General features: G+C 46.5%; 1 protein-coding gene across 1 annotated transcript; it reads right to left on the bottom strand.

The window, feature by feature from the left end:
- Positions 1–22,799: 22,799 nt before the first annotated feature.
- Positions 22,800–96,611, bottom strand: Vopp1 (VOPP1 WW domain binding protein). Its single transcript, XM_045136014.1, is given in 6 exon segments — positions 22,800–23,011; positions 23,013–23,140; positions 26,173–26,309; positions 31,378–31,455; positions 63,682–63,740; positions 96,539–96,611. Coding segments are annotated over 6 exon segments (519 nt in total). The 5' UTR covers positions 96,593–96,611; the 3' UTR covers positions 22,800–22,948.
- Between the last annotated feature and the right edge of the window lie 6,341 nt (positions 96,612–102,952).

The following is a 102,952-nucleotide window of genomic DNA, read 5'->3' as shown; positions in this document are numbered from 1 at the left end:
GACCTCAGAGGATGTAGATCCATAAGGTTGTGCTTTAGTGGTTTTCCTGAGCTGGCAGTGGGCTTCTTGGGGCAGCGCAGCACCCCATTACCTGAAGGCAGACTCAGGAACAGGGGGGAACTGTGCATGTTCTGCAGAAGACCTCATGTACCACCCAGCATGGTCTAGACAGTGCCTGTCCCGTGCTCCTCACCCCATCAAAGAGAACAGCGACAGAGCTGTCTTTGGCATCCTGCTGGTTTCCTTTTTCAAAAGAAGCCAGTGTAGCTGGGAGGAAGTACCTGGAGCTCTCCGTACAGCCCTTTACTTAGAGGAGGAACTCGTGGGGCCCTGACTCTGGCAGTTGCCTTCAGATCAGCAGCAGCAGGGTGACTACCCCTGAGTCGTTCAGTGTTCCTAAAGCAGATGGGTTAAGACCCTTCCACTTAACCCATAGCTATAAACAGATTGCACATCTGTGATTCTGCACTGACTCCCTTTAGGTGTCTATGACTGTATAGCAGAAACTGCAGCCACAAGTCCTTGGAGGAAGAGAAACGGCACGTGCTACCAGGACGGGGGGTTCACATAGGGCCATTTGTTTGGAATCAGAATTTAGAACATCTCACTTTTATTTCATGTAGTGTTTGTCACTACAAAATATGTTGAAAATTTTTAAATAATTTACATGCAAAATATCATTTTGAAATACGGAGAAAAAAGTTGATGTGCACAAAGAGTGTTCAGATCTTTTTGTTAGTAAAAGACAGTTTTGTGATGATAACTTGTTCCCTTTCACATGTGTTTATGAGTGACGTGGTCTGGGGGCCCTGGCAGTTTCTGAGGATTCACTCCATCACTAGAGAGTGCTGGTTAGTGTTTTCCCATTGTAGCTGTGTGCGCATGTATTCTTTTTAACAAAACACCTTCAGAAGATGAGTAGCCACATGTGTTGAGGTTTTGTTGTGTGAGATACAACCTTCATTTTCACAGCAATGTGGGTAGGTGGGCAATACTGTTTCTTATCAATAAGAAAGTGATGGGCTTTCTCAAGGCCTCACAGCTAGTAAATGAAAAAGTTAAGGGTCAAGATCCAGGAACTTCTTACCAGTGACCGTAACCATTCTAAAATGCAGCATGCACCTCATCTGCTATGAGTCAAACCGTAGGTATTCCTCAGAGCCAGAGGAGACCCTCAAGTCACGCATGTGTACTAGAAAATGGACAAGCAAACACATGTGTACCCTGTCATCTCCATCATCACCCTCTCTCCCTGGTGGGGAGGAACATAAAACAGCTCTTTGCAATTGGAAACACTTTCAGTGAGATGCTGAAGACTATCTTCAATTGCTAAATTCAAAGATCCAATAATCTCAAAGTGTAGGTTCCCCAGACATTTTTACACATTGTCTCCTTAGAGCCCAGGATCTCTTATGTAGACTCTACCTTACGTGTATCTCAGAGTCTGGCAAGAGGCTAGGTACGCAGTAAGGATGGGTCCTGCGGAAGATAGACGCCCACTAACCTATATGTAGAAGGGTATGTACATGTGAACATACATGTGGAGAGAACACTCTTAGTTCAGAACTTACTACTGCTCTGCAACTCAGAGATAAAAGTTAGGTCATAGGGCAAAGAACATGCATAGACAAGAGGGGCTGAGAGCAGGGAGCAAAGCTGCTGGAGGACAGAGCCACACAGGACGTCTTGGATCAGGACAGAGCCACACGGGATGTCTGGGATCAGGACAGAGCCACCCAGGACGTCTGGGATCAGGACAGAGCCACACAGATGCTAACACGTTCTCACTGATTCACTGTGTCCCTCTCTGACTTAGAGATGGGAAACTTTTCAGTTTCTCATCAGTTAATGTTCACTGAACACCTACTGTGTGCAGAACATTATGCTAAGTAAGTGCTGAGAGTGAAATGGCAAACACTGTGTTTCCTATCCTTACGCGGCTACCAATCTGGCTTAACAAACACTTTCTGGAAGTGAGAAACCTTGACTTCGGACTCTGAGCCAACCTTCTCTTGTCAGGATCTCAGTTGGCTCTTCCACAGTTACAGGTAGGGACAAGGAACTTTTGTTGTGCCAAGACCCCTGACCAGGAGCCAAGTCCCCCAGTCACCCAGGAGTCACCCAGAGAACCGCCACAGAAACCAAGACACCCGAATGTAAAAGCAGCATGTTTCTTTATTGCAAGCCTAGGCCTGGGCTCCGTCCCCACAGTCCAGCACAGCGGTAGTGAGGAAGAGAGCCCCGACCTCAGAGGAAGGGGGTTTATAAAGGAAAGGTTACATCATATGGTGACTTTTAAAATGATTGGTTCTAAGAGGGCGTGCACGGGAATTTCAGAGAGGGGTCGTGTGGGAACTCCAGCCTGCTTATCTTAGGTAGTAACTTGTTTGCAGAACCTATTGCAAAAGCTGTTTGTAGAACTTATCTTTTGCAAGAGGCCGGAGCCTTCGTGGCCAGGTATCTCTGGAATGTCCTTGAAGTGGAGGCTTCTCAGGAATCAAGGGGGGTGGGGAGGCTATAGCTAAGCAAGCACGGATACAGAAGCAAAAATAGCACATTAGTCAGCTAGTTCCTCATCTGAGTCAAAATGGCTGTCTGACTTTAAATGGCAGCACCAATGTCCAGCCACTAAGTGAGGGCACAGAAGCCAGATGCAGCACATTACTTCTCCTTGGTCTCTCACTTTGGGATGAACAGTGAACAGTGGTACTTACATGTTCAGGTACTAGCAGGAGAACCAGCGGGAGTGATGGCCTTGCTTGGCAAAGCAGTGCTCTATGAACCTGGGAGTCAGGGCAGCCCTTGTCCTCATGGAACTTGCTCTAGGGAGAGGTAAACCAGCTCCCCCTCGCAGCCTGCCCTGAGCAGCACGCGAAGCCCAGGCTCCCGAGTCTGGATGCCCGTGTCTCCCTCCCAGGTGGCTGTCTCCTGACTCACTGAAGCTGTGCTGGGAGTGCAGAGGCCTGCTACAGCTCCCTGCAACAGATTTGCATTTTATTTAATATTTTTAGTTGTATATTTGGGAGCATAGAGAGAAAATGGTCACACCAGGGCCTCTTGTGGCTGCAAACAGACTTCAAATGAGTGCACCACCTTGTGCATCAGGCTTTACTGGGAACTGAAGAATCAACTCAAGGTCAGCCGGCTGACAGCAGGCGCCTTCTACTGCTGCTCCTTCTCCCCAGCCCCAGGCTACTATTTTGAACAGTGTGGTGAGAATGGTATTTCAGGCAAAACTTGGAGGCAGTGAAGATGCTGGCAATGTAAAGTTTGTGGGAAAGAGCCTCCAGAACAGAGGTAAGCTTAGGCATTTGGGTGAGAACACACTTATTGCATTTGAAGGCAAAGGTCTGTAGCTGGAATGGACCGAATGAAGAGAAGGGTAGACAGGGGGAGGCCATTCCCCAGGAGAAGGCCTTTGGGGCCTTGAAGCCTATTCTCAGTACTCTGGCTTTTCTGTGGGTGAAGCAGAGAGCTATGGAAACCTTGATCCCAGGAGTGACACCGTCTCATGTTTCTAAGGAGTCGTTCTGGGAGTTCGGGTAAGAGCTGGGGAAACAAGGTTCGTGGGGAGTCGGTCAGTTCCCAGCAGTGTAGGTAGTAGCAGCGGGGATGACGAAAGGTCCTTGCACTCTAGCTGTACCTCGAAGCTAGAGCCGGTATGAGTTCCTGATGAGCGGGGCAACGTAGGAGAGGGTGTGAGCCGCAGTAACTGGTAGGGGACGCGAGGAGGCCCTGGGAGGAGGGTCAGGCAGAAAGAGGAAAGGTCGTAGCGATTGCCTTCTCGTTGCTGGGACAGAGTGCCCAGTGGTAGCAGCTGACAGAAGGAAAGGGTCTATTTTCTTCCAACTTACAGTTCCAAGGAGAAATGTCCTCATTGCACAGAAAGCACTGAGCATCAGCAAGGCACTGGCCCACATGGTCACGTGCCAGCAGACAGGAGCGCGTGAGTGATCTGGCCACAGGGGCTGGGGCACAACTCCAGCAAGGCTCTACCTCCCAAGGCTCCTCCAACAGGGCGTCAGGTACGAGGCTCAATCACAAACAGAGGAGTCTGTAAGCTGCATTATACCTTGAGGCCTTGGGAGCCTAGTTGTAAGCAGGTTGAGTGTGAACTAACTGTTACACATGGACTAGCCTGGGGTGAGCAGAGAAGTCTGGGCTGATAGCATTATTATGGTTTTGTTTGTCTACTTTTGTTACTTAAAGCAGTGGAACCAAATAAGATATCAAGGAAGTAAGGAGTAAAAGGAGCAAGAGCAGGAGCCGATGATGGAGCCCTGGCCACCGACGCTGAAAAGCCGGCCGTGGCGAGAGCAGTGCGCGTGAGGACACGAGGGGGCTGCTCAGGGGCTTCAGACAAAGCCTACGAAGTGAAGGCAAGCTGAGCAGCGAACGGCCTCTGGTCCGTTTCTGCAGTAAAGGCAATACCTGAAAAGAGGCTTATTGCAAAGAGTAAAAGGAAACCACAGCTGTTCTGAAATTCAGGATCAACAGAGTATTAAGTTCTGAGAAATAATAACGTGTTTATGAATAGATGCTGTTAGAATGTAGATGTAGTCGCTGTAAGAACCCTTACTGTCCAGAGAACTTTCCTCACTTATCTCTGTGCCTTCCTGCCCCACCCCCAACACCTTCCTGCCCGAGCAGGAGCAGAGCAGCTACTGTGGTGTGGTGCTGCACTCCCTAGTAAAGCTGTGATCCTGGGCTGGAGAGATGCTCAGCAGTGAAAGGTGCTTGCCTGCAAAGCCTAACGGCCTGGGTCTGGTTCCTCAGTACCCACGTAAAGCCAGATGCATAAAGTGGTGCATGTATCCAGTTCTTTTGCAGTGGCAAGAGGCCCTGGTGCACCTATTCATGTTCTCATTCATTCACATTCTCTCTCTCTCTCTCTCTCTATTTTCCACTGCAACAAACATTTTTTAAGAATAAAGTTTCCATTCTAAAAGAGTAATTCATCTCAGCTGCTCTCCACTCCCACTCTTCTGTTATCTGTCAGATGGGGGGTAATATAATGGGCAGAAAAATAAATAAATAATGTCAGTAATGATGATATAAGACAGAGGGTGGAAGTTCTAGAGTAATGTAACGAGGGCTGAGAGCTAGTCCAGAAGCAATGGATTCCTTCAGGTGGAAGAAAGCCTAGGCGATTTGTCTGCCTAACAGACGTGGGCAGGCGTTGCTGGTGGGAGCTATTCAACTTCTCTTTGGTTTTCTCAGTGAAGTCAGAGTGATCCAGGCAACATCTGCTGAGTGAGGGTGGAGGAGGCGGTGTTAGGATTAGAAGGGAGAAGAGACTGGATACTGTTAGCAGGATGGAAGCAGGGGAGAGTGGCTCTCCAACGTCAGCAAGTGGATGTCACTCAGAGGACTCTCAAACACCAATAGCGAGGCAAGTCTGAACCAAGAGGTTGGAGAATTTGTATTTTTTTAAATATTTTTATTTATTCACAAGCAGACATGTAAAAGAGAGAATGAGAATGGGCACGCTAGGGCCTCCAACCATTGCAAGCAAACTTCAAAGGCATGTGCCTCTGTGCATCCAGCTTCACATGGGTACTGAGGAACCAAACCTGGATCCTTAGGCTTTGCAGGCAAGTGCCTTATCTGTTGAGCCATCTTCCCAACCCTGAGAACTGACACTTCTAATGTGTTCCAGGGTGACAGTCATGTTATGGATAGTACAGGCTCACCTGTGGGTCCTCTGTCAGTGCACAGTGGCTGGTCTAGAGGAAGTTCATGGCAGCAGGACCATCAAGAAGCTCACAGCAAGACAGTTCTTTGACATACATGACTTTTATCATTTATTAAAGATGAAAGCAAAGTTGCAACTAATTTTTCATAAAGAGTTAAATTATGTTTGGATGCAGAGATGGCTTAGCAATTATGACACTTGCATGTGAAGCCTAAGGACCCATATTTGACTCCTCAAATCCCACGTAAGCCAGACACACAAGGTGATGCATGCCAAAGGTCACAAGTGCACAAGATGGTGCACACGTCTGGAGTTCAAGTATAGTGGCTGGAGGCCCTGGCACACAAATTCTCTCTTTCTCTCTCTCTCTCTCTCTCTCATAAAAAAGAAGGGCCAGAGAGACGGCTTTGCAGTTAAAGTGTTTGCCTGTGAAGCCTAAGGACCCAGGTTCGATTCTCCAGTACTCATGTAAGCCAGATGCAAAGGTGACACATGCATCTGGAGTTCATTTTCAGTCGCTAGAAGCTCTGGAATGCCCATTCTCTCCCTCTTCCTCCCTCCCTCTCCCTCTCTCTTAAATATATAAATAAATAACTTTTTTAAAAGAATTAAATTATGGTCCTGGTAATATGGCTTTTTGGATAAAGTACTCACACTGCAAGCATGAGTACCTGAGTTTGGATGCCCAGACCACACATAAAAGCTGGAAGCGGTGATGGGTCTCTGTAATTCCAGCACGCCTAACGCAAAATGGAAAGTTTAGACAAGAGAATTTCCTGGACGCTTGCAGACCAGCCGGCCTAGAGAATGGAGTTGTGAACCATGAGACACCCTACCTTGAATGAGGTGGAAGGTGAGGACTGACAGCCAAACGTTGTCCTCTGACCTCCACACATGCACCATGGCATGCGTGTGCCACATTTACACACATGAACACTACACAGACAAAAAAAAAAAATTAAGTTGTGGCTCACTATTGGACACTATAGGATGTCGAGCATGTTTTTCACCTTTGATGGGTTCTTTTTAAAGAATTAAGTTTATTTTTTTATTTGCAAGCAGAAAGAGACAAAGAGCAGGCAGAGAGAATGGGCCTGGCAGGGCCCGTAGCCAGTGCAGACAGACTCCAGACGTATAAGCCACTTTGTACATTGGGCTTTATGTGGGTGCTGGGGAACCAACCCAAGTTGTTAGGTTTTGCAGGCAAGTGTCTTAACCACTGAACCATCTCTCCAGCCTTTGGTCAATATTTTGATGTTATACACCAATGCTGAGAGTCCTGCTTCACACAAATATGTTTCACAAAATGGCAAAAGTACATTTAGAACCGCTTCAGAAATTGTTTCTTAATCCCAAATCCTTCTCCTAAACAATGAACCTAGCAACCTGATGGGCACATGGAGTCCCCCAGCTGTGTGGATTTTCACATGCACTGCTCAATACATGAAGTAATTTTGTCATCCCCTTAGCTCCATTATCCAAGACCAGTGCCTCTTCTAATATGTTCTTAGATCCAGGATCACAACAGCCAGTGCCATCCAACCTGGGCTGGTCGAAATGCATGTGAAGTAAGGAAAAGTGTGTCCTCAGAGTGAACTTTTAGGGAGAAAAAAACTTAACACAAACTTGTCAATCATACAATAAGACCATCCAAATCAGGACCCTAGCAACCAATCCATCCTTCCCTAAATATCCTATAAAGAGAAGCCACAAACCACTTCCTGTAGCCCTTGGGTTCTCCCAGTGAGTGGTCCAGTGTTCCTCTGACAGTGTATTCAAACTTCATTATCACTTTGCTCTCAATAAAGTGTCTTTCTACAAAACTACTTGTGTGAGCCTTTCTTCTGTCCTTTGACTGAGATGCCAAGAGCCTGTCAACACTCAAACCAGCAAGGGCCAGGCAGTTGTGAGCCCTTGTGTAGGGGAGCGCAGGCTGGGAACAGTCCTCCGTGGGGGCAGGTTTCCTATGTGAACAAAGACTCGGTGCCCAAAGAGCTGGGAGGCCGTGTGACTGTCCTTTGGGTCGGTGCTCTTCTACGTTTCCATCATCCGTTACATGATAACGAGAGATCCATGTACAGATTTCCTCATTTGTCCCCCAGGACATACAGAAATTCTGGCCTTTCAAGGATACATCGCAACGTTTTCCCTGGCTGTGGTTTGTGACTCTGCCTTTGTAGTGACTTTCGTTGGTGGCCACCATTCTTAGGGCAGCCTCACTCTTGCTCTTCATAGCGTGCCCTCTGCTAAGCCATGTCCTGTGGAAAGGGGAGGGCTGCCCTCCCCCTGCCCCCCAACACCCTGGGAACAGTCTGCCCCGCCCCCAGCCTCGCCCATAACTGGAGGATGGGGTGGGAAAGCGGCGGCACTGCGCATGAGCAGCCTGACTCGGCTTGCCCCTGCCCTCGGTCTGCCTGCCTGTGTGTCCTTGACTTCTGCCGTGTGGGGTTTTCTCCCCAGCAACCCTGGACCTGAAGCCCTGTTCTAAGGGCAACACCTTCGATTGTCGTTATGCAAAGAACAGGCCTTAAGCACTCCTTGTCATTGCTGTCGCTGTCTGCATCATTGCTTTGTGTTGAAACCATCCAGGCGCACCCAGATATTCTGAGGTTGGGGTGTTCGTTTTCTTCTTTGCTCCTGAACTCTTCAACTAGCTTCTTAACATTTTATTTCATGGAAAGCCTATATTTAAGAACTCTGATTTCTTATCGGATGAAATAATTTACAACTTGAGAATATTTAGTGCCATTGGAAGATGTTATACAGTCGCCGTTGTTCTGTTCCTAAGTCTCTCAGCTACTCAAGATTTCTTGCAGCCAAACCAGCCTTAGGGATACCAGGATGACAGGGAGGTGATGAGAAGAACGATAAAAAGAAAGGAAATGGGAATTGAGCAGATGGAAGTATAACTGTAAAGAAAAAACGTTGAAATGCCATCATTTATCACCATTCCTTTCATCTTGAAAACTATTAGGTCTCAGGAAAATATTATGCTAACATTTGAGGTGTCTTCATTTCATACCCAGGGATAAGCTGCAAAATCATGTTGCCTTGGGTAGATGGAAGTATGACTTAATAACTGTTAGGTCAGGACAAAACGGGAGTTACAGCAGAAGGGCGACAGAGGAGTCATCCACATTCCTCAAGAAATCATCCAGCCATTATCCCTCCCCTGCATAACAAGGCTCCAGGTCTGGATTTACTACCCCTCATCTCTCACTGGGTCACTTCTGGTCTCACCCTACCGCTAATGTCAAGAACAGAGATTTTCTGCCCCAACAAAGAAATGCCTTCCCTTCCTCACCTTCCCCCAACTGAAGAGCCCGTAAAGCCCACTATCTGTAACCCCAAGCTGATTGCTCTGCTCTTGAGAGTCAGTCCTGGCAGCTCGTGTTTTTCCCTGAATAAAAACTTCCATCTTTGCCTCAGCGTGGTCCTCGGTCATTCCTGAACCTTACAGTAACCCGGCAATGTTCATGGAGACGGACAGGAAGTGTGCTGACCTCTGGATTCCACTCTGGACTTTGCCACTTTCAATCCATCTTCTGTGGTTATTGGGAGGATTAACATCATCGGAGTAAGACACTTGGTACAGTGAAAATGTAAAATAAATACCACTCTTACTGTTAAATTGGAAGCTAACAGACATAAGATTGTTGGGGAAAAATATGTATATAGTGGAACTGGTCTCTTCAGTCCCCTGAGGCAGCCCCTCGGGCCCTGGTAACTGAGTCGGCGCCTCCCTCGGGAACAGCTCCTCTCACCCAAGCTGGAGCTTCAGTGCACACACCCACCATATGGCTGGCTCTTCTGGGGAGATGTGACATTTAATTTAAAATAGCACATTTTGAGTCATTGGTAATGTTCCTAAGAGCCTACTCGTGGGATATAGCAACAGGAATTCTTCACGATCTTTATTTTAGGCTTTCATGCATTAAATGGATTTAAATGCTTGAGTGAACTGCACTTCTAATGTAGAAAATTGGCATTGACCGCTCACTGAGTAGGCACCACACATGGCACTTTACAAGCAGCGTCGCATTCAGTTACCCGTCTGGTCCCACCCACACCAAGCAGGGGTGCGGAGGGGTTGCGGGCTTCTCGGCCACCGCGCTGAGACGGCTCAAGGTTGAGAAGGTAGGCCAAGGTCAAAAGACTGCTGGGGAGATGCTCAGTGAGGCTGCAGTTCACAGGAGGATATCCAGACAATTCAAATTCAAGGATCAAAATGGAACTAGTCTCTTTTTTGACTGGGGGTCCCGATAGCAGAACCGCGTGAGCTAATGGGATGGGTGGCAGATTGATGCTCTGGCACCCAGAGCTTAGAGGCTAGGGACAGGCAGTCGGGTGGCAAAACCTGAGCTCCACTCAGCACTAAGCTCAGCACCGAGCTTTAGGTTGTCTTGTGCCCTGTGTTGCAGTCAGGTTCGCATTGCTGGTGGATATCACCCAACCAAGAGCAGCTTGTGGGGGAAATGGCTTATTTTGGCTAAAAGGCTCAAGGGGATGCTCCACAATGGCAGGGGAAAAGATGGCATGAGCAGAAGGTGGACATCACCCCCTGACCATCATAAGGTGGACAATAGCAACAGGAGAGTGTGCCAAACACTGGCAAGGGGACACTGGCCATAGCACCCACAAGCCCGTCCCCAACAACACACGCCACCAGGAGGCGTTAATTCCCAAATCTCCATCAGCTGGGAACCTACCATTCAGAACACCTGTTCAGTGATGGTGTCTGAGAGCAACTTCTGAAACTTCTGAAGGAACGGGGTGCAGAAGAGACTGTGTTGTTCCCTACTGACTTCATAGCTGTTGGAGGTGGATCAACCTTGCATACATTGTGAAGGGAATGCGCACCACCACGCAAGGCCATCTTCAAAAAAAAAAAAAAGAGCTTCAAGCTTCTCTGTTGCCAATTCATAAGAAATACGGCACAAGGAGGAGCTGTTGAACACTCCATTAAAAATGGGTGCAGCCAGCAAATTCGTGATTGTGGGCAAATCTGTAACATGAACGAATAACCTGGTTTACCTTCAAAAAAAAAAAAATGGCAACAGGATAAAAGAGAAATAGAGGAAACACCTATAGGTTCCAGCAGATAAAGACATCAACTTAATGCTAAGAACCGACTGATATGCATCTTGATATGCATCAATTTTTTAAACACATAATTAAGAAAAATGTAGACACAGCATGAGCCCTAGGGGTGTAACATCTGCTGCTGTATGGATAAATGTATATTCTATGCTTATCAAACTGCTTAACTGTTCAGTAAGCACTTCTCTTAATGTTCATACCTATATATTAATGCTACTCTCACTTTTGGTAGAGAACCTTCTCTTTTCAGATGGCAGTGACCTTGGGATGACTCGGAAGGCATCATGGTGCTGGGAAGAAGTGACAGGAGTGCTCAGCACTGCAGTATCTCTATCACACCTTCCAAGGCTCAGGGTCCATTGTGGAAGAGGTGGCGGAAAAAAATGTAAGGGCCGAAGGAAGGGTAGGACTCCTTACAATGTGCTTTTCCAGACACAAAATGGCCTTGATGACCTCCATGACCTCACAGTGCCTGACACTACCAACACAAGGCCATCATAATTGGAGGAAAAGATCATGACAACAAAATAAAAGAGACTGATTGAGAAGGGGAGGGGAGATGATGGAAAATGGCGTTTCAAAGGGGGAAGTGGGGGAAGGGAGAGCATTACCAAGGGATATTGTTTACAATCATGGAAGTTGTTAATAAAAAATTAATTAATTTAAAAAATTAAAACAATGTACACATAGGATACTTAAAGTATTATTGCTGATTTTAATTGCGATAAACTACATCCTGAAAGATTTCTGGAGGAAATTTTAAGATTTATTTCCAAATAATGCACTGTGGCAGCTTGAATGTAAATCCTCCCATGGCCTTAGGTATTTCTGATTACTCTTCCTCCTCAGTCCCCCCCCCCCCAATGCGCTTCTGGGCAGGTGGAGCCTTGCTGCAGTGGGTGCTGGGGTGGCAGTTGAAGCGCCCAGCCCTTGTGTGCGCAGAGCCGGTTCACGCTCAGTCTCTCTGTTAGATGTGTGAGGCGGTGACCCCGCTTCTGCTGTGTAAAAGCTTCCCCTTGAAACCAAGCCTGAACTAAATCATTCCCTCACATAAGGTGCTTTTGGTCGGGTGCTTTGTCCCGTCACGAGACGCTAACTTCTACATCCATGGAAAGGGCATCAGGACATCTCTCTTTTTTTTTTTTTTCCTGCAAGGCTGAAAGTGAACCCACGGCTTCATCGAGCACCCTGCCACGAGCTGCCTCACCAGTCCTCCATGCCATGTGAAGGAGAAATGTGCTCCCCGCAGGCTTATGGGTTTGAACACTTGGTCCCCAGCTGGGGGCACTATTTGGGAAGATTGTGGAATCTTTAGGACGCGGAGTCTAGCTGGAGGAAGAGGGTCTTTGTGAGCAGGCCTTGAGGTTTTATAGCATGACCTCACTTCCTGTTTACTCATGGCTTCCTGAGTGTGGGTGAAGGTGACCAACCCACCTCTTGGTAGGGCCACTGGGACATCCGCACCATGCCATGAGGAATGTATTCTGTCTGAATTGTAAGCCAGAGCAACCCCTTCCTTCCTGAAGCTGCTTCCTGGCAGGTGTTTGGCCACAGGAGCAGGCTCAGTAACTGGTACAAGACAAAAGGCCAACAAGATCAAGAGGTCGAGGCGCCTGCTGCCAGGAGCATCAAAGTTCATTGTTCTCGTCCCTGTTCTGTCTTTTAAATTCTCTCCAGCTGGGATCATGGAAACCCAGCGTCCTATAAAGGAGTTGATGAAAGTAGCCCTGTGACAACATTTATGGGGCACACGGGGAGGATGAGGGAGGCAGAACAGGGACAGCATGCCGGGAGCATCTGGGAAAAAAGGGAAAAGCCAAGAGGTGTGAGATGCTGGCTGCAATACTCTGTGGGTGGAAGAACAGTCTTTCAACTGTTGTAGGAAATAATTGAGTCCGTGAGAGCAATCAGGCAAAACCCACTTTAGAGAGAGGGAGAGAGCGCTGATTAAGAGTCTCGCATGGACCTCTGTCAGCTAATGCCACAGGCGGCAGAAGTCCCCCACATGGACCGTGTTGGAGGTCCACACCTTCTGCAGCCTTTGTCTGAATCTTCCCATGCTTAGAGCCGAGAGAGGCATGGCTCTGGAGAGTAGGGTTCTGACAAATAAGAATGACTGTACACTGCTGTCTTTGGAGATAAGGTCGTCATTATATATTGTCCAGAGGGGTCAAGCTTGGTGTCACAGAATTCTTGTCAGCTATCATAAACTGTTCTTTGAAGGAATCTCCCTCACTGCAGTTTCCGAGGAGGGAAGTCAGTGCGACATCTGTGGCCTCTATGAAAGTCCTAGGCACATTCACACATTTCTCATAGAGACATTGATTATACCCCATCTAACTAATACAAGCTGGAAACACCAGTCATATGGTATTTTGTTGCTGGATCCCACCACCCCCAACAGCCCTTGGGGTGGGGGTAAGCAGGCGCAGAGTCAATGACACAGACTCCGGAGTCAGGTGAGGAGCTGAAAGCAGCAGCCTCCTTTATTGAGGAAAACAGAGTCTCTACGTAGCCCTTCCCCCCTTCCCATTGGTCCTTTCGTTGTTTGGCATTGTGTTGTCCCTTTTTCATGGGCTCATTTCCTGTCAGCGGTATCGGGGGTCTAGGCAGGGTTGAGGTTGGCTCACGAGCTTGTGCAGTAATCTCAGGACCTCAGCCCAGGGCTCCCGGCCATGCTTCTGCTAGAGGATTTCCTCAGGACCGCCACACCCGAGATCAGGCCGCCCCCCAGGCCAGCACTTCAGTCCAGCCTGCTCCAATTTCAGCTGATGACTCCAGGCGAGCCTCCGCAGACATCAGCACTGTAGTAGATCAACTTTAAAACAAAGGAGTTAGTTTATTCATTCCAAGGTATTACTTTCCCCCAAGACCTTTGCAGTATTGAGTCTATTGCTGTGTAACAAATGACCCCCAGATTCAGCAGGTTGCAATGCCAATAGCCATAACTGTTTCTCTGTGACTCAAGTTAAGGGTGGCACAGCTGGGCAGCGCCAGGTGCGGCTCCGGCGTGGGCCTGACGGCTGGCTGCTGAGAAGGCGTGCCCGCCGCTTCGCCCGCTGTGCTGCTGGGATCGGGGAGGCTCGCTGCTCTCTGCGGCTGCCTCACAGGGCTGACAGAGCAAAGCGTCACGAAGGGCTTGAAACGGCACAGTTCTGTTCCCACTTCTGAGGGCTACATGCATAAAGGGCACAGCATGCACAGCTATTCTGCTTCTGCAGGCTCCGGGGCAGGGCTTGCCCTCGCTTTCCTCTCGGCTGCGGCCCTGTGCGCATCCCCCCCCATCCGCCTCTGTCAACAGGGCGCCCTTCCACCCTCACCCATGTCTGTGCCTTTCCTTGTGTGTCTCAGTGGGAGGCAGCGCCTTGGCTCAGGAGTTCGTGGGTTCTTTCTGTCCAGAACATTAAGAATCAGAGTGCGGGAGTCCTAAAGCAGCCAGGTGGTACTTAGGCAAAAGTGAGAGGAAGAGCTGGGGAGATAGCTTAGCAGATAAGGCGTTTGCCTGCAAAGCCCAAGGACCCTGGTTCAATTCCCCAGGACCCACGTAAGCCAGATGCACAAGGAGGTGCATGTGTCTGGAGTTCATCTGCAATGGCTGGAACTCCTAGCGCACCCATTCTCTCTGCCTCTTCCTTTCTCTCTCTCTCAAATAAAGAAATAAGATATGTTTTTTAAAAAGTGAGAGGGAGCCAAAGCTGCGTGGGGACAGGGAGGAGCTCATGATCACTGGTTTATAGCCAGGAGCATGGCCCTGCCCAGCCACGCCATCTCTGCGGCCTCCCCTGTCCATGCGGTCTTGGTTAATAGTGGGCTGCATGCCCCACCTCTGTCCACAGCATGGAGCTGGATCTTGTCATTGGCTACAGGCTATGAGGGATAGGCAGCATCTTGTCTCTGTGGGTTTATTCTCCCCCATGGGGGCTTCTAGAACCAAGACAGGATGAAGTCCTGTGATCTTTCCACAGCTCAAGTTCCCCTCCTAATTGCCTATCACCTTTCTGTTTCTCCTTCATAAGGGCATTGACCCACCTTACTCCAGTATTGCCTCATTTTAATTGGTTATCGTTGAATGGCTATTTCCAAATAAGGTCATATTCTGAGAGGCCAGGAAAGACATGAATTTGGTAGGTGTGGGGGGATTCAGTGCAGTCTACATACGAGTTTCATGAGAGTCCATAAGATAAGGCAACTAGACATTCTAGAGCAGGGACTGCACAGTGCACGGATCTCAGGAGGCAAAGACCACTGGAATCGCCTTGGAGTCTATCCCGAGTCACATCCCTCTGCATGGAAAAGGCACACACCCCTTTCCAACTGTGAGCCCAGAGCTCATGCCATCCCAGCTTCAACCTGTACCCAGAAACTCAGGCATGTGCCCCGCTGCAACTTAGAAACTTTTTCATAAAATTTACCTGAACAGTTGTCTGAAACATGACACCAGAATTTTTTCTTAGCAAAACATTTAACAAAGATTTTACTCTTGATACCCTATTTTCCTGACATATCCTGTATTTTTTCCTGGAAGCTATTTTTTTTTTTCATTTTATCATAATTTGCCATCTGAGGGTTTGAAAAATTTCCAACTAGTAAATCCTGGCTCACTTATCACTCTGTCTAGGCATGCTTTCTTTTTACACATTTTATTCTAATAAGAACAAGAGCCTAGATGATGTCTTTGACATTCTGCCTGGAAATTTCTTTGTATGTCACTCAGCTTATTAGGTACACTTTTTAGCTTTATTCTTGGAACGAAGAAGTCATGCAAGACAGAGCAGTGCAGGATGACGTTTGGTTGTGCCCGCCTTGGCACCGTCACTGAGTGAGTGTTCTCTCCCATTTCTTCCCAGCTTCTTGAAGGTAAGCTCCAGGAATTGTGACCTTTTATTCTTAGATGTTTGAAATGCCTCTTCAAAATAATAATCAACTACATAATCATAACAGCACTATCACTTCTAAAAAACATGATGATTTATAACCTGATGTTGTATCCAAACCCTACTCTCTGTTGTTGGTATTCAGTAGGCAGAGACATGAGGATCTCTGGTCTAAGGTCAGCCAGGTCTACATAAGAGTACTGGGCCAGCCTGGTCTACATATGGAGTTCCAGGCTAGTCTGGTCTACATACAGAGTTCTGTAACACAGCCTGGTCGACATACGAAGTTTCGGGACAGCCTGGTTGACATACGGCGTTCCAGACCAGCCAGGGATAAATAATCTAAGTTGCACAATGGTCACACATGCCCAGTAGGTGGCACAAGCATCTGCAGTTTGATTGTAGTGGCTAAGGCCCTGGTGCACCAATTCTCTCTCTGCCCCTCTCTCTATCTTTCTCTGTCTGCCTCTTGCTTTCTCTAAAATAAAAAAAAGTTTAAAAAATAATCTAAGCCACTTGCTTAGTGAGAGTTTTGCTTGTTTTGTGCAGTGTTTCATCTCTTCAAACTCAGGCAGTCTCCTCAGATGGCTTTTCTTTTTAACCACATCAAGACTCCTCACTCCCGACTCCTCACTGGAAGGGTTTGTTCAATTCTATCATGAGGGTGTCACTTAACTAATTCTGCTACCTCCTGGTTTCTGAAAACTCAAGTCAGGTCTGGATTCTACAATGATGCTATCCAATCTGGTAGCTTCTGGCCACATATGGGTACTTAAACTTAAACTTAACTTGATAAAAATTAACTTCCATTTAAAATTAAGTTTCTTGGTCCCAGTTGGCTCAGATACCGTGCTCAGTGGTCACATGCAGCCATGGCTGCTGTATTAAGCAGTGCGGAACCACGGAACCTCTGTCTTCAGCAGGCAGAGCTGTTGGGCAGGGCCGCTGCAGAAGCATCCGGTTCATATGCACATGCAGGTCAGACAGGCACCAGGCCAAGGGGCACTGGGTTGAGAAGAGCACCCAGTCAGACGGACACCTATTCAGGTGGACATCTGGGTCTGACAGAAGTCAAGGTTAAATATTCTGAAATGACCACATTTCCATTGATATCTTACATTGAAATTACATCGCTTGAGTTGGGACAGGGAAGTCCAGCCTGGCCTGACGGACTTGTACACTGTCGCATGTAACTTACAGTATCCCACCATTCCTTATGCATATTCTTTACTGGCCCTATTAGCCTGTTTCCTACCTCCTAAGATGAAAACTAACTAATATGCAAAAAGAATAGAATCATTAAATTTTAGAGTAGAAACTTTTATATTATTACAGCTAGTTGATATTGGACTGGAGGTATGACTTAGTGGTTTAGGCACTTGCCTGCAAAGCCAAAGGACTCAGGTTCAGTTCCCCAGGACCCACGTAGGCCAGATACACGAGGTGGCACGTGCATCAGGAGTTTGTTTGCAGTGGCTGAAGGCCCTGGCATGCCCATTCATTCTCTCTCTCTCTTCTTCTTTCTCTCTCAAATAAAATAAAATAAGTTAGTTTGATATTATTATAATTAGTATAGGGTCAATAGAGGTACAAAACTGGATTAACCAGTGACCACTGGGGGAACTCAAAACTTGTTAAGTGCTAACAGGAAGTGACAGTTCAGTGCTCAGCACTAAGTGAGACATCTCTACCACATCCCCAAGCTTCAGGGAATACTGTGAAAGATGAAACAGAAGTAAGAGCCAGAGGATAGGGAGGAATGCTATCTCCAGACATGAAGTGGCCGTTTTTTATTAATCTTTGTACCAGGGTGACAGATATGGGTCTAATTTCATTCTTCTGTAGCCATATATCCAGCTTTGCTCTTGAATAGGCTATCCTTTTCTTTCCAGTTCATGTGTTTGATTCTTTTGTCAAAGATTAGAACCCCAAAGCAGTGTGGCTTTATTCCTGGGACCTCTATTCTATCCCATGGGTCTGTGTTTCTGCCTTTGCGCCAGCACCATTCTGTCCTTGTCACCACGGCTCTACAGTATCATTGTAGATAAGGAAGTGTGGCGCCTTCAGCAGCATTCTTTCTGCTTAGCAATGCTTTGGCTCTGTGTGGTAGTTTGTGTTTCCACATGAATTGTTGGATTGTTATTTTCTAGATGTGAGAAGAGTGGCATTATTGGAATATATGAAAGCTACTGAATTTTGTGTGTTGATTTTGTATCTTGCAACCTTCCTGAAAGTGTGCATTAAATCTAAGTGTTTTATGTAAGATGAGATTAAACCAGTAATTAAGTCTCCTGAAGAAAAGCCTAGCACCAGGTAAATGCACAGCCCAAAACTATGAAACTTTTATGACAGGTCCAATACCAACACTTCTCAAACTGTTCCACAAAATAGAAATGGAAGAAATGCTACCAAACTCATTCTATGAAGCAAGTATTTTGATGCCAAAAGTGAGTAAAGATATGCACATGTACACACATACATGTACACACACATACACACACATACACACACACACACACACACACACACACACATACACGGAAACTATAAACCAATTTCTTTGATGAACATTGATGCAGACCTTCAGCAAAACACCTGCAAATAGAGTTCACGAATACATTAAGATTATACACCATGAACAAGATTTAATTCCACACATGCAAGGCTGGTTCAACATACACAAATCAATGAACATAATTCACCATATTAAAAAATATCGGAGGACTGAAATCTTGCGATCATCTCTATAGATGCAGAGAACAAAGTTCCACATCTTCATGAAGAAAGTTCTGGAGAAATTAAGAGTGGATGGAGACATGAGAAGAGATACTTTAAATAATTTAAATAATAATAAGGGCTACCTATAGCCAACTTTATTCTGAATGAGCAAAAGCTGAAAATATTCTCCTAAAATATGGAAGAAGACATGGGTGTTCAGCGTGTCTACCCTTACTCAATGTAGTTCTTGAAGTTTTAGCTAGACCAATAAGACAAGAGAAAGACAAAAAAGGGATAAAAATAAGATAAGTTTATTAATTTAAAGTAGCAAAAGTGTGCGTAAAAGCCAAAGAGGAATAAGTTCTAGAGGGACTATATAGTGGGATACTTATTTATTATCAGAGAAAAGGTAGAAGAATGTCTGAATGCTGTGAAAAATCTTGGAGGAACACGTGCTACAAAAGACTTCCTTTTTGAGTCTGGGTCTGTCTATCCAAACAAAGCAAAAGAGCTGTGAAGACACACTCACCTCCTATGTCACCAAGACGTGCCTTGCGTTGTCTTTTGGTGTTTTTCTGTACACTGCACTTCATGTGATGAGCATGCATTATTTTCACAATTGTGTGAAAATCAAAACAGGTTTGATTTCTGATACAGACCCTGAGGTCCATGGAGAGTGGTCGAGTCCCACTTCCTCAGATGCCTGCTGCAGGACTCGCCCTTGCCACCCCCTCGGGCCCGTCCACACCGCAGCCTGGGGCTTGCTCCTTGCTCCTTTAAGGGAGAGCACTTGGCAGGCTCTCCCAGAGCAGAACACAGCCCGCCTTCCACTTTATACCCCGAGGTCTCCTTCAACCCTGGCCATGCCCGTATGCTCCTAGGGGAGAAAACAGAGGTAACAGGGGGCCATGTGGCCCTGTAGTCTCACCAAGCCTGGTCTCAGATTCAGGGGGGACACTCCATCAGTGCCTGTCTCCGCTGTTTCCTCTGAGCCTTTCTGCATCCACATTCTGTCTCCAATGCCAGACCCAGCTGGGCACTCGGGAATTGCTCCAGATTGGACTGTGACTGTCCCAGAGGTCCCATTTAAAAGGCTCCCTGCCAGCTTGCAGTGCTACTGGAATGCAGCAGAATCTTTGAGAGGTGGGTCCCAGTAAGAGAACTCAGGTAGCTGAGAGCATGCCTCAGTGAGTAGGAATCAGGGCTCTTTTTTTTTTTTTTCATTGCTGGCTGCACTGGGGTGAACAAGGAATCTTCCATGTCATGTTGCACATGGCGCACTGTGTTGACTCAGGCCCAAGACCAAGTGACCACGGGTTGAACTCTTGGCAACTGAACCAAAATAAACCTCACCTCCTAATTCTCTCAGGCTATTCTCTCGGTGACAGAAAGCTGATCTAATATACGTGGTGCTTGGAAGAAATCAGAGTATGATAGTACCAAAAACTGATAATGGACCCAGCCATTGAAGATATAAAAAGATAATTTTTGAGATCACACAAGCATATTTCCTTATTTGGTCAAAGTGATTACCAATGCTTTGAACTACAGCATATAAATTATCAGAGATGGTGCATAATCTATTAAAAATTATTTTTTTAAATTTTTATTTATTTATATGAGAGCGACAGGCAGAGAGAGAGAGAGAGAGAGAGACAGAGAGAGAGAATGGGCACATCAGGGCCTCCAGACACTGCAAACAAACTCCAGACACAAGTGTCCCCTTGTGCATCTGGATTACCTGAGTACAGGGGAATTGAGCCTCGAACCAGGATCCTTAGGCTTCACAGGCAAGTGCTTAACGGCTAAGTCATCTATCCAGCCCTAAAAATTATTTTTTAAACACTAAGAGAGATGTAGAATCTACATAGTAGGTTTAATGGGTATTCATGCTATTTTTTCTCAGCTTTAATGTATGTCTTAAATTTGTCATGAAAAAATACCCCAAAGTACAAAAGAAACATTTTGCTTTGTGGTTCAGCATTTGAGAATTCTGGAACCACGGTCAGGTGTTCCTGGGGCTCAGCCCATTAACCTTGGGTGGACATATTCAGAAATAGGCATTTTCTTGATTGTTATAGATGTGTTTATTCATTTTCCTCCCTCCCCCGCCCCAAGGAGTGGGAAATTCAAGTGTGCCGTATTGCACCTGGCCATTTTCAGACTTATGCCCATGTCACATGTGTGTACTACCTTGAGAGCAAAACCGCATCCTAGTCCCAATGTCAGCATCAGCTGTGAATGAATGGTGCTGTGTCCCTCCCTGTCCCTGACAGTCTTTTCCTTCGTGAACTCTGAACACCTGTTGCCGAGCCAGGAGGGGCACATACATCCTGTGCTCTCGAGGAGCAGCATTGTCAAGGCAGGGCAACCTGGGCCTCACTGTGCATTCTCATTAGAAACTTTCTCTTCCCTCCTTTCTCCCCAAAACACCACATGACCAAAGAACATGACCAAATCTATTTTTATTTTTCATACATAGGAAATAGGGCCCTATCAAAAGAGAACAAAAAAGAAACACGAGCCAAGTGTTGCCAGGGAAAAGCATGCTCAGGTCTGTTTCAAGTTTGCTCCTAAGCACCCGCTCTGCAGGACGTCAGCACACAGGACAGGAGCCGCGTGGCGTGGGCACGGTGCACTGCTGCACAAGGACGTGACAGGGCCTGGAAATGCCCCCTGCAAATTCCATTGGCATTGCCAATATTCACTGCTACATGATTCTAAACTAGTCTCAATGGGGGACAAAAGTCATTCACAGACATGGGGATCGAAAATGGCTAAGCCTTGCCAGCCAGTTTCTTGAGATGGTTTGCTATCAAAATGATAAAATTGAGTCATGACCACCGTGGGTTCTGAATTTAGTGCTTCCCTGATCCTGGCCCGGGGAGAGCTCTGACTGAGCCCCTGTGTTTCAAAAAAGGAGGAGACTGAAGTTACAAACACAACCGACTGAGAGAGGGGCAATGATTTGGACCCATGTAGTCGTCTGGGTTGTAAACAGCAGACATTGTGCTTTGTTATCTTATTTTAAACAAGGACATGATCATGGGGAGGTACTGCAGCCAGGAACCAGAGGTCAGAGGTTATATGAGAGTGGTCAGTGACTTGGATACCAGCATCCACGCCCACAAGGGTATTTATTCCTGACCTGGCATTTTCTGTGGTACTGCCTACAAAATCCCCTCATTGTCTGTCCTTAAAGCAAGCCCCTGCAGCTACCGTCCTGATTCCTCCACAGAGCGTGGGCATCAAGCCTCTTGGTACAGGAGTAGTGGTGAACAATACCTCATGTCCACTCCAGTGAGATGTCCGGATGCTCAGATTCAATGAGCAACAATTTATCCAAGGGATTTCATTAGCTCACTTAAAATGCAAGTGCTCCCCACCCCGGGCCCCACTCCTCGGGACCTGCACATAAGCGTCATCTACGTATTGTGACTGTGTCACTTTGTTCTCAGTATGCAAGACACAGTCAGGTCTCGACCTGAACTAAACACACATCAACACGACTAACTAAGCAAGGGCACAGAACTCATCACGGTCCAGCTACACGTAAAACTGTGCTAACTACAATTCTCCCTGGGAATTGCATTTCCACCTACATCTTCTTTGATCTAATCTTGATTATATGATCCGTGCAACTAAGTCAGTAGTTTCTCCTCTTTCCCTCAGTAAGCTTCCCCTCTTTGGATCCTAACGCATGCCTGCTCGGTTCCGATACCAAAGCCGCCAGCTCTTGCTCACCAATGCTAGTCCTGCCCTTCTGGGCCATGCTGGACACTCCCGCTCTCTCTGAAGGTCAAGGTGACTACCAGTCAGATGGGTCTCTCTATTTCCAAAGTGGCTAAAACACCCAGCACTGTAGCCAGGGGAAGGAGAAGGAGCACTCTGAGCAGTGACATCCAGAGAGAACACACTTCCCATCAGATCCCACAGGACGGGAACACACGCTTCCAAACTGCACAAAAGAAGGAACCATTTCCCCTCGCCCCCAAGTCAGGCCAAGTGTTTATCCAATGCAATGTATCTGTTTGGAGCAGGGAGTGCTTTCCCATGAGTTAAGAAATTTTCCTTAGAGATCCTTAAGTGCAGATTCCAGCTTGACGCTGACTCCACTCCTCATGCCGCTTCGCCGGTTCTCTCACATGTCTCTGACAGCTTCTGGAAGGAAGAATGCGCTTGGGCAGTGGACGCTGATCCCGTCCAACTGCTCTCTGCCCAGCTACAGCCTGTGAGATGTGCTTTGTCCCTGTGCCCTCCGCCTTGCCCCTGACACACTCTTCCTTCTTCTCTTCTCAGCCCCACCGCGAGGATGCCAACCTCCAGGGACTGTGACCTCACTCTGCAGACGGCACAGATCGCATCAGAAACAGAAGCAATGGTGGAGACAGAGGGTGAATTCAAATGTTGTCCTCCACGAAAAACTTGAAAGAGAGCTGGGCTTGCTCTGAAGATATCAAAGAGGAATTTGCCCGGGGCCCATCCCTGCTAGCAAGTCCCGGTGCGGATGGGGAGAGGCGCCGCAGCCCCTCGTCCACGTAGCCGCTTCGCCGCGGGTCTGCTACTTGTCCTTCACCACCTGTTCGTAGGGGGGCGGCGGCGTGTTGCAGTAGGAAGGGGGGGGGCGGGTAGGACATGCCTCCCTGGGGTGAATTAGGCTGGACCTGGAAAGCCATTGCCATGGTATTCCCGACGGGATTCATCCCCAGTCCTCCAGGGTCCGTGTAATACGGTGGCCCCGGCTGCTGGGCTCCTGGAAGACAAGACCACCATGTGTCAGTGCCACAGAGAAAAGCCGTTGTCCAGAACACCCCCACACTCGCAGGCAGGAGTGGGCACCCTGTTAATGCATCCACTACCGCACCCCCCAGACTTGGCGATGAGCCTCAGCCACACGCATGGCCCTGTCCTCAGGCGGGGTGAGTCCTCTGGAGAGACATGTCACTAAAGAGCTACCCGTCCGTTCCCAGAGCGCTCAGCTACAGCAAGGTGAAAGGGGGGGGGGTCCCCCACAGGGGCAGAGGTATGGACCATGATCCCCAACTCTGAGAACTGCAAAAGGTGATGCAGTCCATGATGGAAGAACAGGTGCCAAGGAGAGCGCTGGGCTACAGCCAGGAGCCACCGTGCCCTGGCTAGGGGAGAACAGGAGCACAAGCTGGTCTTGCCACTCAGCCCGGAAGTACGACACGATCCCACCCCATCCCCAGTCAGCTGAAGGTCTGTGAAGGAAGGTCCCCATTCCGGTCTGGCCCTTCCTGTTTCATGAAGGGAAGGGCCACCTGTCATCCAGGTGGGCCAGGGTCCTAGGCAAGGAAGCAATCTCCATGGGCCCAACCTGCGCATGCATGGCACTGTCTTGAGACAGGCCGGCTTCTGCTGTGGCATGAGGGAGTGGCTGATATTTCCATCAGGCCTACTGCTCTTGAGGACCAGAGGAGGTGGGGCCACCTAACTGCATGTCACAGGTGAGGTGGGGGCAGACCATTGTCATTGTACCAGAGATGTGGACTGTGCTGTGCTTATAATTTGGTTCCCAGTGGGGCTACTCAACACTGAAAACCAGGTCAGGTTTAGCAGGAATTGATAAAATGGGATATATCCCAAATTTGTAAAATCCTACAAAACAGAATTAAAGTACTTGAACGAGGCACTGGGAATACAGAAGAAATAGAGCAGACAGGAGTTAGATGAATTACATGAGTTACGAACATAAATCCTTTGGTAAAGAAACCTGGCGACCACAGGGACGGAACACGTGTGGCTGAGCAGCATGGCACACTGTCCCCTGGTGACAGCGGCAGGCTCCCCTCCAGATGGGGCTACAGGGACAAAGCCGGCACAGGGCCAACCGAGGCCCCAGCGGACCCGCCCAGCTGAGGAGCTCGTGAAGGACACTGCCCGCCTCACTCTCAGGCCCCCTCCCTCCCTCCAGGTCTTTCAGTGGGATCTGCTTGATGTCGTGTTTATTTGGTAAGTTATCTTTCATATTAAAACTCATTCCCTAAGTCTAGATATATTACACACAAATATAATTTTGTCCTTAATGGTTCAGTATCATTTTAAGGCTAATATCCAAGTCAGAAAATGGCAAATATTGATGAGTATATTAAACATAATTTTCATGTAGATTCTTAAGTGAAGATTTTGCATTTTGTAAAATATAATGTTGGCAGTGGTTGTAAAGGTATATATTAATTTTAGTCATTATTTTGTGGTGAACATTTTCTATTCAAAAGACATACCTAGGGGCTGGAGAGATGGCTTAGTGGTTAAGCGCTTGCCTGTGAAGCCTAAGGACCCCGGTTTGAGGCTCGATTCCCCAGGACCCACAGAAGCCATATGCACAAGGGGGCACATGTATCTGGAGTTCATTTGCAGTGGATGAAGGCACTGGTGTGCCCATTCTCTCTCTCTCTATCTCTCCATCTGCCTCTTTCTCTCTCTGTTGTGCTCAAATAAATAAATAAAAATAAACAAAAAAAGGAAAATACTGCCAAGTACCTAGTAAAAGAAATGGCAAAATAAACAGCTCTACTCTCTTTGCATCTTGACAACACAAATTAGACAAGTAAAATATAGAAGACTATTTCCCTTTATATTCAACCCCTACCTCTGTTTCTTTTCTTTAAAACGTTCATCATGCAAAAGGCTATACTGATAGACCTGGATGAGCCTAAAGACAATATTCATGAAATTCTCAAAACTCATTATATATGCTATAAACCTCCCAAGTGTTCTGTGGCTTCTTGGATTAGTATTTTTGTGTGTTATAAGAACACTTAAATAGATAGTAGTCTATTAGCAAAATATTGGTTATAGTTCAATCATCATAGCCCCCCAACCTGTAGAATAGATCTTATGCATTTTCTGTAACTCAAACTTTGTAAAAGCCATGGCAAGAACTGTTCCCAGAATTCTTCCCACCTACCCACAGCGTACAGCCAATGGAAACAGCCACCCTGGGGCGTCCGCGTGCCAACAGTGAATGGGAGCACAGTGGCTGGCCTAAACACAGTCAGCAGATTGCCCTCCAGTCTCACAACATGCCAGCCCAGAGTGCGGATGAGCACGGTCTGTCTGCCCTGCCTTTTGGGGTCCTGAAGCCCTCTATTCTCCCAAACTCCTTCCAAGGAAAGGGAACCTCACAGGCAGTGCCAAAATCAGGATATCAGCCGGTCCCAAAGGAGGCAGCGCCAACTGCCACGGCATGTGGGAGAGTCCAACAGTTCAGACCCAACTGTCCTATAAACACGAAGAAGTGGCTAGTTCTCTCTGACACACGGCTTTAGGTGATATGCCCTAAACGACCAACGGTTACATCTACAGAAGTGTCTACTGTACTATTCTTGAGACTCATGCGTTACAGCAAGCACACTCCGAGTGCTTGGTGGACGAGGTAATACAAAGGAAAACCATAAGAACACATGTTTCTACCAGTCACAGACATCTGTTGAATTACTATGTAGTAACGTAATTAAAACTGAGTCCTGAGACATTAAGAAAGGTAGGGTTATTACCGTTAATACACAGAAAATAATATGTGAAGTAACTTTTGAAGGAACAGTAAAAACAATATGGTCACTTGAACTGCCTATTACGTGCACGTGAGGGGCTGGGTATATGTACAGTATCCTAAAGAGCTACCGGGAACGAAGAATAAAGTTGTCTTTCAGAACTGCAGTGAGTAACATGGCCTGAATGTTTTCTCTTCTAAAGCATTGTAGCCATCTGCAGAGGACACACAAGTTAAAGGGATGAAACACAAGACAGGGGCTGGCTGACCTGGAGTAGGATTTGGGGGCTGCCTGGTGTAGGAGACGTTGAACGCGGGCTCTTCGATGAGCGGAGGGGGGTACATGCGCCTGCGGATGAAGAAGCCGGCTCCGCAGCAGAACAGCACGCCCATCATCAGCAGGAACCTGCGGGGAGGGAGCTGTGAGCCCAGAACGAGCCACCGCCCGCAGCACGGCTGAGGCCTCGAGTCATCCCGCAGGAGCAAGACACGAGGCCACACACACAAACAATATGACTTTATCCTTCTTTGTTTTTGAATGAAACTCAATTAGGTTATGTGTGAACCGTATTTCCTTGATTCACTAATCTGTTGATGGACACTTAGGCTGACTTCACAATTTAGCTATGGTGCATAATGCTGTGATAAAATATGGATATGGAGGTGCTCCTGGTATGTTGACTTTTGAGTGCTCTTTCTGCTTAGGGCTGCTCTGCACTTAACTCATGAATACTAGCGCTGGTTTTTGTACTTCTGTTAAAAACGTCACTGGAATTCTAATGGAGATTGTATTGAATATGTGGATCCCTGTCTGGAAATGTAGCCATTTTCACTGTGTCAAAGCTGCTTATCCATGCAGCTGGAGAGATGGCTTAGTGGTTAAGGTGTGTGCCTGCACAGCCAAAGGATCCCAGTTTGATCCTCCAGGATCCACGTAAGCCAGATGCACAGGGAGGTGCAGGCATCTGGAGTTCATTTGCAGAAGCTGGAGGCCCTGGCGTGCCCATCCCACCCTACCCCCCCGCCCCCCCCCCCCGCTCCCCCTCCTGTCTCTCTCTTCCTCTAAAATAAATAAATAAAATATGTTTTAAAAAAACTGTTTATCCAATTTCTTTGGTGTCTTAAGATTTTCAGTGTTGCAGCCATTCAATTCCTTGGTTGGGTTTATTCTGAGGTGTGTTTTTTAAGTTATTGAAATGAGTTTTCCTAATGTCTCTCTTAGCCTGCTCATTTCCGGTACACGGAGGAGTTACCGACTCTTGTAAGCTGCTTTGCTGGGATTTTCGACAACTGTTCATCAACTCTAAGAGTGTCTGCTGGAGTCTGTAAGAGCCTCTGGGCACAGGTCCGTATTACCGCATTATCTGCAGGCTTCTTCCATCCTGTTTGTAAACCTTTTTTTTTTTTTTAATTTTTTTAAGTCTTATTGCCCTAGAAGACTTTAAAGACTTTATTGTGTGGACATCCTTAATTCCTGATTTCTGTGGAAATGTTTTGAGGCTTTTCCCTATTTAACATGATATGGGTTTTCCAGCAGAGTCTTCACTGTGTTCACGTGGGCTCCTCCTAGCCCTGAGGCATGTGAGACTTTGTCAAAGGCCTTTTCTGCATTTATGCAGATGGTCATGAGATTTCTGTTCTTGAGTCTACTAATGTACCATACTGTATTTATGGAGTCGCGTATGTTGAGCCATCCTCGCATCCCTGGGATAAAGCTCACTTGGTCAGGATGGTTGATGTATGGCTGGCTGCACTCAGCTTGTATCCTACTATGGACTTTTGTACGCACGCTCATCAGGGAGGCTGCCTTATATTTTCTTTTTCTTTCTTTCTTTTTTTTTTTTTTTTTTTTTTTTGGTTTTTCGAGGTAGGGTCTCACTCTGGTCCAGGCTGACCTGGAATTAACTATGTAGTCTTAGGGTGGCCTCAAACTCTCAGCAATCCTCCTACCTCTGCCTCCCGAGAGCTGTGATTAAAGGTGTGCGCACCATGCCTGGCTGCCTTGTATTTTCTTTGTTAGGTGTCCCTGGTAATTTTGGTATCAAGGAAATGCTGACTTCAACAAACAAGTTATCCTTACTTCTCTATTTCATGCGATGGTTTGAACAGCATTGGTGTTGGTTTTTTTTTTTTTAAATTCTGGCTCAGCCAGGTGTGTTGGTACATGCTTTTAATCCCAGCACTAGAAAGGCAGAGGTTGGAGGATTGCTGCAAGTTCTAGACCAGCCTGGAGCTACAGAGTGAGTTTCAGATTATCCTGGGATAGAATGAGAACCTACTTGGAAAACAAAGAAACAAAGAAAAAAGTCTGGTTCAATTTAGCAGTGAACCTATCTTGGTCAAGATAATTTTTAGTTGAGAGATTTTCTTTTATTATTATTACTGCTTCAATCTCATTGCCAGTTGTAGTTGTTTAAGTTGTTTATATTCTCTTGATTTAATTTTGGTAGGTCATATATATCTAGAAATATAACCATTTCTTCTAGAATTTCCAATATATCAGAATATGTTTACAAGGTTTGGCCTGGTAATCCTCTGAAATTTGTATGTGTCTGTTGCAATGTCTCCTTTTCTTCTCTGAATTTACTTAACTGGGGCCTTCTCTTTCTTTTGATTAGTTGACTAAGGATTTACCAATTTTGTTTATTTCAGAAGAGCCAACTCTGCTTAGCTGATTCTTTGTTTTGCTCATCTCTGGCTCAGCCATCTCTCAGTAGTAGTTGTTTCCTCTCCATGAGCTGGTGTTCTCTGTAGCTTCCTTCACTGTAGCAAGTTAGAATACAAAAAATTAGCTCACTTTCTGGCTTCTTCAAGGTTTGCCCTGAGTTTCTAAGATGTGATCTACTTTACAAAAAGTTCCATGGGCTGCTGAGAATATGTACTTTGCATTATGTAAGGTGAATGCTCTGCCGATGTCTGTTAAGTCCATTTATCTCCAGGGTTTGTCTAAACACTGCTTCCTTGGCTTTCTGTGTGGACAACCTGTCTGTTGGTGAGCGTGTAGACTGAGGTCACTGCTACTAGTGGGCTGATGCTGACTTGTGCCTCTATGTTCAGTGTTGCTGCTGGAATGTGTTGTTGGGTATGGCACTGCTTAGGACATGTGTGTTTAGAATCGATACAGCTTCTCTCCCTTCTCTTCTTTTTGAGGTAGGGTCTCACTGTAGCCAAGGCTGGTCTCAAACTTATGGAAATTCTCTTACCATAGCCTTTCAAGGATTACAAAATGTTCTGTTTTCTTGATGTTGTATCTCCTTGTACCTAATATAAAGTGACCTTCTTTTAGCTCTTTTTAACTCACTCTGGTTTGAGGTCTACTTTATAAAACATTCGCAGTGCTACAACTGCTTGCTTTCTAGAAAGTGCCATTGGTGTGGAATATATCTTTCTATCCTTTTTACCAAGACTATTTGTCTTTGCCAGTGACATGTTTCTTGTAGGCAACAAATCAATGGGTCTTGTTCTTAAATTCAGTCTCCCAATCTGCGTCCTTTGATGGCGGATTAAGACTTAACATTCAGAATTATCATTGGAAGGTGTGTGCTGCAGTCACCTTCTTATTGCTGGACAAATGCCCAGCCAGAAGCAGCTTATGGGAGGACAGGGCTTACGTCAGGCCCACACCTCCAGGGGAAGCTTCACCATGGCAGAAGCAGCTGGCTCACTTCATCACACTTCCACAGCAGAGACTGAAAACAAACAGCCAGAGCTCAAGCTGGCTCTCTGCACACCCTGGGGATGGATTCGCGATCTGCCCCACCCCCATCAGGGCTCTACCTGCAGGAGATGTAAATAGGAAGATTAATCTTAATGAAAAATACCTGAAGCTATGGGGGCATTTACAATCTAACCACCACACTATGCATCCATTTCAGTCACTATTGTTTTCATAGTTTCCCAATCCTCACTTATCTATGCTCTAATGCAGTTTATTCTTTCGCATGGCCATGGATGTGTTTGTCTTTTTCTTCCATATCAACTACTTGCTATACTGTTGGCTTAGTGGTCATAAAATCCTTCAGACTGTGTCTATCACAGCAAACTCTTTCTTTTTCTTCTAATTTTCAAGGTCAGCTTTGCTGGACATCATAATCTGGATTGGCAGTTATTGTCTTCCAGATCTGATAATACATCTTCCAATGCCCTCATGACTTGGAGTTTCCACTCAAAACCATGCTGTCACTCTGATTCATCGGCCTTTATAGGCTTTCAACATTTTTTCTTAACTCTGTACTGTTGGTGGTTTAGCAGTGCGGTGACACTTCTGGCCTTGTCTGTTCGGCATTATAAATGCTTCCTTGGGCTGGATAGCCATCTCTTCCCTCAGACTTGGTTGTTTCATGGTTTAACTAGAAATCTTCCCTATGCCTGCAGCCCAAGCCACTTCTTTCTTCCGTGTTCCTCATCTGTAGGCTCGTCTTTTCATGGCGCCCCATGGATTTCTATGATCTGTTCATACTTTATTATTTTACCAGTCGTTTAAATATGTTACTTTATCTCCACTGTTTTCATGCTTTGATGTTCCATCTTCCTCTCGGATTCCTACTGAAGAGACTATCCTCTCTGCTTTTAGAAAGGTTTTCACTTCCAAATTTTCAATTTGATGTTTTCTAGCATTTCTATTTCCTTATTGAACTCCCTTTCCAGAACCCATTTGAGTTCCTTATTTTTTCCCATATGTTTGTGTTTCCTTTTAAATAACTCAGGAAATCAATCCCATAGTGCTTTGCCATTCCTGGCATGAAACAAAATCTATCAGTACACCTCCTTGTTGGATGGGGGGAACAACCTGGGGCATCTCTGAGGACTGGGACCCACACAAACCTCTCCAAGGGAAGGTCGGAAACCCAGTCTTCTGTCATGGTGCAATCTGATACACTTCATTTGGCTCTCCAAGCCCCTCTGAGCAGTGGAGGGAAGGTCGAGGAGCACGCAGGTGCTGGTCTCAAGAGCTATGGCATGGCAGCAGGACCCTTATCAGCAGTCAGGTCTTGATTCTCTCTCACCAGTTCAGAACCTGGCTAAGCAGCTGCTACAGGGACCCACTGTTGTTCAGCCACTTCTTATTTTTATTTATTTATTTTTTGTTTGTTTTTTGAGGTAGGGTCTCACTGTAGCCCAGGCTGACCTAGAATTCATTATAGAGTCTCAGGGTGGCCTCGAACTCACAGCAATCCTCCTGCCTCTGCCTCCCAAGTGCTGGGATTAAAGGCGTGCGCCACCACGCCCGTTCAGCCACTTGTTCACAGGCCTACCTTCCCCAGTCAGAGCCTGCAGAAATGAGAACGAGCTTTCTGCAAACTCTGAGCACGAAGGCAAGGCAAGCCTTCCTGCTTCCTTAGTCCAGTCTTTCCCGATGGCCATCGTTCAAGGAGAAGTAACTGGCTCGTACTGACACTGCGACAAGGGTGACAGAGGGCACGGATCTTGGGGCCCACAGGAGATGGGCACTGGCTATGAAAAGGGTGACCCACCAGAAGTACCACAGCCTCTGGATGGAGAGGGCCCGCACGCAGCACCGGGAGCCACAGCAGTCTTCGTAGGAGCGGCATCTGTGGGACAAAGAGCACAGGTGGTCACAGCTCTGGGCAGTCCAGCAGCAGCAGCTGGGCATGTCATGTGGCCCTAGCCAGGTTTCCAAACAAGCTTTCTTAGGAGGAATAGTCATAATGGATTGCTTCCAGGGAGGCTTCGGGACCAAAGAAGGCATCAAATCTGCCAGGTCCCATACCTGGAAAGTGCTCTGTGAAGCAGGGACAACGGTACGGCCTGGAATGGGAGAAGTGGGGCTGCCCCTGCGCACCTCACCCATGGAAAGAGGCGACGAGCAAACTCGTGAGAGGGCTCAGGCCTGGCCCTACCGTTCACTTAGCCATGTGGCTGCTGGCTAGTGATTAACTTCCTTTTCTTCCCTAGCAAATTGCACAGAAGGACAGGGGCCCTTCCAAAGCTCATGCAAACACTGTTTTCCTATAAAAGGCTGGAAAAGATTATGACTGCCCACCCGGCCTCCTTTCCCAAGGACTCCTCCTCGCCAGAGGCTTCATGGCTCCTGACTGAAGACATGCTCGGGGATTATCCTCACGACGAAGAGCCACCCAGGCAGCGCCAGCTGAGGGCCTGGTGCAGGCACCTGATGACGCACTCAGCACCTTCCATGTTCCTCCCCTTCCTCAGCCTCTTCTCTTTATCACTAAGAGTGAAAATGCTAGGAAAATGCGCCCATTTTATTCTGCAGATGGCATTATAGACAAGCCTTCACTAGAGCCATCAGCCCATGTAGAAAGGGGGAGTGAGCGTATTGTTTCTCAAAAGTATGAACTGAGGGCTGGAGAGATGGCTTAGCAGTGAAGCGCTTGCCTGTGAAGCCTCAGGACCCTGGTTCGAGGCTCAACTCCCCAGGACCCACATTAGCCAGATGCACAAGGTGGCACACATGTCTGGAGTTCATTTGCAGTGGTTGGAGGCCCTGGCGCACCCATTCTCTCTCTCTCTCTCTCTCTCTCTCTCTCTCTCTCTCTCTCTCTCTCTCCCTCTTTCTCTCTCTGTCGCTCTCAAATAAATAATAAAAATAACAAAAAAAAAGTATGAAATGATCTCATGATTTCCATCTAGGCCCACTGAGCATTTATACTGTCAACTTGACAAGACCTAGAATTACCTGTAAAGGACTACTTAGGTGAGCTTAATCTCTGGGCACGTCTGTGAGGGGGTCTCTTGACTAGGTGAACGATGGGCAGCACCGTTCCCTGGGTCCTGGACTGGACAGAAAGGAGAAGGCTGGCTGGGCAGCAGCATTCATTGCTCTGTTTCCTCACCGGGGGTTGAATGTGATCCCGTGACTCAAGCGCCCGCCGCCACGCCTTCCGCACTGGAATGAACTGTCACCTCCAGCCCAGAGCCAAAACAGACCTTTCCTCCCTTACAGCAGTCGGTGACAGGTACAGATAACTGATACATTTTCTGACATTTTGTTCTTTAATGAAAATGTCTGTGGAGGGCTGGAGAGATGGCTTAGCGGTTAAGCGCTTGCCTGTGAAGCCTAAGGACCCCGGTTCGAGGCTCGGTTCCCCAGGTCCCACGTTAGCCAGATGCACAAGGGGGCGCACGCGTCTGGAGTTCGTTTGCAGAGGCTGGAAGCCCTGGCGCGCCCATTCTCTCTCTCTCCCTCTACCTGTCTTTCTCTCTGTGTCTGTCGCTCTCAAATAAATAAATAAAAATTTTAAAAAAATGTCTGTGGAAAAAAACAGGAATCAATCTAGGAAATAGGGCAACGAGTTGCCAAGCCAACAGGTTGGCTCTATGTAAACAATGTGTGGAAAATAAATTCCTAGAAGATATCAGACAACAATAGAAGATGGTGAAGACCAAAGCCGGAAGACAGCAGATGAAACGGAGCTCAAAAGCTGTCGCTGTGGTTATGCAGATTCCATATTCATGCAAACATATACTGTGCCTCACGTACATTCGTCCCAACTCCCGTGATCCCCTCCCCGTGTCCCCGTGTTCCAAGACAGTTTTGCTTCTGTGTCATCTTTACATGCACGACTTAAAGAATCTATGAAGTCTAGGACTCACAGATGAGACAGAAGTCTGACATATTTGCAACTAATTTAGTTTACTTCATATAGTTTTCTCCACTTGGATCTATTTTCCTGCAAGCACCGTAACTGCCGTCCTCTCTATGGTAGAACAATTCCTCTGTGTGTATACAGCACATTTCTCTGGACACCCAGGTTGCTTCCCTAACGTAGCTACCGTGAACAACGCTACGATAAACACTGGTGTGGAAGTGCCTCTGTGGCGAGTTGACCAGGGGCGTTTTGGTAAATACTGAGTGGCATAGCTGGGCCATGAGGTTGGCTTATGTATGACTGAGGGTTCTCTGGAGGTGCCCAATGGACAGAATGAATGTATATTATGCATTATGTAATTACATAGGGGATTTATTAACCTGGCTCACCTGATACAGACTGGGTGGTCCAACAATGGCTGTTTTCAGCTACTGTGGAAACCAGTACAGAGGTTCCTCCAAAACTAAAAATAAAGCTGGGCGTGGTGGTGCACGCCTTTAATCCCAGCACTTGGGAGGCAGAGGTAGTAGGGTCACCGTGAATTCGAGGCTACCCTGAGACTATATTGTGAATTCCAGGTCAGCCTGGACTAGAGTGACTTCGGAAAATAAATAAATAAACTAAATAACTAACTAAAAAGAAGATTGTGATGGTCAATCTCTATTGTCAATTTGATCTGGTCAGGAATCAAGTAAGACACACGTCTGTAGGACAGGACCATGAGGACATTTCCAGGAAGGGCTAACTGGAGAGAAAAGACTCTTCCCCAAAGTAGGCAACCCTTCTGGTGGAAGCCTGTCTACAGAGTTTCCATGAAGAAGTGGCCCCTTTGCCCCACACTGGTGACTGTGTCTACCCTGTGGGACCATCCTTCACAGACATGGGAGCCAGCGTCTTCAGACTTCTAATGTGGACTGAAGACCACTTGATCTCCAGGCGTCCTCCAGGCGTCAGTGGTTACTGGGTTCTCTCCAGCCTGGAACCAGTAGTGCATCAGCCCAAATCCTCACCAGCATCTATTGTTACTTCTCTATGACTGCCATTCTGACTGGGCTGGGATGAACGCTCAAGGCTTTTAGATGAGACCTGGTGCTTCGCTCTTGCAACTTCTTTTCTCTAGTGTTGGCAAGTTTGTGCCATGGTTCTACTGACTAAATTGTTTATGTCTTCAGCCTATTCCCATGATTGTTAATTTGATCTTTTAATGATGTCCCTGGCCCTGCTTTTATAAACTGCTATGGAAACGGGAAAGACCATGGCCATAGAGAAATTCCATTATGGATGATGGATGACAGCAGAAAAGGCGCCAGAATGAGAGAGGGGCGAGCTGGAAAGAAGAAGGGTTCAGTGGATGAGGAAGAAGGAGGGAGGGACGAAAGAAGGTGATGGGAGGGATTGTGATTGAAACATATCATGGACTTGTATGAAAACAGACAATAAAAATAATTGTTGGGCTGGAGAGATTTGGTTAAGTGCTTGCCTGTGAAGCCTACCGACACATGTTCTACTCTCCGGATCCCACATTAGCCAGATGCGCAAAGGTGAGGCAAGCACAAGGTAGCACATGCCCACTAGGTGGCGCAAGCATCTGGAGTTTGATTGCGCACCGAGCCAATTCTCTCTCTCTCCTCTCTCTGTCTCTCTCCCACTCTCTAAAATTAAAAAAAATAATAATAACATTTTCTGAAGCCTACTTCCCTCGGGCACATATATGTATGCCCATGCATTATTCTGTGCTAAGCTACAGCAGGAAGTTGATTTCTTCTCAGCTACTGTTGGGAGATCTCCAAGCAAAAAAAAAGAAAAAGATATGCTGAGGGCTCTGTTGCTCTGATGTGTTCAAAATTGGTTTCTTTCATTCCTTTGGGAGGTTCTCAAGGTGCTCAAGTCCAAGTTTAAAACTGGAATGTCATGTTCTACTGTCAGTCGTGCTGGGCTAAAATCTTACTGAGGGCTAGAGAGATGGCTTAGTGGTTAAGCGCTTGCCTGTGAAGCCTAAGGACCCTGGTTCAAGGCTCGATTCCCCAGGACCCACATTAGCCAGATGCACAAGTTGGCACTCGCGTCTGGAGTTTGTTTGCAGTGGCTGGAGGTCCTGGCACGCCCATCCTCTCTCTATGTATATCTGCCTCTTTCTCTCTCTCTCTCTTTGTCACCCTCAAATAAATAAATAAAAATGTACTAAAATAAAATAAAATAAAAAATCTTTCTGATCTTCCATACCTTGTTTGAGTAATACCAGGCTTATCAAACAGCCACTGCCACTTTCATTCTTAACTCTACTATTTAATGTCCTGCAAAGTAACTTCTAGAAGGTACTGCTCCCATCTTAATGGGAGCATGCCCGGGAGACCTGTGAAGAGTCTCTGCTGGCCTCACTGACAGAGGCACTGGTGGCTGAGGAGGAATGAGGCAGGAACCATCCAAAGACAGAGCCACTTCTCTCCTGTTCTCGCACCACCTTTCCCACATGATGTTTCCTGAGTCCTCTTCTCTGGGTTTTATAAACTGTAACCAGCTGATCCTCTCTCTTGAGAATCATGTACATCTGGCACACAGTAGAAGCAGAAGGAAGATCCCATTCTGGTGTCACCATTCTGATGGAATCCACCCAATGCAATAATAAATTTAGTGGTTGGAATCATGTTTCCAAGAGCTAAATTTACTGAAACATTTCACTTCCAGATTCGTCCTTACAAGGAAGCACTTGTGACTTGAAATCTGAGCCCCACTGCCCTGCACGGTCCCAAAAGGAAAGACACACTGAGGGCAAAGTCCAACTCACAGGAGGCTCAATATGGTCAAGTGCAAATTATTTTGAAAGAAGAAGCCCCGAGGGATGGAGCCATCCCAAGCTGGCAGGAGAACTTGGCAGAGTTGTCCGTGTGGTAATGGTTTCTCGGGCATGGAAACTGAAGACAAAGGGGTCCTGGCGCATTTCACAAGAGCTGCTGAAACCAGGCCAGAGTGGCAGGGTGGAAGTCCTTCAGGGAAGTCCTAAGGGGCCACTGCGGGAAGCTGTGAGGGTGGGTGAGCCCTAAGTAGCAACAGTTGCGATGGAAATGCCAGGACCCTGGAGGTACCAGGACCTTGGAATGTCCACCAAAGGAAGCTGCAGACTGGATGCGGGGCGGGGGGGGGTGCTGCCCAGGCACACTGGGGCCCACATGACCTCCCTATACCTCCCAGCCTCAGCATGAAGCTGCAGAGCTGGGCGTTGGCCACGCTGGGTTCCTGTCCTGCTTTGGTCCAATCTGTCCTGGCTATACTCCCGTCTACCCCTTTTGAAACAGGAGCATTTACTCACCCTCTGTGCTGGAAGTTGTAACCTGTGTTTTGATTTTACAAGGCTCAAAGTTAAGAGACTGCCTTGAGCTGCAGATGAGACTTTGAACTCTTGACTTGTGATCGGAGTTTCAATTCTTAGAGACCATGGGGACTTGGGAAGTTGAACTGACTGCATTTTGCATCATGAGGTGGCTCTAGAGCCAATGGGGGCCAGGGGCTTGAATGTACAATGTTCCCCCTAAGTTAGTTTGAACATTTAACGTCCTGCTGGAAGGTTGAAGAACCTTTAGCAAGTGGAACCTTGCTGGAGAAAGTGGGTCGCTGGGGTCGGACTTGAGGTTTCATAGCCCAGCTCTATTTTCATCCACTCTCTGTTTCCTGTTCCTGCTACCACACCTTTCCTGGCATGATGACACTTCCCTTCAAAACTACAAACCAGGGGCTGGAGAGATGGCTACATGGTTATAGCACTTGCCTGGGAAGCCTAAGGACCCAGGTTTGATTCCCCAGTACCCACATAACCGCATACACATGGTGGCACACGCGTCTGGAGTTTGTTTGCAGTGGCTAGAGGTCCTGATGTGCCTATTATCTCCCTCTCTCTCCCACTCTCTTGCTCAGTCTCAAATAAATATTTGTTTAAAATACCAATAAACCATCTAGTAGTAGTGTATGCCTTTAATCACAGCACTTAGGAGGTAGAGGTTGGAAGTTTGAGGCCATCCTAGAACTACTGGGTGAGTTCCAGGTCAGTCTGGGCTATGGTGAGATCTTACCTCGAAAAACAAAGCAAAACCTTCCAAAAATTTCTTCTGGTCAGGTAATTGTTCAGAGCAATAAGGAAGTAATTGGTACAGTAACTATTACCTATATTTATTCATATATTTAAGTATAGATTTTTAAACACACACACACACACATCTTTCAGTTGGAAAGCACACCTATCACAGAGCATTGTGACCATGGCGGATGGAGAGTTCCTAACTCATATTCTCCCTACTGGCCAGATTCGACATCTGCATAGTCAAGCAAACATCAGCTACAAGTCCACGCTGTCAAGTGATTACTTAACACAGAGTGTCCTTTATACTCCCTTCTTCAACTGGACGCCCATTCATTCTCAGGCGTCCTCCAGGTTCTGGCCTGGCTCCCAGTACAGATACTGGCAAGTGCTGGGCACTTGAAGGAACACACAGTTACCCATGGGGTAACACTCTCCCCATTTTTCCCTTCATTGCTTTCTGTCAATGAAACTGCTGGTGAGCTGGGGCCTTAAGCACACACCTGCTGCCATTGCAAATAGCCGCAATTATAAACAAAATGTTAACTGTGACTTTGAGCTTCATTAAAAGTAGTAAACATCACCAGATGGATTAGCACACACAGCAAGCCCATCACCTGACACGATCCTAGCGCTATCCAAAGGATGTGAGCAAGACTATGTGGGATGCAGAACCAAGTAGCACTGTGACGACAGAGCCACATTTCCCTTCCTGCTGCACTGGGCGCCACATGCACACGTTCTCAGACTGGCCGTGGAGAACACCGGCACTTTGAAGCAAACGCCCCAGCAGCATTTTCTGGAACTCTAAATACACGATGCTCCCGAAGAGCATCAAGAACATGCACTTCAGAGGAGATGGACCCTGAGGCAGCTTTCTGATTCCAAGTGTTCCACACCATAGCCCAGGATCCAAGCACAGGCTCAGGATGAGGTCAGAGCATTGGGGCCGGTCTCTCTGAGCAGGGTTAGCTTAGAATTCAGCGAACTATAAAGATAGAACCGGGGTGCCCAGCCTCCCTCCTGATGATGATGAGCAATGCAAAATGTGACAGGAAGCGAATGGCTGGGTGAGTATGGGCCACAAGTCAGAAACTGTTAGTGAGGGGGAATTAGTCAGGTAGCTTTATTGTTAGGTAGCCAGTCAGGCGAGAGGGCGCAAAGAGGGAGCCCCTCACAGTGCCTGCTTCAGCAGGACCAGCCTTCAGTGTCTGGTCCAATCTCATCCAATCAGCTCTCTCGCCCCCACTCAGATGTGCTGATCTCTTCCTGAGCCAGCCCCTTGAGCCTCGACCAGCCTCTCTCAGACTCACCTGCATCTGAGGGCAAGGCCCATCACAATAAGACTGTAAATAGCAGGCCGCTTTTGACTGTTCATCTCTCCTGAACCTCCAGATCCCTGCTCTGGGAAGCCCCCTTATCCCAGCCAGGGGGAGAGAGGAGCTGCTATTCCCATGTGGGCTCCCTGCCTCCTGCCTTTCACGTGGTGCAGCCTCTGTACTTTTTTCTCTTTTCTTCTCTTAATTTGATAAAGTTTCTTTGAGTGTGACCCTTTGGTCTATGGAGTTTAATTTTTTTTTAATTCATAAGACAAGAATCCAGGGGCACACTCTTCTGTTCCTGTTATCCACCAGATGTTGGTCAGGGGGTGATGTCCACCCTCTGCTCATGCCATCGTTTTACCCTGACATCACGGAGCATCCCCTCGAGCCTTTAAGCCAAAATAAACCTTTTTTTTTCCCACAAAAAGGGATCCAGGGTACCCTAAATATATTGGTGAGTTGACATACTGGCAAAGAACCCCCAACTCCTGTTACACTAGCAGCAATTAAATGAAAATATAACAGGAGGGTCCTTTTGAGGGTTTTTAGAGACTAAGAAATACTTATGCATGTGCCATGCTGAGCTCTGTGCAGGAGAGAAGACGGTCTGAGAGGCCCTGCTCATCCATCCTTATCCTTTGAGCCGTACAATGCTCGTGAATAAATCGAACAGGGCTGCTTATAAAGTCATGTTTCGGTGTTAATAAAGCCACAAAATACTGATGTCTTAAAGAGCTAGATGTTGATATGAAGTGATTTTCATGTGGCTATTGTGGTGGACTGAATGTTCTTGCCCTCTCCCCGTCTTCTGAGGGATTCCCTAGTGGGGCACGGGTTTGGGAGGTGGTCAGGTTATGTGGGTGTGGATCGGGAGTAACGCCTTTAAAGCACAAAGCAGGAAAAGGCTGCATGTCTCTGGCTCTCCAGAGGGAAGGGGTTTGCAAACCACGCGGACTGTTCTCTCCACACACCGGGGCTGCTGCACCTGGACTGTAGGCTTGCAGCCTCTGGTGTCCTGAGAAATAAACGGTTGTTCTTTAAACCACCCACTCTGGGTACTGTTGCTATAGCAACCCAACCCCAGACAGGTGTTATGTGGTAAACTAGTTTAACTGATGAAGGAAATTTCCTCTCCTCTGGTGGAGCAACTCCAAGATGAATAAATGCTCAGGATAGGGGTCCAGAGGGAGCAGTTCTGGCAGAGGTAAATGACCACTACTGTTCGGGAGGGGGCGCTGAATCCCAGGGCGTGGCTAAAACAAGCCAGGGGAGCTGGAGAGATGGCTTAGCGGTTAAGCGCTTGTCTGTGAAGCCTAAGGACCCCGGTTCGAGGCTCAATTTCCCAGGACCCACATTAGCCAGATGCACAAGGGGGTGCACGCGTCTGGAGTTCGTTTGCAGTGGCTGGAAGCCCTGGCTCGCCCATTCTCTCTCTCTCTCTGCCTCTTTCTCTCTGTCCATTGCTCTCAAATAAATAAATAAAATAAACAACAACAACAAAAAAAAACAAGCCAGGGAATTTTGAATGCTGTTACGCACGTGCTTTGTATATGAAGTCCACGTGCCACGGGCCGGTGTACAAGTCTGAGGACAATATCGGGCTGTCTGCCCCAGCCTTCCATTTTGCTTGCAACAGGACCCCTGCTGTTTGGTTTCCCTGCTCTGTGCGCCCCCCCCGCCGGGAGGGCCCGCAGGCTTCAGAATTCTCCTTGCTCTGTAGCGACCTCTCCCATTTCTGTGGGTGCGCTGGAATTATGCGATCAGAACCGCTCCTGGCTGGGGAGCTGAACCAGCCACCAGGCTTGCAAGCAGGTGCCTTGGAGTCACTTCCCCAGCCTCGGGATTCCGCTGAGTCCCATTTCATTTGATGTCTAATACTGAGCCAGGTACACGCCTGTGTCCCAACTACTAAGGCGCCTAGCCTTCGCGTCTACAAGCTCCAGCGCAGCCTGGTCAACATGAGACAGGTGGAAGTTAGGAATGAGGGAGGGAGCTTAAGTTTCCACAGGCCATTCTCTTTCTTTCTATGTCTGCTAGGACACCAGTTTCTTTTTTCTATGCAATATGTGGGGGGAAGGTTGTTTAGTGGGTTGGTTTTGTTTTTGAAGCAGGGTCTCACTCTAGCTCAGGCTGATCTGGAATTCACTATGTAGTCTCAGGGTGGCATTGAACTCATGATCCTCCTACCTCTGCCTCCCGAGTGCTAGGATTAAAGGTGTGCGCCACCACGCCTGGTTCAATACGCACTTTTTTAGTTCGGTACCCTGCCCCACTTTTACACCACCTTATCACTTCAATTCCCACAGAGCTAGGCTCATGGCAGATGACTGGAGACTTCTAGAATCAGGAAATGCATGGAGGCCCTCCAGGGTTTCCGTAAAAACTCCAAAGGCAAAGCCTTATGAGAGGGCAGGCCCAGAAGACCTGGTTCATAGCTCATCCAAAGTCCTTGCAAATATGAACAGGGACAGGGGAAGAGGGGGCAAGGAAAGGGAAGAAAGAGAGGCCTTACCAACCAACTTGTGAAGGTGGTCGTCACAGCATGTCACCCAGATTTGCATTCAAATGAAAGATAAAATGCTGATGTTGGAGCCGGTGAGCTTCTCAGAGCTCTTCCTTCTATGGTGAGATGTCACCACTCACAATTGTATGGGTACTGCTACCTGCACCCCCGTTACCACCTGACTATCAAATACCATGTCAAGCCACAGATCCCTGGTTTCATAGTCCCACTGACGAAAACAAGACTACTGCATCGGGACATGTGAGGGAGAAACCTAGTCCAGTTTCAACGGATCACAAAGCACCTGTTTAATGATCGACTCAGGTTTCTGACCCGGGTGGCTGCTGGGAGCGTGAGCCTGTCTGTGGTCTTGGGCACACTTCCTTCTGAAGTGTCAGCTTGATGAGCTGTGTGCTTCCTGTGCACACAGATGTCCCGAGTGTTCCTGCTTCTTCCTTCCAAAATGAGGTCATCTGGGACCACTGTGACACATCCCCACTAGATCAGTGCGGCCCTATTCCCTTGCAAATGCACAGTGATGTGTCATACCCATCCTTTCCAACATCTAGTCTATCATCCAAAAACCCACCATGCACCACCAGTTGGGCCTCCTTACAACTAGCTTTTTCACTGGACTCTAATATAATTCCTTGCGGTCTTACTGTGGCATCATCTGGAGGATTACACCCCGAGACTCCCCTAGAGGGAGGAAAGCTCCCTCTATCTGAATGAGGTGGCAGTAGGTCCTGTGGCTTGAGAGCCCTTTCCATGGGTGATAACTCCAGTGCAGAGGTGGTCAGGGAACACTCTGCAGTTCAAGTGGTGGGGCTCTTCATCGAGCACTTTGGGGGGCTCTGGTCCTCAGCACTAGCAACCTGAAAAAGATGCCCAAGCCTCTACATTTGTAAGTGACCAAGTCTGGGCACAGGAGTTTGGATGCGTGACATCTTCACTTTGATCAAGGAAGCAGACATTCTGAACATCAGTGCGAACTTAACATTGTGGATTTTAAAAATCATCACTTTTCTACAAACACAGGGTTTTAGACCTTTTGTCTGTCTTGTATATTTGAGACCAAAAAAAAAAAAAAAACACCCTCACAGATTGAAGGTAACTGGATGGAATTTTTTTTCTTCTCTGTTTTTTTTTTAATATTAAAAAAAAATTATTTACTTACGGGGAGAGAGATAGAGAGGGGCAGACAGAGCAAGAGAATGGGCATGCCAGGTCCCCCAGCAACTGAAAACCCCAGATGCATGTGCCACCTTGTACATCTGGCTTACACGGGTCCTGGGGAGGCGAACCTGGGTCCTTTGGCTTTTCAGGCAAGTGCCTTTACTGCTAAACCATCTCTCCATCCTGGATTTTTTTTTTCTATTAACCTCAGTCCATTAACAGGTCAGGCTCTTCCTTCCTGACCTGACATGGTTTCCCACAAGCAGGAGTACTTGCTGTTGAGACACACAGGTATGCCGTGATGATTCTTGAACTGGGATCTATGTGGTCCACATGTCCCAGGGGAAGGCCCAATGCTGTGGCTTCAAGGACAGGCAATGTGGCTGCCTGTGGCCCTTCCTTTGGAGATAGCAGTTGATTGGCTATTGTTACCTACCAGAACTTTAAAAATAAATTACAATCAATGTTCTACTTAAAGATATGAAATTAATAAGAATGAAAAATTATATATATATGATCTTCAGTCTACAATTAATTGTTCAATTTTGCTTTTATCATTCTAAGAATATTGTTGCTGTTGTTGTTTTTTCAGAGAATGTCAGCTAGCTGGTAATACTTAAATCATATGTCCACATGCCTCACTCATAGGTTAAGTTTGAACATTTTCCCAGTTGAACTGCATGGACTTGTTTTAAACTTTTTCCTTTTTCTTTCTGTTTTTGTTTTCGTTTTATTGAGACAGGGTCTCACTCCAGCTCAGGGTGACCTGGAACTCATTCTGTAGCTGCAGATTGGCCGCAAACTCATGCTGGTCCCACCACCTCAGCCTCCTAAGTGCTGGGATTAAAGGCATGTGCCACCATGCTTGGCTTGTTTTAAACTCTTTAAATACCTTAAATGAATTACAGAACTTCCTAAGAGTAGAGGTATTGTAGTTAATAATAAAACAGTGTGGTCAGGTGAAATGCAAACTTAATAATAAAACTGCAATTCAAAACAAGAAAAATAATTTTTCTTAACAACGAGTCTAGCCACTCTGTAGAGATGTATCATTTCCAAGTCCCAATAGAAGGAACGGATTAATTTACCAACTTTGTTTCTACTGTGTGCCTGTAAGCTTTCTTACTTCAAAGCAGAAGCACATGTGCAGAATGTCATATTGAGCACCAGAACTGAAGTTGTTTGTTACAGGCTATTAAACTCTGCATATTAAATGGTTTCATCTTAATTACTTATACAGCTTGTTAGCCCAATAACATACAAATAGAGTACAGCATCTGGAAATTTATCTCATCCAATGTTCAGAGATAAACAGGTTAGCCATTCTTCTCAGCATTTCTGCAGGCCAGTCCTTGTTTACACTGAAATCTGATGGAAATCCACGTGTCCCTTTTTCCAAGCTGCTGCATGAAGAGGCTGCTGAAGAACATCACTACACAGCACACTGTGACATGAGGACGCCTGCGTTCACCAGTTCAGGCACACTTCCAAGAGATCCCCAACAGTCCCATTTTACTTCTGTCCAGGATGCTGGGTGCCAAAGATCGGATATAAGCCCACGCACATAAGCAGCAAGATTACGGTCAACTGACTCGGAGAACTGAAAATGGCAGACTCAGTGAGGTCGGCAGTGCCGCAGCCACATCATCCTCCCGGGCCCACCTAGAACTCTTTTCTTAAAAAAATATTTTTATAGCTGGGTGTGATGGTACATGCCTTTAATCCCAGCACTTGGGAGGCAGAGGTAGGATCAGTATGAATTCCAGGCCATCCTGAAACTACAGCCTGGACTAGAGCAAAACCCTACCTCAAAAAAAAAAATTATTTATTTGCAAACAGAAGGAGAGAGAGAAGAGAAGCAGTCAGAGAGAATGGGTGTGCCAGAGCCTCCAGCCACTGCAGATGAACTTCAGATGCGTGTGCCACTTTGTGGATACTGGGGAGTTGAAACTGGGATGTTAGGCTTTGCAGGCAAGTGCCTTAACCACTGAGCCATCTCCCCAGCCCCCTTACCAGAACTCTTAAATCTACTTGTCATCTCTGGACTCCCTTGTGGGCTGCAAATGCTGGATATTCTATAAGAATTGGTACTTATCACACATAAAGCTGGCCTTCACCACGTCACTCTTCTGAACCCCTTGCTGAGCGTGCTTTCTTCGTGATCTTTCTCTGGGCGGCTTGACTCCTGTTACTCCCACCTCAGTGATAGACAGCCCTCTTCAACAGCACGGCCTCCAGATCCCCAGGCCCATCTCCACTGGAAGAACCAGCCTCTCCACATTTTGCCCTAAATACAACCACAACCTTTCTCCTTGCATGCCCCAGACCCTTTCCGAACTCCAGGCTGGCTGTCCTACCTTGCTCTGTACACAAAGAAGTCCCCAGCCCTCAGGCCACTTACGACCCACTGGTTAAGTCTCATTCTCCACCTCTCCTGCCATCTGCAAGCTCTGGACTCGCTAGCTCTGGTATACTGAGTAACATGCGCTTTGTCCTCCCATGCTGCCTCCGCATCCTCCCTATGCCCTGTAAACCTGCCTCTCGCCCTTCCAAGGTCAGCAGTGAGCCCTTTCCCAGCACCAGCCTCCCAGCCCATGTGTCCTCCCGCACACATAAAGCTCCGCCCCTGGTGGGATTTGGCGGGATCCTTATTCAAAGAGCTCTTACTGTACACAATACCACCATGAATTGTTGAAGGCATCTGTCACCCATGTAGAGTTACCCCATTTCCCCTCTACGTCTGGTACAAGCGCCCCGTGGTTCCTAGCACGCCGGAAGTGCTGAGTCTTAAGCAGAAGTGACATTGTAGCAGAAAGGAGACTCAGCAGTGATGGGAACAAATTACTAGTTCACACAAATTCACAGGGTCCAAAGCAGACTATGACTGAGAACGTAATACACTAACTGGGTAAGAGTGGTGTGCAAGAGGCACTCTCTCACAACAAGGTTCGTAACACCCTTCAGGGAAGATAGTCTGGCAAGACTGAAAGGTGAAGTAAACATAATCTCAGATGCAGCTATTCTATTTCATCAATTCATTCTGTGATAAAAATAAATCCTAGTGCATAAAGGCGTAGTGTGTGGGAAGATGAGCATTAAGTTCTGGAGTGTATCATAATCCTTTCCAAACTCCTGCCACTTCGAACTGTTTAGACCCAGGAATATGCATTAACAGCACATATTACCTAGTATCACCTGCATTGATACATATATATATATATATATATATGAAATGTCAGAGCAAATGGAATTTTGAAAAATCTATCAACAACCTCATATCTATTTAAAAGAATACTGAAAAACTTTTATGAGCATTGCTTTAAATTTTAGAGACACAGACAAGAATTAGTGAGCCTTTAATAATAAAACAAACATGGTAACTAACAATGATTATAGAAAAATATGAAGAATGATGGTACATCCCAACTAGTTATTTATCAAAAAGACTGAAGTTGCTTTGTGTTGGCCACAGGCAGGGCGCTGGGCTAGAGCAAACCGAAGCTGCCTGACACGAACGCCCCAGGGCAAGGAGGGGTCGCAGCCGCCTGAGCTGCCGGTCATATCTCAGGGACCTGAGTGGCAGGGGAGCTCCTTCCCCTATTCTTGGGGGTCACAGTGAACCAGAACCCCCAGACAAAATGTCAGACCCCTAGACCGGCAGGAAGTAAGGCCACTCCCTCTCCAAGCACAGGATACCTGGACATTCAGTTAAGACTTAGGCTTTGCCCATAACCCTGTGACCTTTGGCCAGTTGCCTAGGAAACTCCTTCTATGGTATCAGCCAGCACCTTTGCACAGCCCCTCTCCCTGTACATATACCTTCCATTTACCATTGCCTACGTGCTGGAATGAATGTCCTCATATACTAATTAGGCATCAGCAAGCAACCTTGTACATCCAATCCCCTCAAGACCCTCTTTCCGCCCTCAACTGCTTATGAACCCATTTCCCTGACAAGAAGCTGGGCTGTTCACAGAGACTGTCTCCAGAGAGTGATTCTTTCTCTTGTGCATTCACCACCACAACTTCCTGGACTCCTTGGAAGACTGTGGCCAGACCGAGGACCCAGGAACCCAGAGCTTTGTATACAGATTTAGAAGAATTTTACAATACCTAGTTAATGAAAAGTATCAAGTTTCAAGTTACATCTGCAGAAAGATCTTTTCTCCTCCCCCCCCCAAGATAGTGTTTCACTCTAGTCCTGGCTGACCTGGAATTCACTATGTAGTCTCAGGGTGGCCTCGAACTCACGGTGCATGATGATCCTCCTACGTCTGCTTCCCTGCTCCGAGTGCTGAGATTAAAGGCATGCACCACGATGCCTGGCTCTAGAAGATCACATTTTAAGGGTCTACCTAGGACTCTTAAGTGGAAGTTGACCTGGGAAATCTTTCCTCCTGCTACAGAGGAGAAAATGCCTCCAACTAATTGCAGGCATCTGCAGGGCTCAGAGCAGAAGGTGTCTCCGCCCAGCTCAGCCACCCGTGCCGTGACAGGTCACTAACCAAGGCCGTGCTCAGCTGTGCCCTTGCTCTGGGCAGAACAGCAGGGCTTTGGAGAAAAGGCAGGAGGAGATTACAATGAAGCGAGAACTGCTCCCTCCCTTCCACACACCCCACCTTCTCCAGAGTCCTCAGGACTGCTGCAAAGAGGCCACATGGTGGCCTCCACCATGCCTGCTCTCAGATCACAGCTATGGGGTAGGTCATACCCGTGTCTCCAACTGATCACATGGTCCCGTGTCTGCACAGGATGCCGATCTGCCCAGCACCTCTCACTACAGCAGGCGCGTAAAGTGACTCCACTGGGCACTGGCTCTGTGCAACTTGTTCCTGGGATCTCAATCTGACACTTGTGAATTACTCACAGCATTAATTATTCACAGCAAACTCAACCTCACAGAGAACATAAGTGAAAGAAGCCTCACAGCCCAGCAAGGGACTTAGGAATAGGAGTTGAAAATGGCTAGGCAAAACAGATAGACAGGGCTGGAGGGATGGCTTAGCAGTTCAGACACCTGCCTGCAAAGCTGAAGGACCTAGGTTCGATTCCCCAGGAGCCAAATAAACCAGATGCATAAGGTGGAGCATGTGTCTGGAGCTCATTTGCAGTGGCTGCAGGCTCTGGCGTGCCCATTCTCTCCCTCCTCCCTTCTCTCTCATAAATAAATTTTTTTAAAAAAATTTTAGAGCTAGAGAGATGGCATAGTGGTTAAGGCATTTGCCTGCAAAGCCAAAGGACCCAGGTCCGATTCCCCAGGACCCATGTAAGCTAGATGCATAAGAAGGTGCATGCATCTGGAGTTCATTGGCAGTGGCTGGAGGCCCTGGTGCACCCATTCTTCCCCCCCCCCCTTCCTCTCTGTGTGTCAAATAAATAAATAAAATATATATTTAAAAAAAATAAAGATGGCTAGGCAAAGAGTAGCATTGAAAGGAATGGGCTCTACCAGGGGCTGGACAGGGCTAAGAGCTCCTGATGGGGAGGGCTTGGCAGAACACTTCAGTTTCTCGTATCCTATATCCCTCTGGTCTTTGACCAAAACGCTGTCCATCGGTGTTTACTTCCATCTGTTCCCTTCAGTACTGTACGGATTCTCTCAAGTGTCAGGGGCTTAACTTCCAAGAAGCCTTCTCCATTCTCTCCTTTAAAAGCATTCTGATTTAAACCAACAGCCAAGAGAAATGAGCAAGGGACATGGTGACCCAGGAGCCTTTACCTCTGTCCCATCCACATGGCGACAAGGGATGTGACCTATCACGGAGAAGATCGCCGAAGATGCTGCAGTTTCCGGGTGAAAGCTCCCATCTCTTGGTGCTACTTGTTTCAGTGGTCTTAACGTTAATCTAGCATTCTAAGAGACACGGGAATGGGCTAGGAAGGGCCTCTCTCAGAGTTACCAAGAGCACGCACGCCTCACAGCTATAGCCAAGACACAATTGTTTGCATCTTGGTAAGTGCAAAGAGAAAGATTACCTACAGCAGGCAAGTAGTGTACAGGAGTTACTTCCAAAGTAAAAGTCCTCCCTGCACGAAGGGAGCAGGGCTTTTATTCATGGAGTGCATACAGACCCACACAGGGGTTGGCTCATTGGTAAGTGCACTCTGTTAGGCGTGCATGCTTCCCTGAGTATGCTCAGCTGAAGATTAGGGAGCACATGTTTAAAAGATTCAAGTAACAGGAATGTTTCTAAGCATGCTTAGCTTGCACCATGAAGTTTCAGCTGAAAATAGACACAAGGAGGGCTGGAGGGATGGCTTTGCGGTTAAGGCGTTTGCCTGCAAAGCCAAAGGACCCAGGTTTGATTCCCCTGAACCCATGTGAACCAGATGCACAAGGGGGCGCATGCGTCTGGAGTTTGTTTGCAGTGGCTGGAGGCCCTGGTGCGCCCATTCACTCGCTCTTTCTCTCTCTTTCTCCCTCTTTCTCTGTCAAATAAATAAATAAAATAAAATACATAAAAAAATAGAAAGGACAATTTGAAGGTGCATTAACATAGAGGTCTGCCCATGAAGGTGCCTGCCTTGCTGAGTGGCTAACTATGCCCTGTTTGTACCAGATGGCTCCCCTGCACACTCAGAGAAACCACGAGGGCAGGTGCTGTGGCCTGATGAGGGAGGAGGTCACGGTGCTTCCTGCAAGCTGTCTGGGTGTCAGAATGAGCTCCTGGACATGAAGCTGTTTGCACACTCGTCTCTGACAAAATGCCACCTTTACCTTACCTTCTAGACTACAAGGTAAAGTGCTCTTCCAGGATCCGTGTCCGCAGGTCCACAGGCCATCCTCCTCGGCCAGTTCCTCCCCTAACCTCATTTCGTGCCTCAGGACAGTTCCTAATGTCCCAGCTCTGCACACCAAGGGCCTGAGCTAGGGCACCATGGGTGGAAGGACAACTCAGAGAGAAGCCACCAGTGTCTGGAGAGGCAGCATGAGCACTTGTGATTCTGAAAACACAGAGTTGCTAAGAGGAGACACCCACAATCAAACCTAAGTTCAAAAAAGGTCCACCTGGTGCTGCAGAGATGGCTTCGTGGTTAAGGCACTTGCCTGCAAAGCCCAAGGACCCAGATTTGATTCCCCAGGACCCACATAAACCAGATGCACTAGGTGGTGCATGCCTCTGGAGTTCATTTGCAGTGGCCAGAGGCCCATTCTTTCTCTCTCGTTCTCTATCTGCCTCCTGCTCTCTGTCCCTCTCAAATAAATAAATAAAAATTTAAAAACTGCCAGGCGTGGTGGCAAATATCTTCAATCCCAGCATTTGGGAGACAGAGGTAGGAGGATCACCATGAGTTCAAGGACACCCTGAGAATACAGAGCAAATTCCAGGTCAGCCTGAGCTAGAGTGAGACCCTACCTCAAAAAACCAAAAAAAAAAAAAAAAATTAAAAATTTACAAAAAGGCACATTTAAATGAAATGCTCTTTAAAAGGCAACCTATGACAAGCAACGAAGGCTGAAAGTGAAGGACAGGCAGAAAGAGCACAGAGGCTTAAAATATGTGTTGATTTTTTGTGTAGAACTCAAATGGACTTTTCCTTTGAAAATAAGACCATTGTTTGTGCATGTGCAGTCTCCCAGGTTAATACTGGTAAAATAAATTTATAAACAAACTCTTGACAAAATAACAGAAATATAGCAATTATTCAACATAAAAAATCAGGACATGTAAAAATAATTTCGTATGTCTAGCTAGCTCCAATGGAAACTTAAGTATTAAAAGATCCCCTATTTATGTAAAAATTGGAATGCTGAAATTAAATATTAAATGCAAGGACATGCAATGTTAGAAGGGATATCCAATGAGATTTCTAGTGAGACATGATAAAATTTAATTTTAAAGTATGAATAAAATCTCTAAGGTAGGTTTGCAACCTAGATATTTTCTTCCCAATGACTCACATATGGCAAGTTATAATTATAAACAAGTGTCATTTGAAATATGTTTTCTAGAGGGGAAGAAATCAGTAAGAGCAAAAAAGTGAGGTGAGATAGAAAGACAGGGAAAATTACGGAGACGTGAGAAGTGAAGGAGTCTGGGTTAAGCCTCTCATTAGCTGAGAAGCAAGAACTTCATCACAATTAACATCTGCTGTGAAGGCTAAAAATAACATTCACAGCCAGGCATGGTGGTGCACACCTTTAATCCCAGCACTTGGAAGGCAGAGGTAGGAGGATTGCCATGAGTTCGAGGCCACCCTGAGACTCCATAGTGAATTCCAGGTCAGCCTGGGCTAGAGTAACACCCTACCCTGAAAAACCAAAATAAATAAGTAACATTCCTGTCAGGCGTGGTGGCGCACGCCTTTAACCCCAGCACTTGGGAGGCAGAGGTAGGAGGATCATTGTAAGTTCGAAGCTACCCTGAGACTACATAGTGAATTCCAGGTCAGCCTGGGCTAGAGTGAGACCCTACCACGAAAAACTATATATATTAACATTCCTTTCCTATATAGATATGTTCTGTCAAAACAGCATGAACCAGGCTTCAGGACCTTGAGTAGGGTCTTATTCTTCTCCCTGGACATTTACTGGGAATCTAAAGCAAGATAAGACTATTGACATTTTTGGCAGTAAAGATTGCCTACCTTCCTGCATCCTGGTGATCAGACACATTCTTGTGATCTTAGAAATCACATGAAGATGGTAACTCAGCCCCTAGCAAAATGGGCTATATGAATGGCTATTGGAAAGGGAACACAGGGCAACTCTCTTCCCAGAAGCCCACATCCATGTTCTAGGATGGGCCTTACTTTTTCTTCTGAACACCTCTTTTTCTCTTAACCCTCATGAATAAAGACGATATCCACATATCTTTATTGAAAGCCCAACCCTGGTTTGTAATGACTAGTCCTGAGAGATTCTTTGCTGCGATGAAGCCAGGAGTCTCAGTTTGGCTTGAGTGGAGGTCCCTCAAACCTCACGGAAACTCTTCCAGCCGCTGAGGATGACAGTGAGCAGCTGTGACTCTGTCCCACTGCCACTGACAGAAGGATGCCACCTTGAATCAACTGTCTACCTTTGAGGCATAAACACACTAGAAATGCAGATTGGTAAATATATATTTTAAATGGTATCAGTTATTACAGTTTTTTGAATTGACTTTTAGTTTTTTTTTAATTTTTTATATTTTTGAGAGACAGAGAGATTGAGAAAGAATGGGTGTGCCAGGACCTTCACCTGCTGCAAATAAACTCCAGACATGGCATTGCACACTTGCACCACTGTGCATCCAGCAATGTGGGACTTGGAGCTTTGAATATGAGTTCAAAAGACCTGCACTGGAATATCCCATCACCAATCCCACACAAAGACCTACACTGGAATATCCCATCACTGATCCCACACAAAGACCTGCACTGGAATATCCCATCACTGATCCCACACAAAGACCTGCACTGGAATATCCCATCACTGATCCCACACAGAGACCTGCACTGGAATATTCCATCACAGATCCCACACAAAGACCTGCACTGGACTATCCCATCACCGATCCCACACAGAGACCTGCTCTGGAATATACCATCACCGATCCCACACAAGGACCTGCACTGGAATATCCCATCACCGATCCCACACAGAGACCTGCTCTGGAATATCCCATCACCAATCCCAAACAGAGACCTGCTCTGGAATATCCCATCACTGATCCCACACAGAGACCTGCTCTGGAATATCCCATCACTGATCCCACACAAAGACGTGCTCTGGAATATCCCATCACCGATCCCACACAGAGACCTGCACTGGAATATCCCATCACCAATCCCACACAAAGACCTGCTCTGGAATATCCCATCACCAATCCCACACAAAGACCTGCACTGGAATATCCCATCACAGATCCCACATAAAGACCTGCAATGGAATATCCCATCACCGATCCCACACAAAGACCTGCACTGGAATATCCTTCACCGATCCCACACAAAGACCTGCACTGGAATATTCCATCACCGATCCCATACAAACAACTGCATTGGAAAAATCCCTTCTGTGCACTGACAGCAAGAAGCACAGAACTTGCAGCTGTCCCTGGGGCTTCAGCTCGACATAGTTTGCATGCCCGATGTAGCCCACCTGAACTGGGGTCCATCTATTCATTTGTCTTCTTGTCCTTCCATACAAACCAGGTCCTATGCATGGCCTCCACCTCAGCCATCCAGCAAATTGGCTCTGCACACCTCCAGCTGAGCTCATTCAGACCTAGTCTCCCCACCTGCAGTGACTGCACCTCATCTGCATCTGCCTCTTACAGTAGGTCCTCTTTGAACTCTGCCACCTCTTTACCCCTTGTGCAGCCAATCTGCCACCTGTGTGTGTCTACTTCTATGTACGTACACACATACCCGCTATTGTGAAGTATAATGTATGACCACTCTGCCACCTGTGTGTGTCTACTTATATGTACGTACACACATACCTGCTATTGTGAAGTATAATGTATGACCACTCTGCCACCTGTGTGTGTCTACTTATATGTACGTACACACATACCTGCTATTGTGAAGTATAATGTATGACCACTCTGCCACCTGTGTGTGTCTATTTATATGTACGTACACACATACCTGCTATTGTGAAGTATAATGTATGACCACTCTGCCACCTGTGTGTGTCTATTATATGTATGTACACACATACCTGCTATTGTGAAGTATAATGTATGACCACTCTGTCACCCGTGTGTGTCTACTTATATGTATGTACACACATACCTGCTATTGTGAAGTATAATGTATGACCACTCTGCCACCTGTGTGTGTCTACTTATATGTACGTACACACATACCTGCTATTGTGAAGTATAATGTATGACCACTCTGCCACCTGTGTGTGTCTATTTATATGTACGTACACACATACCCGCTATTGTGAAGTATAATGTATGACCACTCTGCCACCTGTGTGTGTCTATTTATATGTATGTACACACATACCTGCTATTGTGAAGTATAATGTATGACCACTCTGCCACCTGTGTGTGTCTATTATATGTATGTACACACATACCCGCTATTGTGAAGTATACTGTATGACCACTCTGCCACCTGTGTGTGTCTACTTATATGTACGTACACACATACCTGCTATTGTGAAGTATAATGTATGACCACTCTGCCACCTGTGTGTGTCTACTTATATGTACGTACACACATACCCGCTATTGTGAAGTATAATGTATGACCACTCTGCCACCTGTGTGTGTCTATTTATATGTATGTACACACATACCTGCTATTGTGAAGTATAATGTATGACCACTCTGCCACCTGTGAGTGTCTATTTATATGTATGTACACACATACCTGCTATTGTGAAGTATAATGTATGACCACTCTGCCACCTGTGTGTGTCTATTATATGTATGTACACACATACCTGCTATTGTGAAGTATAATGTATGACCACTCTGCCACCTGTGTGTGTCTATTTATATGTACGTACACACATACCCCCTATTGTGAAGTATAATGTATGACCACTCTGCCACCTGTGTGTGTCTATTTATATGTATGTACACACATACCTGCTATTGTGAAGTATAATGTATGACCACTCTGCCACCTGTGTGTGTCTATTATATGTATGTACACACATACCTGCTATTGTGAAGTATAATGTATGACCACTCTGCCACCTGTGTGTGTCTATTATATGTACGTACACACATACCCGCTATTGTGAAGTATAATGTATGACCACTCTGTCACCTGTGTGTGTCTACTTATATGTATGTACACACATACCCGCTATTGTGAAGTATATTGTATGACCACTCTGCCACCTGTGTGTGTCTATTATATGTATGTACACACATACCTGCTATTGTGAAGTATATTGTATGACCACTCTGCCACCTGTGTGTGTCTACTTATATGTACGTACACACATACCTGCTATTGTGAAGTATAATGTATGACCACTCTGCCACCTGTGTGTGTCTATTATATGTATGTACACACATACCTGCTATTGTGAAGTATAATGTATGACCACTCTGTCACCTGTGTGTGTCTACTTATATGTATGTACACACATACCTGCTATTGTGAAGTATATTGTATGACCACTCTGCCACCTGTGTGTGTCTACTTATATGTACGTACACACATACCCGCTATTGTGAAGTATACTGTATGACCACTCTGCCACCTGTGTGTGTCTATTTATATGTACGTACACACATACCCGCTATTGTGAAGTATAATGTATGACCACTCTGTCACCTGTGTGTGTCTACTTATATGTATGTACACACATACCCGCTATTGTGAAGTATAATGTATGACCACTCTGCCACCTGTGTGTGTCTATTATATGTATGTACACACATACCTGCTATTGTGAAGTATAATGTATGACCACTCTGCCACCTGTGTGTGTCTACTTATATGTATGTACACACATACCTGCTATTGTGAAGTATAATGTATGACCACTCTGCCACCTGTGTGTGTCTATTTATATGTACGTACACACATACCTGCTATTGTGAAGTATAATGTATGACCACTCTGTCACCTGTGTGTGTCTACTTATATGTACGTACACACATACCCGCTATTGTGAAGTATAATGTATGACCACTCTGCCACCTGTGTGTGTCTATTTATATGTACGTACACACATACCTGCTATTGTGAAGTATAATGTATGACCACTCTGCCACCTGTGTGTGTCTATTATATGTATGTACACACATACCTGCTATTGTGAAGTATAATGTATGACCACTCTGTCACCCGTGTGTGTCTACTTATATGTATGTACACACATACCTGCTATTGTGAAGTATAATGTATGACCACTCTGCCACCTGTGTGTGTCTACTTATATGTACGTACACACATACCTGCTATTGTGAAGTATAATGTATGACCACTCTGCCACCTGTGTGTGTCTATTTATATGTACGTACACACATACCCGCTATTGTGAAGTATAATGTATGACCACTCTGCCACCTGTGTGTGTCTATTTATATGTATGTACACACATACCTGCTATTGTGAAGTATAATGTATGACCACTCTGCCACCTGTGTGTGTCTATTATATGTATGTACACACATACCCGCTATTGTGAAGTATACTGTATGACCACTCTGCCACCTGTGTGTGTCTACTTATATGTACGTACACACATACCTGCTATTGTGAAGTATAATGTATGACCACTCTGCCACCTGTGTGTGTCTACTTATATGTACGTACACACATACCCGCTATTGTGAAGTATAATGTATGACCACTCTGCCACCTGTGTGTGTCTATTTATATGTATGTACACACATACCTGCTATTGTGAAGTATAATGTATGACCACTCTGCCACCTGTGTGTGTCTATTTATATGTATGTACACACATACCTGCTATTGTGAAGTATAATGTATGACCACTCTGCCACCTGTGTGTGTCTATTTATATGTATGTACACACATACCTGCTATTGTGAAGTATAATGTATGACCACTCTGCCACCTGTGTGTGTCTATTTATATGTATGTACACACATACCTGCTATTGTGAAGTATAATGTATGACCACTCTGCCACCTGTGTGTGTCTATTATATGTATGTACACACATACCTGCTATTGTGAAGTATAATGTATGACCACTCTGCCACCTGTGTGTGTCTATTATATGTATGTACACACATACCTGCTATTGTGAAGTATAATGTATGACCACTCTGCCACCTGTGTGTGTCTATTATATGTACGTACACACATACCCGCTATTGTGAAGTATAATGTATGACCACTCTGTCACCTGTGTGTGTCTACTTATATGTATGTACACACATACCCTGCTATTGTGAAGTATAATGTATGACCACTCTGCCACCTGTGTGTGTCTATTATATGTATGTACACACATACCTGCTATTGTGAAGTATAATGTATGACCACTCTGCCACCTGTGTGTGTCTACTTATATGTACGTACACACATACCTGCTATTGTGAAGTATAATGTATGACCACTCTGCCACCTGTGTGTGTCTATTATATGTATGTACACACATACCTGCTATTGTGAAGTATAATGTATGACCACTCTGTCACCTGTGTGTGTCTACTTATATGTATGTACACACATACCTGCTATTGTGAAGTATAATGTATGACCACTCTGCCACCTGTGTGTGTCTACTTATATGTACGTACACACATACCCGCTATTGTGAAGTATACTGTATGACCACTCTGCCACCTGTGTGTGTCTATTTATATGTACGTACACACATACCCGCTATTGTGAAGTATAATGTATGACCACTCTGTCACCTGTGTGTGTCTACTTATATGTATGTACACACATACCCTGCTATTGTGAAGTATAATGTATGACCACTCTGCCACCTGTGTGTGTCTATTATATGTATGTACACACATACCTGCTATTGTGAAGTATAATGTATGACCACTCTGCCACCTGTGTGTGTCTACTTATATGTATGTACACACATACCTGCTATTGTGAAGTATAATGTATGACCACTCTGCCACCTGTGTGTGTCTATTTATATGTACGTACACACATACCTGCTATTGTGAAGTATAATGTATGACCACTCTGTCACCTGTGTGTGTCTACTTATATGTACGTACACACATACCCTGCTATTGTGAAGTATAATGTATGACCACTCTGCCACCTGTGTGTGTCTATTTATATGTACGTACACACATACCCGCTATTGTGAAGTATAATGTATGACCACTCTGCCACCTGTGTGTGTCTATTATATGTATGTACACACATACCTGCTATTGTGAAGTATAATGTATGACCACTCTGCCACCTGTGTGTGTCTACTTATATGTACGTACACAAAGTATAATGTATGACCACTCTGCCACCTGTGTGTGTCTACTTATATGTACGTACACACATACCTGCTATTGTGAAGTATAATGTATGACCACTCTGCCACCTGTGTGTGTCTACTTATATGTACGTACACACATACCCGCTATTGTGAAGTATAATGTATGACCACTCTGCCACCTGTGTGTGTCTACTTATATGTACGTACACACATACCTGCTATTGTGAAGTATAATGTATGACCACTCTGCCACCTGTGTGTGTCTACTTATATGTATGTACACACATACCTGCTATTGTGAAGTATAATGTATGACCACTCTGCCACCTGTGTGTGTCTACTTATATGTACGTACACACATACCTGCTATTGTGAAGTATAATGTATGACCACTCTGCCACCTGTGTGTGTCTACTTATATGTACGTACACACATACCTGCTATTGTGAAGTATAATGTATGACCACTCTGCCACCTGTGTGTGTCTACTTATATGTACGTACACACATACCTGCTATTGTGAAGTATAATGTATGACCACTCTGCCACCTGTGTGTGTCTACTTATATGTATGTACACACATACCTGCTATTGTGAAGTATAATGTATGACCACTCTGCCACCTGTGTGTGTCTACTTATATGTACGTACACACATACCTGCTATTGTGAAGTATAATGTATGACCACTCTGCCACCTGTGTGTGTCTATTTATATGTACGTACACACATACCTGCTATTGTGAAGTATAATGTATGACCACTCTGCCACCTGTGTGTGTCTACTTATATGTACATACACACATACCCGCTATTGTGAAGTATAATGTATGACCACTCTGTCACCTGTGTGTGTCTACTTATATGTACGTACACACATACCTGCTATTGTGAAGTATAATGTATGACCACTCTGCCACCTGTGTGTGTCTATTATATGTATGTACACACATACCTGCTATTGTGAAGTATAATGTATGACCACTCTGCCACCTGTGTGTGTCTATTATATGTACGTACACACATACCCGCTATTGTGAAGTATAATGTATGACCACTCTGTCACCTGTGTGTGTCTACTTATATGTATGTACACACATACCCGCTATTGTGAAGTATATTGTATGACCACTCTGCCACCTGTGTGTGTCTATTATATGTATGTACACACATACCTGCTATTGTGAAGTATATTGTATGACCACTCTGCCACCTGTGTGTGTCTACTTATATGTACGTACACACATACCTGCTATTGTGAAGTATATTGTATGACCACTCTGCCACCTGTGTGTGTCTACTTATATGTACGTACACACATACCTGCTATTGTGAAGTATATTGTATGACCACTCTGCCACCTGTGTGTGTCTATTTATATGTACGTACACACATACCTGCTATTGTGAAGTATATTGTATGACCACTCTGCCACCTGTGTGTGTCTACTTATATGTACATACACACATACCTGCTATTGTGAAGTATAATGTATGACCACTCTGCCACCTGTGTGTGTCTATTTATATGTACGTACACACATACCCGCTATTGTGAAGTATAATGTATGACCACTCTGTCACCTGTGTGTGTCTATTATATGTATGTACACACATACCTGCTATTGTGAAGTATAATGTATGACCACTCTGCCACCTGTGTGTGTCTACTTATATGTATGTACACACATACCCGCTATTGTGAAGTATAATGTATGACCACTCTGCCACCTGTGTGTGTCTATTATATGTATGTACACACATACCTGCTATTGTGAAGTATAATGTATGACCACTCTGCCACCTGTGTGTGTCTACTTATATGTATGTACACACATACCTGCTATTGTGAAGTATAATGTATGACCACTCTGCCACCTGTGTGTGTCTATTTATATGTACGTACACACATACCTGCTATTGTGAAGTATAATGTATGACCACTCTGTCACCTGTGTGTGTCTACTTATATGTACGTACACACATACCCGCTATTGTGAAGTATAATGTATGACCACTCTGCCACCTGTGTGTGTCTATTTATATGTATGTACTCACATACCTGCTATTGTGAAGTATAATGTATGACCACTCTGCCACCTGTGTGTGACTACTTATACGTATGTACACACATACCTGCTATTGTGAAGTATAATGTATGACCACTCTGCCACCTGTGTGTGTCTACTTATATGTATGTACACACATACCTGCTATTGTGAAGTATAATGTATGACCACTCTGTTACCTGTGTGTGTCTACTTATATGTACGTACACACATACCTGCTATTGTGAAGTATAATGTATGACCACTCTGCCACCCGTGTGTGTCTACTTATATGTACGTACACACATACCTGCTATTGTGAAGTATAATGTATGACCACTCTGCCACCTGTGAGTGTCTATTTATATGTATGTACACACATACCTGCTATTGTGAAGTATAATGTATGACCACTCTGCCACCTGTGTGTGTCTACTTATATGTATGTACACACATACCTGCTATTGTGAAGTATAATGTATGACCACTCTGCCACCTGTGTGTGTCTATTTATATGTACGTACACACATACCTGCTATTGTGAAGTATAATGTATGATCACTCTGCCACCTGTGTGTTTCTTTTTATATGTACGTACACACATATACATTATTATGAAGTATAATGTGTGATCATTCTGTCACCTGTGTCTATATGCACATCCATCCATACATACATATTATGTAAAGTGTGACATGTGACCTAAGAATTAATACTGGAAATTAAGATTGAAATAAAATAACCTATAATTGCTAATGCCTATGCTATAACAGGAAATCAAGACTGCTTAATAAATTGCAGCAACCCATGAAGCATATCACTTATGAATTTATTATTATTCCTGACACTGTGGAAAGACAGTGTGTCCCTCTATGTTTCTGATATAACAAGTCTCAAAATACTGCTTCATAAACAACTAGTCAATTCCACAATATTACATAGGCATCTCCTGGGACACAGGTACCTTGGGGCCTTGTATATCTCAGCCACACACATTGACACGTGACAAGTACTGAACAAGTACTTGTGGACTGGGACAACGGGGGTTAGCCATCATCCCCTGAGGACAGCAGCACGTGCACTCTGTGAGGACAGAGGCAGGTCAGAGGCGGCGGGAAGGCAGCCTGTTGTTAACCTGGATGCCTGGCCCTGCGGTGGGGGCAGCAGGCGGAGCCTGGTGCATGAGTCTCACTCCCCTGCACCACCGTCAGGACCAACTTTGCAAAAAGCATGCAGTGAGCTGTAGGGATTAAGAGTGCTATTCTGTGGGATGCTCACAGCCAGATCAACTGTGTTCTCCTCAGACACAGCTGTGACTTTCTTGTGGCTACCACATGACCTACAGTAAATCTATCCTAGGGCAAGGCAAATGTGGATACAGTAGAATACTGCAAAGCAATTTCTCCTTACTTTTCTTGGATAAAGATACTTCATTATGCCTACTTGATGAAGAACAGGGGTAAAAGCTTTCTAGTATTAAATATCCCAGCAGTCCAGTGTGTGGGCAGGCTCTCCATGCCCACTGGCTGGCTGTAGGAAATGGCTTTTCCTTGAGTCAGCTCAAGGCTGTACCAGGATGGGAAGACAGGGAAATGGCACATTTGGTCTGTGGAAGAACTTGTCTCACGAACTTGTGCAGCACAGATGTACAGAGGCCTTGAGTGTGTAGATATTCCTATGTGATTTCAGAGCCAGGACCCGCACAGTTTGAACACACCTTCATGTTTTACCAGGGAAGCAACTAACCGACAAGGTCAAAAAGCTGGTAAACATGACACGGAGCAGTGGCGAGGGTTAGATCTGGGTAGAAGTGCTCATCACACAGCACTGGGAAGATACTGACCTTCACTGCACAATTGCTTTGTGGCAGTGACTTTGCCTCAAATAACGAAATGGTAATAGAGCACGTGTGCCCTGGTCTTTGACACACACCTGAAATCTGTGCTTAAGGAAAGGGAAAGAGGGCATGCGACCAGATCTCCGCAACGGGCCGAGCACTAATGCTTGGCACTTCCTGGGGGCAGCCAGGAGACACGACAGACTGGAAGGCAGTGTTGTCACTGAGGGTGGTCCAGGGTGCTGTGCCAGAGGACAGTGGGAAAGGCAGGACACGTTCTGGTCGAAGGGAAGGAAACTGAATCACAGAGAGTTTCTGAGAAAGGGAGGGTGTGCCAGGCAGAGTTCCGGGACAGGATGGAAAGCTGCCTGTGTATGGAGGACCCTGAAAGGAACCGCACTGAGTCAACGTGGAGGAATGTGTCAAGCACCCTGTGAGGCTCAAGAGAGTCCAGTGTCTGTAAGTCACTGCCCTCAGGGGATTCAAAGACAGCTAAAGCTGGACATGTATTTGGATACATGCTGTTTAAAGTTGGCTGAAAAGCTGGATTCCTGATGTTTTTATGCAGAAAAGTGATGTGAAATTTCAGAAAGAAGTGAAAACTAGACTACAGAAGAAAGGAAACATTTCTGTGCTGGTCCCACTGAACATCAAGAAAGGGTTGGTTCCAACTGGATGGAGGTGCTGGAATCAGGAGAGAAATGGGGGGATCTGGGCGGGGTTATTTTGGGCTATGACACTGAGGAAATTGACTCATGCTAATTTCAGTGGCATAGGACAAGGCCTATCCTGTATTAGGCAATCAATTTGGTGTTCTTATCTAATTGCCTTGTCTGTTCCATTTGGCAGAGAAGGGGGGGGTTGATAAAAGCAGGGCTCATCTTTGTGTCCCCCGTACAGTGAATGAGCAATGAATAAAGAAGTGAGGGAGGAAGAAAACTCAAGAACACCTCCTAACGCCAGCCTCTGCCACAGCTGGACGACAGAACAGCTGGATGGCATCTGTTTCAGAGAGAAGCGCACGGGAGGGAGGCGTGATATAAGGGTTACGTGATCCAGAGAAGAACCTAACTTTTTCCTCCCCATTCTCCCACAGCCATGTTTTCAACCTAACATAATCAGAGTCAAAGCCAGGATGTTGCTGGGCGGTTTACAAGGGGGTTTAGTCTTTCTGCAGCTGTCTAAGGAGGAAATCAGGAGGACACCAACCCAAGACACGGCCAGTTTCCTGTGCCTCAGTGGTGGCCAGCCTTTCTCTTCTCACATTGACACACTCCCCAAGACGACAGGTCAGAAAAATGTACATCAAGACAATTAACAAGTAACCTTCATCTGTCATTACTGCTGTTCTGGGTATCTGATAGGACTGGCTCAGGAGCCTCATGGGTACACAGACCCAGAGCGCTCAACTCCCTCATGTAAACTGCCCTAGGGTTTACCTGTAGCCTGCACTTGCCGTCCAGGGTTCTTTGAAGCAGACCTGGTTACGAGGCAGCTGCTTTGTGAATGGTACGCAGATTGTATTATGCAGGGCACAATGATGACATTAAGAAGCTGCACATATAATATAGGTGTTTATCAGATAAATGTAAATATTTTCTGAGTATTTTTGAGGACTTCAGAAACCACAGATCAGGAGAACTGGCTATATTATATATTTCCTGTCAGTTGTCCTACATGTGAGACAATGTTTATGCTACAATAGTTTATGTGCATTTATAAAAATCTGACATTTTACAAAACTTGACACGAAAAATAACAGAGCCTTTGAGAAAAAGTGGTTTAGGATATTCCTCTTAAAACCTATGGAACTTCAAAGCGAAATCAAAAATAATAACTAAGAACTCGACATAGTCATCCACCCAAGTAAGGCGGCTCTGGATAGCCAGCGATTAGCACAGCAGGTATCAAATCGATACATGGCACAGAGAGGAAGCAGATGCTGTGGTGTGTGTAGGGGGGACGTACGCCAAAAGCCATGCAAGGGCATGGGGGGCGACCACCATGAGATCTCTCTCCCCCCTCACGCGGTCACAGCATCTCAGCTGAAGCCCCTTCTCATCACGCTGTTGTCACAGGTCTATTCCCATTACCCTCGCTCCCTGTGCTTAGGAGAATTTATATAAATAAACCAACATGTGTTCTGCCTTCTAGAGACATCGTCCTTATACGCATCAATCATACAGGAGCTAATTTGCCTCAAAGGACTTGAGCCCGCAGGAGTTCATGTCCTCAGAGCGACTCATCTGAGCAGGCCTTGTTGAGGCTGTCTGACGTCCATGAAATCAGGGGGGTGGGGCGAGGCTAGGCTACCCCTGGGCCGCCTCTAATTCTACAACCCAGTCCTACGGTGTTCATTAACCCATTCCCAGTGACCACGAGTCAAACAGGAGAGTGTCACACTTACATGTAGTACGTGGGATAGAGTCCTTCAAAATACCAGCAGTGCTTTTTGGCCTCTGCATTCTAGAAAAAAAAGCAAGAGAGCTTTGTCAGTGGGGAGTAATTAAATGCTACTGAGAGGGTCGTGGGAAGGCGACAAGGAAAGGGCGGTTGTAAGGGAAACGCGAAACAAGCTGTGGAACTGGCGCACAGAGTAGTTCTCCAAAGCTTTCGACGGGTAGGAAAACATACAGAAACATCCATTTTTCCCAACTTTTCATATCTCTGAATACAATGAAGGCAAACATTTCCTTTTAAAGGGTAAATGAAAGGCAGCTCCTTTCAAAAAGATATGATGCTGGGAATAAAACTCAGGGCCTTATGCACGACAGACAGGTGTGCCCTAACACTGGGCTACACCCCCACTTCACTGTTTACAACGATCTGAGTTGATGGTTCAGACTAGAAAGGACTGAATGAAATAAAACACTTACTAAGAGTTCTATCTCCCCCATGTTTTTATTTGGGGAAAGACAACTGCCATAGATCTAGAGCTCTGTGTTTCACACAGTCCTGGACGCTGCAGTCAACTCATTCATCCCACAGTAGGATGGCGGTCCTCTTACAGGGCAGGGTCAGGGCAAGGCGGCTCGCCACGCCTGCCTCCTCCACGACGGGCTGCTCACTGGCCCACAGCGGTCCTTTAAGGCCTCAGGAGGCACAGTGAAAGGAGAGTGGTGACAGGCAGTGCTGAAGACTCACAGGCACTCCCAGAAAGAGACTCAGGAATGCCTGGAAACAACACTTCCTTCTTCTGCAAAAGGGAAACGTCACAGGCCCATGATGACTTACTGCGGCACTGTTTCTAATACCCAAGTCCTGCTCAGAGGCTAGTGAGGACAGCCCACTTACGCAATGGAGTACGCGCAGCCAGCAAGGATGCAGGTCTGAGAGACCTGATAAAAGATTTTCTCAGCCGGGCGTGGTGTCGCATGCCTTCAATCCCAGCACTTGGGAGGCTGAGGTAGGAGGATCACCATGAGTTCAAGACCACCCTGAGACTATATAGTGAATTCCAGTTCAGTCTGTACTAGAGTGAAACCCTACTTCAAAAAAACAAAAATTCTCTCTACGATATAGGCTTAAGGAAAAAAGCCTTATGTAAAAAGGTATTCCCAACAGTCCATCCCTTATAGGAAAGGAAACAGAACCATTAGCTTGCTTTTTCCCAGAGTCTCAGCAGAGTAAAATCTAAAGAACATGTTTATTCTGGAGTGGGTGGGGTGGAAAAGAGAAAGAACGACATCTGAGAATATATTTTATACACTTTGGCTTCCGACCGAGTACTTTTCACAGTCAACAGAAGCAGAATTGGAGAGCGTCGAGCAAGAAGGCAGGAGAGGCAGCCGTCTGAAGTGATGTGAAAGCGGAGGGGGAGTGCTGGGGTGGGAGGAAGGGGTGCCGAGCTGTGGAGAAGAAGGGGTGCTAACCAAAGCTAAACACATGTGTTAATACAAGTAAACCGTAAACTGGGAAGGATGAGGAACGACTTTCAGGGACTGTAGCTCAATGTGGAGCACGTGCTTAGTTCACATGCAGAGTCCTGTTCTCTACAGCCAGCACCAAAAATAAATAAATAACACTTTTCTGACATGGGGAAGGTTTCCTAAAGGCTATTTATCACCGCACCTTACGCACCACGCAGCGATCTTGTTTACCTCTGGGCCAAGAGCAACCATAGGCTACGCACGCCACGTTCACGAGAAAGTGCTCGGGCTCACGCTCTTCTGGGGTTCCCCCAAGTCCCTCTTCCTCTTCCCAAAACGTTCTTTCTGGCATTGTTGATGGGCTAGCTGGTAACGTCACTAGTGTCCAACCAACTGCAGCGCAGTTATGTGTAATGACCGCTTACCATTGCTCAGTAAGCCAGTCATGCAAAGTATTTTGAAAAAAATATATAAACCATAACTGCTTTATAAAAACTACTATTAAGAAAATGATGGACACATGTTCTGAAAAAAATAAAGATACCCAGTATTTAAAATTGAGAGGTTTTTTTTTTCTACTGAAATTATTGTAAGGATTTTAAATTTGCTAATATCTAGGAAAAGTCTTCACTCTTTTATGACTAAACTATTACAACAACTTCTAAGGAAGATCATCACTGTCAAAATATACACACATAATGTCTCACTAAAGTGAATACATGCTATTTTTTCCCATGTGATGATCATGTAATGTGAGGAACACACAAGATTATGAAGTCGCATCACTTAACTGACAAACCGTGAACGAGGTGTCAGGTGTCCTGACCGCTTAGTGGTTGTTCACTGACAGGCGCCAGTCAGGTCACACCCCAGTCCTGGAGGACCTGTGCATGTGGTCGGGAGGTACCGCAGGCTCCCTGGGCACACTCCGCCAACAGCCAGACTCTGCCACGTCCATGCCTTCCAGCAAAGGTGGCACGCGCCTGCCATGCCAAAACCTAGCAAACATGCCAGGACGTAAGGCAAAGCCAGGAGAGAAAGTGAAGGAGCTGACGTCAACAAGGCTTTTTGCCAAGGATGAGCATGAGTGACTTCCAGACGTTGGCAGCCTCTTGAGGGCAAGCAGGAAGAAAGTACTATGCTAAGTCCCTTGCAAGAAGCATCCAAGCCAAGGAACGGAGAAGGACTTAGGAAGGGAAGATGAGCTATGTAAACAGATAACCGGCTTCCCTCCCTTCCTAACTGTTTGACAGCCATGTCCCCAGTACCACAGCCTCAGTTTCCTTATTTCCAAACTCAAACACTCTTCCCTTCTCAATGTCTAAGAAAAATGCAAAAAATACAAAATGCCTCACCAGCTTGAGCCTAGCTCACTGCTACCACAGGGAGCGCCTCTGTCCCTGATACGTGTCTGGAAATGAGTTTTCATGAGTCTCTGGAACAAATAACTCAGTAAATAAAAGGCTCATTACGTTGTGATCATCTATCCTCTACGCAAAAGCAATGTTTCCAAAGCGCTTGAGGACAAAGACTATATAACTATGTAACAGGGCATTTGTGCTTCTCAAAATCTCCATTAAAAACAATTCCCCTTCTCCCAAAAATGTTTAAAATGTATATAACCTGAGAAGAAAGTAAATTTCAAGGCTTTTTTTTTTATGGTCACAGGGTTGTGGGGGGATGTTGCTTGGTTTTGTCTATCCCTAAAGCCTGCTCCGTTTGCAAACTACCAATTACCTCAAGGTCACTGAACTATAATTAATAAGTGGGAAGGAACACACTTCACAGTGCCATGCTGGAAATTTCATCAGGACTTGCTAAGGATTGACCTTCTACACAAGCAGAGCATATCTGACGGGGCAGCAAGCTATCTGTGACCTGTGGGCCTCCTCAGACACTGTACCAAGCTCTGGACAAACAGTAAGCCGTCAGTGAACTCGGTGTCTAATGTTTCTCCCATGTTTTAACAGAAACAACTGCAAGCCATCTGCCGCTTTAAGAGAACACAAACAGAAGTCACTATCAGCAAAGCGTCTGAGACCCCAAGGGAGCGCTGTTGTTAAGTACAGCCCAACGTAAGAAATGTACGGTCTCAACTGGAAAGGTGTGCGATATGCCCGCAGTCAGGGAAGAATGCTGGTGGTCCTCACTGAAGGACTAGGATATCTATAGACACAGCTAAGCCATCCTAAATAAAGATGTCCATATTTAGCCAGGATCCAAATAATCCCCTAAGAACAAACTCTGGCTAATCTCCAGCAGCAATCCTCATATTGACATAACCTCTTGCCCATCTGTGCATACAGAGCCTAGAACAGAACATCTGCTCCCAGCCCCAAGCTACATAAACAGCCACACCACAAGAAGACATGGCTGAAGCCTGTGGCTTGCATTTTATCTAAATCCTACTTTCCCCCTTTGGTTCAGTGCGGATGAGGTGTGATCTTAAAGGAACTACAGATAAAACAGCAAGTGAAAAGTTAACCGGCTGGATCTGGCACTGGAAAGAGAAGATCGCTATTTTTGCTTATCATGACAATATTTTTCAGCCACAGTCTATCCTGGGCCAATAAGTCCACAGTTTGCTTCAAAATACTAGGACAGCCCAGCAGGCGGGGAGCAGGGAACAGAGCAGCCCCAAGACTCTTTGTAAAGGAGAGAGGCCCTGGTGCCCTGTGTTGCTACTCTCACAGCCAATCAAAAGGTGAACCTGACATACAGGCAGTGAGACCTGGGATGCTCTCAGCGCCAACCCCATTAAGAGTGAGCATTTCTCTCAGCACCGGTGGCAACTGAACGGCGCCTCCGCCATGCAGGCCACAGGAGGGCAGAAGGGGCAGCAAGAGGCCGGTCCGGCTGGGCATGACTGACAGGCAATTACCTCAAGGTCACTGAACTATAATTAATAAGTGGGAAGGAACACACTTCACAGTGCCATGCTGGAAATTTCATCAGCTCCCTAAGCTCTATTCATCCCTGGGCTTAGGGGCACCCTGTTTGTTAGGAGCACTTCATGAGCCACTCGCCAGAAATAGGAAATAGTGAGAGACCTGGCACATGACAAAGATGAAAACCCTGCGAGCTCTTCTCACGTCATGAGTACAGGTTCTTTGCGTGGTTTGCGTTTTCAAGCAAAGACACACAGGACAGCGGGTTTCATCAAGGTCTCTGATTCGAGCAGGAGCTGGAATGCACTGCTCAGTCAGCCCGACCGACAATGGCAGAGCTGGGTTCAATGGGAGACTGTCTGAAGGAAGCACACAGGTGACCAAAAAGAGGGCATCCAGGGCTGGAGGGATGGCTTAGTGGATAAGGCGTTTGCCTGCAAAGCCAAAGGACCCAGGTTTGATTCCCCAGGACCCATGTTAGCCGGATGCACAAGGGGGTACACGTATCTGGAGTTCGTCTGCAGTGGCTGGAGGCCCTGGCATGCCCATTCTCTCTCTCCCTCTTTCTCTGTCAAATAAATTAATTAAATTAAAAAAATAAGGGTTATCCAACTTTCTCCTCTGGCTTCCGCATGTGCACATATGTCTACATACACACCATACATACTACACACACAAAGCAAGTAAACAAGCAAACACACAGAATAAAATCCGTTCAAATTACTATTACTATAACCAAGTTCTTTATGCTTATCTTGTAAGCGCCATTTCCAACGTTTCTTTTCCTACAAAAAAAGTGCAAAGGGGGGCTGGAGAGATGGCTTAGTGGTTAAACGCTTGACTGTGAAGCCTAAGAACCCCAGTTCGAGTCTCAATTCCCCAGGACCCACGTTAGCCAGATGCACAAGGGGGTGCACGCATCTTGAGTTCGTTTGCAGTAGCTGGAAGCTCTGGCATGCCCATTCTCTCTCTCTCCTCCTCTCTGTCTCTCACTCTCAAATAAATAAATAAAAATAAACAAAAGAATTTTTTTAAAAAGCACAAAGGGTGTGGGACAATTTGATTCCCTAACTAGGAGCTATTGGAATTCTCTCTTGCTGTCCAAGCTGACTGGAGAAAAAGGACGATCAATCTGACAGCCACCCAAACTACCCTTGCGGCAGCACCAGCCATCTCAAACAATTCATGGAAACCTTGAGACAACTATGGGAAGGTGAAAGCTTACTTTTCCGGCCCCAGTGTGAAGGCGCGGCCTAAGACTGTTTCAAGGTCACGTGCCTCTATGAGCCATTTCCACCCTGCCCAGAAGGGGCGGAATTTTACTTAATAAGCATTAAGGCCCAAGGCCATGACTGGTCCAAAACACATGCTTCATGACCATGACTGGTGACAGTAACTGATGAAAATGTCAGTGCTACTGTTATCTGCTGGCAACAAATGGGTAAAAATCAACTTTAATTGTGGGTCCAACAAAAGCAATGAGCAGAGACCAAACCTTCCCATGTTTTCTTTTTTTCTGAAGGTCTAAGCCAAGAAAATCCATCCTTTTAATAAAATTACATAAATTGCAAAAGATATGTTAGGGAAAAGTCTACACATCAGCTCTGGCACCAGACCTGTACCTTAGGCATGTGAATTGGTGGTATCCAGTGAGGTGACTGAGAAAGTGCAAGGCTGGCTGTATCCCAGGCGGGATGACTGACACACAGTCTTCACTATCCTTCAAGCTTAGCCACGGCTGGTTGTACCCCAGGTGGAATGATTGACACACAGTCTTCACTATCCTTCTAGCTTAGCCATGGCTGGTTGTACCCCAGGTGGAATGATTGACACACAGTCTTCACTATCCTTCAAGCTTAGCCATGGCTGGTTGTACCCCAGGTGGAATGATTGACACACAGTCTTCACTATCCTTCAAGCTTATCCATGGCTGGTTGTACCCCAGGTGGAATGATTGACACACAGTCTTCACTATCCTTCAAGCTTATCCATGGCTGGCTGTATCCCAGGTGGAATGATTGACACACAGTCTTCACTATCCTTCAAGTTTAGCCAGTCAATCCAAAACTTCATCACCAGACTCAGGAGCAAACAATATCAACTCTTTACCTTTTGTGGACAGAGATATTCAGTACAAGTTCAAGATGCTAAAAGGAAAAGGGAATGAGGGTCGTGGCTGGCTGTTTTCTATTTCAAAAGTGGTTCATATCCTCTGGTGACAGGTGAGTTCCTCAATGCTCAGGATTCTCTCTTGAAGGATTACAGAAACCTTCAAAGAACTGAGAGTCAAGGTGAATAGATGATGGTGTCACTCACACTTAAAGACAGGATAACCTGGGGGCTAGAGAGATGATGGCTCAGTGGCTAAAGTGACTGCCACACAAACATAAGGACCTAAGTTCAGGTGTCAGAACCCACCTAAAATCCAGCGGCGGTGGTGTTCACCTGTAATCTCAGAGGTCAGGAGGCAAAAACTAGGAGGATCCTAAGGTCTTGTTGGCTAGCTATTCTAACTCAAACAGTGAGCTCCAAGCTCAGTGAGAGGGCCTGCCCCCACCCCAAAGTAAGTGAAGAGCAACTGAAGGAGACATTCAATATCGACCTCTGGCACACACACAGACACACACACACATGCACCCTCATACATATGAACATGTATACACATACACTACATATACACATTAGAAAGTATGCTAACTGCCTACTTTCACACCTAAATATCATAGAAATACCCTAGTCCAGTCACCTACTGCACTGTGGTTGTGGGCAAAGATTCAACAAGCTCATGTGGATAAAAGCACAGAAAATAGGTCTGTCTTCCTTTTCCCAAGCCACTGAGTAAGAAACACCTTCCTTTAGAACCACTTCTTCCTTCCATTTCAACTACTCCAAAGTGTTGAGATGAAAGCCCAACTTTCTACACACCCACGGGTTCATTCTCCCATACCACCCCTATTGAGGACGGAAGAGTGCCAAACACTATGCTCAGAGGGGGTGCAGGGATCTGGGCCGCTGTGCGCTACCCCAAGCCCCTGTTCCTCTCCCCCAGCCAGCGCAGAACGGCAGGCAGAGCAGGGACATGCGCCGCGTCTCTCACACAGACCCCAGGGCCCCAGCTCCCACCGCACTCAGCCGCATCAGAGAACCCTGTCGAAGAAGAACTGTCTTCTGCTCTTGTGCTTCAAGACTCTTCCCCAGCTTCTGGAATGCTTGCTGCTCATCCAAGCTATTCATCTTACCTGGAGACCCACTACACTACACAGGTGTATCTGGAACAAAAAAATCTACTAGTATGTTTTAGAACAAACCAGACTGAGTATCTGCAAACATACTGTCCCTCGGGTCTTCTGCTCTTCAGAAAACTGCCTGTTCCCTGCTTGGAATTCTCTTCTTTAACCAAGTTATTTTCCCCCAGACCTTCTCAAAGCTCAGGTAAAGATTGACTATGGTCCGTCCAGCCTCCAAAGTGTTACAAAGCTGCAAAGAGTAAGTCTAACACATCATTTGAACTATTTCTACAACAATTTGTTTAGATCCTTCTCTTAAGTACTGGACCTTGCATACGTTTTTTCTAAAAACCTGAAGCCAAGCTCTTCGCGCCAGGCTGCACCTAAGCGTACTCGGAAGCCCCTGTCTGTCCACCCACAGCCTCCCAATCGCACAGCTCAGCTGACAGCCATGCAAACTACAACCCCTCAGATTTAATAACAATCCATCAATTCACACTTGGAAGACAGCATAAAATAGACACTCACCTAAAAGTTTCACAAAGGTTATATGCATAATAGCAAAAGGCTAGAAACAATTTAACTGTCCATCAAGAGAAAACTGGTGAACATCAGTATAATCATTCAGACAAAGAAACGAAATACTTCGTCACAAGGGGAAATGTGGCGCACTTGTCCTGTGAGTCTGGAAATGTCTCCAAGCAATGACGATGAGGAGAAAAAGACGCAGTACATGGTGCATAACAAAATCTTATCTGTGGGCTGCAGAGATGGCTTAGCGGTTAAGTGCTTGCTTGTGAAGCCTAAGGACCCCGGTTCGAGGCTCGGTTCCCCAGGTCCCACGTTAGCCAGATGCACAAGGGGGCACACGCGTCTGGAGTTCGTTTACAGTGGATGGAAGCCCTGGCATGCCCATTCTCTCTCTCCCTCTATCTGTCTTTCTCTCTGTGTCTGTCACTCGCAAATAAATAAATTTAAAAAAAATATTTAAAATCTTATCTGTGTACTTCCAACAAATATTTCGTATACAAATCAAAAATTCAAAGCACTACACACACACACACACACACACACACACACAAACTTAACAGAAACTACCTTTGAAAAGAGCATCTAGGACTAAAAAGATTTAGGGAGAGAGTGGCCCCTGCATTTTGGTAATTCTTTTAACTTTAACCAGGTACATACATTCATTTTCTGTTTAAAATTAGGAGGATGGAGAGATAGCCCAGCAGTTAAAGGTGCTTGCCCTCAAAACCTGAAGGCCTGAGTTCAATTCCCCACAACAATCCAGGTGCACAGAGTGACACATGCTTCTGGCATTCATTTGCAGTGGCCAGAGGTCCCAACATGCCCATACCCACTATCTCCCTCTCTCTCCCTGTATGTCTGGCTCTTTCTCTAACTCTCTCTCTCTCTCTCTCCTAAATAAATAAAATATTTTTTACAAAATAAAGTTATGGGGCTGGGGATGGCTCAGTCTGTAAAGTGCTTGCTAAACAGGCGTGAGGACCTGAGATCAGATTCCCAGCGATTACATAAAAGCTGGGTATGGCAATGCACACCTGTAACCCCAGCTCTGGAGAGGTGGAGACAGGAGAATCTCTAAGGCTTGCTGGTTATTAGACTAGCCAAATTGGTGAGCTCCAGGTTTAGTGAGAGACCTCGTTTCAAAAATTACAGTGAAGCCGGACATGGAGGTGCACGCTTTTAATCCCAGCACTTGGAAAACAGTGGTAGGAAAATCACTGTAAATTCAAAGCCACCCTGAGACTACATAGTGAATTCCAGGTCAGCCTCAGCTAGAGTGAGACCCTGCCTTGAAAAACCAAAATAAATAAATAAGTAAATACAGTGGAGGGCAATTGAGGAAGACACCTGACCTTGACCTCTGGCCTCCACATACACATATGAACACACACACACCCCACAAAACTAAAGCCATTAAATCAATTATCTGTGAAAGTAAGGGAAAAGGTCAACATGGATGAAATAACCAGATGATTTAAAATTTTAATTTCAACTGAGCCCTTCACAACATCTCTAATAAGTAAAATGCAATTTTTTCCTATTCCTCACTCTGCCTGTCCTTACAACAGAAGCGCTGGTCTGTGAAAAGACTTGGGGCTGAAAAGATAAGAAACAGCATATCTGAATAATCCCCAACTAGATAATCAGCTCTGTCACCAGGAGCTGGTGGCCAGCACAAATGATCCCTGGTCAGGAGGTGTGTGTTTACCCTACTGGCTGGGAGAGCTTAGGGATGACAGAGGACACATACCAGTTGCCTAGGGACAATGATGGCCGCGGGCTGGCTCAAGAAATGGCTGCCTAGCCAACCAAACAGGCAATACACAGCCAAGGCAAATGGATCCACATGGTGCATATGTGTGTGTACATACAGATTCACACATGGACGTGTCATGCATAATGTATTCATGATACAGGCATACCCTCACGTAACGGTTCACATATAATGGAGGAGCTACTGAAAAGAACACTGGTAGAGATTCAGAGCCCAGTCCCAGTCCCCACTAGTGAGCCAACCTGGCTCCTTCACTGAGCGCTGACCTGCACACCCACACAAGCCCCTCTCCCACTCAGCAAGCCTAATATACCTTACAGACATGGGTGTAGAAGGCTCTCTCCCTCTCAGCAAGCCTGCCACACCCTAAGGACATGGGCACAGAAGCCCCTCCCTCTCAGCAAGCCTCCACACCCATGGGCATAAGAGGCCTGGCGCCATTCTTTCACTCCTCTTCAGACCTCTTTCCTGACACAAGGTGCATAGATCTCTGTCTCTGTATCTCTCTGTCTCTGCCTCCTGCTCTGGTTTCTTTCATATCTGCACCTTTCTCTTCCTCTTGCTTTCTCTCCCACTCCCTTCCTCCCTCTCTGTCTCCTCCCTTCTTGGCAGGTAGGCACCCTGCTGCTCCCTGCTTACCGCTGCACACTGCCACTTCTGGGCTGGCAGAGCTGCAACCCATTGCCCATTCTCTGCCTCCTCACCCCTCCCTCCAAGACATTAACAAACTCCCCAGTTCCCAAAACTGTGTGGTTTTGGTTCTCTTATCTGAGCTCTTTCAAACACTGGTGGATCAACACAAACACATTTCCAGCTCCTTGATGATTCAGAGTTACCGCTCATTACTCATGACGGAGTTCACTGCCAACGTCAGGACAGGGTCACCACCATGACGTCACGATACGGCTTCATTTTACTTTTACTCCTGACTTATAACTCAAAAACTACGTAAGGAAGCTTAAAGAAATAAACAGCAACTAAAAATACAAGAGACAGAAATGATGGCATACATTTCTAGTTACAGGAATTGTGGTTAGCGCATAAAATAAATGAACTCTTCCTGCCTTTGTGTTTGGCCCGGAACTATTAACAGGGAAGACCTGTGTTTGCACGACTGTGAATTACCAGATGTTGTGCATCAAAGCCCAGCCTGAAAGCCCTATGCGAGGCTCAGCCAATGGGCCCCAATGGGCCATCTAACGAGGCAAGTCGCAGTGAAATGCAGACAAATGGGAAGCAGCGCATGAGGCTCACCTTTAGGGTACTGACACAGGCTTGGGTTTAAACAGGGAACAAGGAGTGAGTGTTCACTGTTTAAACCTAAGGTCTCGCCCCGCAGTGACCCATCCATCCCGCAAAGTGGTCTGACAAGCTGTCCGAACTGTGTGACATCTCTTCCTAGCAGACAAGTTCCTCCCCTGGCTGCCACTGTGCTTTAGCCTTCCCTTCCCCCAGGATGAGATTTCTGGGGAGGTTCCAACTCCTCGGGGACCATGGCTTCCATGGTTGAAGAACCAAAAGGAAGAGCGCACAGCTCTCTGTGCAGCAGCCTTCCTCTGCGCGGACAGACGACGGACGTCCCCCCAGCCCACCTCACACAGAAGGGATGACTGCTGGGCTACAGGTGTCAGTGGCGTCAAGACTTCTACCATGGTGGGTGTGTCTCCTTAGCCTCCCTCCAGCTCTGCCAGGGGATGCCTCCTCTCTTAATGAGGAAGAGGCAAAGAAGGTGAGGCTGTCATTTTACGACCTTGTAAGGGCCAGCACACAAGAACAGTTCTTATAACCCTGAACAAAGGGTCCCCTCTCCCTTTCCTCACTGACTAAGTACTCAGGGAGGTACTGAAAGAGAAACAGGAGAAAGCTAGCTTCTTTTAGGCAGTTTCAGTCAGGATAAGAGGCCCAGCCAGGCGTGGTGGGACATGCTTTTAATCCCAGCACTAGGGAGGCAGAGGTAGGTGGATCACTGTGAGTTGGAGGCCACCCTAAGACTATATAGTTAACTCCAGGTGAGCCTGGACCAGAGTGAGATCCTTCTTCAAAAAAAAAAAAAAAAAAAAGAGGCCCAGAGAGAACCAATGCCATTCACCCCTCCCCGTGCCTTGACACGAGTGGACCTCGTGTCTGAATGAGACGCATGTGCAGCAGCTGCAGCACCAGGTGGGCTTGGCCCTGGGGCCTGACTGTTCAAAACTACAAACCACTCAGGTCTTCCCCCTCACACACCTGAATCTGACAAAAGGACACATTGTCGATTGACTACAAGGCTGTTGTTTGCCTTCTTTCGCTCTGTGCCTCTGCTCACTCTGCTCACAAGGATACGAGTGAATTGAGCTTCCTGTCCTCGCAGCCTGGCTGGGTCAGGGAAGAACAGAGTGCTGTCTCTTGGCCTGGGTAATTTTTTGCTTGCCTCTGCTTTCCTTTGGGGTAACTCCCCACTTCGATCACATGCCTGGTTTTCCTCTGGTCTCTGTCTACCACGCGTGTGTTTCCCTTACACTCTAGATCTACCACGCGGGTGCTTTCTCTAACTCCGGAACTGCTACCTGTGCAATTTCCCTAAGTTCAGGGTATCATTCTCTTTACTAGTCATTGCTAATCTGAATACCTTGATCTCTGCTTTGATATTTTCCTCCTGCTATTCTTCCTTAAGCCCCCACCATTTGCCCTCTCGACTTCCTTCCATGGGGAGTTCAGGGTGGAAGCTCTTGGTGTTCCTCGAACCCTCCTCCGTAAGCGCCTAGCTGCTGTCTCCCACGCGCTCGCGGCTCTGCCCCAGCCATGTCCTTAAATGAACCGCACGGACCACGCGGTGCCTTCCACCTGACTGCGTGCTTCCTGCTTTCCGCCTGCCTGGGGCTCAGCTCTATCCTTCTTCCCAGACCCCGACTTCCTTAAGTAAACCCCACAATTTGTGATTTCTCCCCAAAGTATATAATTCATAATTTGTCCTCCCCGAGTCTGTCTTTACTAAGTCTTTGTGAAAAACAGGATAGACCCCAAAATTGAGGTTCATAAATTTGGGGGAACCCCTCCTGAACTCCAAAATCCTGCATCAGTGCAATCTTCCCAGACGTCTCCTTCCCTTATAGGGTGTTCTTTCTTTCCCTTCTTGTCACCCTCCCTCATTCTGGGAGCGGTGCCCAGGGCATTTTGTACAATGTATTTATTCAAAGTGCTGTTCTCAGCACTGCCAATCATAAAATCAAAATATCACCCACTCTCAAAGGAGTGAGAGCCGCAGTGGCCCCTGCACGTGTTCTGGGATTCCAGGTGAGGCGGCCCCTGGGAAACAGCTTCAGCGCGAGCTGATGAACACTTCTCAGACTCCACCACAGAGAGAGGAACTGAGGAAGTTCAGGAAAAAGATAGAGAGAGAGACAAAGCAGGAATGCAGACATCAGTATCAGCAGCCCACAGCCCTGCCAGCCAGACCCATCATCACGTGCCCTGAGCACTGCCCTGAGCCCCCAGCCACAGAGGAAACTGCCCAGGGACCCTGGGCCCCTGCTTTAACGGAAGCGTAAGTCTGAAGTCAAAAGGTCCCCAGCAGTTTGCTCACAAACACCAGATAGGGGGGTTGGAAATGGGAAACGGAGACTTCCAGCACCCATGTTCTCCTCTCTCTCTCTCTCAGTAGGTGACTTATAGCCCCAAAGAACAACTGTTGGGTGTCACTGGAGGTGGTCCTACTCTGCCACCTTCACCACCTCCACCACCGCAGAGACTCTCACATTCTTCAACCTCTAAGGCACTTGCTGCACAGAGTCAAGTAATGAGGCTGCAAATGGAGCCGGGTTCTCCCACGAGGCCTCTGGTGGCTCAATCACTCAACTGGGGTACACTGGGAAAGATGAGGAAACACTATCAAAAAAAAAAAAAAAAAGGCAAGACTACACCTCAACCCAGAGAAAAATATTCTCACAAAGGCTCAATGAGCATTTCAAGAAAGACACCATGGAAATCTACCATTTACACGATTCTGATCAGACTCAGGTTGGTGCTTTTTGTCAGGATTTCAGTGTTATTGCCGCTGCAAAGATGACAAATGTTTGACAACATAATTACAACTGTCAATCTTCCCAAAATAAACCTGGAAGCCGTCAGAGAGACAGCACCAGCACACACGTTAATGATATCTCATAACCTCATCCCAGTGCGTGCGTTCCCTGGCAGGAGTCCCTGTCAGAAAGGAAAAGCTGTTCATCTGTCATATCGACTATTTTTAAATTCTGGACAGACAATTTTTGTTTTTTCCAAACAAGGAGGCTGGAGGACAGTTTTCAGAGTATCTTCGCACAATCAGCTCTACCAACTGGCAGAATTTTACTGGAAACACATTTCTATTGTCTCAGCTCTTGGGAGAAGTTGCCAGTAAACATCTTTTCACTGGGCTTGCTTCCCAAAGTGAGGGAAGCAGGAGAAGAGCCTGGGAAGCTATGGGACATTGGCCTCTAACACGGATCCTCTGAGCAGCAGGTGTGGCTGTGAACTCCACCTCACTTGATGACAAAACAAGTGCCATGTAGATTATAGATCTAGACCGAATAATTGCAGTTTGAGTTTAGAGATTTCCTGGAAAGAAACAATTGGGGGAAGGGGACAGAATGAGGACTTTCAACAGTATCAGAATCCCCCATGCCTGTCCTCAAACCCAAAAACCTACCACCATGACACTACACACCACAGCTGTTAGGTCAGGCATCACCTTATAAAGAGCCCCATGCCAGGCTTGAGTCCGGTGGTGTACTAGACTCCTTCTCCTCCTCCCTAAACCTCCTCTCCTCGCCTCCCCCCCACACGCCTTTTCTACCTTAGAAACCAGGCCTCATTTCCGTCCAGACCCTGCCGGCCTCACAGTGGAGCTGCTCTCCAGTCTGTACTGTGCAGCCTCACAGACTGTGAACTTTACAACTCAAAGAGGGTGTTGCAGCTACATTCTCGCTGATGGAACAAACACCTGACCAGAAGCAGCCTACGGGAGGCAAGGGTTTGTTGCAGGCATGCAGGTTCATGGAGAAACTATCATCACGGAAGAAGATGGCTCATGCCACCATACATCCACAGCCAGCACCAGAAAGCAGTTGAACACCTGAGGGCGAGACTCAAGATCTGCCACCCATGACACACCGCTTCCGGCAGGGACCCACCAGCTGGAGACTAAGTTAGAAACTTAATCAAAAATACCTGAGGCTATGAGCCCATTTACATTCAAACATCATGGAGTGGCGTTTACAAAGACTGTATGATGCTGTGTATGCTTGTGTGTGTGTGTGTGTGTGTGTGTATAAGGTGGTGTCTGTGTGTTGTGTATGCTCATGTGGGTGTGCAAAGTGGTGTCTGTGTGTTTTGTGTATGCTTGTGCAAGTGTAATATGGTGTCTGTGTGTGATGTGTACACTCCTGTATGTGCTCTTGCACTTGGGCCCACATGTGCTCACCTGTGGTGATCAGAGTGGAATTTGGATATCCTCCTTTATCCATTCTCATTTTGAGCCCTGATCTTTATTGACACAGGAGCTTGTTGTTTTTCTCAAGGCCAGGTGTCTGCTCCCCTTCGCAGGATGAAGGTTATAAGCAAACATGGCCAAGTCCAGCTATTTACACGGGATCTGGAGATTCAAATTTGGGTGGCTTCAGGCCCCCACAGGCCCTCATGCTTGTACAAGAAGCACACTTAACCCCTTAGCCATCTCTCTAGCCTTTTATTGCTTTCATAAGAATAAAAAATCAGAAAGTCTATGAAAAACTGGAAAGATGGCTCAGGAGGCACAAGTGCTTGCCACAGGCATGAGTGCCTGGCATAGCCTGAGACCAGCAGAGCTCAGTTCCCCAGCACCCACATAAAAACACAGGTGTGGCCACACACATCTCTAACCCCAGTGCTATGGGAGTGGAAACAAGAGAATCGCCCAGACTTACTGACAGAAAAGCCGCAACCCTGAGGCTGAGGGAGTGACTCCATCTTAAGATACAAATGGATGGATGGAAAGAGGAGGAAGCCCGCGGCTTTTCTCTGGCTTTCACATACAAGGACCCAGGCCACGCAGCACGTCTGCACACACCTGTGTATACACCACTCACACATCTCATCACACGCCAAACCTACTCTACAGGTTCACACTAAAAAAAAAAAAAAAAAAAATCAATGAAGTTTTATTACTTATGCTCATTTTCTTTACTAATGACCACAAACTTTGGGCCTGCTTTTAACAAGAAAGCAAACAATTAGGATTATTCTATGTAGTGACAGATACCACAAAATTTATACATAGACCTTTTTTGCTTTTGGCTTATCAGCTCTCATTAGCATTTCTGTATTTAAGACAATCCTTCTTTTGTCCAATACTGCCCAGAGAAGCCAGCAGGTTGGCTATATTCCAATGAAGCAATGGCCCTGATAATCACAGGAACACGGAAGTGAGTTAGTTGACCCTGATACTCAAGTAAGGACAGCGGGTTGGTGATGAAAAAGCAACTTGAGTCCTGGTGGGACTAGAACTCCAGTGGGAAAGCCAGGCACAGCCTCCCTCCTCCCCCGGACGCTGAACCGGGAAGCCCGCAGCACACGCGAGAGAAGGCAGGAGGTGGCCGGGTATGGAGGCAGGCAGGGCGGTGAACAGGACGCCCGCACTGACAAGCGCGTTCTCGGAGCCATCGACGCCGGCAGGCAAGACATGCTGGTGATGCTGGTGTGCCTGTTCAGAGCTCCAGAGCCCAGCAGCGTTCCTCTGGCGTGCAGAGTCAGCAGCAGAGAAAGCTGAATGGGTGAGAGAGCCCACATCCACCCCAGCAAGAAGACAACTGATCCACTTGGCACCACACAGCTCCGTCCACCTTTTTAAACTTCACATTTGTGCTTCGCGTCGCTGCTTTGCTTCAGCATTCTGCTTGCTCGCCTGGCTTTCACGGCTGCTTCCTTTCTGCAGCCCTTCCTGAGAAGCTGCTGTTTCTCATGCCTTCACCTCCAGCACTTGTCCCTCACTCCCGCATGACAATGACTTCCCAGAGAGACAACATCACAACAAAAATGGGGAAAAGCAAACATTAAAAACTAGAGGAAAATCCATCCCCAAAGGTGCACAGAATCCAACAAAGAAACTACACACAAACAATGAGGAACTACAGTCCACATTACCAGAACCCAAAGATACTGAGAGGGCTGAGCTGCCAGGAAGGGACTTCAGGGCCCTACTTTTAGAAAAACTCAGTGACCACACAGAGGACTCAAGGAAGCTGAATAAAGTCAGAAAGTCAATTCAGGACCTACCTAAAATAAATAAATAAAAAATTAAAAAATTAGCAAAGTTTGCCAGGTGTGGTGGCGCACGCCTTTAATCCCAGCACTAGGGAGGCAGAGGAAGGAGGATCACCGTGACTTCAAGACCACCCCGAGACTACATAGTGAAATCCAGGTCAGCCTGGGCTAGAGTGAGACCCTACCTCGAAAAACAAAAAACATACACACAAACAAAAAAACATCAACAGAAAGAACATAAAAGCACAAAACAAATCCCAGCACTTGGGAGGCAGAGGTAGGAAGATCGCCATGACTTCAAGGCCACCCTGAGACTCCATAGTGAATTCCAGGTCAGCCTGAGCTACAGTGAGACCCTACCTAAAAAAAAAAAAAAAAAGCAGAAGGAAGAATTCTAGATATGAAAAACAAAGGAAACAGGTAAAGGAAAAAGTTAGCATGCAAGAGAACTCACAAAACCCTGGGTTATGTACAAGGGCGTAAAGAGTCCGTAAAGAAGGGACCGAAATAAGCCCTAAGTGCACACACATCTTATTCCAAGAAATCACCATGAGACATTTCCCGAATCTAGAAAAAGAAACAGGCATCCAAACACAAGAGGCGCTTAAAACAGACGTGCTTAGGACACCTCATAGTTAAGATGGCAAAGCTACAAAGTAAAAAAAAAAACCAGTATTTTAAAAATCTAGGAGAAAAATACCAAGACAAATGCCTCAGCATAACATAGAACCTCTCGTCCGCCAGCCTAAAATCCAGCAAAGCTCGAAGTGACGCATTTCACATCCTGAAAGTACGTAACTGCCAACCAAGAGTGCTATATCCAGCGAATTTATCTTTCAAAACTGATGGAGAAATAAAGATATTTTAAGACCTCCAAAAAAATAAAACAATTTAGAACCCCCAAGCCAATACTATAGAATAGAATTAAAGGAACCTTGAGCACTGCGGATAGAGAAAGGCAGTTTTATCAGGAGAGCAGAGAGCAGAATAAAGTTCATGAGGGAAACAGATGAACAAGGAAGAGCTGGGAAAACGCCATCGTGATCCAAACAGTAAACCGTTAGCCCTCTAATCCTAGTAGTGAAGAAATTAAAGAACAAGCAATATCCCAATTAACCATAAAAACAATCAATAAAATTACAACTTCTCTCAGTAATGACTTGAAATGTAAATCAGAGATGCAGCCTAGCTAGCTGACTGGATTAAAAACCAAGATGCTGGGCAGATAGCTCGGGGGTTAAAGGTACTTGCTTGCAAAGCCCACTGGCTTGGGCCAGCCACTCACATAAAGCCAGACAAGGTATTCAATTGAAGTGGCAAGAGACCCTGGCACACCCATACAAACACTTAAGACACATACAAACAAACATTTTTTTAAAAAAAATCTGACTATCTGTTGCCTTCTAGAAACAAAGCTCACTGGCAAAGACACCCAGAGTCTGACAATCAAGAATGCAGGTCAATTTATCAAAAACAGAAGCTGAAAACAAGTTGACCTAGTTGTTCTGATATTTAAGAAAACAGTGTTGAAGTCAAAATTAGTTCGAGAGGGCTGGAGAGATGGCTTAGAGGTTAAGTGCTTGCCTGTGAAGCCTAAGAACCCTGGTTTGAGGCTCGGTTCCCCAGGTCCCACGTTAGCCAGATGCACAAGGGGGCGCACGCGTCTGGAGTTCGTTTGCAGTGGCTGGAGGCCCTGGCGCGCCCATTCTCTCTCCCCCTCTCTCTCTCTCTGCTTCTTTCTCTTGCTCCCCCCACTCTCTCGCTGCCTCTGTGTCTCTTTCAAATAAATTTTAAAAAATTACCCCAAAGCAATAAAGAAGGCAACTATATATTAATAAACTCATCAAAAAGATTTAAAAATGCACCAAAACATTGAGGCTCCAACTTCATAAAGCAAACACCGATGGACATAAACATTCAGGTAGGTCCCAACACAGTAATACTGGCAATCCTCAGTGACTTCAATATTCCGCTTTCATCTGTGGATTAGTCATCCAAATTTCCAAGTTCCAGTTTTTTTTGTTTTGTTTTGTTTATTTTGTTTTGTTTTGCGAGGTAGGGTCTCACTCTAGCTCAGGCTGACCTGGAATTCACTCTGTAGTCTCAGGGTGGCCTTGAACTCATGGTGATCCTCTTACCTCTGCCTCCCAAGTGCTGAGATTAAAGGCGTGCACCACCATGCCCGGCTGAAACTTCAAAGTTAAGCTACAACATAGACAAGTAAACTTCCCAGATTTTGTATGTGTGTGTGTATGTTAATATGCATATTATCCTACAGATAATTGATACAAATTCTTCTCAGGGGACCTTTCCCAGAAGCTTTTTCTAAAAGTGACGATACACTCTCAACAAATACCAAAGAATGAAGCCAGGCATGGTGATGCACGCCTTTAATCTCAGCACTCAGGAAGGGAGGCAGAGGTAAGAGGATTGACATGAGTTCAAGGCCACCCTGAGATGACGCAGTGCATTCCATGTCAGCTTGAGCTAGAGTGAAAAACTAAAAAACAAAAACAAAAACAAACAAAAGAACAGAAGTAATTTCTTGTATCTTATCAGAATCCAGCAGAACAAAACCAGATATCAATAGTAAGGAAAACCACAGATGCTACACAAATATTTGTACACTGAACAAGTCACTGAAGAAATTACAGAAAAGAATTGAGAAACTCTTCGAATCAAATAAAGATGAACACTTATCAGAACCTTTGGAAAACAGCTAGAAGATTTCTACATGAAAGCCTAGAACTATCAACACTTATATTAAAATTTTCACCAGAGTGGAATTTAATAAAAGCCAGAAGAATACACAGAATCAGTGAAACAAGGTGTGATGGCTTGAAGCAAGTGGTCCCATAAACTCGAGCCTTCTGAGTGGCTGATCCCCAGTGCTGGCAATTAGGAGTTGCGGCCTCACTGGAAGGGGCGCAGGGGGTCACAGCCAGACTCCTCTGGCCAGAGCTCAGCTCACTCTCCTGCTGCTGTTGTCCACCTGCTGTGGCAGAGGTGACGTCCAGCCTCTGCGCATGCCATGCTTTCCCCTGCTGCCATCGTGAAGCTTCCCCCAAGATATGAGGTACCATCAGCTGCGTGTGGCCGGGTGTTTTATCCCAGCAATGAGAAGAGAAGGTAACTAAAACATAAGGGGTTGGTTCTTTCAAAATATATATATAAATAAATAAAAAATGCTGTCAAACCCCTAGCAATACCAAACCAAACAAAAAGAAAACTCAAAGTTAAGAAAGATGAAAATAGGACATTTCAGCTTATTCTACTAAAATCTGAAGGATTATTAGGGAATGCGTTCAGAACTACATGACTTCTATTACAAGAAATGGAACAAATTTCTAGATACATATACCTACCAAAATTAAACCAAGAGGATACATGCAATCATATATGGGGTGTGTGTGTGAGAGACAGAGAGAGAAAGAGAGAGAGAAACAACATGTACATATATGAAATAAGCAAGAGAACTGAAGCAAGAATAGAGTCTCACAATAAAGAAAAGCCCAGGAACACAGGAATTCACTGCCAAAGAATTCTACGAAGCCTTTAACACCAAGGCTCCTGTTCCATACATAGAAAGGTGTCGAGAAGGATTCCAGGAGGCCAGCGTCACCCTGACACCCTAACTGGGTCTGCACATAACTAAAAAGGATATCATACAACCATTATTTTCTGATAAACATAGACACAAAAAACTTTCAATACAATACTCACAAATCACATTCAAAAGCACATTTAGAATTCCACACACTATGACCAAAGGGGCTTTATTCCCAGGATGAAAGTTAACATATATAATCAATGAATGAAATACTGTGCATAAACTAACAAAGACAAACAGCAGTTGACCATCTCAATTGATGCCTCAAAGGTCGTTGACAATATTCATTATCCCTTCATGAGATATGCTGTGAAGAAACTAGGAGTAGAAGGGACATCCTAACATAATAATGCAGATATGACAAACGTATGACAGCCAATATTGCAATCAACTGGGATAAATGCAAAATATTTCCTTTAAAACCAAGAATGAGACAAGGGTATCCAGTCTTGCTGCTGTCATGATTCCATCACAAAACCCTTAGATCTGTGGCAGTTTCAGCAAAGTAACAGGACACAAAATCAATAGTGAAACCAGTAGTCTTCCTGAATGCCAGTAACACATTTGCCCAGAAAGAAACTAGGGAAAAAAAAAATCCTATTCATAATATATTTTTTTTTAAATCTAGGAATAAACTTAACCACGGCAAGAAAGACAGGTCAGTGGACTAAGTGTTTGCTGCTCAAGCCCGAGCACCCGAGGTCACTCCCCAGACTCCGCCTGTAAAGCTGGAAGCCACGGCAGGCTTTTGTAATCCCACGTGCAGAAAAGGGAGGATTTCCTGGAAGGTGCAATCAAGCATAGCCAAGAACAACAGCTGCCAGCAAGATCCAGAGAACCTGCTTCAGTCCTCCGATGAGATGGAAGACCTTCATGCATGTGCCTGGATGAGCACGCATCTCTCTCTCCCCCCGCCCTTTCTTTCTTTCTCTCTCTCTCTCTCTTCCTCTTTCTCTCTCTCACACACACACAAGAAAATGGAGAGACCTCCATGCTTTTGGACCAGCAGAATTACTATTGTGTAAATTATTTAAATTACATTAAAATTACTAAAAGAGATCTACAGATTCAATGCAATCCCACGAAAATTCTAATGGCATTATTCAGAGAATGAGAAGGAACAATCTGAAAATTCATGTGAATGCGTGCGCACGCGCGCGCGCGCGCGCACACACACACACACACACACACACACACACAAAAGTATGAAAAAAGAACAATGTTGGGCTGGAGAGATGGCTTAGCAGTTAAGGCACATGCCTGCAAAGCCTAAGGACCCAGGTTTTATTCTCCAGGTCCCATGTAAGCCAGATGCACATGGTGGCACATGCATCTGGATATCTGGAGTTCCTTTGCAGTGGTTAGAGGCCCCGGTGTGCCTATTCTCCCCTCCCTCTCTCTTTCCCTCCCTCTCTATCTCTAATAAATAAATAAAAATAAAATCTTAAAAAAAAAGAACAATGTTGGAGGTCTCAAAATACCTGATCTCAAATTATACTTCAGAACCATAGTAACAAAAACAGCACTTTAAAAACAGTCACATAAACCAATGGAATAAATAGAATTGAGGACTCAAAAATAAACCAATGCAGCTACACTCACCTAATATTTGACAAAGATGTCAAAACATACATTGGAGCAGGGCATGGTGGCGCACGCCTTTAATCCCAGCACTTGGGAGGCAGAGGTAGGAGGATCTCCGAGAGTTCAAGGCCACCCTGAGACTACGGAGTGAATTCCAGGTTAGCCTGGGCTAGAGTGAGACCCTACCTCAAAAAGCAAAAACAAGCAAGCAAAAAAAAAAAAAAGTTCATGGCAGATCAAGATTGTAATGTTCAAACCCAAACTTTGAAATGGCCAAAGGAAAATATACTTTAGCAAAGAGCATCAGGATACAGGGAAGGACTTTCTGAAAAGGACCGTGATAGTGCATGAAATAATCCCCAAGAACGGAAAAATGGGATTGCATGAAATGAAATAAAAAACTGCTGCACACAAGGGAAGCAGTCAAGAGAGATCAGCTAAGGGATGGGAGAAAATCTTTGTCAACTGTGCATCCGAGGGGGCGTCAACATCTAAAATCTATAGAGAATTCTAAAAACTAAATGCCAAAAACATATACAATCAATAAATGAACAGTTATCAAAAAATACATGGGCTGGAGAGATGGCTCAGTGACTAAAGGCACTTGCTTGCAAAGTGTGCTGGCCTGATTTCAATTCCCCAGGACCCACACAAAATTAGAACACAGAAAATACGATACATGTGTCTGAAATTTGGTTGCAGCAGTAAAAAGCCCTAGTACATGTGAGTGGGTACACACCACACACACACACACACACACATGCACACACACATACAAATAAATAAAAATATATTTTGAAAGTGGTATAGGCTGCAAAGACAGCTCAATAGTTAAAGGTACTTCCTTACAAAGTCTGCCAGACCAGGTTCAAGGCCCTAGTAACTTCATAAAACCAGATGCTCAAAGTGCTACATGTGTTCGGAGTTCGTTGGCAGTGGCAAAAGGCCCTGGCATGCCCATACACACACTCTCTTTCCTTCCCTCTCTTACTCTTCCTCCTTCTCTCCCTTCTCCCTCTTGGATATAAAAAATTTTTTTTGAAAGGATATAGTACTTATAAAAAAATCAATGGCCAATAAATACAGGAAGAAGTGTTCAAGATCCTCAGCCATTAGGAAAATGCAAATTAAAACTATTTTTAGATTCCACCTCATCCCAGTCACAATGGATGTCATCAGGAAAATGAATGACAACAAATGCGAGAGAAAATACTAAGAACAAATCCTTATTCAATCCTGGTGGATGTAATCTAGTGTAGTCACTGTGGCAATTAATACATAGGTTCCTCAAAAAAATTAAAAACAGATCTATCATACAGTCTAGATATCCCACTTCTGGGCATACACCCAAATTACCTGAGCTAACACTCCGCACAGATTCTCATATGTCCATGCTGATTTCTGCACAACTCACAGTAGCCATGGTATGGAACCTGCTTAGATGCCCCCAATAATGGATAAAGAAAATGTACCATATATAGAATGAAATTTTATTCATGTGTATAAGAATAAAATGTCATTGACAGGAAAATGATGCAGCTAGAGACTTAAGTGTGGGTGTGTTGGGTGGGTGTCTATGTCTGTATGACATGAAAATAGAAAAAGGAGGAAAAAAATACCCAAAGGAACCAGAAAGGTAAAACTATAGGTTAATGGGGGTGGGGGAGACAAAAATCCACACTTCCTCTCACATGCAGGATTTATAATTATGTATATTTACATATGCGACATGAAAGCCTGCTGGGAGAGTGAGGGGCTGGAAAGGCGGGAGGACAACGTGGGAATGTGGAGGGGGAGTAAGGCGGAGCCGGGCGGGTGGCGCACGCCTTTAATCCCAGCACTTGGGAGGCAGGGGGAGGAGGATCACCAAGAATTCGAGGCCAGCCTGAGACTACATAGTGAATTGCTGATCAGCCTGAGCTACAGTAAGACCCTACCTGGGAAAAAAAAAAAAAAAAAAGAGGTACAATATGTATGTGTGAACATTTCTCAAACAAATTTATTATTTTCTACTAAAAACCAAAAAAGCAATTTAAAGAGAGACAGAGACAGGACCATCCCCACCTCACACATTCACCGTCTTCATGACACCACATGCTGACTCTTGATGACAATGAAACATATCACCAAACACCAAGGTCTGGCCGCCTAAGGGGGTGTGCCCCCCTTTTCTCCTCTCTTCTAATTAAAAGCCAGTTACCTGAGAAGCAACTGCTGTCTGCTCGGCTCTCCCAATGGCATCCCAGGGGAGAGAGACCCGGTTTGCTTTTACTGTTTTACTGGGGCAGAAATTAAGTAAGAGCCAGGGCTGGTCATTACAAATTTCTTTCCTTCCTTACAGTAATATATCAATCTGACCACTGAGCCAAACCTGCAGGACAAAGTATGTTCACCAGTGAGCTCCTCCCTTCTAGTACAGCCCCACCACGCCCCTCTCGACACTCTCTCCGGACTGCTCCCGGGACCTGGTGGACTACCGTTCAGACAGACAGCGAAGAGGCCCTGCTTGCGCGGCTCCACCAAGACTCAGTGATGGGACAGATGACCCTGGCAGTTAGTTGTGTAGTAATGGCTCATCAGACACCCAACAGAGAAAGAGAGTAAGGAGTAAGAGAAGGTGGAGACGGGGGTGGGGTAGGGGACCAATGACTGGAGCAGGTAAGTGGAGCAGCTGGGGAACCTTCACTGCGAAAACGCCTCCTAAGCAAAGACTGTATTATGCGTCATAGGATTTTGTCAGAAAAAATGACTCTCGGGGCCTGGAGAGATGGCTTAGCGGTTAAGCGCTTGCCTGTGAAGCCTAAGGACCCCGGTTTGAGGCTCGATTCCCCAGGAGCCATGTTAGCCAGATGCACAAGGGGGTGCATGCGTCTGGAGTTCATTTGCAGTGGCTGGAGGCCCTGGCGCGCCCGTTCTCTCTCTTCTCTCCCTATCTGCCTCTTTCTCTCTCTGTCACTATCAAATAAATAAAATAAAATAAAATAAATAAATAAATAAAAATAAAAAAGAAAAAAAAATGACTCTCTTTCCTACAAACAACCCTTCTAAAATTGAGCACTCTGGATAAAATTAACTTACTTTTACAATAGAGGTTTGATTTTGCAAAATCAATTTCCAAACAACATATTTTCCCACTATTAACTATGGCATTCTTGAACTTGCTTCAAGTGGACCCATGTGGAGCAAGCAGCCTTTAGCCAGGACCAGTCACTGTCAGACAGTGAACAGTCCCTGCCCACTGTCTGGCTTGGCAGGATTATGGTAGTTTGAACGGATGCTCCCCCATGGACTCAGGTGTTTTATCAAAGCTTGTGACTTGGATCTTCGGCCGCCTAGCTGGAGGAGGTATCACTGGGGGCAGAGTCCAGCCCTAGGGTGTGCTTGAGGGGGATCTGATTTCCAGCCAAAAGATACGCAGAGTAGTCTGAGCTCTGCCTGGGACCCTGCTGCCGGGTCATGCTGCTTGCTGCCAGTTCTGTGCCTGCTGCCTTGGGTGTGTGCTGGCTGGTGATGGTTCTCTCTGCTTGGATGGGGGGAGGCAGCCACTGACGGAACTTCCCCTGGATCTGTGTGCTCGAAATAGAACTCCTTCTACCCTAAACTGTGCCTGGTCTGGACGTTCATCCCAGCCATGTGGATTTCCAAGCTGCAGTTAGGAGGACGGCAAGATGATTCTAAACTACATCCTGAAAAAGAAAGAAGAAAACAAAATGCCCACAAAGGACATAGTGGGAACCATGATAGCGGTGTTGAGACTGAGGGGCCATCCCAGAGACACTGTTGCGAAGACCGAGGGCCATCCTGGATACACACCTGTTGGGAAGGCCAACGGTGCAGAAGTAGCTTCAGCTAGAAATGGGGCTGCCCTTTCCCCTGAGGGCAGCAGAAAACACTCATAATCAATGTTGCCCCAACAGCTGCTGCTTTGCCACGAAAGAGAGCGATTTTCCATCATTGGCAGTGTTCAAACACCGGTTAGACTTCAGCCCAGCGGTACAGAGAGACGCAGGTTCACTGAGCTTCACAGGTGTGTTTGTTACCCTTCCTACAGTCATTGGCAGTTTGTTAGCAATACAGTATTTTATGGTTAAGGTATCGTGTTCATCAGTTTCCTGTCACTGTAATGAATACATGAGATCAATCAATTTAAAGGGGAAAGCATTTTGCTCATGGTTCCACAGGTTTCAGACTATAATCACTTTCTGGGCCTGTGGTAGCATAGCTCATCATGCAGGGAGTTAATGGTAGAGGAGTGTCTCATCCCATGCTATGTAGGAAGCAGAAAGACAGACAGAAGTGGCTTGTGTCTCAACACTCCCTTCCAGGGCACAACCCAAGTTACTTAACTTCCTCTCACTAGTACTCACCCCCTAAAGCTCCACCTCCACCCAAAAGAAAGTCAAGGACCCAGCCGTGAAACAGGTGCTTTTGAGGTTATTGCCGATCTACGCTACAGCAATGACACACATCTTGTTTTAAGTTGAAACTTTGGATGGATGCATCATGTGTTGGAACCACCATTTCCCTCCTCCCTGCCCCCACTCCACTGAGGGCCCTCCTCAGTGGGATTGCCGGTGCTCCCCATGGAGCTGTGGGCTATGAGTTGTGAGAGCAGCAGTCAGGCATTGTGGTGGGGGCCGTGTCTCTGGATATCCCCCCAACCCTGTGACTCTTGCAACCTTTCTGCCTCCTCGTCCACAAAATTCTGAGTCTGGGTGGGTATGCTTTAAGTCCACTTCAGGGCTGAGCTCTCAGCAGCTTCTGGATTTCTGCTTTGGTGCGTTTTGAGCATCCTCAGTGTCTGTTGCCAGCACCCTGGCTCAGGTTATGACACACATTTTTTAATTTGTTTTAATTTAGTTATGAGAGTGGGGGAGGGGAATAGGAATGAATGCACCAGGGCCCCTGCCACTCTGTGTCTGCCTTTGTGTGGGCACTGGGCAATCAAACCCCAGCTATCAGGCTCTGCAAGCTTTTAGCCACTGAGCAATCCTTCCAGCCCTATCTGCTAGACTTAATGCGATTGCATGTGTGACAGACTCTACTGAAAAGTAACTTCAGCTTCCATACACACTGGGAGACAGTCATGTGATTTGCTATATTGCAATGTTTGCTCTTTTATAGCAATCTGGAACTGAACCCTCACTATTTCTGAAGTATAAACACAGGTAACCTTTCCTCTTCAGAGCCTGTAACTGCTCAGTTCCCAACACCTCTCCTGCTATAACCCTACCCAGCACCTTCCCCAAGATAACTTACCATTAATCACTATTACCCATTTGTTTATTTACTCATTGGGTCAGGCACTGTTCTAGGATCTGAAGATAAGTGTGTGTGTGTGTGTGCGCGCGCGCATGCGTGTGTGTGTGTGTGTGTGTTGCTTAGAATAAAACTCGGGGACTCACAATTGCTGGACAAGCGCTATTCCACTAAAGCTGCATCCCCAGCAGCCCCCCTCCCCCACCCAGGACAGTTCAGCTAAGAGCAAATACTGAGGCTGGGGAGATGGCTCAATGAATACAGCAGTTGCCATGAAGTGAGAGGACAGGTGCTCAGATCCACAGCCCCCATCAATCCAGGGTGAGCGTGGTGACCTGCCAGCCTAGCTGCAAATCACACTCTAGAGACAGAGACAGGGCATGCCTTGGACAACATGGTTAACGAGACTAGCTGTATATGCAGTCTAGGATGTGTGACAGACCTTACCTCCGCTATCAAGAAAGACACCCAATATCAACCTCTAGCCTCTACATGCAAAGTCATATGTGCTCACCCACACCGACATAGACATAATCTACACACACACACACACAGAGAATATTTGCCCCTAACATGCTTATATGGTTAATTCCACCATATTTTGGTGGAAGGCAAATGCCATCTTATTTTGAAGCTCATATGTACTGGGAAGGACAGGAATTAAATGGGCAGAAAAAAGTGGACTGTGAAGGGAGCTGAGATGGAAGTTATTTTGGTGGTCAAGATAGGTTTCACTGAGAAGTGACACTTGAGAGGCTTCAGGAGTGAGCAGACATGATAAAAACTGGGTGCTGTAAGAACTGCACGCACCGTGAATCTAATCAAATGGCCCAGCCTGTGCACCTGTGTGGAGTCATTTGCACTCGCTTGGCCTTCATTAACACACAGCCTTAGAGAAGGCAAGGGCCAAGCGGAAGTCCAGCTCTGGACAGTCTCTGCCAGTGCTCGCCGGTCCTTCCTGTCAGTCCCAGCACTGCTCTTGCTGCCTGATCCAGTGACTCACTGTCATGCGTGTCCCTTCTCACCTGGGAGCGGCCTCCCTCGAGTTTCCAGAGCTAAAGACCCATGGGCTTCTTTTTCAAATTGCACTGCTGTTCAGATTCTAAAAATTCTAAGAGTAGGAGGGTTGAAAAATTTATTTCTGAAAGTTAGCAGGTTAGAATTCCAGGGTATGAAACATTTGGCAGGAGAGAGGGAAAAAAAAAAACACTCAAACCCATCTTGGTTCTAATTTCAAAATTTGCAAGTATCAAAATACATGGGCCTATTCAAAAAATACTCAGTAATCCTTTTAATTATTTTTCTAGTTTCAAAAGATAATATTCCATTTCCCACCCTCTCTCCTGCAGACATGACACCCTTTCTTCAGTCCAAATACTGTTCCGCAGCACAGAGGCAGAGGCAGCCTGGGTTGTAGACGTCATTTGGTGCTGGGAAGGACCAGAAAGACACTGAGGCTGGTCTTCAAAACACTGGACTTAGGCCCTTGGTGAAAGGATCGTTTGAACCTACACACTTGCAGCACTGACTGTTCCACACTTGAGGCATATTTCAGAAAGGACAGCATCCTTCTCACAAGACCAAGAATAGTATCTACAACTTGACTCCTCAGAGAGGCTGCTGTGCAGATATCTGGAAATGAGCCCTAAGGAAGAGGCCCAGGAAAGCAGGTATGCCCTGGGTAATTACTGCTCAGTTTCAACTAAAGCACAGCCAGGGTTTTTTGTTTGTTTCTAAGGTGCTGCTGTGGCCCAGCGAAGGCCACTGGGAATTACTTCATCAGAAGTGCCAAGAGCCAGTTCAAGCTCTCTCACCTCCAAGGACTGTTTACAGAAGCTCTTCTCAGCCCGCTGGTAAAACAGAAGCATGGGACACGGGAACTTGACGGCTCACAACAGACTCTGGGTTTCCCCTGCTCATGGGAACAAGGGCCTATGGCCAGCCTAGAGACTCTGCCATGGTTTTGGCCCATGTCCCTTGGATTTAATCAGGTGGCACAGAGTTGCTGGGGTGGGGGCAGTGAAGTAAGGGCATGAAGTAAGTAAGGGTTCTCAGGAGCTGCTCACGTAATTCACAAGAAACTCTGGGGTAACAGCAGGGATATGGCCGCAATGCCCCTCTGTGGTAGGGTCACTCCCAGCTACCCGCTCCTGCTCAAGAGGGCTGGCGCGGACTTCTGAATGAAGCACCACCAGACTTCCAGGGACATTCCCATTCTTGTGTCACGCTGGTTCTAGAGGGGTGTAGCTGGAACAAAACACCTGACCACGTGCAGCACCGAGAAGGAATGGGCTTATCCAGCTTACAGTCTTGACAGCAAGTTTCACCATGGATGGCACAGCAGGGGCTGGGCATCACGTCCTGCGACAACAGCTAGGAGACAGCAGCAAGAGTGAGCTAGCTCTGGCAAGGGGGAGCTGGACCACAACACCCCAAAGTCCACTCCCACCCACACATCTCTTCCAGCAAGACTGCACCTCCCAAACTGTCATCAGCCGGGTTCATGGGGGCGTCTGCTTCTAACCACCGCACATGGGCTGTGGTGAGAAGCGGGAGCCATCAAATGCCTCCCTCAGTGGTTTGGATACACTCACTACAGGACACCCTCTGCTTCCTCACAGGCTCTGTAACTGTAATGGGACATGTAAGTATGTGATTCAGGACTTCAAAAGCATCAAAAGATGCAGAGAAAACACATTCAGAGCAATCAATTTAAGATGAAAAATCTCAAAGTTTCACATATATGATTCCATGTGATGAGTTATGAAGAAATTCTCAGTTCTTTACAGGGACACCTCTCCACAACAAAATGGGTAGTCAAGATTGTTACCATGTACAAGTGGACTGCTCCATAACATCCCATAGAAAATGAAAATTACCACCATTCAGACTTTGATTGCATCAGAGTTCTCTTGGTCTTTGACGCTTCTCAACCTTTCAAGGAAGATTTGAATCCCCCATTAAGAAGACAAATTCCAGGGCTGGAAAGATGGCTTAGCAGTTCAGGCCTGGATTCAATTCCCCAGGACCCATGTAATGCACAAGATGCACAAGGTGGTGCATGTGTCTGGAGTTTGCAGTGGCTGGAGGCCGTGATGCACCCATTCATTCTCATTCTCTCTCTCTCTCTCTCTCTCTCTCTCCCTCCCTCCCTCCCTCTTTCTCTTTCTCTCTCTCTCTGTCTCTCAAATAAATAAATAAATTTTTTTAAAAAAAAAAAAAGAGACAAATCTCAGCCGGGTGTGGTGGCCCATAACTGTAATCACAACTTTGGCGGCTGATGCTTGGGCAATCCACTCTCTAAACAAGAGGGGTAGGACTGGCTAGAGCACCCGCCTGGCATGCAGGAAAGGTCCCAGCTCCAATCTTCAGCAGCAAGGAATGCAAGAAAAGGGGTGGAGGAGAACAGGACTAGAGGAAGGAAGGCAGCAGGGAAGGGAGGCCAGAGAGGTTGCCGGGTGCTAAGTGCTTGCTTAGCATGTGCAAAGCCCTGGGGACCAGGGCTTGATTCTCCGCACTGAGAAAACAATTGCTATGTAACAAAACAGCTTGTTAGTGTGTCGATGCAAAATATACACCACCTCAGAAGGAATGAGGTAGATTATACTGTAGCCAAGTATGAGTGATCACGGTCCAGGAACACAGATTTGGGTTACCCCAAACTCCATGTCACAACATGGTAAGTTTCATAAAGGTGTTATAGTAACTGAATAAAAAGAAAATGTCAAATCAAAACACTTTTCAAATACATTGGTGGATGTATCAAGCAGGCGAGTTACAGCACAGGAATAATTTCACCTACAGACCTGAGATGCTTTGTATTGGTGGAGGCTAGGGGTCTGTTCCCACAACCCAACGAATTTACTAGTAGGGCGGAATATTAAATCAGACATGGAGGGGGACAATAAATGGCCACTAAGGTGCTAAGATAGCCTAGCAGCCTGGGAGGGGGTCGAGACAGGTGCAGCCCATTTCCAGGAACTTTAGTTCACACTGGGCATAACAATGAAGGTTCCTGCTCAACAAAGCGGTAGATACAGTAGCTGAGGGAACCCCATTATGCGCAACAAGCACCAGGATGTCTTAGTTGATGTCACTCCGGGTTCTTTCCCAAACACTTATGCAGTTGACTCAGTTTGGAGGCTTTCCACTCCCAGCTCTGAATGTTGGCACCACCGGCAGCAATCCTCTCGTCCACTCCTCAATAAATACTAGAAACACACACAGAGAAGAAGAAAGATAACAGAAAAGAAAGGGCTCAAAACATGTGTCTCCCACAAAAAAGCCAGCTGTTTTGAAAGAACACGTTCCATGCTGTGTTTTAGGATAGCTCAAAGCGCATCTCTTCAGACGAAAGGCCTAGGAGACGTGTGTGGGCACCAACATAGAAACAAGGAATGACAGAGAATTTATCAAGCACAGACTTAAAAATATAAAATTACAAGATTGCAAGAGTTGGCAAGGACGCGTTAAGGTAAGCTCGCGTTTGTTTTCATGTAAATAGCAGTCTCTGATTCACTTTTCCACTGGTGAGTCACCGCCCTTGGGGATGTGATTCCTAAGGTGTAAAATTCAGAACAAATGGAAAGAATTTAATCGCAGACGCATTCCCGAAACATTAAATACCCAGCAAGAAGGATGTCTCCAACAAAAACAAGAAACCCTGGCTCTGTCGGAGCTTAGAGCTAAGAGAAACTTTTCCATCCCTCCATTCAAAAGAACGCCTACTGTCCCCTCAGTATTTTCTAGCAATGACTTTTTAATACACGGATGAAAACGAAGAAGTCATTTCCAGCACTTAGCCCTCAGCTACTGAGGGAGTTTTCCTGCCGCCTGAGATAGGAGCGGGACGGGCAGGGCTTTGCCCGTGAACACGGACCGCGCTCGGGCACGGCTCTTTGAAAGTAACGCAGCTGAGCAGGGGACCTGACCAAGGCTCAAGGCTGACCGGCCCCGCAGAGGCCCGCGGCCGGCTGGCTCCGAACGGGCCGCCGGGGCAGCCAGGGCGGCGTGCGTCACGGGACCGGCTCGGCCCGCGGTTCCCATCACGGCTGCGGGCGCCCCGCGCTCCCGCCCGTCGCCCCGGCCTCCCCGGACCGCGCTCCGCTCGCCATGCCTCGGCTGCCTCTCCTAAGCCGACGTCGCCGGTGACTTCCTCCCGGCTCCCCGCTCGGGCCCGGGGGACACGCAGAGGTCGCGGGGCGCCGAGGCGGGGACTCGGTGGGTGGAGGCCTCGCGCCCGCCCGCCCGCAGCGCCGCTCCTACCTGCAGCAGCAGCCCGAGCAGCAGCGCCGCCGCCCGCCCCGGCACGCGGCCCATGGCTCCCGGTCCGCCCCGAGCCCTGCGGCGCGCTCGCTCGGGGCCCGCGATCCGCCCACGCCCAGGGCGGGCCGGCGCCTGAGCCCCGCGAGCGGCCGCGATCCGCGATCCGAGATCCGGGATCCGGGATCCGCGCTCCGGCTCCGCCCTCGGCCGCGCGCGCGCGCCCCCGCCCTCCCCGGCGCGCTCCCGCCACCCGCCCTCCCGGCGGATCCCCGACACCACGCCCGCCCGGGGGCTCCCCGACACCACGCCCTCCCCGCGGCTCCGGGACACCACGCCCGCCCGGGGCGCGCTCCCGCCGCGGGGCCCGCACTGCCGAGGTGGATGGAGGGGGGCGCGTGCCAGGGCTGGGATGACAGGTCTGGAGACCCGGGGCTGGACCCGAGCTGCCAATCATCTCTCCCCGCAAGGGACCGTGGTGGGCGACGGCTTTGACCCTGGAAAGGTTTTAAAGGAGGCGGGCTCTGCGGGGCTGGGGTTGCGGGGCGCGAGGGGAGACCACTGCCCAGGCTCGCTTCCTGAGGAGCCAGCCTTGAGCAATGCCTTCGCTTCCTGCACGGCTCCCGGGTGCTCCCCCCCGCCCAAGTGTGATGGGAAGGACAGTCAAAGGACGAGGAAGACTCGAGCGTGAGCAGAGGCCTGGCGCGCCCGTTCTCGGCGGTGAACGCCTCTGCCAGCCTTTCCCAGCCCGCCCCGGCCCGCGCTCGGCTCGCCCACCTCCGAGGCGCACCTGGCTGCCGCGGACAGTGACTGCCGCTGGGCAGGGTCCGCTCCCTCTTCCTCGCCGACAGCATCTTCTTTGCTCGCTGTGGCTCACAGGCCACCGCTCTCGTGAAGTTATTGAGTACACATTTGCTGAAGTTGTAAGCCTAGAACGTAGACGTGAACCAGAAAAACCACTCACGGAGGCTGCAGGGACAGTGAGTCCCAGAGACAGTCACGGTCCGGAGCGCCAAGAGCGGAGACCAGGATGACAGTGAGGGGCTTGAGGACAGTCACCTCCAGCAGGTGGGGGAAGTGTTCGCGCAGCTGGAGACAAAGCCTGGGCCTGACAGTGAGAGAGGAACTGATGCACTCTCTCCCACCCCTTTCCTGGAATCTTTCCTCCCACTCTGTAGATACAGAAGTCGAAGGGCCCCCCTAAAATCGTACTTTATCCTCCCAGTAATCTGTCAGCTTGAAGAGCAAGTTTCAAATCATACGTTCCTAATTGTCTCTCAGTGGCATTCTTCCGTGTTGGGAAGAGATGTATTGTGCCATCTATGGAGGAAATCTTGCAACTAATGTCATAACGTCCCCAGAACCATGATAGGCCTGACCTCGGAAGTGCCCCCAGGAAGTCCTAATTAAAGAGAAATGGCCTGTTTGAGACAAAAGTGCTTGTCTAGTCAAAATCCACTTGAAACCTGGGATAAGATACCCCACTAGAAAACAGTATCCATTTATATATGATGGCCAGTCCCACTGCTAGCCTGAGACCCTCCTCCAAGGAGATGGTGATAGACCAAGGACACTCAAAACACATCAAAATCCCAGGCTTCCGAAAGCTCACGCTAAAGTAGTCTTATAAGTAACACACCCTCAAAGGCTCAAGGAACTGCAGAAGCGCAAAGAATGTAAGAGCCACGGGGTGAGAAGATGTAATTTGAGGCATCCCCGCCCGGGGGGGGGGGGACATAAGCATAAAACATGATGGGATTGTAACCAATAGGTAATATGTTCATACAGTAAAGTTCTCAATTAAAACAAGAAAAAAGAGCTAGGTGTGGTGGTACACACCTTTAATTCCAGCACTTGGGAGGCAGAGGTAGGAGAATTGCCATGGATTCAAGGCTACCCTTCGACTACATAGTGAATTCCAGGTCAGCCTGGGCTGCAGTGAGATCCTACCTCAAAAAACCTAAATAAGGGCTGGAGAGATGGCTTAGCGGTTAAGCGCTTGCCTGTGAAGCCTAAGGACCCCGGTTCAAGGCTGGATTCCCCAGGACTCACGTTAGCCAGGTGCACAAGGGGGCGCACGCGTCTGGAGTTGTCTGGAGTTGGTTTGCAGTGGCTGGAGGCCCTGGTGCACCCATTCTCTGTCTGTCTCTTTCTCTGTTCCTCTCAAATAAATAAATAAAAATCAACAAAACATTTTTTAAAAAAACAAAATAAGTAAATAAACAAAGTGAAGAAAACAGTATCCTTTAAAAAGGATGGCCATGACACTACCTGCACAAGACCCTCATAAAAGGAGGAAGAGATCATGACATCAAAATAAAGGACAGACTGAAAGAGGGGGAGGGGATAAGATGGAGAATGAGGTTTCAAAGGGGAAAGTGGGGGGGGGGGGGAATTACCATGGGATATTGTTTACAATTATAGAAATTTTCAATAAAAAAGAAAAAAACAAAACAAAACACTTGGGCTAGAGCCAGACTCTACCACAAACAAACAAACAAATAAACAAACAAAAAATACCTTACCAGTGGGGGCAAGGGGGGTGAGGCTGTGTCGATATAGTTCAGGGTAAAACATTTGCCTACCTGTGCCAGGAATGGGTTTAGCCGCCAGCACCACAAACGACAAAACCCTCCCACCTCAGGCTCACCCATAGCACGCAGAAGTCAGCCGAGCAGCTGCAGGAGAGTGTAGCAGACAGCTTCAGGCTCACTGAGATGAGCTACCAGACCAGGCACAGTTATGGAGGAAGGGGTATTTATTGAAGCTTTCAGATCCAGGGGAAGTCTCATAATGGCAGAAGAAGCTGGCCTGCTTTCACAGGGCCAAGCAGAGAGAGAGAGAGAGAGAAGTAGAAGCCAAAAACCAAAAGCCACACAGCACAGCATATTTCAGGAACTCCAGCTAGGCACACTTTGCATATCTTTAGATTGAAACCCGAAACCCACCACCACACCTTAATGCCCAGTGAAACCACCTTCAGCCAGGTGGCTACAGATGCAAACTACAAACTAATAAAAATAATAATAATAATAAATATATTTGGGGCCATCAATTCAAACTAACACAGAGAGGCTGGCAATGGACAGCACTCAGTCCCCTCTCCCGGACTAAGGGCACCCTAAGAGTTCCAGCACCTAACTAGGAGAGCAGCAGATCTGGAGCCAGGAGACTTGAGCTCGCATCTCAGCTTCAGCCCTTCCTGGCTGTGTGTCTCTGAGTAAGTGACTTAAATCCTTAGAGGGATGGGGAGGGCTGAAACGTACTCATGCAGAGAAAACACGTTGTAAGCCTTAAAATGGGACATACATACCTCAGAATTAGAAACACACACACACACACACACACACACACACACACACACCTCTTACCAATAGGAGTTGCCAAAGAGCAATGAGGTGCTGTTGGTGTGAACCTGATGATGACCAAAGAGTCGTCTTCATTTACCTCCGGAACCTCCACACAACTCTCCCTTACCACTTCCAGTTCTTCTGACGTATTTGGCTTTTCCAGGTTCCGGATAGTTCAGATCAAATCTAAGAAGGCAATAAAGACAAGGTATTACATTAAAATACAGATAATCCGGGCTGGAGAGATGGCTCAGTAGTTAAAGCACTTGCTTGCAAAGCCTATCAGGCCAGGGTTCAGTGTCCACATAAAGGCAGACACACAAAGTGACACATGCTTGGAGTTCACTTGCAGGGCAAGAGGCTTCCCGCACTTTCTCTGTATCTCTCCCCGCCTCCCCCTCCCCCGCTTCTTTTCCTGTCTCAAGTAAATAAGTAAAAATTTTAAAAATAAATAAAATACACAAATTCTAAGTGAAAACAAAAAAGAGGATGGCCAAATCAAGACAACCTATCATTTAAAACTTTCTAAAACATGACTTGCAGAACCTTTGCTGGTGTCCTGGTAACACCCCTGTCCTTGCAGAAATGAGCTGAGTAGAGGAAACTGTATGATGTGGGACCTTAGCTTGTCAAGTGAAAAAGTTCCAGGGCACCCTCTGGGGGCTAGTCCCTATATTCTACTAAATCAGGCACCAGAGTCTAAGTGGCATATAGGGTTATGCCTGCAACATGCCTCTGTTCACTTTCCTTCACTGAGGAAGCTTCATCATGGTGGAAGAAGTTGACTCACGCCACCATACATCCACAGCAGAGAGAGCGGCCACCACCAGCCAAAACGAGCTGACTCTGAACACCTCAGGGTCGGACTCAAGATGTGTCCCCAGTGACACACTGCCTCCAGCAGGGTTCCGCCTGGTGGAGACTAAGTAGGAAGCTTAATCAAAACTATGCAAGGGATGGAGAGATGGCTTCACAGTTAAGGCACTTGCCTGCAAAACCCGTGAACTCATGTTTGAATCTGCAGGTCCCACACAGCCAGACGCACAGTGACACAGTAAGGACAGTGTTGCATTCGCGCACAGAGAGGCGACACACCTGGAGTTCATGTACAGTGGCTAAGGCCCTGGCATGCCTGTTCTCTCTCCCTCTTTCTCTCTGTCTCTCAAAATAAATTTTAAGAAAATCTGAGGCTATGGGGCCATTTCTACTCAAACCATCACAGGTTCTGACTCAATACCTGGGGACAGAATTAAGGCCTATAGTTCATTTTTTCTATCTCCAACCAAGAAATCTCAACTAAGAATTCATTCTGTGGAAAGGAAAAAAAAAAAAGAGTAACAGATACAGTGATTTAAAGTATCCCTTCATAGTCTTATATTCTTGTGATGCCATCTGGAAAGGAGGCACTGCTCAAAGCCATCAACTCACTCATAAAACATAAGCAAGAGATTCTCATTCTATTGGAAGCTATCCAACCCTCTAATCAAGTGGCAGTCATTCACTGCGAGGACCATCAGAAGGACAGGTCTAATGCTGCCCAAGGGAAGAGGCTGGTAGACACTTAGGCATAAAGGACATCCTTGCAGCTCCCTTGAGAGTCAGCGCTATTCCCTCCAAGAAGAGATGACAGAAGGTCAAAGTATAGGCCCCCAGAGGAAGAACAGTCTCTAGAACAGAGCCACCACCAGCAGTCATGGAGCGAGGTGGGGGGAAAGTACTACTGTCCTGGCCCCTACAGTGGAATATTAAGGGGAATACATGACTCATTAAACTTGGGGAGAGATGTCCCCCTGTAAATGATAACTTGGCAGCTCCTAGGAGGGATGCTGACCTCCACAGTCAAGAATGTCTGTCAGGGCTGGAGAGATGGCTTAGCGGTTAAGCGCTTGCCTGTGAAGCCTAAGGACCCCGGTTCGAGGCTCGGTTCCCCAGGTCCCACGTTAACCAGATGCACAAGGGGGCGCATGCATCTGGAGTTCGTTTGCAGAGGCTGGAAGTCCTGGCGCACCCGTTCTCTCTCTCTCCCTCTATCTGTTGTCGCTCTCAAATAAATAAATAAAAAAAAATAAAAAAAAAAAGAATGTCTGTCAGACCTGCACCCTGGCTGTCCTTGTCCTTGTCCCCCACCACGCCTGAACCCAGTCTAGAGGAGAGGCGCTTACCCAAACGAGGACTAGCAGACAGATTTTACTCCCATGCCCCCTTGTACCGGCTTCAAGTATCTGCTGGTGTTTGTAAATGCCTTCCCTGGCTGGAGAGAAGCTTTTCCCACCAGGACTGAAAAGGTCATTGAAATGGTGAAGGTGCTCTGAGAGGAAACTGCCCGAAGCTTCGGTCCCCCCCGCTCATGCCTTTACGCCTCTTCGTCCCTTCTCATGGTCGCCTTTCTACTTCTGTGTCCTGCACAGATGTTAAAATCAGGGTTCTATATATGAGGGAAAATATACCATACTTGTCTTTGCCAATCTCACATTTTTCTTAGCATAATTATGTTCAGTTCTATCCATTTTCCTAAAAATGATAATGTCATTCTTTACAGCTGAATAACTTTCCATTGTGTGTTTGCACCACATTTTCTTCATGCATCCATCTGATAGTTAATGGACATCTCAGCTGGTTACATATCTTGGTCATTGTGACTAAAGAAATAGTAAACATGGAAATGCAAGTGTTTATTATGTTAATTGTGTTACTATGTTAATATGTTTATTTCAGGTATATACCCAGGTGTAGTATAACCGGTTTACATGTTTGTTCTACTCTTTGAGGAAAACTGCATATTGATTTCAATTGTGACTGGGTTAATTTATACCAGCAGTAAATATTCCTCCTTCTCCAAATCCCAAAAGCAAAATGTAAAAGCTGGCTTGGAGTGTGTTTTTAGTTTCCTCCTGGTGTATGAAATACACTGACTTATAAAATAAGCATCTAGCAATGTTGATCCTAGAATAAATAATATTTATAGTAAACTTAGTCATATATATATGTATATACCATCTTGAAGTTTTATCTCTTTTAAACCATTGTAACTTTCAAGATACACTTAAACTTTCTGCTTTTGTCCTCA

Source organism: Jaculus jaculus, chromosome 16 (assembly GCF_020740685.1).
Source record: "Jaculus jaculus isolate mJacJac1 chromosome 16, mJacJac1.mat.Y.cur, whole genome shotgun sequence".
Lineage (NCBI taxonomy): Eukaryota > Metazoa > Chordata > Mammalia > Rodentia > Dipodidae > Jaculus > Jaculus jaculus.
This window is presented reverse-complemented; position numbering and strand designations above follow the sequence as displayed.